Source organism: Ammospiza caudacuta, chromosome 3 (assembly GCF_027887145.1).
Source record: "Ammospiza caudacuta isolate bAmmCau1 chromosome 3, bAmmCau1.pri, whole genome shotgun sequence".
Taxonomy (NCBI): Eukaryota; Metazoa; Chordata; class Aves; order Passeriformes; family Passerellidae; genus Ammospiza; species Ammospiza caudacuta.
Window position 1 is genome coordinate 56,811,722 of NC_080595.1, and position 103,237 is coordinate 56,914,958.

Consider the following 103,237-nt stretch of genomic DNA (forward strand, 5'->3'; position numbering starts at 1 on the left):
CTTCACTACTCCCCAGTGGCAGTGACATACAAATGTTGTCACGAAGCTGGTATTCTTGGAAACATAAAATCCATCTGCTATTTCAGGGAAACTTAAAAAGAACAATTTCCTTAAAATAATCATCCTCATCATGACTTGTACAAATGGAAAGCTTTGATACCACATTAAAAATATTTGACTTGCCCTTCTAAGTAGTGAGTAATGCATCCATAGTTAACTACCCACAGACACCTAATAGAGAACAGAATGATTCATCAAGTACTAGTCTACAAACTCAAAGCTGGGATTCTTTCCCCAGGTCTATCAATCAGACCACTATCTCCAGCCCTCAATCCATTGCCTGCTTCAATGCAGATGCTCATGGCTTCATACCCAAGAAGCTGTGTCAGGGAAACGTGAAATCAAGAAGATGAGCATTACTGACTTCTTCAAGAGCAGATACACAAGTGCTGAAACTCATGGCTTACTGGGAGAGCAGCCAGCTGGGACATGTCTGTCACTACACTTTGGCTGGGGGAAAGAACTCCAGATTGTCCCAGCTTCTGGAAAATACGGGGAAGGTGGTTTACAATAGGTGGGACAGACTTATCTGCCAGAGCTTCTTCAGTGGCTCAAATACCTAGGAGAGATTTGCCTGCCAGAGCTTCTTCAGTGGACCCATTGTGGCACTTACAGAGAGAAAGCACTGCTATGTTCAACACACTGAATTAGGTCCAAGGTAATATCATCAGTTTTAGAAACAGACTGCTCATGAAATCTTACAGGAGTAGGGATTTTGTCAGTATTTTGTCTTAATCTTCAATAGCATGGGTGAATGAAATTCTGCAGGCTGATTATTCTCAATTTCAACAACAAAAGTTAAAAGAAAAAAGATTCTTTAGGCTGGATTCAGTGGATGACCATGGTCAGTAATATAGAACTGTTACATTTCTTAACCGGCAAATGCTTTCGTGCCATAGAAACATCAGATAAAGCCCATTCTGCATGTAATTTGTCCTAGGAAGAGAATAATCCAGGTTCCACACCCTGAAAAGCAGGTAAATACAGTATTAAAGCTATTACAGTTTTTCAGTTTAACTAAGGTTCTCTTCAGCTGTCACAAAAAATAGATATAAAATTCTCTTCAACTTTGAGTTGCACTTTACTTAAGCAAGCAAAGAAAAAGCACAGAAGAATTCCATGAAATCAAAATTTCCATTTAAAATATCAAAGGACAAATACAAATGATGAACAATGGCCAGGAAAGAGCTACAGACTATTATTCATTTAAGATTATTTCACTAAGCTCTGTCTTTGTCTTGAATCTTAAGCGCCTCAGCCTTCAGCCAGACTGAATTACAGTGCAAGCAGAGGTTAATTCTACTGTTTCCAAATAAAGACCTCCTATGGGAACAAACACACAGCTCAAACAAAACCATAAAAAATGGTGAAGCAATCCTAATTGTAACCAGCTATTTCTCCATAGCTCTAGTTTTATCAAGTACACATATTCCAGTCAAATCTTTATAAACTACATCAACAAGTCATGATTTCCCCCTCTTGGCCCCATGAAAACTGTGCAAGGATAACTGTACACGTCCACGAAATAGAGGATGTCATTTTATTGGAGGTCCACAGGTAATTTTATCACATTAGGGAGTGGAAGAATCTTGTGGTATGGCACAACACAATACCTCACTTAAACACTTAAACAGAAGGTTAAATGATATGCAACATGATCAAATCAGTAATTCATCATCTTCTAGGCACCACTGATTAATTTAAAATAAAATTTAATAAATTCAAAAAATATAGTCCATTCATTTGTTTGCTGTACTGTCTTTAAACGAAACAGCTCTTTGAAAGTCACAAATAAAAAAGCAGCACTTTCTCTTAATACCAACACCACTGTAACACATACTGTAGCGTGGCATGCAAATCCACATCTGCAGTCTTTTTTTTGTTTTGTATTAACAAATGGAATGGCAATTTTCTATCTCAAATATTGGTAGCATAACATGTAAGTGCAGATCATTCTGGCCACAGGTGTGGTAAGCTGTAACAAGTGTGTATTACAAGAGCATAGAACACAGAGCATGACACTTACATCCAAGAATCTCTCTCTTTTGTACTGTACATGGTGTTCGCTACAGGCTGACTTCCAACTCGCTGTACCCAAGCTTCAGAAAACAAGATTATTGACCTTTTCTGGTTTTATTTAAAATAAAATGCAGTCACCATCAAAGCACAACTGTTAACATCCTGGTCAAAAAAATGCCATAGCTCCATTGAAAAAAATCACTCGTCCTTTTAGTAGACTCCATTAAGTGATAAAGTTTCCATTACAGGCATGTTACAAAGCCTTACAGTGGTACTGCAGCGTCATTCCTGCCAAGCACAGATTTGCAAAGACACCAGGACACGGTGTGGTGCTCAGAAAAGCTGTTCAAACCGAGCTGAGCTTCACGAGGCCGCGCACGGAGTCCTCGTGCAGCGAGTCCTGGCTGGCCAGGCTCAGGACGTGCATGGTGCGGCTGTGCGCCATGGGGCTCCCGCTGGGCAGCATCCCGGGCGGCGACGGCGCCTCCTCAGGAGTCAGGAACTGATGGCCTTCGTGCTCCTCTTTTAAGGGTATGATGTCTGTCAGCCCTGAATCTGATGTGAGGTTAGGCATAGAAGATGGCGGTGTTGGTTGCCCTAGAGTCAGAGTTGCACAAGGCCCACTGAGAGAAGTCTTTCCTGGCAAAGGGAGCTCTTCACTAGTTATGCTTGGCTCACTCTGTAGGAGGGGGGTGGCAGCAGCCTGCAAAACGAATTTAGTGCTCTGAATGCACTGATCTTGGTCACACTGTAGGATGGAAGGGTGTCAAAATCATATAAAAACAAAACAGAGAGAAAAAAAAGGGAGGATATGGATAAAAAAGGTATGGAAAAGAATGGGATGTGAAGAGAAATAAAGAAGGCCATTAGTATCATTCCATGGTTAGCCACCCAAACATCCCATGGCATGCTGCCCAGGAAAAAAAAAAAGAATGGCATGCATAACGGAGCCAATGCTTTGCATTATTATCAAACAAAATGATGATATACATCTACAGTGTTCATTTTAGGATAATTTAAAAAACACTAGGCAATTTTTTCTTTTAACTGGTCTTCGCATGTAGGAATTAACCTACCACAGAGGCTTTCCAGAACAAGAAGACTTTTGACAGAGATATCTTACACAGTTAGTAATAAAGCTCCATGAGCAAAATTTTTCCCCTCACAATTTAATACACTACATATAAATTCTAGAGAATGTCCTACACTACATTCCATACTCCAGAGGATGTGTAGAAACCAGGCAGCACTGCAGATCATCGAGATCAACCTTAATGAATTTTAGGCTGTTTTTTGATTAATCCTGACAATGTGATGAATCAAGGTACACAACACAAGCTTTCTGGCAAGCACTGTCTCAATAATAAGCCAAATCCAGCATTATATAAATCTAGTTAATCTCAGTGAGTGCCACCAGAAACGGATTTTTTGGTTCTACACAATTCCTAAAAACAGTTTATACAAAATTACTTCTCATTCCTTGAAATGAAAAGACAGGTGTGCATTTTAATAATGTCCAGCTAGCTAAGTGGGTAGTACACCTACTGCCAAATTAAGTTTCTTTAACATGGATTGGCATGATTTTTGAGAGCTCCTAAGGAAAAAATATTTAATTCATTGCCTGATCAGTGCCTTATAACATTGCAGCTTTTCAAAATCTTGTTAGATTCATTTGCCAAAGTACTGCTCTGCTGGGTAAGAAAAACACTACAACCAGTGAATACAACTACAAATGCAATGCAGGACATTTGGAGGCAAGCAAGCAGAATAAAAGACATATCCAGAGGTAAGACATCCTATCCACTGTTATTTCAAGTATTCCATTAAAGCAATATGTTCTGCTCTATGACTGACTTCTTAGATTTTTATCAAATTACTACATATTACAGATACATAATCTGTTTTTTCTGACCATAACCACAATATTCCTGACTATAACCATTATTACTAGCATTGTTACAAAATGGGCACTTCCCTAAAATGCCCAGTTGAGTTTAATATGGCACTGTGCCACACTGGAAACTCATGGGAAGACTTTTGCCTCTTTTATTGTATGATGAAAACCACAATAAACAATGGTTAATTAAAGTAACTGTTGTTTTCAGGTTCTCCAATTTCACCACTGAATAGCCTAATGATGGATGCACACACCTAACATTCAGCAAGTGTGCAAGCAGACTACTTGGTCGTAAGAGATAGGCAGTGTTAAAAACACATCTAAGTGGTTTAGGACTCCCAGACCAATTACTTTTGACAGGCAGAAGCTCAATCCTTACTCAGATACGTATTTCCAAGACTTTTGCTTTCAGAAAGATAAATGGACTGGCCTTCTGTTACATAAATTGATTTCATATAAATTGCAAGTAATCTTCACCCCACAAAATGATGAACAGCCCCAGCCAAACAACTGAAGTGGTTCCCTATCATTTCAGAGGGATTACTCACAGGCTTAAAGCCATAACCTTGCCTAACTACCTTACTAAGAAGAAAACTGTCAGCATCTTTTAAAATCAAGCTTTCAATTAGTAATTCAGTGTGAATAACTCATTCATGATTAATAACCTGTTACTCACACCTGCTTATTTAAATTAAAACTTCAACCAACCTTACCATGCAGACCTTAAAAAAATATGTTAGCTGAATTTTCAAACTTCAAAAAGACCAACAAAACCTATTTTCTCTGAAAGGCAGTAGCCACAGAACAAGTTAAATAACAAAGAAATGCTTATAACCACTGGGGTACACTGAAAACAAATAATGTTAGCAACTGACTTATTGCTTTAGTGAACATTAAGTTCTGATCTTCCAAAGGAAATCATTAACGTGTTCCAGGCAATACAAGCACACAGCTTTGTATTAGCTGAAGATAATTTATTTGAACTCTTTATAGAGTCTGAATTAATTTTCTTCTCAAGGAATGCTACTGCATTTCAGTTAAATTAATATCAAAAAGATAAGGTAGCCTCATAAAGCTCCATTAAATAGTGTTATAACTTCAGGTGCTAAATATCTCTTCATTTTCCACGCACTTCTCACTTCTCTAGAGCCTCTCCTTTCATTTAGATAAATTCCAGGTTTTCTTTTTCTTGTCTGTTCAACAGTGATCAGCACAAACTCCTTAGGAAGATACAGGCTGTAAAGACATTTCTAGAAAGGGAACTATTGCAGGTTCTAACCCAGAAAAAGTATGTGTGTTCTATGGGCTCTCAAAAACATCTGATAAAAACAACACATAATATACAGGTAGACTATTCTTGAGTCTAAACAACCAACACAAAACTAAAACAAGGAAATCATATTTGTTATAGGGTTGGCATGGTGGTTTTTTGTCGATTTTGTTATTTCACCCTTGACTAAATGCAATTTAGGGCAGGAAGTCTTAGCTGCTACTAATCACATGAATTATCCAACACCAGAATTTCAAATAAAACAAAAAAGCCCATGACTGTAACAAAAAGGAAGCTGAGTGCCATGGTCTAGTTGACAAAGTGGTGTTTGGTCATAGGCTGGCAATAAAATCTAAAAAATCTAAATAATTAAAAATCTACTGCAAAAATTATTCCACCAGCATCTTCCTGTCTCAGATATCCTGACTTTATTTTTCACTTAAAATTTTCACTGTTTCAGAGAAACAGCAGATTCTGAAGGTATGACAAGTTTAATAAGTTCTACAAGTATAGAAGTTCAACTAAATATATGCACAGAAATTTTTAGATACCTGTTTATTTCCACAATAAATGGCAGAAATTGAAGCAACTTGGACAAAACCTAGAATTCTCTGTTTATTTCACAATAAATACAAACAATTAAGGAAAAATACTTTTTTTCTGAAGTATGTTTTTTCGAAGCTACACAAAAACATGAAAATATTGTTGTACATGGCAATATATTTTTCACATTTCTAAATGTGATTATTTTGAAATAATCAGAATCATTTACTTTAAATATTAAATAAACTTAGTTTATAATTTCCTAAATGCTAGTAACATTCAAGAATTGTTACAGTTCTCAGAAGATGGAAAAAAGCAGGTTGAGTAGTCTCACAAACTCTGAATAAAATACAAACAACATGGAGTTCAGAGGAGGCTGACAGTGGTATGAAGTTACAGGAAGAATGCTGAAATACCAAATTCTGTACACAACAAATGGTAAAGAGTGGAGGGATAGAGCTGTGTAAGTGTTCCCAGCAGGTGTAGGATTTCACAATCAAAATTAATGTGTTGTGGATACTGTGCAACAGCTGAGCCACAATCCTCAACAACTCAATGGCTCTACTATCAAGCAGTACAGTAGTAGTCAATGAGTATATATTCATGATGAGTAGATCTATCAAGGGAAACACTTCTGACACACTTCTGAAGCCAAATAGGAAGCAACACTTGGCCCAGAGACTTTACTTCAGATTGGAGACTATTTGTTCTTATGGACTGAAAGTCTGAGAATGTTTAGAGCAACTTGGGTGCATTTCAGGGGCGTATCTTCTGAAATAAATCTAGTTCATAAAAATGCAGTAAACATGCACTATCAAAAGAATTGCTCCTAAAACATATCTTTACCCAAAGCACATGCTGAAATTGATTTACTTGCATGTGCCTGTAACCCATTTTACCTGTGAAGTAAAATGCATTAAGGAAAAACCTCTATCAACCTTGACTGTAGTAATGCTGACTTGGTAAAAGCCCTGAGTTTTGTTTTGGGCATCTGGGAAGTACATCAGTAAATATATAAGGAAACACACTTGTAAAACTCCCAGAAAAATGGGGTTGTGGTCCTTGCCAATTCTGTTATTGTCATGATAGAAATACTTACTCCTAATAATGCAAAAAGGAAAAGCAAAGGATAGTCAGAATTAATGCTCCCTGAGTCAGCTGGATCTGTTTCCAGATCAGTAGCAGAAATACTTAAGTGAACATGTGGGAGAGGACTTTCCTGCACTTATCACTGGTAATAAATGTTGTGCATGCACTACAGTTCCTACAATTTTCAGCAGTACATATACATAGGTGTAAGAAAACACTTAAATAATTTGCATCCAGGAAAGGAAATGGAGAATTAGAAACAAGGGAATTTGGTACACACAGAACTACCTACATACTGAAGAAGAAATGCCAAGGAATCCAAAGCAAAGCCTACTGCTTTACAAGCAATTAGAGATTTCCTAGAGATATCATAGTAAATATAAACCAAACTAATTCCTCAAAAAATGTTCATGAAGTGAGACATATTCTGTGTTTCCCCCTAATGGATCACTAAAGAATAAAATACCCTATATCAAACCCCAAGAATCAACTCCAGCTTTAAGATAAAATTACAGCGGTCTAGACCCAAGTAGTGGTAATTCATGAGTTTATGGGTAAATAAGAACTTTTTTCAGAATGCAAAGAAAATAAGATTTTTAATAAAAGAGAAAGAATAAATTGCAGAGAAAATTATTATTTCATAATAGGTGAGATACTGTGCTTCATTAAAAAAAAAATCTTAAGAATTAGAAAAATACTTGGGTAATCAAACTGATGACGAGCAGAGAAAAATAATCAGCAATAAAATGCAATAGGGAAATACTTTGGAAATTACCAGTACTACAGATTATGAGTTCCAAGTGACCATGCTTTTTATGTGGATAAGGATATTAAGAAGCTGGCTAATGAACGTACCAGACTAATTTCAAATTATATTGAAAAAGAAATTAAAAACACTGGGAATGCACCAGGAAAATAATTGTATGTGCTTCCTTCACGGAAGTAAATAGAGATTCAGCTTTTAGTAAAACAAGGTAGATACTACAGAGAGAACATGAGAAAAACCTCTTCTATGAAGATCTAGAAAACAAACAAAATCACAGTATGGGTCTATCAAGCACTGATTAGAGCTACAACTCTGACTTCCTGAGATTGTGACAAACTGGGCTGATACCATGAGTAGGGTAGATCATGTACTAAATATTCAAAGTATCAGTGGCAAAATTACCCCAAAAGCTGTTAAATACAGACAGAGTGTCCCACAAATGGTATCCTGAATCAGAGATAATGTATTGTGCTGAAAACCAGTGTCTGGCATCTTTACACTTAGCCTGATATTTATTTTGAACTTAACTGCAAAAATGAGGCTATGCTAAAAGATTCATTAAAATTAATGAAAAGAGAGTATTATACCAAGCAACGACAGGGACTTAATGAGAGACAAGAGACTCGTTGGGTGAAACACAAGAATCCTGTTTAGAAAGTCACTAGTCACTGACTCCTATAAGGAGCTGCTGAGGGAGGTGGGGTTGTTTAGTCTGAAGATGAAGCTCAGAGGAGACCTCACTGCTCTCTACAACTCCCTGAAAGGAGGTTTTAGCCAGGTGAGGGCTGGGCTCTTCTCCCAGGCAACTACTGACAGGATGAGAGAGTATCGTCTTAAGCTGCACCAGGGAAAGTTTAGGTTGGACATCTGGAACGAGTTCTTCACAGATGGAGTGATTACACACTGGAATGGGCTGCCCAGAGAGGTGGTGGAGTCACCACCCCTGGAGGTGTTTGAGAAAAGACTGGATGTGGCACTGAGTGCCATGGTCTAGTTCACCAGGTGGTGTTCGGTCATAGGCAGGACTCAATTTCAAAGGTCTTTTTGAACCTAGCTGATTCTGAAAAAGATTCAAGGGAAGAAAGGGAAATGAAAGAGAGAAGGAATAAGAGAAGACAAGTGAGAGAGAATATGCTGATTTAAATCTTTATTTTTTATCAATGATGAGGAGAGATATTTTAGCACACTGTGGAATAAGCAGGGTAACATCTAGACATGAAGACCTGATATAATACATTCTGCAATAAAATCAAGAGAGACACACCACAAAGGTGTTCTGAAACACACTTCATACTTCTCCTAATTTATTTCTTGTAGTCAAAAAGCATTAAGCTTGCTAAAGTAGTATAAATAGCTCTGATAATGTATAAACAGCCAAACTTCTGTGATTGGAAAAGTATTATGGTCTACAACTATGATCTACACATACTCCTTTAAGTCAAGGAATTTCACTTTGTCTGTCTTTATCTGAAATCATAATAATACCAGTTCCAGTACCAGACATATCCCCTTCAACAGGGAAGGGAAAACAGTGTTAGAGACATAGGTAAACTAAGCCGGTCTCTAACAGTTTACAACAAAACTCAAGGGAAAAATTTTAATGTTGATAGCCAGCAGTCCTTAGAAACCAATTGATCTTGGATACAGACCAGGAGAAAAGATGCCCTGAGAAAAATGGCATTACAGTCTTCCAAATATTCCTTCAAACCAAACAAGACATATAACATTTTCCAAGCTTTTCTAGAGGTCATTTTCAGGGGTGAAATCTGCACATTTCCAAGCAACTCTGATAACTGTTAAAGAATGCAGGCTTTTCCCAGCTCATGGGGATATAAGCTCATTTCCCAGCTCATTCTAGGATTTAAGAAGAAATCTTGGAAGAATTTGTGTAATTAGGAGTAATACACTCTAAAATTGTAACAGCTACCTGTTTGACTTAAAGTAATACCATAACAGATTTCTCCATTTCTAGAGACAAACTTAGTCAATTTTCTGCCAAATCGGCAAAGATTTTCTCATTAATACCTAGGAATAATGATATAGTATCTAAATTCTTGCAATGATAAAGACAATTTGATGCCATGGACACATTGTGGGTTTATGATCTTCACAAATAAGAAGCCTTGGCAGCATCAGAATGTTTGGGTAATTCCTGAAAGACCTCAGCCGATTTCTAATGTTTGCTTTATCTTTTTTGTTTTTTTTTAACTCCCTTTTCTCTCTTCAGAGTAAATTTTGAGTAAAATTTACATAGAGAATTACCTATTATCAACTGTACCTCAGAAGATTCAGACTTAATACCATGCCTCTAATACATTTTCTTATTAAGGAGACTAACAAATCTATTTAATTCTCAAAACATTAAGTAAAATCAGCTTAGGAACTACAGCAAAATTTTAATAGGAGTTTCTCAGTGATACTAAAACTAATCTGTCTGGGAAGAGTGCATCTTTTCTTCTTTTGTTCAAAAGAAAGGCTGAACTATGTCAGAAGGCCTCGTGGCTTCCTCGTTTTTGGCAGAGGGAGGGTATCCGTAACTCATGACTTCTTTGACAAAGTATTAGAATCCACATATTGTGAAGATATGTGGACAACAATTCAGAAACAGGCACATATGCAAGATGGTTGCCTTCAGAAAAAGATCTCTTTCCAATTATTCTCTTCTTCTTGGCACAGAAAATCCTATCTTCCATTATGACAGCCAATGCTACCAGCAAAAAACCAAAGCAAATAGTACTGGCACAGCTTCAAAGATGTTTAAAAAAACTTTTGTTGTAACAATTCAGTTGCCATTTTTTGTTCAGTTCCTGCTCCTTCTTCAAAATATTTCTCCCCTAGAAACTTGTCTTTGTTCATCTTTGCTTTTTAAAATACATTAGTCTATGCAAAACCGCAGTGCACAAGCAAAGAAGGAAACAGAGTATGAAGAAAGTGGCACACAAAATAGCAATTAGCTGGAAAATGACAAACCACAGTAAGTCCACGATACTTGAATATTCCAGTTCAAAACACAGTAGGTGTCAACAGCAAAAGTCAAAATGCCAGTATATTCAATAAACCAACAGCGTAGAAAAGACTCTTTTTTTTTAGAATCCATGAGCAGTAACTATTACGCTGTGTGAAATGTACATTAAAAGAGCCTTGGACTTTGGTTTTTTTTTTTTCTTTACTGTTATTAAACAACTCATTCCACCCAGTGTGTCAGCTGTATCCAGTTAGTTATTACTTGATTAGTTCACATGAAAGTGGAGAAGAAAAACATTCACAGGAATCCTGATGAACAAGACTATGGGATGATTCCTACCATGTTGCTCTGAGATTGTGTGGCCCCGTACATGGTAATGCCATTTGATGGTCCTGTTAATTGCGGCGTATCTGGCTGTATAAATCCTCTTCTGTCAATTAAGCTACAGAATAATCACAATAAAGGAAAAGTATTAGAGACTTTGCTGATCATTAACTATGTCCTCTCAATAAAAATAAAAACTTCCTATCGTACAACAGACCTTAATACTTCACCAATACCTTCTAATGTCCCCTTTTAGTCAAATGAAGTACTAGACTTCATTTTCTACTCATCAGTAAGGTACTTGTTCTTTGTGATACTGCCTGTCATATAAGCACCACTACTTTTTTGGTTTTTATCACGTATACTTAGAAGCTTACCAGCAGATACCACAAAACCAAAGAATTTTAAACCACAGGTGAAAAAACAAATGACAAAACTCACTTAGGATACTTTGATTCAGTATCTCTTTTATCTCTTTAAGGTTCTTTTTTTTTTACCAGCTTCCATATCTAAATTGAAACTACTTAATCACAAATTTAGCTACTACTTAAACTACTTAGAAACTACTTAATCACAAAATTTAGGAATGAAGAAAAGTTAACCTTTCTGACAGACAACTTAACTTGCCAGGTATTTCATGACAGTCACTTAACACTGCTTACAGTGTTCCACTGTGCTTACCAAATTTCTTATTTCTAAGAAAATACTCTGTGGAGAAATTACTAAACCTAAGCAAAAAAAACCCCCAAACTGTAAAATTATAACCAAATACATAGAATTAAATAATCCAACCTAGTCAAAGATTAAAGATGCCTGAAGAAGTTATATAATTTGTTGCACCAGAATACTGGTTAGACCTATGCTGACAGCCAAGGATCAAATAAAGATTTGAAGGTAACTGTTGAGGACATGTAAAATACATTCTGAATTTGCTAGCATAGGTTTAAAAATGATAAATTATCTTTAACATAAGTGAGGCAAGTTTTGACCCTTTCTTCATCTGCATTCCATGCTCAAGGCACTTGAATGTTTTGAATTTTGAGCTGAAATTACTGGTAAGCCACTTTTCCAGAATTTAAGGAAAAAACCTAATATTTAGTGACTTGGAACATAGCTGAGATTAAAAGTAAAGAAGCAAGCTTATAACTTACATGTTACAGTCAGTAAATTTTTCCCTGTGGTCACAAAATACCTCCCTGCAGAACCTCTATATATACATGTCAATATCTAAATAAGTAATGTTGCTACATGGAATTTAGGAAAAAACACAAACTCTGCTAAAACACAGGAGCCACTGCCAGTCTGGTCCAATTGTGTGTTGCTACTTTTATCAGCCTAATATACTATTTCATATACTGAGAAAAAAGATGTAGTTTTAATAAAGATTTCCATCTGGAGTCAGAAGAATTTGAAGCGTGGCATTGAGCTTTTATGTCACATACTTTTATCAAAAGCAATATTTCAGAATTAAAAGGTTGGCTTCAGGCAACATCCATGTAGGCAGGAAGCAGAGACAAAGCTACTCACTCTCACCAGGGGTAACCCTGTATGTGGAAATCTCTATTCTGTTGTTTTCCCTTTAGGAAAAGATGTCAGTCTCCCCTGTTAAACTCTGACTGCTCACAGCAGAACCGCCTCTGACATTCCTGACAGCAAAGCCAGAAACCTCACTCCAATTAAACACCTGAGACTCTGGACCATAAAGTCATTTAATTGCTTTCTTCTTGTTCACATTAATAACTTCACAATTCCAGGCAAAGCAAAACATACTAACCAAGGAGCAGGCTACAGAATTATCTGTAAGTTTTTCTGCCCCTCTCTATAGTGAAACTGGGCCTCAACTGTGTATGTAGTACATGAACTGCCTAATCACTGAGCACTGGAATAAGAAAAGAATTAAGTTTTTCTGGCTGCCAGTTTTATTCCTCTAGTCTCAGCTCTGTACTACATTTTCTTCAAGACGAAAAAACATCTCCAACCTCAAATATATAAATATTTCAGACTTTCAGAGGTGAAAATGTATTCAGCAAACCATTACCCATTACATGTTCTTTGGAATTGCTTTGGTGTAAGACCACCAAAATCAATTTAATGTACATATGTTAACAGTATTAAATAAAAAAACCACTGTCCATTTAAAAACAGTACTTCAGAGTTAAGAGACAAAAATCAACAATTATCAAGCTAGTTGCAGATTTAAGGTTCCTCAAGTCTCCCCAACTCATGTCACATTTTTTAGGAATGAAAAAGTTTCATAAACTGCCAGGTTGACCTTCATGCAACAGCTAACTACTAGAAATTTTTTATTGCTCTAAGTTATTAACTGCAATGGTGAAAGTTCAAATAACAAACAAGTTTATTTGCCTTTCAGATGTAATTTTACAAGATTTGATCACTAACTTAGTTTAAAAGCAATTTACCAACTTATCTCTTTACTGCTGAAGAAAAACTTAAAGCTTCTAACGGACACTAATCCAAAACTTCCATTTTGCTGAATACAATAAAATAATCAAAAAATAATATTTTTTTCATTAATAATCACATGGCTTCATTTATGCTAACAATACTTTTGATAGTCTTACCTTGGAGAGAGGGGCCCACAGAGAGCAGCACAGCAATTAGTAAAGATGTTGCCATAACTGTAGGGATTATAGTTTTCTTTACCTCTTTTATTTGACCATGATCCTTTAATCTGAAGAGATATGAACAATATGCATCACATGTAATACAATATAGAAAATGGCTGTGAGGAATTAAGGTTGCACATGCTACTTGCAGAAAAGACCACAGAAAATCCATAATGATACTTAGCAAACAATTTAAGAGTTCTGGGTTGTTATGAAGGCTGGACCTTATGAGCACATGCTTTAGCTCCATAGATGCAGACAACCCACAATCTCAAGAGATCAATATACTCAAAACAGGAATTTCAGCATCTAAACATAATGATCCAAGTTCAATTTTACAAATATTATAGCATGTTTTACAGAAGAGGCTCAATTGCAAAATATGATTAAAGCCAGCAATTGAGCACTTCTTTTCCATACTCTTGGGTAAGTTTGCAAGCTGTGCAATATCACACAACATTATCATTCCTCAAGTTCACAAAAGGTTCTAAAATATCGTAAAGCAAATGCAGCCATTGCTACCTTTTATTGCCTATTACATTTTCCCCTTAGCTAGTTTTCTTTTCTGTTTGTGAGATACTCGAGAGCCTGGGTAAAATGTCTTGCTGTATTCCATTGGGAATTTATGTTTTAAATTAAATTACTGAACAGTTTACTTGATATTCAGACATGTTCCACTGCTGCAGTTCCCTGCTGTCTATCTTTCAACAATCCAGAAGAGATTTATTTGAGGGAAGAGGGTGGAAGCACACTAAGTCCATCTAGAAAGACAACCTTGAGTAAACCTAATGACTGAGGAATAACTGGGTATCTCATCTGTCTTATTAACAAGGTAGATTTCTTCCAAGTCAGGCTACTTGTTCTGATACTTTATGCTGAGGCACAGTTCATTTTGACCCTGCCTGGGAAGTGTTTTTCTGGTTGATTGATTTTACTGTAAAACTTATACTTTTAACTGTGACCTTAATAACAAAACATATTTTACAATTCTAAAGATGCTACTTTTATATCTACCAGATACCTATGAAAAAGGTACAATAGGAAATTACAATAAAATAACTTAAAGCTTGCAGTGCTTTGTTAGATCACTTATTAAATTTCCATTAGCTCCCTAGCTAATTTTATGTACTCCTTTCATTCATTAAACATTTTTCCTTTTAGTTAGGGAAGGACACATGAAGACTCCAAACACAGCTAAACATAATTCAACAGCAAAAAAAAGGAATCCTATATGCAAAATAGACAGCTGTAGAAATTACAAAGTTGATCTTTAAATTGAGTATATACTTCTTGCCAGAGGTTTTGGACCTTAGAATGGCAAAAAAAGTTTCAGAGGTAAGATAAAATAAAGGATGAAATTTTTGTTTAGAGAATTCAACACATTTTTCAAGTTTCACAGTAAGCAATTTTTATGTTAAAGACTATTTACAACTCCCAGCGAAAAGGAGATACTGAAAAGTACTTACTAATCTCCTACTGTATAAAATACACTTGCTTGTCTCCTCCCTCCTGTATTTTCCTATTTCAAGACAGAGATCCCACATGCATAAACCATAATGGACATAGTATGTATATAATGACCACATCTTCAAACCACAACAAACATAGTAAAAAAGATTTTATCTGATCTTTTGAATCAAGCAGGACTATATTAATTTTTTCTTTTTCCTACTGAGGTATTCACAAAATGATGCAGACATGTCTGACTTGAGACAAACCTCCTCATTACTATTTAGAAATACATATGTAGAAATATACTACAAACTTACATCTTCATTTGTTGTTTGATTGGAGCTGATCAAATACGTATGAAAACCTGAGAGACCAACAATGGACCATACTGAGAAAAAACATACCACAGCTTCCAGCACAGTAATTAGAAGTCAAGGAAATATACACAAATGGGAAAAAAAATCCTATAACAAGTAGTTAAAATCACAAAATACAGGGTAGCCCACAAGTCCTTTGAGATCTCTGGAGTACTTCAAAGAGGTCAGCAAAAAAGAAACTCTGGGCATCTGCCTAGGCCAGACACAGCACCACCCCTGCCAGACACGGCGAGCAGTGCGTGTCCCACCAGCAGGCTGCTGCGCTGAGGTGCAATGTCCAGAGTCATTAGCTCAAAACTAACACAATACAGTTGCTTCTAAACTTTATAGAATCAAGCATAAAGAGGAACTTTCCAAACTTTCTGTAGAAGGCTTTCTTCTACAACTTTTATTTATTTACTTACACAAAACAGCCATGAACTCAGAATACATCTACTCTGAGAATGCTGTTTTCTATAACGCTTCAATATTTTTGGGATTTTTTTTTTTTAAGGGAGCATGATTCGACAGAAAAAAGGCTTGGGTTCCCAGAAAAATACATATAATTCATCACTAGGAACAAAATGATGAGAGAAGAATAGGATAAAAATAATCTGTATATTAACCATATCAACCTTTAGTGAAGTCAGTTTCCAAGACAACATCAACTCAAAATTTTCCAGAACAAGGACATAGCCTTAGAACACAGAAAATACATCCTTATTACTGAACCTACCAATGGAAGAAAAATATGACGGCTCCTGACCATTACACAGAGACATCACTTGGAAATGGCATGGATGGACATAAATACTCGCAATAAAAAAATCCTAACATTAGTTAAAAGTGAAGAGTTTTGTACTGCACAGCTGCTCACCCCTAATGAACTGGGAGATACCTCAAGAGTTTGTACAATCTTCCCTAGGACCTACTTCAATCAGAGTGGTTTAAAGGCAGAAAAGAGCCATTTGCATTCTGAGCAGATCTGCTCCAAAAGCAGCAGGATGACCAAAGTGCAGTGCTGAGCAGCAGGCTCACTGCTCTGCCTCTCATCTCCTCCTCAGGCTGTGTGATGGCAAACCAGCACAAGGCAGGAACTCTGACTCTGCAACAGCCACAGCTAAAGCAAGGAGTACGAGGGACCATGGGTAAGGAAAAAGACTCTTGGCAGAGGGTTCCAAAACGTGTAAAAGAAGGAAACCGCCCAAAACATCATGCACAATACAGACTGGGCTTTGAAAGAGTAGAAATAGTAAAGAAGGCTGCAGATGAGCACTGTTAGGTAGAATCTACACACCAGGAGAAAGATTCACCAGGTCAGAAAAGAAGAACCTTACAGGGAAAACAGCTCCCTGCAACCTGAACATATCACCAACAGGATGTTCCCCATCACAATTACACTCAAAAAGGCACTGAAAAGTGTGTTCTACCCTCCATGTCATAATTTGTGTTGGGGGGAAAAAAAAAGGAATTCCTTTCAGTTCAAGACCTCTTTCAGTTCCCCATAGAAAGGGACACTTTTCAGTTCCTCAAAATCAACTCAAGAACAGAAGGGGTAGTTCACATCAAATTAACCACAATCCACTAATTCAACGTAAGTCCATTAACTGTAAAACAAAGACAAAAAAGCAATGTTTTCTCAACAAAGTACAGCCTTGTAGTCTATTATGGTATAGTATCTTACTAGCATCATACAGTATAATTTTCCCTTAGTATCTCACACAGGGCTGTTAGCAAGATTTAAATGGCCATGTTCTCTGTGCCTGAATCGACTGGCTCCAAAGTAGCATTCCCAATACTATTTGGACAATTTAATTTTTTACTGCTGTTAACTGTAGCCAAGCTTTTAAATTGTCCAACATATCACTATCAAGCCAGGCATTTCTGCAAGATGTGCTAGTAAGCCTTTTAAAGCAGCACATCTCTGAAAAAAAATTATGAATTCCAGGCTATTGTTCCTGTACAAAAATTCTCAAATGCATAGGCCATTCTCTTTTGATTTAAAGAAAACTGAAAGCTATTCTCAGTTTGAAAATAGTTTTAAAGAATTATCTTTTGTAAAAATTGATTGTAGTTGTTTTAATTGGAAGCTACTGTTGTTCTATTCAGGACTGTTTGTTTGTGCTTTTTAAAATTATTTGCACAAAAAAATTCTGAACATAGCTGTGCTTCAAAAGGGAGATTACAGCTCAGTGATTCTACCTGATGAGGACAAACACACAAAAAATGTATCTGCAGAATTTGACACCTGGGAAAAATCCTGGAAAGAGGTGCACAACTATGAACAACAATTTTTTTCTTCTTACCTTTGTGTGGAAAAGCAAACTGTGTGAAGCCCAATGGACCTCATTCCCAAATGGGAAAGAATACTTTTTATAGTGGCTTTGTGAGAGTGTCTTTATAGTGTCTTTCCTGTTTAATCAGACAGCAATCATTCAAAACACATACATAAGAAATGGGAAGCTTACTGTCTGTAGAGAAACTAACCAGTGGTTTCATCAGTTTCCCATTTTTTCATTATGTTAGCTCCTTCTGGCTCCAATCTCACTGAGCAGAAAATATACAGAAGACTCCCATGAAGTGATAAATAGTGCATGGAGCATTTACGGAATAGAACCACAGAATGGCTTGGGTTGGAAGGGACCAGACGGGGCATCAGCCAAACTTCTGGGTAACCTGTCCACATATCTCACCACTCCCATTGCAGAAACTTTGTTATGGCCATCTACACCTGTTCTCTTTCAGCTTAAAGCCTTGTTCTGTCACTACAGGCTCTGCTAAGAAGTCTCTCTGTTTTTCTTATGAGTCTTCTTTATATACTGACAGACCACAATGAAATCTCTCCAGAGCCTTGTCTTTTTCAGCCTGAACAACAATTGTAGTCCCTGTGTATGCAATTTACACACTGCTATGCAACTTAATGCAAGCTGCTATTTGAAAATGACTTCTCTAAAAACATAAAGAACAGTTTCAGAAACTGAGTTCTTCAAGGCAAACATGCTGTTTCTGTTCCAAAATCTACATTTTCTATCCTCAAAATAATCAGCCATTTTGGATACCTTCAGTTGTAAAAGCAGAACAATTCTTGAATATTTTTAGTGAAACCACAGCATGTGTATAGTGCAAAATGTATTTATGAATTCCACCACAAAATATGAAGTACATTTAATGAACATGGAAACTACAGATCTTTGTCAAGAGCACTGCTCTGCAAAACATGAAGAATAAAACCACCCCAGGCTATAGTCTCTTTCCTACCTCCAACATGTGGCAAGAAATCCTATTGTGTAGGAAGTGATGAAATTATTAACTGATAAAGTTTAAAAGCACACATTCAACAATGGCAAGAAAACAAGCAAAACCATCTCAGATGTTATTTTGCAACAAAATCTACAATATGTTTCAGTGAAAGGATATCTTGCAGGACTGTCCTTCAGAGCATTGAGGAACCCTGTTTGTTGAGAACCTGTAAAAATAGAACCCAGAATTACCAGCCAAGTAAGAAACTGGACTATGGGCTGTTTTTACTATACTTAAAATAATTAACATTTTAAGATAACCGAATAATCATAGAACAGATTTACTAATATGAATCTGTTGCTCAGCAGCAACAACATCAAAAAAGCCCTTGAGCAACTTTTCAGGCTTAGCATCAGCAGGGTATTTTCTCAGTCATACTAAATTGATGTACACATACTTTCCCATGAACAAGACTTCTGATTACCCTTGTTCTTTTCAGACCTAATATGGAAACAAGAATTATAACCTCCTGTTTTGTTTTGAAATACCATTTTTCAAAGTAACTTTTGGCCTTAGAAAATTTATTCTATAAACTCAGATTCCCAGCTTTCCATTCTTTGCTTTGGAAGCAAAGCTCTCTTATTTATAATTCTGCTCCTACTGCACCTACACAGAAGATTTTTCTAATAGGTTACTATTGCCTCTGGGCAAATAAAAGACAATCAAGTAGCTGAAAACAGCTCAAAAGAAGCATGAGCCCATCAACTAGAAATGTAGAAGCATGCAAAGTAAAAAAGCACTTGGGTTCCACAACCATGAGATATTAATCAATTAGAGTGATTTCACAATTGCAACAAGTGAATTTGTTGTAGAAACTGACTTAATGTGACATAGCTACCAGCACGCAGTTTGAACTTTACTGTACAACATAAATTATTTAAATGCATCAGGCTGAAAGTTTTCCGCAGAGCAAAAATTTTCCACTTAGCTAAATTAATCTGAAGATCTGTATGGAGAGAAAAATCTTGTCTTGAACAAGAATAAAGAAATATATGAATAATTCTCTAGACCTATCTGGTCAGTTTTACTGTTTACTGTTACAAGTGCAAAGTTACTTACCTTGTATTTCTGAGCCTTTTCAGACTCTTACAATTGGTTCTTACTCTCAAGATACAAGACTAATGGAACTTTCTCTGCCTCTTTACTATTTTTAGCATCCTTAATGGCAATGGCAGCAGATAGATGCGATTTCCATACCCTGCTGCTAGTCACACTTTTCCAAAGCAGTGCCCAAAACATCAGAAGAGGAAGGAAGGCTGCTCACTGCAACAAAGAGGTGAAATACTGATGTCTCCAAGAGAGATGAGTAACTGGAAATACAGATACCACTACTGGAAATGTGTTCAACTTGCAGAGAGGGAAGAAAATCTTGCAAGGTAGTATCTTTAATAACTGATTTACAAACTAGTTTTATTATCTTCAGCAATGTTATGTGCACATATTCTTAAACCTAGAAAGAACAAATTTCCAATGTATGCCTCAGAAGGCCACAGAAAACAAAAATATGTATCTTGTATCTCATCACCACTTAGGCCCACCAAAATCTGTAAAATGCCAGCTTGCAAGACACATTATAAAAAATGTACAAACTTTAAAAATTTGTCTAAATCAAGAGGCATTAAAATAATTTTGCCAGAACTTATGTATGACTTTGAAATACTGTAGGAAGGTCACAGTCTGAGGTCTGAAAACCAAGACTTCCTTTAGCCACGCTAACAAAAAGCAGTCTGTGCTGAGAGCAAAGGTTCAGATTCAGGAACTGAGAACCCAGCCTAATGGTTGGCATCAGCTAAAGAACTGAAGAGCTACAAACCAGAACACAAATTGCTGAGTGGTAATTATTAAAAAGGTAGACAGAAGGACTTCTAGAGGTATGGTAGGCAAAAAGAGTGGAGTGTTAAGAAAACCTTATTTGTAAAGAACTCTTTTTTGGACACTGTCAAGACTATAGCAGAAAAATTTGAATGCTGGGCTTGAAGCTCCAGTATATCAATTAAACATCAAGGAACTAATCACATGTATACCTGCTCCCATTGCCTTTGAGGACTGACCAATCTTTAGAGCTTAAGCATGTTTCTTCTTGTCTCATTCTAGGTACATGAACTTCCATGGCAAGACTATTTTCCAGCTGACAGGCAATTCAGCATTTAACATTTACTATACATAATCTGTAACACCTACACAATGCTCAAGTGCTTCTCAATCACACAGAGGCACAATTAATTACTCAGCTCTTTGCATAAATCATACTCAAGAGTTAGGATTGGACACTGTAAATTTAAAATCCACTAGGTAAACCTACCTAACATACATAACAGGAAGTACTGACAATATATTGATAACTCATGTACTGAAAACTTAAGAAAAAGCACTGAAGTCCTTTTAAAATGAAGGTAGGTTAGTGTCAAAAATAGCTTTACGTTGTCAGACTAGGAATGTTTTCAACTACTGAACATTAGCAAAGATTGCATGAAAACCCATGTGTCTTTCTTCTTAAAAGGTGCATGCATATACTCATGTATGCCCAGATAAATAACAAGCACTTAAGTATTAATGGCAAGTGTTCTTTTTCCAGTAATTTTCCTTTTTTAAACAACATATACATCTTATGTCTGCTTTTCCCAACTGGTATTAGAAATGCTGTATCTGGTAGTGTAAACAAGTTGTTCATTCAAACTCCCTCAAAATCACATATGCCAGTTCTAGCCTATGAACTAGATTTCTGAGCTATAGAAGGGCCTCTCAGTGCTTGCATCATAGTTTTGCAAAGAATGAGTAAGAACAGGAATTCTGCTCTTTAAAACACAACTTTTCCCTGCATGCTGTAAACAATTTCAGAAACAGAGCACAATCTGACATATTTTTTCCAGTAAAACATTCTCTGTATATTATCATTATCAAGATAGCTTTATAAATGTGTTATATACTGAAATTATTATTTCTATCAGGTTTCTGTTGCAATACAGAATACAAAAGAATAAACAGATTACAGTTCCAAAATGGTTAAAGAAACACTCTTTAGGGCAATATCCTACATAATAAGTGAAAAATACAGAACACTCTTCTAGCGATAATGGGTTAAAAACCCAACATATAAAAGGTATTTAAAGACAAGTCATGCAACCTGTCACCATAAATGTCACCATCATCATTGTATAGGAGCTAGCAAAATTAGTTAGGGGTATGGAAACAAAAGACAGTACCCCAAAAGAGTTCTGACCCCAAACACAACCCAGAATACAAATAAAAATCAGTCTCAAAGTCATTAATATTTCTGATTCACTCTATTATGAATTGGTTATTCTCAGAATGTCTATGCAAATGAAAAAAAATGTTAAAAATAGGGTTGAGAATGGTATAAACTAAACAGCAAACTACAAAAAATATAGCTCAAATCTATTTTCTAGTAATTTACCTCTTTGTCTGGATGGCAAGTGACCCATGCTTAAAAAGTAAAAAAGTAAAAAAGGATATGGAAGCTCTTTAGGTAAATGATACTACCTGTATACTTAAACATACAGTATATGTGATACTTTTCCAATTTATCATCCATAAAAGGGAAAAAAAAAAATTAAGACTGCATTAAGGTAAAGCCAGTGCCAGGCCAATGACTACTATGAGCAGTGCCTACTATAGACCAGAATGGGACTCACTGGGGATTGAGAGGCTTCAGAGAAAAGGCAAATAAACAAACAAACAAATAAAGAAATAAACCCTGAATGATCAAAATATTAACTTAAAAAACTCAAGCAAATGGCTACATACGTAATCTGATTTCACCAGCATACTTACGAAGGATGACGTGGGTGATAACGAATGCAAATATAAAGACTGTCAGAAAGGACAGAGATAAAATAAACATATAAAAAAATCTGTAGTTTCTTTTCCCCACACAGTTGCCTACCCAGGGACAGTGGTGATCAAACCGTTCTGAAATGAGAGGCAGAAGAAAAAAAAATGGAAAACAATTAATAAAATGCTGTTTATTCAAAAAAATGCTCTCTGAATACTATATTAAAACTCATGATTAATCTGGCATTTGCAAAGTAGCCACAGAGAAGTTCTTATTTAGAAAGGAACAAAAAATAGAAAAGAAAAAAAAAGGAGTACTTGAATGAAACCTTACAGTTTTTAAAGAAATTAAAGCATGGCTGAGGTGAGTTCCTGTTAAACTAACAGTCTTATTGTGACAAATTGTGCAGTCAGACCAGCAAACATGTATTTATCCACTGTCACATGGAGCATTAGCAACTCAGTTGTATTTGATTTTTTTCAAAACAAGGTGGTTTTTTTTCTTCAGTTCATCTTCTACTCAAAATTGGAATTTCTGAGGTTCTTTCCTTTACATCTGTCATGATGACACCTCTGACTTATGCCTACTATCATATCATCCATCCATTTGGAGCATGAAATATTTACACCTTCCCACTTCCTTTTATTGCTTCGTTCAAGACATTCTTCATTCTAGACCACCTATTTTTCCACTTGGAGTTGATGCTGTCATACAAGATCATTAAAAATAGCAGAATCATTCACATCAAACATTTTTCAAATGATAAAATTTAAATACATCATATAAAAACTGGTAATCTGCACGCTCTGTTGCCCTTTGCACTATAGACTCTGTCTCCTTTTTACTAAGTGAAAACTTTTATCTTTACCTTCCTGAGAGAAATCATTCATAAGGTAGGAAAGGCTAGGGTGGATCAGAAACAGTGTTCCCAACATGGGGGAAATGCTTCAGTGCTGTGAAGGAGCAGAGGGAATGGCTTCCTCTGCTTCTCCCGAGGCAGCCTGGAGCCACCCTCCACGTCCAGTATGTTGGGTAATGAAACAACTATTGCCAGGAAACAAACTTGCATTTCCTAACCTTACTTTGGAGAGATTACACTGACAGAATTTTAAGGTTTTTTTAATCAAATCCAGAACCATAAGACAGATGTATTCATGCTGACTCTTTCTTTCACTCTCTGATCCTGGTTTGTTTTCTGTGATTTTTATGCCTCCACTGACGTACTATCAAACTACTTGTAATTCCACAGGAAAGGCAAGGTATAAATGCAAAGTCCTTTAAGCCCTGTGTTAGAAAGGCCCATCTGACCAAGTACACCAGCTTATTTTAGTTGTGGATTTATGTTAAAGGCCTATATTAGAGGTTTTTCTTGAAGGATGTATTTAGTATTATCTTCATTTTAAAAAAGTCAAAACAACATGCACAACATATTTCTGAGTCTACCAGACTTTCAGGGGCTTTTTTAAAAATGGTTTTGTGTGACAGCTGTTTGGACCACATGTTTCTGCCATAAATCTGTTTCAAATTCCAACAGGGCTATTCAAGGTGAAGTTACTGAACTTTCTTAGGATAAGGCTTCATAATACTGTGATTGAGGGAATACTGCTAAGAATATCAAGTACTAAACACTCTGGGTAGGTGATACTACCTTTTCTCAGTGCACTACAGTTGTAGTCCCAAAATGAATTGATACTGCATTTTAAAAGTGCTTGTCTTTAAATCTGTGCTCCTGAACGAGCCCTCACATTCTGATAAACACTCTATTTCATTTAAATTCATTCATACATCCAATTCACAAGCAAACAACACCACAAAGAAACACAGCTACAGAGACATTTTAAAAAGCAGAATCCTAGGGTATTTTTGTAATCTACTGCTAAAAATATACATTACGTGTCTCAGAAGATTAATTGTGTGTACTTAGATTCAGTCTCCTCAATGCCGACACAGTAGGGAAATTAATTATAAAATAAAAACAGACATTAAGCTGTTTCTAGCCATAAAATATTACTGAGATATATGCAGACATCTATTTGAAGGATTCAGATAAATGCAGACAAAAGCCATGCACATACACACAACCCCTCCATCTATAAACTCATGATCCTATACATACACACACTCCTTACTGAGGACTGACTCATTGTTTTTAACCTATTTGTCAGTCCTCTTGAATTTCCATCTTCAAACTTTCCTGGTGAACTGCAAAGCTCGGCTATCTCAATAAATACCTTACTAATTATTGTGAAGTTAAGTAACTACCTAAGATATTTACAAAGGAGGAATGGACCAAAAAGGATGGATGCAAAAGCCACTACTATAGTATTAAACTGAAATCAACTTTAATGAAAAAAGAGGCATAGTAGAGGGTTTACATGAATCTTATTTATATAAATTTGGGGTTTTTTTCTCAGTCAGAAGATAGAAAGCCATGTGACATGTGCCACAAACCAGTATATTAAAAGGCAAGACATTCTACTCAGCAGAGTACAAATAAGTAAATGCAATTTAAAGATAACAGCCTTACAGCTTGTGAGCTCCTCTGCATAGTTATTAATGCAGGAGAAAATTGCCAACACTGGCAAAATGAAGAGGCAAATGCTAAGCAGAAACTTCTAATGCTGTTAAGAAATATAAAATCTATTAAATCTGGAGCTGTTTCTTCTTCCTTAGAAGAACACATGACCTAATAATAAGTATTAATGAAGAAGTAACACAGTGTCTTAAGGTTCACCTACAGCATTCCAGATGCTTGACAACTGAACTACCAATGGTTTTGCAAAGGAAGCTCTGACATCTCTACTTGGACAATGTTGGCAGCAAAATTAAGACAACTTCATTGAGAAATGAAAAACTACTGATGCTGAGAAAAACTGGAATTCCAGCCCTCATTAACTTAAAATGCAGAGCAAATAGAAATGCAATTTATTGTGAAGAACAGACTGTTAAAAGTTCAGGAATGCAGTTCTGGTTAGTTAACATACTACTGTATTCAAACAAACATTTGTGGCAAGGTCAGTGTAAAAATATTTGAGGCAAACAGACAATTAAAACATTGGTAACATAAACTCTTGTTAGTATAAGCATATTAGAACTCATAATGAGGGAAGAAGAAAGCTGAAGCACTCTATGGACAGAAACATTGTGATATATCATCCTCCTACACCCCAGTTCAAACAAAAACAGTAAGATATTTGCCTTCTTGATGTTACAGCTGTATCTTGCATCTACCTAATCAAGAACTAGTGATAGAACAGATGGCCCAGTCTCTACCATTTCAGCAGCTCTGTGAAGTTTTTTGCCTGTGTGTTCATGGCTCTCCATTCTTGGGCCAAGCCTGATGCTCATTTTACCCTACAGGGAGCAGGTTGACAGAGCCAGATGAGCCTAAAACCATGGCTTTTTTTGGCCTATCTCCTCAGATCACCTCATCAGACAAACACCAAAGTGGGCCCAAGTGAAGCACTGAGAACACACTGCCAGAGAAGGAATGAAACAACACCTTCAGAAGCAGCTACGTGTTAATTCAGCCTAGCTGTGACACCAACCTTACTACAGGTTAGCACTTATTGCAGGAGAAATCCAGTTTTGATTAATTTTTCAGGGTCTGAGATCAAAACCTGAAGAAAATAAAAAAAGACTGAAAAAATGTGTGAAGAGTCTATAAGGTAAAGCATCAATGAAAAGAAGACATGCATGAGTAAACAGACTATAAATGCTGCTGTACAAGTCACAGAAAACCAAAGAGGTAAGAGATTTCAGGAACTGAAATTTCTGTAACTGTTACTGTCAGTAACAATAACAAGCAGTATTTCATTCCTCTTTCCCAAGTGATCATCATATTTGAATTTAAATAATAACTTCCGAGCATAGCCAGCACCCCCATAACTAAATCCAAAGGATGAAGCTTCACAAGATAACTGAGCCAATCCAAAACCATAGTAGCAGTGAAAGAGATGGTCAAATGCTGCCTTTTCCTGCCACTTCATCCCACTTTCTTCTTTTTAAGCTGATGATGAATCAATTCAGTTCCCTGGACTACCAGGAAAGAAAAATAAAGGAATTATTTTGCTCACTGATGAGTGAGAAAAACTGACTTACCAATGGCTGTGTTACCAAATGGTCTGTGAACAGGCACAAACAAGAGAATCAGGGAAATAAGGAAAAAAGAAATAAAGATGAGGACATTCAAATCCCTTTGGAAGCAGCAAGCTGTCAGCAGGACTCAGTGTTCTCATTAACACTCACCCAAGTGGTCTGATGAACACTCACCTAATAATCTATGCTAACTGTATAACAGAAAAACACTCTACCTCATACATTCCCCATTTTTTACCTTCCCTGAAACATTTATATTTAAAACTTGCATAAGAAACACTAACTGTTGGATATCTCAGATAAAAGTCAAACTGAGAACATTTCCCATTTTACTGAGCAATGGCCTTACACATGCAGCGCTTCCTTCAGAAGCCGCACCAAAGCACGCTCCTTGCTGCTCAGAACCAAAGAGTCAAATCTCTACTTTTCCACAGCACAGCATGTAGACTCCTAAATACTTAAATGTTCTGCTTCCATTTTTCATTCACTACACTCCAGGAAACCGTGCACAAAATGACCCAAATGCTTTCCTTTCCTTTTCAAAACATTTAATGAAAGCCTAATAATTTACAAGGAACGCAAAAGCATTTTTAAATGGAACACTTGTAGGCCAGCTTGTCCCTTCAGTTTGCAGTATTTATTAACTGTTACCTTTTTTCTTTGCTCAACTGGATCACTGCACACCGGCACACATTTTCTAAAGCTCAATGTGAAGGTAGGACTCAAAGATAAGAAGTCGACAGGTGGAAAAATATCTAGGTCATGTTACCAGGAGATTCCAGTGAGCAAAAGTCAGAATTCACTTGGTAATTTTTCCACCCTGTGCAAGTAAAGGATTGTAGGACAAAGGCACATACCTAAGGCATCCCTGAATGTTACTGTCTTTGTTCAAAACATGCAAACATATATCTCATGATTGGAAAGAGTTTGGAAATCCTGCATCAGTAAGAAGTCACATTACAGCTCAACCAACTGGGCCAGGATGACTCAAAATTACTTTGATAGTAGCAGTAGTACAACACAGAACTACAATGTTCATTGTCAAGGACTCACACTGAGTAATTATGTAGAGACTGACACATCTGCATGTATTTATAATGGTGACAATTAAAGCTTTTTGAAGGACTATGATGTCATGATATGATCACATCTATTCGGGCTTCTTGACTTCACATTTTGTACAACAAATAGTGCCTTCAGAATTTGATTGTTCTTTGAAATGTTCAAGAAGACAAATGAGGTTTTTAGAAATCCACATAAATATGTTTTATTACAAAGAGTATTTTTTTTCTTCTAAGATATAACAGTCCAATCCCAACTGCTGAAAGTGATGCACACAGGCAGAAAAGCAAATATAATCACTAAATTAAGTTCTTTGAAGTCAGTTCAATATCTGATAATTTAACATAAAAAAATTTATATCCAATAATCACAGCATATTCATAACAACTATCCTTAGCTCCAATGTTCAGTTTCACCAACTGAAATCACCACTACTTAGAAAATTATTTTTTAAATAATATTTTAAAAACCACCCCCACTGATAGGATTTGCCATCAACTGGCAGCGGCAATCAAATACTTGAATCAATTTAATTAACACACCATTCACCTGCCTGACAGTCATTCCCCTGACAATACCTTTGCTGTTACTTTTGTGGAATAAAATCTGAGTAGAGATCCAAATGAAAAAAGCAGTGAATTACAAAAGATCAATTGCAGATTACATTTATAGGCACACTGATGTTAATTTAGAACATCTGTTATGGACAATGCACAATGGATCCTTTAAATCACCAAGCTTCAGCACTTTCATACACTGATTCCAAATCAAAACACCCCATGAAAACCAAACAGCAAGAAAGCATCTTCTGGCCCTCATGTTGGGAAATACCAAAAGTTTACTTCAAGTTACATTCTGGACTCATCTCTCCAAGGTGATGTAAACTGAAAAAATTGAAACAGTAATGTGACACCAGTAAAGATGGGCCTCTATTAATGAAAAAAATTAATAATGTGCATGGGTATCTACAACAAAAAGTCAGTCAGAAAAACAAACACAAGGGCTATCAACATGTATTTCACTTTCATGACTGTTTAAACTGTTCCAGACAGCTATGATATTTGGGTGGGGTTTTAAGAAAATAAGTTGCACTAACAACTTTTTGCATGCTAATCAACTTTAGCAGACCATTGCTATTCACAGAAAGAAAATAAACATGTTTAATTCTCAAAATAAAAATAGCAATTGATTTATTAGCAAAACATCCAGCCATTGCCCTAGGATAGCTCATAGTAATTAAACTGTATTGTCACATAGATCTCTTCACTGCACTCACCAATAATAAATATTTACTAATTAACAAACTCCTTTGGCTGCATGCACATTAATGGTGACACTTTCAAAGGCAGCAGCAGAATGGCTGCTCTTTGGGGGGTACAAAGAGTGCACAGTGAAGGAAGGACCTCAGTGCTTAACAACCTCTCTTTACATACCCGTTCGAGTACAAACACCCTGGCACACCCACACAAGGGCCTGACACACACCCAGCTGTGGAGGAAGGGATTTTAAAACCCCAAATTTGTCCCTAGAGGAAGCATAGTGTCCTCACCAAGTAACAGCATTCACAAAGTTTACAGATTAGTTTTTCTCTTTTCTACAGGAAAGCACATTTTTTACACACTTTCACTGCTGTCTTTTTATTGGAATTTTAACCATTCTGCAAATTGATTCTGCACTGAATGTAAATATGTGTTTATTTTCTTAGGTTTCTAATTTTTTAAACTGATAATTTCTCTCTTTAATATTTACTTTGACATCTTGAGGTTTACAACATCATTTACAGAGTCAGATGTTCTGATCATCTCTGCATTCTTTTCATACAAAGAACAATGCATAAGCCACAATGTCTCTTAAGTAACCTATAATACGATTTTCTTTCTTAAAGAGACTGACATATTTTGCAGTCCATTGGCTTAGGATTTAGAAACCCTGACACACATGCCATGCTCCCTGAATTTCCAAAGTACATCTAATTTCACAAATGGCACAATCATAAATAATACATCACTTCTGAGAGTGCTCGTGTGTACTCCATTTGGCACCTTCTTGTTCTACCTTTTTGGGGCACACAAACAAAAAGAGTCCAAGCCATTTCTCACCTGTAAAAACTGGGAAAAATACATAAGAGAAGAAAGAAAAAAGAAAAGAACAGTCACAGCAGCCAAATTTGTGCTTTTAGCCGTTCAGCAAAAGGGTAATTTTAAGACAACCGGAGCTAAGGTTTAACAGGTTCAAAGTGAAGTGAAAGTGAAGTGAAAACTCTATTCACTGCAGGAAATGTAAGGAAGGAAATAAGCAAAGGCCATGAAAAGGAAGTGATGGCAAGAAAGGAAATAATAAGATAATGAAGAAAGAGTGCTACAGAACAGAATTAAAACCAAGCAGACCAAAGTCCTGACGAACACATTGATTATAAAGGACTACGAAGTCCTGAGAAAATTGTTCTCAGAAACACTGTCTGCGTCAGAAAAGCCAAACTGTTACAATGCCACTCTCAGCCTGCTTTGGAAGTGATTGATGTTCTTTTGCCAGGAAGATGGGGATATCTGGAGTAGCTACAGGGAAAAGCTTGTCCCCAGATCACACTGGTAATTCTCACTGTCTTACATTGTCTGTGTTATGTGTGCTTTGGAAATTAATTACCCATATTGTTTAGATATAGCCATGTGCTTCTTGTTCAGTTTTCACCATAGAAATCAAATTAAACAAAACAAAAATTATTTATTAAAACCCAACAAAAAGGATATTACACAGTCAATGTTCCAATGACCAAAAATAAATTTAAGAGCTGCCATTAGGTCATTTCAGAAGCAAGTCCAACCACTGCCTTCTTTCTAGCATTACATAGTGCCATCAAAACCTCCTGTCAAGACACAGCAATAACTACCTTGAGCTCAGAATTTATGTCTGGTTTGGTTACTTTTATCCTGAAGTCTTTATCTCTTGTTTTCAGATGCATATTATGTTTAACTCATTTGTAATTCTTGAGCAACATAATGGTACACAAAACCCTTGAGGGGCTAACTTCCAACTGACATTCACAGAGGCAGTAAAGAAAGCAAATCAGGAATACACCCAAGGTATGTGCTTCAGGGAACACTTATTCAATCAATTTTTTTAAGGTATTACATAAATGGAACAAACGACATTTGTATGAAACTAGAGATTTTTCTAGACACTACTAGGAAAATACTGTAGAGCTAAAGGAGTCTGAATTATTACCATGGCTAGAACTCAAATTAGCTCTTTTCTTCTTTTTTTTTTTTCTTATTTTAAGCTATTTGTTGTCATTTTTATCTACAAATACCACATAGACATTTATAAAAAACAGCGAGGAAACAAAAATCAAACAAGGTCAAGTAACAGATATGCTTACTAAACAATTAGAAATAAAAAGTAAGTTTTTGTATGTACTTACATATTTAAAATTCTGCCATAGATTCCTTACAGAATAAAAAAACAATTATAGAAAACTCAGAGTGAAAGAACCTCACTTTCACACTGCATTCATTTGCTAAGTATCATAAGGCGCTTTCAGGTAAAGTAGCGCACTGTTTTTTCTGAGCAGTGCTGGTTTGAGGACAGACTCCATTCCTTTACCACAGAGTCTCTGTAGCTGGTTTGTAACTGCAGCAAAATCTTTGGAAATGATGTGGTAAAAAGGAATGCATGGTCATACTAGTAGTGAGCTGCTTAAATATCATGTTATGTTTAAATAGTGTAAGTTACTTAAATGTCCAAATGCATGTGACATAGGACTACTTGTGCACAGGTTTTGTTAAATCAGTAAGGAACTAACAAACAGTGACCCAAGAATACTCATTGCTATTAAAATATTTCTTCAGAAACTAAATAAAAGCATCATCATATAGACAATACTAACTTAGAAGTGGTGGCAAACTGCATAACACACTCTGATTAAGTGTACACTCTCAGACTGTTACATTTCCACAGACACACAGGCCATCCAGTTTTCTTGACACCTATTTTTAATATAAAATTGTTGCAGGTACTTGTAGATCTCACTTTTTGCATTCAAATATTTACATGACAAACACCTGTATCAAATCAGGAAACAAAGCTACTATACAGTGCACCCTGAAAAAGTCAACTTATTGTAATTCCTATTATAAACACTGAGGAGAAAAACCACAGCAAATTCATTCAATTAATTTAAAACAAATAAATCCAAATTTAAAACAACTCCAAATTTAAAAATGTACAAGAGGAAATTACAATGATCATACCTATCTTATGAGAAGAAAAAACATCTCAGTTATAGAAGTAATTTACTCACTCTTTTAAAATAAATATTAATAATAATTCACATCTGTTTTTTCATCACAGACATGATCAGAAGAATGTAAGTTGTTTCCCTACCATCACTACTTTAATGTTTTACAGAACAGGTTTTCCAGATGTGGTATGAAAAGGACACAGATTACAGAATAACCTATTGGAAAATCCTTCATACCAGTGCATTAAAAAACCAAACCATTATTTTAAAATAAGCTTCAGGTTGTACACGTGAAGTTTGCTCTTACTTTTTGCTCTCTTGGTAAAGACAACAGCTTTTCAACTTTTATTTATCACACTAGACAACAACTGTATTTACATATTATCCATTTTGCTGAGCAGTATCACAACACTGTAGTATTAAAGTTACACATTTGTTAAAATATTTTTCTGAAAAATCTACCAACTGCATTTCATAAACATCCCTACTTACTCAATAAAAGCAAGTTCAATAGCTTTTGCAGCACTTAAAAAATTTTAACACATCAGAAAAATTTATTTACTGAAGGAACCATCTACAGATACCAATCAATTCTATAGGGCCAAAAGGTTAATAAGCTTTTCAGTCTGATCTAAGTGCATTCCCTAAACCAGTATCATCTAAACATAAAACTCCAATTCTTCCAATGACTGCTTTATATCTAAAAATATCACTGCTGAATGCTGCAATTACATTTCTCAGCTGGAGACATCTTTCTACATTATTTTCTTGAATGCATAAGATCCAGACTCAACAGTGTGTTAATCAACTGCACTAAACTGCCAATGTGATCTAATTAACTGGAAACCACTCAGATTTGATTGGTAGGGGTTTTTTGTTTGCTTTTAAATCCAAGCATATCTTAATCACCTTGTCTGACCTCCACAGAAAACAGTAATGAAAAGGACAAGATATTCAGAGGGAAAAAAACTAACCCCATAATTATAAAATATGCTTAGGTCCTGACAACATGTACTTACTCTCAAAAGAGCATGTTTGCCGAGTAATTTCTTATGGATTCTGACGTAAGTACATCTAGTCATAAATCTGCTCAAAGGTAAGAATCACCTACAGTGTGTATTTTGGTCACACAGCCCTAACCATTTGAACCATGCCTTACAGTTAGTTACTAATGAATTGGAGAAGCAGCTCCTTGCCCTCAATTTAGTCTGGTGAAAAAAACAATTCTGAGACTCCCAAAAAGCTTGGAAAGGTCGTCACACATTATATGTGGCCTTATTCGAGTTGGGTGTGTTCTTTGTCATTAGGGCAGGTTAGAAAAGCCTTCTTAGACTAGCAACATCTGTTAGGCCAAGTCTCATTTTCTGCCTCCTCTAAAATTCTTAGCATTTAACAGATCTTGTAGGAAAGGAAGATGAATAGGCCAAGTCACCTCATGACTAATCTCGTCACTAACTGTTTTTTTTCTGTCTCCTATGGAAAGTATTCATTACAAGATATAAGCTACTCAGCTGAACATATGCTGTATCTTTCTTTTACTCACCTACGCAGTTATCACAAAGGCTGCAATGTGAGGCACGAGGTGGGCGGAAAATCTTGCAAGTAAAACAATATTTTAGTTTCACTGTCTGTCCATTGATGATCACTTCTTTTGTTCTGGGAGGGGGACGATATCCTCCTGAACTGCAGCCATTTGCTATATCTAAGCATGAAAATACAAGACATGAAATGTTGCACATGAGCTATGATGTATGCACAAAACTGTGCCCAATAGCATTCTATAGCAAATTTCAAATTCGTATTCACACATTTAAAATAAACAATTTTTCCCCTTCTAATTCTCGAGTAATAAGCAGCAAAGAGACATTTCATTGCAAATAGTATCCAAAGTCAATCAATCTGAATCAAAGAAACCATTCAAAGCCAAGTCTCAAATGCTGACAATGACCTTGATCCCAGAATTCTTACAGTTTCACACCCCCAAATAGCTCTTAGATAACATATTATAGACAACTATAACTACTCGTGTAGGACAGCAAAACTTGGACATTACCTTTAGAATCTTCCTAATTTTTTCAGAATTCCTGTAATAACAAAAAATCTCCCTAGAAATGCTGCAGAAATTCTACAGCCTAGAAGAGAATCTGCATATTTACTTAAGCAACAGCAGCTCTGTCATGAGCCTGGTGAATGTTGCTATCTCTTGCATGCTGTGATAAAACAGAGCACATTCACAAAAGTATCTTACAGCTTTTGCTGCTTAGAAGTTTGAACACCCAACTCCCAGTGTTACTTCTACACACGTTCAAGTTTGTTTGTTGCACAAAACCTGTTCCCAACTACCTTGCTGGAGACAAGTAGTAGTGTTTTGGGTTTTTTTTCTAAGCTTCCCTTTAGTTTTATTTTAGGATATTATCAGTAATTTTTCCAATATCTAAAGGACTGATTAGGCAAATAAAGTTCAATTTTGCCCAAGCTGAGCTTTAGTCTGAAACTTCAATATGTAAAAATGGTGCCTTTTTCTAGGTCTATCTGTTCCTGTGTAATCACAATCAAATCAAACCACAGAAGGGGAAAAGAAGCCCCAAAATTTATTACACCTGGAAAACAGATCAGCTAAGACAATAGGGAAGTAAAATAAAATATTTTTCCAATATATGAATGAAAATACATTTCAAAGTCACAGTCAAGTCACTTGAACAACTGCGTCTTAAGTTGTCCCACTTTCATGTGGGGCTTGTTACTAAAAGATCTATGACTTTTATTTGAGCTCAAATTGTTAGAAATACCACCCACAATTTCGATTTCTGCCAATTACACAGACTACAAATGATGTATTTTCCAAAAGGGCAACAAGAAAGTCTCCCACCTAGCAAGGCATTCAAACTGGCAACAGCACAGCCGTGCTAGCAAAGGTGCGATTATACAACATGCTGATTTGGCAGCAAATCCAACTTAAGGAGTTCTCATCTGCAAAGTGCTCGCCCATAAATATGATCCATAAATATGCATCAATAAATAAAAGTCTTTGTGGGACACCACTGTAAACTTGACCATTAAAACAACCAGACTTCAAAAACTCTAATGGAGAAGAGGATGAAATGAAGGGAGCAATAGCTGAGATGGATGGAGTCTAGATATAAAGCTCCTAAATATCCATTATGAGAATGAAGTGGTGAATACTAAAAAAAAGAGCAGCATAGAAGCAGCCTCCTACAGCCTGATGAGGTAAAGACATTCACTTGTGTTGGATATAAAGCAACTCCTGCAACATGCTTGTGATGCCTAGCCAGGTTGTACAACCTGCACATGGAAGCATGGATTATTGTGTGGTTCCCATAACTAGCAGTTATACTGATTTTGACCTCAAGGCCAATACTACTAGACAAATATTTCAGATTAAGTAATGCTACCAGTGTATTTCAGTGTATAAGCTGAAAAGTTGTTCTTTGGAAACACAGCACAACTGTGTTTATAGTATTTAAAGCTCTAGAGAGACATGGATGTTACTTAATCCAGAAGACAGGGAAGAATTTCTTATAATTCATGTTACATTAAGAAAGCTTCTGGTGACATTATAACCAATCAGCTTATAATAGTCACAGACCTTCCAGAAATCTTTGGGCATTACAAAACACAATGTTAGACCCATTTCTGACCATATTTTGGTCAAGATAAGACTTAAACTGTGAACACAAATATAGGTCATTAGCCCTACAAATTAATTTTATTGGATAAAGCATTTAACACATGCTGGCATGGAATGTTCGTTAAAAACCCAAATATTTTCATTTGATACTCAGATTTAGGTGCATAATTATAAAAATACTACTGAAGTCTGAATTTCATCTAGGTGTAGCTTTGTATGCTAGAGATACTGACGCATTAAATTTCCTAACATAACAGTAATATTTCAGATTCTTTTCTTTTACAAAATCTTATTATTCTTGAGTATGTACATAATAATTGAAAGAAAATTACTTAAATCAGTCAATGGGAAATGCTCTTTTTCCTAGATAACCATTTATTTTGTAAAAGGCAGATTGACTAAACTCAGTATTTCCCCTCCTTTCAAGAAGCTCATAAAGTGCACCACAATTATTTTAGATGGGCTCTGGCAGAATCTCAAAGACAACTTCTGTCTTCTCTGGTGCAGAAGTGAGACTACTGTCCAGCCCATTTTATTTACACCAGTCTTCTAAGAGGATTTCCTCTCAAACATTTGCAGGGAAGTTCACAGACAGCAATTCCTAGCTCTCCAAGGCAAATTAATCTTGAAATCCAAGGGTGAAAGCTCAAGCAAATGAAATAAGTGTAAACAGTCTTGCTGATTTTCCAGGGACTGAGAATTTTTCTCAAAATCCTAAATTGCACAATCAAACCTGAATGTTCCAGTCTTTCTGTTTACTAACAGCTTTTTCCTGGAAACAAGCTGCAGAGTAAGGTCAAATGTGCTTGGATTTAATACAATTTATCTAACCTAAGTGTGCTAAACATGTCCTGGTCTCACTGTGAATTTTCAGACTGTAGTTTGCCTTCATTTCAACTGCTCATATTTGGGGTCTAACACAGTTAAATCTTCAATATATGAGGTCTCTTTGAGGAACAGAAAGATTAATCTTTATGGAATCACCTTCTCCAAATAAACTGTGTTTGATCACTGCTACATTTCACTCATCCAACCTATTACTCATGTAGTAATGCAAGTTCTTTGAAAAAAAGGCTAAAATTTATCCACTAATGGGATTGCCATCCATCCTCTCTGTTCTGACACATTTTGGAACTTCTCTAGCAGGGTTAACTGTTCATGCACTAGATGGGGCTCCAGCATTTTTATTACCATAATTACAAAAACCCCATGCAAGCGATTCATGTCCTTGCAGGACCAAGAGACCTGAACTGCTCCAAGAAAGATACTCCAAGTACTTAATGGAGATACAGCACAACCTAGCAACCTCCTAATGGGACAACAAACTCCACTTGGATTTCTCAATTTATTATGCTACAAATAAGTGGTGCTGACAAAAGACAGAAGCTGCAAGTTTGTATACATATCACCAGGACTCTCCTGCTCAATCAAGAGTTGGATTTTTTGGCCAATGTTCCTAAGAACTTGAGACAAACAGCCTCTAGAAGGCAGCCCTACATTGCCTCTATACAAGCTTCATAACCGTATCATGCAATGCTTGTTGACAACTTTAAAAGGACACAATTTCAATCTTCAAACATAATTATTTGAGAAGTCAGTAAATTGAAACAATTCTAATGTTTCCTGAGGACTAAATGAAAAGGTAATGAAAAGAATCTTTATTATAACCCATAACATCTGAAAAACAATAGAAAATATTCTAACCAAAATAAAACAAAGCCAGCCAACAACGCAAATCTCTAAGAAATATCTTCCTGTGTGTTTAATTGTTCAAATTTAAGGTACCTGTTTAACAACAGTGGGCTAAAAGACAAAAGACTAAATTTATTTCTTGGAGGGAAGAGAACTTAAATGCTCTTGTTTCAAGACAGTAATCTCAGGGACAAACAAAACTGGGAACCTGGTTTAGACTGAAACCAGCAGCTGCTAACTGCATTCTTCACATAGTTTTTCATCTGATAGGCATCATGAGATACAGAACACATTTTGCTCCTGACTTTAAGGACTTGCTGCCTTAGATTTTTCTGGAATAATATATTATTTTCTTAAAAGTAGAATTTCATTATCTTCTTGAAGCCTAAAACTTCATGTGAATGGTATGCTCGTTCCCAGAAAGAAATGTAGTATTTAGTGATTTGCTGAGGGAAAGAAGCACAGACAGGAAGAGCTTTTTAAGACTTGCTTGACACACAAAGTAATTTCACTATATTTTTTTAAGAATGTTGTTTAAGGGTGCAGTCTCAGGTACAACTATAAGCCTAGGAAGCTGGTATCTCACTTTTGTAAAGAAAGCAAAACGTGCTAAACATAAATGGTATGTATCTGTTCAGGCCATGGCCAGTTCTATGAAATGCCTGTGCTGCGGCACGGATTTAATTTTATAAGGCTATAATGAAATCCAATTGCGCATTTCAAAACAAAAGAAAGATAGGCAAGGAATTCTGAAGGAGTCTCAAATGTGGTCTTGAGCATCAGTGTAAATTAGACAGCCAATCTGCAGAGACAGTGTGCCAGTGTAGCTCATACATTGAGTTCAGGGCTTGGAAAACACAAAACAAGGAGGCAGAAGCTGTCCTGTGAACTGGCCTGAACTAATTGCAAAGATTAAATGAGGAAGATACACATAACTTATGACAGCCTGAAGAAAAACCCAAAGCATTTTAAGGCTGAGAGGATAAATTACCATGACCATCTCTTCAATTATCTGCATCACCTATCCAATGCAAACAAGATTGTTATTGTGGAAGAATTGTTAAATTTGTGTATATCAACTGGACAAATGCTTTCCTGCTTACAAAAGTCATTCTCCTAGATTGGGTTATCCTTCTAAGCCTTCATATTCAGAAGTTCACAATTTTTCCACTTGAAGTGACTTAACACTGACTCAACTCCAAGAAAGACACGTAACTGCAAAGAGGCTATGAAATAAGGCTGCTCTTAGTATTTAGGTTTCCATAGAAGAAAAATCCCCTCTCAGTACAATATTTTGTGTGATTGTAGAAGTCATGCTTACATGCATCATGACAATAATGTAATTACAGCTAGGGTACCCCTGGAAAAATTACTTTTCAATTTTAATGGAAGTTATAATTGAAGTAGAAATACAATATCAGTACATTTAATGTTGCATTTAAAGAAAGAAAAAAATCCTGCTGCATTTCAGTGAAATTATAGTAAATAAAGTTACCCTCAGTGATTTTTATGTTATATAAGCCTCATACATCTAGTTGCTGTTGTTCTGTTACATTATATGAAAACCCCAGCAAACTGGAGTACTTTAAGACTTCTGCTTCTCCTCTCTCTTAGGCCAAATGCACATGTGTAATGAATATTCTTACGGGTCCTGTTTTCCAGACTTCTCTGCTTAGCTGCCTTTATCTTGAGTTTCTACATATGTTGTAGAAAACCAGACAGTGAACTGAGCCCTCATCACCACTGGGTATCTCAGAATATGTCACTTCTTCTGGTTCATGCAACCACTCTTCTTCTAACATGTCCCAAAAAGGATTCCTCCTTTTTGTAACATCTCAGTGCTAACCCAATCTGTTTGGAAATAATACTCAAGTCTCCTCTTCCTGCACCATTCACCACTTAGACCCCTTTCCATTAGTATTTGATTTCCACTTGTATTCATGCATTTTGTGGTTTTCCCCTAATGCTGCTCAAACTATTTAAAATACATTTAAAAAAAAAATCAAACCCAGTGATTGCAAATTTCTCCATCTCAGCACCAACTTCAGAATTAAGCATATTCCTCATGAACCCACAATCAGTCTCAGAAAGGTCCTATTTGAGCACTTAGCATTTGCTGCTAGAGTGACTTTTTGAAAAGGTACTTACTGACTTTGTGGCAATTTCATCTAGAACTTATTTCCTAAACTTATATAGAAAGAATCCTATGCAGGACACCATCAAGAGCTTAATTAGAGTGAAAAATTAAGCAGATCTGCTTTCCCACCAAGACATTTACTCTTTCGGTGAAGGATATCAGATTGGTTACACTCCATTTTCTCTTGAAATACTCTGTTGCTTGTTTTGAGGCTTAAATAGCCACAAGCCCCAATCCTTTGACAGTCACAATTCTTATAATTTGATCATGTAGCATGTCTTTCCAGACAGAGAACAGTTTCTAGTGATAGAACTGACAGATTTCTATTAAAACAGAACATTAGATAAACCAATAAAGATACAGGATAGTGGATTAACAGACTTTTAAACTACAATTACTTTCTTTCTTCTCTTTCTATCAGCTATCAAGAAGTGTACAAGTTATCTTCTGAGATCAAAGCAGTGTTGAATCCCACAGATTGTCCTCTGCTATTTCTCATTTCCCAACTACACAGCATGCCTGCAGCTTTTCTTTCTTCCTGTGACCTCTAACAGAACCTGTCCTGCTGTCTTCTACTGCTCCTTGCTGATTGTAACTGACTTTATTTTCCTTTTGCCTTTCCCAATATGCTTGTGCCATCCTTTTATACTGACCTTTAGGAACTATCTCCACTTCTGGCACTAGTAATCTTTTTGACCACAATCAAATAGAGTCAAAATGGCCTCTTATTCCGCTTCCCAACCTTCCTCTGTATGAGGATAGCTTGATGATTTGCATTAAATATAGTATTTTTGAATAACAGAAGTTCCTTTTGTTTTTTGGACAATTTCTTTTTTCTTTTTTTCTCAGTTCTTTTCAGTTTTTGTTTATTTATGAACACAGCAAATTCTTAAGAAAAAACTGGTTTCCATTCCTGCACACAGGGGGTGGAAATAGCAGCATGACAGCTCTGCTAGTCCCCTATTCTTCACCTGAAGAACGCTGATAGCCTAGGTAGAAACATTTTTTGCTCTTAATATCACCACCCTGTTCCCAGAAAGTCATCTGAAAGGACAAAGTACTGACAGCTTCTTCAGAAGGTCTTATTTTGAGAACCATTCTTCCTAATCAGCTCATCCTGGTCTATGCTTTCTAAAGTAAAAAAATAAAGTTTTATACACTTCAAGAGAACTTCAAAATAGCATTCTTAAATTACAATTCGTTGTCTTGGGACACAACTGTTTCTCAGTGCATCTGTAATAATTTCTGGGAGGCTGCTTCTCAAAGAGACCAGTAGGGCAGGGTAAGACTCAGGTATCTAAGAATGATTTTAATAAAGTGAAAGCTAGAGATAGGCTACATTAGCACATTTTAGCAAAGAAAGTATTTGGTAAAGGCATTATTTTTAGGTGAGTTATCTGAAGAACCTCCTTGTCTAAAATAAATTAATGTTAACCTTGCACCCCATCTTTAGAAGGGGCCTCAAGTTGAAAGGTACAGCAAGGGAATCCAGCCTGCATGATAGTTTTGGAAAATCTAGTCTTCTCTTCAGCTGCAGGAGCCATTCAGCTTTTCCTGCTGCACAGATAGCACTCCACTAGGATACACCTTTTTTGGGCACATAAAAAACCACATAATGTAACAGTACAAAAATATTTCTCTCCACTTCCATTGTTGAATCCAGAATCACAATTTTAGGGCAGAATGATTTCTTATAGCTAGCTAGCTTGTTCCTCTATTACACTTGCCATAAGCCCTCATGCTTGGGGACTCCACATTTGCTGCCACTGTAATTCCTCGCTTCAATATTCCACTGGCCCTTCTTGGAAGAGTACTGCCTTTGCTACTGCTGAAGAAAAGACCATGGCTTTGATCAGCTCAGCAGCCTCAACCTGTGAACAAGTATACAATACCATTTCAAAATAATTATCATTTTTAAACACAAGTTCTGCAATTGCGGCACACAGGAGCAATTTGACTGTCCCCTCTAGTATATTCAATTTGTATTTTTAGTTTTGTATTTTGTCAAAACTCTGACAGATGCCAACATAAAATTATTCTTGTGAGCTGCTTATTTGAAATAATTTATTTCCTGACATAGATCAGTGCTTCTGTGAACACAGGATAAATAAGAATTCCCAGAACAGGAACCTGTACCTGTGTTTTGCACTAAAGGTGGTACCTTATTCTAAGCAAAGAATTCCTTGAAGGAGATCAATAAAAGTAAATCATAACACTGGTTACAAAAAGGTGCTAAATGAATGCTTCATTATATTTTTCCATATTTTTATGCACTTCTGATATTCAGATAAATAGCAAACATTTTAATATTTCTATCATAAAAAGCCTAGAACTGCACTTATGGTATTAAACATCAAGGAGGCTGCAAGTATTTCTCTTGTGCTTGCACAGACTTGTTACCTGTCTTTTCAATTACATGAGTGAGCACTTCTCTGAAACTGCTTCAAAAAAATGGAACTTCCACTATCATATCAAAGCAGATATAGTAGCATTTACTAAGGTTGAGTAGCTTATTAAGCTCACAAACCCACTATTTATGAAGCAGTTGCACAAACTCATCCTGTGTTCTCTTATGTATTCAGCTACTCAGCATATTTGTACCTGTAGAAGTCCCACTTACAGAATTTAGTTAACAATGCTCTTGCTAAGCAAGAATGGTTAAATCCAGCTCTATACTTTAATTATGCTTGCTTTACTAAAAAACAAGTAACATTTTTACTGTATATTAACACAGAGACTTTTCTGACTCTTTTGCATTATAAATAACATAATTAAATTCAGTTAAAATTCTGAAAATACACTGTTTTAAAAACACACAATTGTAGATCTTCTGCAATATCAGCTTTCTTGTCAAAAACACTTTAAAAATACAGAGAGATTTCTACCAGACTTGCTGAGAAGTATTTACAGTAATAACTATCACTGTAAAAGGCCAGGGTTTTGTTTGCTTTCTTGGTGAAGGACTTATCAATCATCTTTCCACAGGAATCATGCAATGTCAGCAGACATTACAGCTGCAGAATAATGACTGTGGCAAGGGAGGAGTAACTCCTGCCAGGAGCAGAGCAGCACACTGCCTTCACACATGCACCCTCGGGAGGAAAGGAAGAGACAACAGACCTTCGGTGTTACCTATTTGTCTCTCTAGATCTGCTGCCTCATCTGGTGTTGCGCGGGGGAGGACACCAGGGTCACTGAAACTAGTGCGCAGCAGGGTCCCCATCACGAAAAAGAAAAGGATCCCACCAATTGCAGGAATGGCAGGGGTAATCTTCTCTGACAAATACGGGCAACTGCAAAAGGAAAAAGAGTCAACAATCAGCAACACACAATGCAACTTGCTCTCAAAAATTCTACCTCTATAAATGCATATGAAGAATTCACCTTCTTCTCATGATGCATTACTTGCCATGGAATGTTTACTGAAGCTGAAATTTCTGTTTATGCGCTCTGCCATTTTTCATAGTATATTCAATATAATAAAGGCACAAGTAGCATAATAATGACCTCACTATATGCAATACTCATTTACATAAGAAGATAAAATATTTTTATTGCAGCATAATAAGCTTATATATTTCTTCACCTGCTGCCCAATTACATAAAAGTAAATTGGGCAGAGAGAGGAAAGGGGAAATAATCTGAAGAAGCCCATAATATGAAGAAATAAGCCACACTGAAATAAATAATTAAGTCTATAAAATGGATTTATCATCCACCAGAAAGATGGTGCTCAAGAACATGCAACGCATTCCTTTAACAGTCTTGGTGTATCTGAATATTTTAACGTGTCTACTGATTTTCCTTCTTGACCCATTTCTGGTAAGTTAGTAAATTTGTTTACTCATTTACAAAGTAAGAAGAATGCAAATGACAGGTCAACACACCTGGGAGCAAAGAAGCCAGGGGCATGTCTACGGCAACATCAACAGCCCATGACCAGGGCAAAAATGGCTCTATGTTTACCAGATTTACAATATACACGCAGGGTTTAAGACTGGATTACAGTTCAAGCAAATTTTCCTCTGTGCTTCACATATGATTAAATCAAAATGGACAGAAAGGCTGGAATCCAACCAATACACAAATATAAGTATCTCTTTACAGCTCTGCAAAAAGAAGGGATATGAACACTTGGACATTACAGAAGTATTGCAGCACCATCTTAGACAACACACAGGCTGAAGACTCTCTTCATAGCTCTTATATTAAGTAGGTGTGGGTAGAGTACCAAGATGGCTTCATGTACTTTTGATGTCTGCATAAGAAGTCATAAAATGAGCCTAAAAACAGAAATCAAAAATCAACAAGTTCTAGGCCTTAGGGCTTCATCTAAAGCTTCTTCATCAAGTTTAATTAACAATAGATTCCCTATTCCTGCTGACTGCCTGAAATGATGACTCAGACGTGCAAGCTTTTGCACTGCAAGTCAGTTAACCTCAGTGGAATGTTAACTCTAAGCAAGTGATGACAATGTCAGCTCCACTGTCCTTCACTTCTGCAACAGGATGGGGAGAGAATGGAAACACTTTTCATACCAGCTGCCATGTACAAAGCATTTATCTCCCTGCATAACCCTCTTAAAAAAACTTGGCTGCTTCACCAAACCTAGAGGGTTTCATGGATGCAGTGAGTCCATATGCACGACATGGTGTACACCATAACAAGTGGAAATCATCTCTCCCTTCATTAATGCAATACTACAGGTGCAACAAGTTAGAAAAGAATAAAAAGATACCTGGTTCTTAAAAAAAGATGAGGCCCAAGAGATACTGGGGTTTCAGATAACAAATAGACCACCGAAATGGTAGGAAACATCCTTCATATGTATGCTTTTAGGAAAATATTCAAAGGCCCAGACTTATTAAATCAGTGCTAGCTAAAGGAAGCAGCAGCAAGATGTAAGCCTTGGTAGCTACAAGCCTTGCTCCTCTCATGTCAGGAAAAGCCAGTCAGAACGAATAGCCAAAGAGAAGCTTTCACACTGCACGAATGCCCTACTGCTCAATTTATTTCTGGCCACAAAGGACTACTGAAATCAAAACCACGTAATGTGCTCAGAGAAGAGTACAAATAGGCTGCAAGAACATATTTTTAAAAGGATTAGAGGGAATGTGTACATTAATGAACACTAAATATAGCACAGTTCTCTCACTCTTCTATTGCATTATTCATTACATGTACTCAAGAAATTGCAACTGTGCTGAAGTCTGTTGACCAAACAAGAACTCTATGTGTGTGAAAGGTAACTTGAGATAATCTCAGGGCAGCACAGTAGGCACAGTACTACTTCAACACTTGCCAACACAAAACCAGCAATGGCATTACATACACAAATTCTCACTGATGCTCACAGGATGGAAACTAAGGGCCATGACTCCAACATGTTTCCTTTTAACAATAAATTCACATGAAAATGGTAGAAAGAAAAAATTGATGTGCTGAAATACTAAGAAAGCCCAACATTGCTGAAAAGCAATGTTTGCAGTACAGCAAAAAAGCATGAAAAAATCTGTCTCTGCCTTGCCGAACCAAGTCCACCTGCAGTGAAAAAATCTCCATTCTCAAAGCCCTGTACAATCTGCACAACAAGCACGAGATAATCTGCTTTGCCTAAAGTTGCTTTTAAGGTTTAACAACATATATTTTATCACCTTTGACTTGAAATTAATTCAGCAGTAATGCAGAAAAGACTGAAGATGGCATCTAATAACCAAGTCACGTTCCACCAATTAAAAAATTATTTCAAGCTGAGAAACCAGTTTCTTACAGCAGCTCCTTACAGAAAGTCAGACATTAGGTCTGGGCAGGACCATTTCATACAGTCTGATTTATGTACAGACCATATAATATTACATGAGCTTGCAGAGAGCTCTACGACATCTCTCCTTTAAAAACATCCAATTAATTTTTTAAATACTTGTGAGATAAATCTAAAAAAAACCAAAACGAACAAAAATGAGCAGATACCATTAGACCTCTTTTTCTTCACATTTGTTTAAAAAAAGGGGAAAAATCTTACTTCTCCTGAGTTATTAAAAAATCTATTAAATGTGCCTTCAAATTAAAAACATGGATCTTAGGTCAAAAGTGTGAAAAAATCTGTAGAAATATACTTGCATATTTATATATTTTATATTTGCATGCTTATATAACAAATGTATTTGTATTGCTACATTAAGTCAATATTATTTTAAACACTTCTAGTGTTACTACTTTTAGAATTGTTAAATACTGAACACAGAAAAAGATTATCCCTCATGTTTGCTCAGATTCCTTAATTTAACTGAGGATGTATCCCTTCAGGCAGCAGCTTCCCTTGGATATTACAAGAAGTATCTTTTTAGGAGGGTATTTTCAGTGATTTCTTAAAGCAAACGCTAGTGAGTATTTCCTGACAGCAAATTTCAGAATTCCCCCTGCAGAGGGAATCCCTGTGCAGAGACCTGCCCACTGCCAGTAACACTTTGATAAACAGCAGAGAGCTCCAGGACAGATGTCTGTCCTACTGCAGAGCAAGCAGTGACAAACCTTTTCCAAGTGGCACTTGGTGATGACTAGATATGAACTGACATCCTCAGTTTACATCTTAGACAAGGTAAAACAGCTGTTTTAAATCAGCATCTGCAAGGACAGCAAGTACTGACTAGGCCTATCCCAGAAACCACATTTTTAGAAATTATTACTAGACCACCGACCCCATTAGAAACTGTTACTCTGAAAATAGCTTTTTCACACAAGAATGTTTGGATCCACACACAGCAAACTGTAACATAACTTGAAGTTTTGAATTAATTGAGAACTTTGATACTTTTAGCCTTGCTTTTTGCTTGCCTTCACAGCTGCTTTTTTGAAGCATCATGTGAAAGTCTGCATGAGTGTAGGAGGGAAATAAAATCTGGTGGAAGACTAGTCTGTCACAGCTCGATAAAAATAAAAACACCCTGGCACAGAAGAGATAATTATCAAGCATCACCCCTGTGAACAAAGGATGCAGGGGAAGTACAAAAGCAACTCTTACCACCCAGCAGCCCTCGTCACTGCGTGACCACACTCCCTGTGGCTACTGAGATCAGCAGAAAAACACTTCTAGGAGCTGTGCTGAGGAGCACAGTCAGAGTCCTACAACTTTCAAGCACTGTCATGAGAAAAGGGGAGGAAAGAAAAGAAGTCTCCTGAAGGCCTTTCCTGGAAAGATGATGACTTTCCTGAAAGGTTCACTGACAGTAATTCACTAATGAGGAGACTCAGTGAATGACAAATCTATCCAGTACGGGTATCTGGAGAGGGGTTGAGCCTGTATTTAAAAAAAACCCCAACAAACCAGGGTTTTATACATTGAAGATTTAAATTAATATTTGTTCAGTTGGCATGTGGAAAACAATAGAAATACAAATTTAATGCAAAGATGAGATAGCTATCACACTTAATTACACTAATTTTAAAAAAAGGCCCTACAAGCTTGGGTTGCAAGACTGCTAAGAGGATACTGTATGTCAAGCTATTCATCAATATAAAACTCTTTGTAGCAGATATAAAATATATGTACTCTAGGAAAAATATAAATATAGTTGAGATATGTAACATAAAGAAAGAAAATTATTGTTCCTTTTCCTACATCATCAACTTTGTTTCTGTTTCTGCTCACACTGCCTGTTTAATGCATCAGTGGCTACTGGCATGCAGGTGATGTCCAACAGAAGAGAGAAGGCTGGCACTGGGCACCCTGGCTTCAGCTCCACACGTTACAAGTTCACATCTGAATGAGACTGGGCTGCTTTCTTTAAACTAGCCCAAGGGGTTTGTTGTTTCTCCTTCCACTCTCATTTATGGCTCTTCTCAGCTTATCCTTCCTTTCAGCTCCACTGCATCATTGCTCCAAGCCACTGTCCCAAACTTCTGCCCTTATGCCAACACAAATCTTTGTCAGGCTCTTTTGTGAGCAAAGTAAGTTTACTAAAATGTGTGAAAATGACACCATTTTGTTGACTTCTCTTTCTGTCTCTCTAACAAACGAAACATGCACTTGAAAAGGATATTAGCACAAAGCAAGGGAAAAAGAAGCACACACAAAACTACAGGGAGAGGGAAATTTGGACAGTGAGAGGGAGAAGACCTCTGTTTCAGCAGCTCTCAGTAAGGTTTTCATTCAGACCACAGCTTCCTGTGAAACCATGTTCTAACCCTGACCTCTTCCAGTTCAGAGATGGCAAGAGAATATCCATATATAGACAGATTAAAGGCAAAGCAAGACTCTGGGCTAAAACAAAAATAGTTTATAACTTATTTTTCTAATAAGTTGCCAGTGCAGCCAAGGACATGCACGAAGAGCAGCACGGGCAGAGGAAGATGTAAAGATGGGCAAAACGTGAGGGCACAGCAAAACCTTGGAAGCTGCTGCCTGATAAAGAATTTATAAAGATAAACAGGACAAAGAATGATCAGAGTGAAATTCTTCCACTGTTGTGCGGTTTGGAGGCTTCCTTAACTTGTTTCTTTCAGAAGTATGCTGCAGGCACACAAAAAATGTAGTATAATTTGAGTATAGATTAGTCCAAGTAATGTAAATTCCTAACAAGATTAGCTAAGGAAGTTTTGCATTATTTTCCTACATCTGCTTCATTCTTTTGTACAGCTTTTAAAATCCCTATTGAATTGTTTTAGGGATATTAAGCAACACACAGACTAATTTCAATAGGATTTGAAATTTACTTTTAAAAAACTACTTTATTTCATTATTATTTGTTTTGAGAATTCTTTCTAAATAATACACTCTCTCATTTTACAATGGTAAAGCAGTTTCAAATACTTACTTGATAAAATACAAGACAAAAATCACTCTTTTGACAATTTGCTTCATTTTAAATTCAGGAAATCTGGAGTGTTGCAAGCATGTGAAGACTATGGAGAACAGAACAGTTGTCAAACAAGGCAGAATGACAACAGGAACAGGAGCAATAGCAGCAATAGCCAGAATACTACCTCCTCATCATCTTAATAATCTCAGATATGTCTTCATCAGAAAGACATATTTATTGAATGGATTCAGATGAGAACTACTGTAAGTTTATTCTCTATTTTACAGTATTAGATGCATCTTATTTTTTCAATACTTGCTATATTTCTTGGGGCTAACTCCATTTAAAATTATTTCTAATTGAAAATAATTTTTAAGTGGAAAACCATATAAACTAGTAGTGACTCTGGCATGTAGCAAAGTATCCTAGCCTCTACCAGCACATAGAAATGACTACTTAACACAAAGAGGATTAATATGATGAAATCCCACAGATTACTGAACCAGCATGATCCTTAAACCTAACAAGGTAAGTGCTTTATAGGTTCTCTCCAACCTATTACAAAATAAAATTAGCTTAACATTGCCCTGAACAGCAAAAGCTCAACAACTGGTCTTCAAAGTTTCATGCAGAAACTGGATGCAGTTTGGCCTTTAAAGCTGCTCAAACCCATGAGCAATTAATAAGAATGAGAGACTTCAGAGACCTTTCTCCTCTGGCTCAAACCTGCAGGCATTCAATGGAACTCCTTACAGCACTGACTCCATTCAATTGTAATGCATTACCATTGAAATAAGACTTACACTGGTTCAATTTGGATGCAGGAGTTCGGATGAAGCAAAGCAAGCACTGTTGATTAGGATATTGTAGAAGATAACCACAAACTCTCTCCTACAAGTAAAGATCTCAAGGGTTTAATGCAGCAGATACACAACAATCAAAGTAACAGCCTTGCGTGACCTCCCAGTTTTTATTGCTATGTGAATTAACTCTAACGATCCACTGTTGAACTTCAAAGCTGGAATAAATAAAATGCATCACGCAAAATGAACCTGTCTGCAAAACAGATGTGATTACTGAACCTCCTACAAGGGCAATTATATTTTACTTTGTTCTAGAGATAAGGAACATCTTTGTTTTACAAAACACTATTTAAAAAACTATGATTCCATCACCTGTTGGCCAGAAATTTCCAAGCAAGGTAGTAAGAAAATGGGGAATATCTACCAAACTGGTGGATACATCAAATGCCTGACTTATGAAAAGTCAATGCAAGTATAACATATCCTCAAAAGACAAACTTAGAAAAGGCATAGCTTCCAAACATGCAGCAAATTGAAGTCTTGCTTTATTGCTACTTCCGTTCCTTGACTAATTACTTACTTGAAAAACTAAAAATACATTTGCACTTAAATTTTCCAGTTTTGCATACAGTGCAAGGTTTGGTTTGCACAGTGTAAGACGGCACCAATCAATGAATTCCACTAAATACAGAAACTTGTAATTTCTTTTAAACAGCCCACATAGAACACCTTCTTTCCTGTTGTGCTTCATATTGCTTCCTTACTACTACTTATTATTTCCTGTTATGTGATTTTATAACTAAAGCATCAGGTTAATCCCAAGTACTAATGAACTGAAATGAAAACTGGGACAAAACAAGCGGAAATGCCTCACGCCACAACTAAGTCCCTAAAGGAGTGTGAGCTTCGAGATGATTTTTCACGGCATCCTCTGGAAACTGAAGCACACACAAATAAGCTGCTGCCAGTTATTGACTCTGAGCTTTCAGTGAGCCATAGCTTGTTTTCACCCTCCCCAATCTATAAGGTTTAAAGGCTATATGTAAAGCCTAGCTCATGCTAAAGGGCAAAGGCCTGTCAATGCCATCCCCACCTCTGGCCACATTCCACTGTCACTTACCCTGTATGGCACAAATGAGCTGCCTAATGCTCAGCTAAAACAGAAGAATTGTTTTTCACCTGTTCCCTTTTCTGAAAAGAACCAAAACCACCAAATTCAAAAAAACCAAGACCACCAAACTCAAGAACTCCCAAAAACATTAATCTTCTGTCTGATCAATTTCCTAAACAATTTAATTCACTGTGCAATTAATGAGTGCCAGAGAACAGGTAGGAACACTCAGAGGGCAGGATGAAGTTCAACTGTGATTTCTAGATCCATTCAGCTGCTTTGTGGAAATCCCATCCATAATCATAATCTTAGAATAGTGGATCCAGTGTCTTATTGCCATGATTTAACCTAGCAGATGCCTAAACACCACACAGCTGCTCATTTATCCTGGATTATTATTTTTTTTTACTCTTCTTTCCTCTGCAGTTCTCTGTATTACAAGTCTTTTGTATAGAACACACAAATGAACTTTCATCTAAAATACAGGAAAAAATATTTACATCTTAACTGCTCAGTGAAAGCCACTATAATAAAAGCCTTTGAATATTCATTGAAAAGCAGACACAGCACTTCCTAGGGATCCTTTACTTATAAAAATGGAGAACTGATAATGCTACCCACCCTACATATCAAAAGTATGTATCACATTGTTATAAATAGAGCAACTGGGAACATAAAGCAAGGAGGAGGAGGATAAAACCAAGAGAGATCAACCTCCTCTTCCCAAAAGAAGCAGAGCTGAGCAATGCAGCAACTTGATCATAAAAAGACTCAAGAGGCTTGTTTGTAGTAACTTCACTGCCCTGGGTCTCCACAAGTGCTGGAGGAGTTTTACCTGAAATGGCATCCCTTGCTTTCTCCTGCTGCCTCCTCACAGTCTCATGAGAATCTCTGGTCCCACACTGAGCACTCATTGGAGAGGCAGACTGGCATACTGCAGGCTACTTCAGACTAAGAAAACACCCCAACAACTAATTTGCACTCATGATTCCAAAGCAGTGCCAGATCTCCATATCTAAAAATGGGTCAGTTTAAATATATCAACTTGCAAAAACCAGCTTGAGGCAAATCATTTATTTCATAGAAAAAATAAAGCACACAGTGCTTCATCTACACAGAGAGCATCACCACTACAAATATTTGGATTAGCAATATAATTGAAACAACTAGGAATAGCCTTTTACTGTTTTGCCTTAGAACTGAGACTTGGGTGCAAGTCACAAAAGACCAGGCATGAAAAGTTTAAGAAATAGACTACAATGAAAGATTGCTTCTGAATCACCAGAGTTTAGCAATGTCATAGCAGTCACCTGCAGGGATGTGTGCAGAGCAGACTGCAGTGTTTGAGTAATGCAACACTTTCGTCTGAGTATTTCCTTTTTTTGGAAGGCATTTAAATGCTCTTTCTAGACTTCTATGTTAAATACTTATCAAACCTAGATAAGCATGGTCAAATCGAAAATCAGCGGCTTTATCATATCATGCTTTTCTCTGTACTTCCATAAACACATGACCGAGGGCACTTTCCTCTTAGGAAAGGCCATTGACTGAAATTATTAATTTCATATTCTCTTCCTGAACATTTCTATAGTTCATCAAAAGTTATTTTTACCATACATCAATGCTGTATCAAATTAGGTGATTAATAATTAATAATTCTGTATTAAATAAAGGTGATCTGTATTAAATAAAGGTGATTAAATCACCCATTTAAATAGGAAAAAACATATTCCAGCATATTTTCTCTTAAGTCAGTGACAACAAAAATACAGATCACAGAAAAGTACAATGAAGTTATCATGGAAATGTTACTTCAAAAATTAAAAATTAAGGTTGAAAATCATCCCTGTGAATGGTTTAAAGTTCAGGTTATCACAGAAGGTTCTGTAGCAAGTGCAACAACAAAAAATGTCCACATTTAAAATAATTATGCTCTTCACACAAATGTCACTTAAGAAATATAGTTACTTTACAGTTACATGACATACAGTAACCAAATATCTTGACTGCTAATGCATAAACCAGATCTGAATGTCAAATGAACAAAGAAATGCCCAGTTTTTAGTTTCTTAAAAATATTTTATTCAAAATTCTCACTCAGTTTTAATTTTTTGTCATATGCAAATTTCCTTTACTACTGTTTCATTGAGATTTTCAAGCCTCTTCCCAATATGCAATTTTGTCCAGTAATTACCACAACTCCTAATTTTAATGTGAACCAAAATAGAATTTTAGAGAACACCCTGTGTTTGTTAATCTCCCCTGCCTCATCTCTTCAGGCAGGGTAGATTAACAAACACAGGGTGTTACTGCTATCCTTCTTTGAAAGTATAATTTATTCTTCAGTTTAACATCTATCTATTTTTGTCAGACTGCCAAAACTCCTAAAAATTGTCACAAGAAGGTGAAGCAAAGAAAAGGTCTTTGTTACATCCACTGTGACTATAAATTTCAAATCCTTTTCTTCTTCTAACATTTCAATTACACAACTTGCTAGCACCTGTATATGACACGATCCCCACTGAAGGATTACTTTTTTTGCCATATTTACACAGACACCAGCAGACAGCTTTGCAAGTGGAATGATGTGAACTCTCTCCCTAAGGCAAACCAGCCATGAAAATCAGGGAAAAGCTCAGTTACTTCATTGTTCCCAGAATATACTCTCTGGAATTGCAACACAAGATTTATTCTCCATCTTTCCACTGTCAAACATGTTCTGCTGTTCACCTTCCAGTTTCAGATGCTGACATAAAAACCATTTCCACAGTCACTCTCAACCATGCAAATACCACACCAACTCTTGCTCTTTGGCACTTTTACATAAACAGGAAACCAGTGGGGCATGAAGCTGAATAGAAATGGAAATCTTTTGAATACCTAAAACAATTGCACAGAAGCTAAAATAAAAGATTGCAATTGGCTGTACAAAATGACATCACATTACAACCTCCATCACTGCAGTGCACCATCTCTAAATGTACATCAGCAATGTGCAACCTGTTTCACTGAGTCCTCCAAGCATTGATATCATGAGCTCCACCTTTTGCCCTGGTGTTTTCTGTCTTTAACAAGTTTTGCTGCTTTGGCAAGTCCCTCAGACTCCCTCCTGCCTGAGGAGCTGCCCAGGCCCTTTTGTCAAATCTGAATGCACACCTTCTTCATGCTACAGCACCAGAGGGGAGCTGCAGATTTTACACCCCACCATGTCCCAATTTATCTGAGGATATTCGCAACAGAATTTAAAGAGAAGCTGCTACCCTGGGTTAATCAGTGCCTTCATACAGAGCAACACAAACAGACCATAACCAGGAGGAAGATCCAAAGTTTGGTAACATTCTACAGCTTCTTCTAACCTGTCTTCTGATTACATCTCTTCTCCATGGCAAAGCTTGCCTTTTTCAGGTTGGCAGAACATACTACAGCCAAAAACATGAGCTACATGGAACTAAGAAGCTGCTTATGTCCCTTCAAATAGCTACACTAAATGAAAGGATAAATGCCTAATGTGTTGCTCCTCCTTCCTTTCTGTGTCCCTTACATGATAACAAAGTTCAGGAGTTTTCAGGCTTGTGCCCAATTTCTGAATAGTTTTTCTATGAAAAGGTGCAACATAATGGAGATTTATAGCATTTTCTGTCTGCAAGTGTTCAGAAAGGAGCAACCTGGGTGCATCTTACTCCTGGTTCTAAAAATTACACTACAGCTCACAGTGAATAAATGACACAGCAAAGTGTACATCCAACACTGCAGCAGAGTAAGCAATTTCTATTTACAAATAAAGGACAGACCAGGACCACAAGCTCGTCTTTCTTCACAGGTATACAAAACCCTTTTTTTCTAGACCATTTCCATTCTTTTCTCATATTTGACAGTTTGTCAGATACATTTTTATTTTGTCCATGAAGTCAAAGCTTACAAGTCTACAGAAGATTCTAATGAGATTTTGCTGAATGGATGAAACAAGAAGCAAAGACTACACATCTTATAAAAACAAGACATTATCCTAAACCACACTCTAATACAGAGAGAAACTTCTATTTCAAATTTATGTTAATTAAAATGCTAAACATTACATTTTTGTCCTAAACTGCAATACAACATGAATAACCTCGATGTCCCAAATACATACTAACAACCTTGCTTAAAACATGCAGAATACTAGGGCTGGAGGGAAATAGAAGCAAACATGCAGGAGCTGTGAGTGCAATTATCCTATTCAGAAAAGCTACAGACCTTAAAAGAGCAAACAGCATGGCAAATACCAAGTTGCCAGTACAGCTGTATTCATTCTCCCAAAAGATTTTTAATGCAACTACTCCTGAATTAAAATTCATAGCCACAAATTCATATGAGCTCTATTACTGCTGTCTGAATCCTCACTAACACTGAGAAATACCAAGAGCTCTCTGCAATTTTTCAGTCTGTCAGAATGGTAAAGAGCCATTAAAATGTAACAGTCCACATCTGCCAACCCAGAGCCAGTGCCAGGCTTGTGTTTCAGGCTCATGTACTACTCAAAGGGTATGATCATCTCACTGTGAGCATCCTCAGGACAGCACAAATCTCCCTCTTTGAACATGAACACATTCTGCTGCTTCTTAACAGCAGTGATAATTATTCATAACATCTTCAGCTGTATTCTGTTCTGTAATCTAAAAAAAAAGGTAACACTTGTTCTGAAAGTCTGTCCTACCCTAGGGTAAGTTCCAGGAAAAGGACAGGATTTAGGAACATGATTAACACTGATTGTGACAGAACCTAGTGCCAATATGAATCCAGTCTTTGAGAGAGTTTTATTCATTTGTACTTTATTAACCCCCTCTCTCTTGTTCATGGAAACATACATACAATTGACAAAAGTAATTGAAAAATCTGTAGGCACACCACCCTTGAAAAAAACCTCTCAAGGTATTTCTCATATGGTACTGAAGAACTAAATTAAATATTAAGTTTCTATTCCAAGGTAATCAGCAAAAGTAAGCAAAGGGCAAACAAAAGCCCTAGTAGCATTACTGGCCAGAAGCAGTCTATTAGAATCAAACTGGTACAGGGAAGTGTCTAGATGACAAAATAAGCACTGAAAATACTTTTGAAATATATGGTGCAAAACCCCCAGTTGTTGATATGCTACATTACAACCCTACAGTGCAATCATCTCTATTTTGTATATGACATTATAATATTCATACTCAAAACAACAAAAAGCATTCCTTATTTTTTTTTAACAACTCTGCAGTCAGATGCTTGTAGCTTAGCCAACCCTGTGCAGCTGCTTCAACACCATGCCAATGCCTTCACTTCCTCAGCTCTCCTATCCTTAGGAAACAATCTCTGGAGAGCTAATGAGTATTGCACAAACAATACTGTATCCTCCAACTGCTGCTAAATGAAAAATCCATCTTTGCTTCTTTTGTTTCTTTTGAAGGACACTGAATGGATGCATAGGACTTCATTTTTGGTTTATGAAATAATATTTTATTTTCTTTCAAAAAGGAGACGGAGCAGCCTAAGAGAGGCCCATTACAATAGAGGTCAGAAACAGTTCAGTGGATGGGGCAGGAGAGCAGGGATCAGTTAAGCTGGCTTCCTGGATCAGCCAGCATTCTGTTGCGTGACCTTGTGCAAAGCCAATTCACCACACTCTGATCCCTCTCCTTTTTTGGAGCATAGACCTACCCAGGACACATTCAAGACAAAATTATGTCCCAAATCCTGTATAACTATAAAAATTCCCCTGGTTATTTATTTTTATTGGGGGATTTTTTGCTGCCAGTGAACCTTGATAATGGTCTTGGACACTACTGTACAAAAATACTGCCTAAGCAGCAAGCAAATCAGCTGGAACCTCTAGGTAATACTGAAATACAAATAATTACTAACAGGAAACACTGCTTGGCTTACACAATACAACAGGGGAAGAAAAAGGATGAGGACTTAAAATAGAAACTCCGTATGTTACTAAGCTGATTATGAGTTGGCTCATTAAAAAAATACTATGGTTACAAAAAAATTAAGAAAATTTATCAATCCAGAAGTGTTCCAGCTTCTCCTAAAAAGACAAGGTGTTTGTCCTTTATACATTTTTGATCTTGCTTTATAAAATTATACAATTCAGCTTCAAACAAAAACTTCTTTACTGGTTTTCAAATCTATTTAATAGGAACCTGATGCTGACAGACACGTTAGGAAGTTTCTTTCCAAGTATGGGCAGGACATCTTTGTCAATATTTTAGACAATAACTCTAAGGACATTACTTCAAAGTTCTGGGGGGGTAAAAAGTTTCTAGAGATATGTGAATTGTCTTTTTTTTTCTATAGAGTGAATGATATTGAGGAAAAAAGCATGTTCCAAGAAAGTAATTTCATTCAAAAAAGCCCTAGACTTTCTGAATGTCAAGATCTGAGCCTCGAAGCAATCAGATATTATCTATTTGCTACTGTCAGGAATAACAGTAGTCCATACAGACCACAGTCATTTCCTCCATCACCAACATGCTAAGAGTAACTTTTTGTTGAGAGTCCAAATGAAGCTCCTCTTCCTCTCAGCCAGATTAGTCATTTCCACTCCTGCCTTGTGTTGACACAATGTTCCAGGGAGTAAGTGCAAGAGTGAGAAGTGAAATGGTTGCTTGTTTTTAAAATCGCTGGTTTTCATTGTTTAGAGTTGTCTGTGACTTACTGTTGATTGTTAATAAAAGATGATCACCAACTTTCAAAGATGTGAAATAATATTCAGTTAAACTCTAAACACAGCTACAAGAGAGAGAAGCTTTGAAATATTTTCAGGGAAAAATCAGACACCTCCATTTAATGTAAGGCACAGCATAGGATTGACTCCAGCACATTAAGTACTATGTAGTAATATTGAACTTGAAAGGAAAGCAACAGACATTCAGAGATAATATGAATAGGTGCTATTATACTTGCAGCCCATTATAAATGAGATGACTGATCAAAGAAATAAGCCAAAGCACATAAAAATCCCTAGCCCTTTCAACATTTTGCTCTTGAACTCCACAGAATTTCAGACTTTTTTGAAACAGAAAGCCCAATTCCACTCAGCGTCTTCAAAACACTTATCTAAGTTAAAATAAGTTATCATCCGCAGAGATATGAACTATATTTACAAAGCAAATTCTATCATTACCATCATAGCAACAAGGGAAGCTCGACTTTGCTCCTTTCTCTTGTTGTTGACTTTGTTATACAGCAGTTCCCTGAATCCTAGATAATGAGAAAAGTGTTGGTATTATACTTGATATAAGATTTGTTTAATTTGCAACTTCCTCTTGTGTCAGGCAAAAATATTAGCTGTATGATTTTATTTAGTAGAACTGGAATCTTCTTGGGATAGAACAACAGTTAAATTGTTAGTGTTGATTTATATTTTTTCCAGACTACAACATATAATTAGTGATAATACTTCATTAACTGTATGATTTCTAGGCTTAAGTAAATTATAAAACAATCCAATGGTTCCATGGGTAAAAAAACCTCCTACACTGTCAAACTCCCCTTATTTTTCACTTTCTTTGTTTAAATCTTGAATACAGACATCAGGCACTTTGCACGTTCTGCTTGCAATAAAAGCACATCTCCACATCAGTCTCTCCAGCATTTACTGTTAGAAATCTCTGCTTAAGAAACTGGGCAAATCTGTATTTGTTCCCAATGCCTGTATGAGTTGATTACATGAACTCCAGCAAACCCAGAATCAATCACATGAGCCTAATCCAAAAGCCAAATGCTCAGTGCCATCTCTAAAATGACACAAACACCTCTAAATTGGGAAAGGATTAACACTGGAGCAGGACTACAAATGGACTCAGTAGTGGTGCTTACTGACCATTTGAGCTGGGAAGCACCAAAACCCCTTCCTTCAAAACAGCCTTCCTTAGTTCACAGCCCTCTCCTGTGAGCAAATTAATCCCTGTTGTCAGTTTTGAAGAGTCCTGAGTGTTGGCTGTTCCTCCACCCACCATGCACATTAGCTTTGAGACGTGGGGAGCAGCCATAAAGCAGCACCATGTGTTCACAGTGAAATTAAACTTTTAAAAGATGGCTGCCCAGGGATGCATCCTGATAAACAGTTCTTATAAATAAAAATGCAACCGATTTTTTAATTCCTACTTAGGTGATAAGACTATCTCAGTATATGACAAATACTTCAGGGCTCCAACACTGCAGACTCCAGACAGAGGACAATTCCCTCTGCTCAGCAGCGAAACGGCTACTGAGACTACACCTGAGAGATTCTTTATACAGAAGGATGTTGTAACTCAGTGGTTTCAATTATCTCAAACTGGCAGGAAAGAGCTATATTCCAGTGCTATAAACCTATAATAAAAGAGAAAAGAATAATTTTTGGGGGAAAGGCATTTTCAATGCAGCACTGACTGAATAACTTCATTTTTGTTCCTTTCAGTACTGCTTCCTTTCCAACAAAAGCAAATTTTGAGTGACAGGAAAGTACATTTCCCTCTCTGCCCTGCAGCTCACTCTGTGACTGTGCAATCAATGGCAAAGTCTGAAATGGGAAAAAAGAAACCCACCAAAACCCAACAGCGCAGTGAATGACAAATGCCATACAAAAATATATGTCCTTGCATGGCCTGGAGCTTCAGAAAAGAAGAGAAAGATCCCTGAAGAAATACAAACATCCAAAAGACAGGCAAACCTTAGTTAACAAGGTTTTTTCCTTGAAAGTATTCATACTAACTACCTGCACACCACCACTACTGTTTTGTTAAGGGACATGATACTGAGTAAATTGGATTGACACAATGGCAATGATCAGCACGTGCCATCTTGTTGACAAAGTACAAAAATACACTTCTAAAAAATCATCATATAGTCAGACTTTCATGTGTTACACAGGTGACACTGAAGGCTAGATTTGTGCATTATTTCAACCAGCAACATTTCTTGTGGCACTTTTTTTTTCACTTGGTCTAACAAAGCAGAATGGAAAGACACTATCAACTGCACTTGAATTTAATCATGTCTCATTCACACTCAGAGTTGCATCATCTTAATTAAAGGCAGGACTGTAAGCAAGTGGAAGCAGCTTTATACCTTATAAGTAAATCACCCAATCCACTTCAGGTTAATTTATGTGTAATTCTAGTCACCAAAGCAAAGACGTCTAACAAAGGCATTAGGAAGGAAAGACAGACTCTTCCTGTGTGTTTAAGCTTTAACTTAAAGCTTATATCATGTTTTGGCATGAAGTCAGTACCCAGATTTTGGATCTTGGAGTTCCAAAGAGTAATGGAGTTTTGGCTTCCACACCCATGTGAAAGCTGGGTAGACACAGACAGAGCATAGGACTAAAGAATTCTCCAGCTACAAGGACAGCAGAGGAATCAATATGGATGGGAGCTGTAGTCACTACAGGAAAGTTCATTAAAGAACTGAACCTGAAGGACTCTTTCAGGAGAGGTCAGAAGAATAATAACAGACATTTGCATGTGAATATATGAAGCCTGGAAGATAACAACATGAAAAATTAGAAATAATGACAATGATAATCCAGAAAACTGAATAAAGCAGCATATTAAACCAGAAATTAAGTAGAAGTTTTTTTAACAAGTCTAAGAAAGTAGTTCTATGTTACCATATGAATAGCAAGCAACAAATAATTGCATTTTGAAACCAATTCTGACAAAAACTCTGAATTTGCCTTAATGACCATAAAAAGTACTTTAGAACATGCTTTGAAAGACCAAACTGATGAAAGTAAACAAAGTACAATGAAAGTCACATCTCCCACTATTATTCTTTCCATATTTACTCATAACTAAGGTGAACTAATAATACTTACAAAGAAATTCCTGCTTGTCCTATCCAGACACACATTGCCTAATTCAAGGTCCCACACCCTTTGCAAAAATACCTGCACAGTGACCCAAACCCTTATTCTACTCCAGATGGCCAAAAACCTCTACCTCTATCTAAATCATAACAAGAGCTCACAAAACCGTGAAAAGAAAAGATAAAGAATAGAGAGGAATTTCTGGAGAACAAAGTCCATTGCATTTGCCAATGCAATCACACTTTTACCCTAGTTGCTTCGGCAATTTAGATTATCCACATGTAAGTCAAAAAGCCAACATAAAGTGGTTGACCCTCTATTTGACAGTCTGCTTCAATTATTTTTTTCTCAAATTAGTACACTTCTTAAAAGCAGATTACTGATCCTATATTACCACTACAGTAAACAACCCTAACTTATTAAAAGGGCTGGTATGGAGCAACTTTGTTTTAAGAAAACATATGAATTAGTTTCACTGAAAACAGCTGTTTGAATCCAATTGTAAAAGAAAAAGAAAAATACATGTTTTTCAAAAAAAAAAAAAAAAAAAAGAAGAAAAAATATAAATTCAGTCATACACAAAATAAACCAAGGCACACACAATAGTCAATCAATCTACAGATAACAAAGTGATGGATCCTGCAAATTACCCCCAAGCAAACAACTGGAAGTTTGTATCTTGGATCTATAGCAAATAAAGTGACTTACGGAAAGTTTACGCTTGATTACAGTTATTCAAATTTACACTTTTTTCCTAAAAGCTAAAAATATATTCTTGATGAACTCCTGAAAACCTGGGAAAAGCTTGCTTATATGAAATAATAATCTTCTTAATAATGATTAACTTGTATAAAAATAGTAAGATTCTGTCTGTAAGAAACTTTTAATAATAATGTTAAAGCTGCACATTTCAAGACTTTTAGCTAAAAGAATTATCCTCATCTAAATTGTTTAATTTATAGGAAACCAATACTAATCCTTAGATTAAGAGAGGCATATGATTAAAAAAAAGATCAACCAGGAGCTGAGGCAGAAAATTATGTTAACATTTTGTACTGAAAGCTTCACAAGAAAGGATTAGTGTGGTTTGTAAGAAACTAATTCAGAGTATTTATAAGTTACAATAGGCATATTGATAAAATATTATGCAAAATATGAAGCTAAAAAGTCCAACTTCAGTAAAAAGAATTTTAAGTCACTGTAATGTGCAAGTGGGAAAAGATATGTTTAAAAGGTGACGTCTAAAATCTGCAAGTCCTAAAAAAACCCCATGAGGCAGAGATCAAGGAAATCTGATCCCTTGCAGAGCAGCTTTGGTAGGACAGACCAGCAATGTGGTTTTGAAATGTGCAAAATTAGAACTTTAATGTAGGGTGTATTTAGAAAATGACTGCCCTGTAGCACGACAACGCAGAGAGATGACAGACAAAGGTAGAACTCTGCGTGACAGGAGGAGTCAATTAGTCCTGCACTGCCAGTCCTGCTGCCCACCCTGTGCCAGCCTCCCTGGGAGCCGGCCCAGCTCCTCTGCAGCGGAAGGGATGGCAAGGGCATGGCAAAGGGCATGGCTGAGGGCACGGCTGATGTTAGGAGTAGAAAAGCGGCCCATTTTTTTAAAAAGTTGCAGAGTTTACAGGCTGGGCCAGTTGCTGCCAGGGTGGAGTTCTAACTGTTTGTTGTTGTAATCACCTGGCATTTTCGTTAACTCCCTGTCATTGATGGTTGAGAATTCCCTATTTTGTCGAGTGGCACCCTGCTGCTTCCTGGAGGATGGCACCCAGGCGGTGAAGAGGAGGGGACATCGGAGCCAGCATGCAAATGACATCGGAGCCAGCATGCAAAAGGAAGAAGCCCCTCACCAAAAACAACGAGCCAACACGAAAGTGACAGATCGAAGCGACGTCTAGACGTGAGGAACAGAATCCAGTATCCACTATGACCCTTTTCACCCCTCACCCTAACCTAAAAGATGTCGGCTGGACAGAGGACCCTGAATGTCAACCCAAGACACCGGGAGTCTCCTGGTGCTCTGGTGAGGACGGAGCCCCCAGCCAGCCCACAGAGCAGCGGACAAAGCTGCACTCTGCCTCCTCCTCCGTGCCACTCCTGGATGCAGCGGCGGCGTGAGGGCGGCCCGCCGGTTCTCCCCACCCGAGCTGATTTTTAATAAAGGCATTAAAAGGAGAAAGATCTCCGGCCCTGTCTATTTCAGCTGAGGGCACCGCCGAGGGCCCTTCCAGCTGGACATCCCAGCCTAGTCCATGGAGCACCGGGACCGGACCATGAGAGAGGAAAGTGCCATAGGCACAGCGGCGGGAGGGGATTAGGAAGCTCATGGCTCTCTTCTGGTAACAGTAACCCGACATTGGGTTCTCTCAGCTGAAGAAACTGCTGCCTCACTCTTTAAAACAAACACTTGTATGTATTTCCCCCAAACTTCTGAAGTTTACTATTCTTTCGATACTTATTCTCATATCCAACCTTTGCCAAAGCTTTACAAGGGTTTTTACAGCCACTCATTTTGATATTCTTTGGCTGAGCATGAAATTCATCCCCAGTAGACAGCCAACACAAACAGCATTTAAGGTCTTTTTTTCGAGTACTACATTTGCTGTCTCACTCCTACTTGAAAAAATCCTGCTGTAATAGCAGCCACTATTGTAAAGCAGTAAGCCATTAAGTCATCATTTTGCCTCAATATTTCATTTTGCTTCCTCAAAACCACTTCAAAATGTTATTTTTACTCATGGTATTGCTAAATACAACTACTAAAAGCTTAGAAAAAATGTTCATTATAAGTAACACTAATTCCACTCTCAGCACAACATTACATCATGCAGCTACCAAGGCAATCAGAAAAGCTGGCAGTCACACACCAGATACAGTAACAGGATACATCAAATACTCCACAACACATCATGTTAAATATCACCCAGACTTGAAGAGCTTTTTAGCTACAGAAACTTAAAATTAGTCTTCTATGAAAGCTTCCAAAGTTGACAGCCAAGGTTACAGGACCTCCAACTGAGATTAGATACCTGAATTGTGTATATGAAATTATAAGCATCTTGATTGCTCACCATAATAGCAAGCTTCCTATATAGCTTCCTAACATGTTTAATTCCCTGTTTTCCTAGGCAAAACATAGAATTAAAGATGTTTTGCACTAAAATCCATCCCCTCATGCAGAGTCACAGAATTTATACAATTTCTATACTCTTCTGAAATAGCTGCACATGTAAATCTCACAACCCCTAGGAATTTGCTAGAATTGTCTTCTCATGTCCTGAACAAAAATAAGAATCTAATATCTTACACAAGTCTGTAGAGACATACATGCACAGATCCTTACACATCTGAGTGCACACACACATACATGTGTGTTCTGCCCCTCATGGTCCCAAGGAGCTTTGAAGTGCTTCCAGGGTAACTGTATCTAGCCATGGAGCAATCCAAAATCTAATCTGAAGTTTTATCTCTGAAGAACAAAGACAGGTGACACAGGCATTAGCTAGTGCAGGGGAATTTGAGAAATGTGAGGAAGAAAAATGAAAAAAGGTTCAAAGCAAAGGCTTAGCACTAGCAGTGCCAGAGTCATGCTTTTTTAAAATCAACTGTAAAAAACTGACCTAAATGTCTACAAAGGGGGAATTTGACAATACACTGGAAAAATAATGTATTAAAAGTCAATAAAAAAGACCCTTGCCATTTCTAACATTAGCTAGCTGTAAGTCTGAACATCAGTGGGAGTCCATTCTGACAAGGGACCTTTACAGCTGTATCTTCACACTGTGGTACTATTAATCATAATCTATATGGTACTGTAAGGAATAAAAAATACATTTGGCTTGAGCAAAGCTGGAAATTCTCTCCCAGGACATCTGATAAAGCAAGCTCACAAGAAGTATTTCTGACATTGTTTTCTCTCATCAGACCTAACTATTCCAATTCAGCAATTGGTTTAAAACCAGCAAGTCTCTTGCAGAGCAGCACTGATACATGTAAAAGGAGGTAAAACTGACAGTGCAACTCCACAAATTGTAACAGTCACATTATTCCTTGGCCTAAAAAAATCCATCAAAAAGAAAATGTTCTATCATAAGGTAAGTCCATCTTCAAAAAAGCAAAAAATTAAATTTAGAATTGAATTATTTAAAAAAAAAATATATACAAATAAATTCTGATTAGTGCACTTAAACCCATTTGAACTTTGCCACAGGAGTGATGCATTCCAGAACAAACCTCCTCGATTTCTTTGACCGTTTTTCAAAATGACACCAGGTTGTGAAGTAACCTTTTCTTTCTTGGCTAAAACATGTGCTATGAATCATCAAGAAAACCATTACACAGCACTTCTTGAACTCTGCTAATTCCTTTCAGACAAAGAACAGCAGTTTTCATCCTTTCTGGAGCCACTTTCAGTAGGGTCAAGGCACTTCAAAACACCATTACAATTAAACCTGTTCTCTATTACACTCATACAGCAGTAGCATATGACTGTAAATTCACAACTCCTCTGTAAAGCATTTTAAAGAAAAGGCCTTGCTAAATTTGTGCCAATCTTTTACAACAAGTATCAGCACTATACAGGAAGAACAAAATTGCCAGGCTGCACTCTAGATTATGAAAAACAGGGAAAAAATGGCACAGAATAGTACCTAGAAGATGAAACTGGATGCAGACAGATTAAATGGTTGACAAAACAGGCAAAATTCAAAACATTAATGCAACATCAGGCATTATTGAAAAACCAAACAGAAGCCACACTTTAATCTCTACAGAAAAATTTCATTTTTCTTTCATTGTGATCATTGTCCTCAAAATGCTTGAAACTAAATCTTTTGCTGTTAAATTCACACTCTTTTCTGAAAGCTTCACATTTTTGTATGAACTGTATCAATAGCCTTAGATCAAGGAAGAGAGAACATTTCAAAAACCTTGTTACATGCTGGTTCTACTCAAAGAGGGAAAACAGTAAGGGAAGAATCTAAGATGTTCCTAAATGGCCTCTGCTCTCTGCCTGGATTATTTTACAGGAAATGTCTTTTAGAGGATTTTATTTTATTCACGGCAATATTGCCTGCTGCTATCAAATACTTCCCTGCAAGATTTATATTAGCCTACCAATAATGCAGCAAGTGTTCCTTTGTCTGACAATGCACACTTACTGCTCCATGGTTGATGCTCCATCCCCAAAGTGTTCCTGGCCAGGCTGCATGGAGCTTGGAGCAACCTGCTCTAGTGGAACAGGGCTGGGAATAGATGAACTCTAAGTTCTCTTCCAGTCCAAACAATTCAATCATTTTGTGACCTTTTTGTGTATTAAAAGCCACATCTTCGCTTTTAAAGAAAATAAAGTTATTCCTGGTACTTTTGCTTTGAAAAGAATATATTCTCTGCTACTACCTGCATCAATACTGATCAGAGATTATTAAACTCTTGGGGGAGTGGAGGAAAAAAATGAGCAAAAGGGGAATAATATTGATTCTTCATATTAATCTCTTTGGAAATAGAATTTTCCAAGAGTACTTCACAGACATTTACAATATGCTACCAAATATTTTGCATCTTGACATACCTAATCCAGGGAAAGAAATCTTTGAAATACATTTCCTTTTCCTATGTCACAAGATGTTAACAAGTTTAAGAGCTGGAACTTGAAAAAAAAAAATACCAGGAAAACCATTCTGAGACAGAATGTGCTTAAAAATAAGGACAGGAAAGAGACATGGCAAAACTGAAGAGAGGTAGAAAACATTTGAATAGAAAAATATTAACAAACAGGCTGATAGATACATTGCATATTCTGACATTTCTGTTATGTAGAGCCTTCACAGAGAGCACAGCATGGTACAGCAAGAGGCCTGTGTGAGAGCTCCAGTTTAAATCCTCCCAACTCACAAATCTCCTGCTGGGAGATTTTTATCTGAAGAACTTAATTAACAGCAAGTTTAATATAGGGTCTCTAAAGTGTACTGTTGGTTTTCATACAGAACAGCAAAACCAAAACAAGGCAGACATAAGCAGCAAAGGGCATGAATTCTGTTTGCCTCCCAAAATGTATGTGTTATCTCCCCCTTCCTTCCCACAGGGTGGAAGGGAGAGGTATGAGAAAACATCCAGCCCTGCTGAACAGAACATCCATCACAGAGCTGACCCACCCTGCTGCAGGATGCTATCAGATTCACTAGGTTCTTTCCTAAATACTCAAGTTTCTTTTTGGATGCCGAAGGGGTTATTTCTGGAATTATGAAAATTTTACAAATCTCTTCCCATGACCTTTCTGACATTCAAACTTTGATGAATAGCTCCCACACTAGATTGCTCGTTCTGAGAAGAAAATTTCATGTTCCTTTTCCTTAGTAGCAGATAAATTATGGATTGTCCACAGCAATGATTAAACACAGTTTACAAATACACTGGCATATCAGTCATTTGTTCTTAACCCCAAAACGCCTGACCTTTTTTCTGGCATGACATTTTTCTTTTCAACCTTACAATGGCCCTTGTCAAAATCAACTTTTAAAAGCTGTTCTGTCCCATATCTCACTCGTGTCATAGGTTCTACAGGCTACTCCTAGTTATACAGCTTGGAACAGACACCGTGCCTAGAGACAAATCAAGCTGCAAAATCAAGCACTCCAAAGTCAGCAAATGTCAAAGTCATTGCCAGAAGCAATGGGCAAGATGCCTGGGAGCCTTGATCTGCCCTTGCCCTGTGTGCATGCATTATGGAGAGTTTTATTTATAGAATTATATCCTACCACCACCCACAAGGCTGCTCCCTGATTCAGTTAAAAAGAGGAATCAACACACATTTACTGAGCAACTATTCAGTACTTTGTTTTCTTCTCAGCATTTGAAATACAGTTCTCTACAGAACACTACTCAAGTTTTCGTAAAAAGGTGGACTCCTTAGTTTCCTGGTGTGGTATTCAATAAGGCACATCATTCAATTAACTAAGCATCTTACAAAACCCTGTCCCGAAAATATGTCCCTAAAACCTATAAAGCATTACCTCAAAATTTGAGATAGAAGATTTCAGAAAGGCAGAAAACATTCAAGGTTTGGGTGTCAAACTGAAGCCCTCAGCAGCATATCTTCCAGACTAGATGTACTTGCATAGTATTTTTATTATAGATGAAAGTAGAATTTTGTATTTACTTAACACAAAATTACCATTAATTCAATTGCACATGAGAGCTTTGAGCACTTTTCTTAGTTAAATTCTAGATTCTTAAGTCAAACCAAAAAAAATCCCAGTAAGTAATGACTACAGAAATTCTGATTTTATGGGAATCACCAAAAGAAACCTAGGAAATGTAGGAATACTACCCAGATCTCAACACCATACTGAGCTCTACTCTACAATCAAATTCTAAAATAAAGTCAACAATATGGCTAGTAGTCCCAAGCTTCTCAAATAGATAAACTTGGCTGAAAAATGTAGGTCACCATACTAAAAATAAGAGGATTACCTATGAAAGGCTGAAACTTGGTTACAGGGTAGGGGGAGGACACACAACATGACCAAAAGCAAACCATACAAGACAGAAAACTATGCTAATGTCTACCAAAACATCCATACTGAACGCAATTCTGTACTTTAATGCAGCAGCAGCCAGACAGCAACATAAGGGAAAGGAAAATAACACCATATTTGAAGGCCTATTAATACTATGTGGGTCAGATTCTAATAACCTAAAACCTGGCTGAAAAGAACCCTCTCATAGGAGTCTGCAAAGCCATTAGGGATTTTGTCCACTGCCAAAATGCTTTTTCCCCCCCTACAGTGTGGGAATTGATGAATACTAGGAACATGAACACCTGAGACAAAAAAAATAAATATAAAAATACAACTTCTGTAGAATATTGTGAAAAAAAAGAATTATAGAATAATTATAAATCCAACTAGCACATGCTCAAGAATAAATATGAGAAGTTATTAAAATCTATGACAGATGTTTGTGTAATCCTATTCTGATAATGCTGTTTAATGAAAGCTCTGTACCACAAATTCAGAGCAAAGATAATTAATAAAAAGCCGAAATAATTGGATTACTATTAATTAATTTGCAGAATTGTATTAAAATATTTGTACTAAATACAACCACAATAAAAACATTTGTGTTCAAATCAATTTGTCATTTTTGTACTATATTCATATATCATATGTAAAAGACAAAGGGCACAGCAGAATTTCCAAACAAAAATTTATTAAATGGAATTAAGACAGAGTGTATGGACCTATGTATATAATGTGTGCATATATGCATTCCTATTCTACAGGTACAGCTGTTAAATATGTTATCAACCTGAAAAGTCAGGATCAATGTCAAATCACTGCCATAATGCAGAGGTACCTTTTTTTCCTACAAACAAGGAAGTAAAGCAACCATGAGAGCAAAACTAGCACAAGAAATGGTGTCTTCTCACTCCCTTGACATCTTTAAATGAAGGTTTATACTTCTGGCAAATGCATTTTAGCTAAGCACAAACTGAAACTGCATTTTGGTCAGTTAAGTCAAAAGGTTCATTTTTAGGAGACCTGCATGAAAGATAAAGACTTGTATGTAAAGGATGCAAGACTTGGCAATTTAATGATCCCTTCTAGCCACAAACTCTATGAAGAATTCTCCCAAAGAAACCCATGTAATAAATACATTATTACAAGCAATTTAATCAAGCCCACACTTGTTACCCTAAAAGTTCATCGCTATCCTCTTTGCCAGAGGTAAAGATCTCCTTCTTTGCCAGAGGTAAAGATCTCCTCTCTTATTCACAGGGTAGAACAGCATCCTTAGGATGCTAAACATCCTCCTTCCTGATATTCAAATTCAATTTGCTATGTACTTGATCATATTTACTCCTCCATCTTCATCTCCCTCACAAATACTGATGTTCTATATAAAGAAGGTTAAATAAATTAGGAGAGCAGCTTTGGGTTGTTGTTGTTGTTGTTGTCTTGTTTAGTTTTTTCTTTTTAATTACATTCTCAATTAAAATAATTTCTGTCAGCAGGTAGCTTAATATAATATTCAAACCATGGCTATTTACCAAAACAGTAACTGTCTCTCACAGCTCCTAAAGCAAAGTCAAGTTGCACTTAAAGGACACAATTGTACAGCACTTTGGCAGCAAGCAAAAAAACCCTTGCTTGTATCTACAGATCTACATACAATTTTTGAAATATGGTTATTCTTGCTGTGATACATAGTTATCATATCAATATTTCTGACAAGAGAACCTTACAGTTCTAAACAATAATCATTTAAAGAAGAGTTCATCTAGTGATCACTATAAATAACTATCATGAGGCCTAAAAAGCATTTTAGAACCTGGGGCCAGGTTCTAAAATGTATCTAAGGTGTCTCTGAATTTCTGCTGATTCCATCAGCAAGCCAGGTATCCAAACATCTTTGTGCACCCAAGTCCACTTGTACAATAATCCCATAGAGATCAACTTTATTACGAGAAAGACGCAACAGTCTATTTTTGCTGTTATATAAAACCAAAATAAATAGCAGCAGGATTTAAGAGACCATTTATTTCAAATAAAAAGCTTCATTAATACATCACAACCAGGAGTTTACATATCTGAAGTTACCAGAAAGACAGTCAATTATGCTAAAAATACATACAAGCATCCTGTTTAGGCCAAATGGATGACATGCAAGTTTGTTGAAAACAAACTTGCCAATTCCTCTGTCCTCTACAGAGCTCAATACCATTAAACCTAAGTAGCAGTGAAAAACAAGCAGAAGAATCTGTACAGCTTAGCTAACATTTAAATCAAATTTTAACTACATGTTATGCATACAATTTCAGAGGGTTCTCAAACTAAAAATGTGGCAGCTGAGAGGCATCTGTCTCTGTCAGACACAGGATGCAGCCAAAGCATTGCCTGTCTCTGAACTCCTGTACAAGGAAAAGACAGGTAACAGTGTAAATTGCAAAGAAACATTCTGTGACCATCAGCTGCAACAGCTCCTCTCTCTAGCTACAGATCCAGCCTTTGCAGCTGCCACAGAAGCCCTCGGCCAAGTCGGGCAATTACACAACTCTCTCACATATTTTCTAATAATTTAGAGTATATACAAAAGAACATCCAAAAGCAAACATAGATATTTTCATGAAAGAGGCAGATATAAACTATTATATGGCTTACTGTTGAGATTGCAACCAATCGCCTTGAAGTCTCAGTGAAAAAAAAGACACAATTTTGGGAAAAGATGTGATGAAAACCCAAACTGTTACATTTGGCATGTTGTTTTCATCAAAGAAAACTAGAGTATATCCAAGACAGTAGCACTCTTTCACTTGTAATACATTTCATTGTGTGTGATCTGCACTTCTAGGATTTTGTGCACGTTCTCCTTCCACTCAGACTGTGATCACAGGCATAATTTGAGGGAGCATGCCATCTCAGCTCCCAGTTTTCAAAAGAAATTCTAAAGTTTCAACTGTTTATCTACTTCTGATTAAAAGAATTCAAGAGAGAGAAAATAAGGGAAACATTAAAAAGCGCATTAATTACATTTGACATTAAATATCATTTGAGTATATTCACCTCACTTTAAAACACTGTGTACAGTGCATGCACGTATACAAAAAACACTCAAAATTCTCTGCTGGGCATTCCACCACACGAGGAAGGTGAAGAAGAACTGAAATGAAGTTCGACCATTTTACTGTCATATTAGACATCCTAAGGACCAGAGTGCACACAATCATGCTGTCAATCTACTCTCTTTTCCAGCTTTTGTTCTGTAACTTCAAAAGGCTGGGACAAACCTTCCCCACGATTTTGAGAAAGTACAAAGAACTAAAGAACATCTAACAACATACTTGTTCTAATTAAAATAAAAATATAGAGGTGATAAAGAAGTTAGTATTCCACTAAATAGCTTTTATATTGGAGATAAAGTGGGAGAAGGGTAAGAGGGTACTGGGGGCAGGTGTTTTATCTGAGGGTTTTCCATGGCATTTTCCCAGGAAGCAGATACAATTATCTTAAAAGGATTTTTTGGAAGATAAAAAAAGCAGCTTCACTACTTTCCTCTTATAAAATTACACTTTCAAACAGAAATGCTTTTTTCCAAGCATATATGTCAAGAGCAATAAAAACACAGGTTGACAAGTTAAAAACAAGAGTTTATAAAATATATGAGGGAAAAATAATGGTGGCGATTGTGAAACTGGGTAAATACGATTGTGTTTTCTGCTGCATTTCTGTTAAGTATAATGTAATGTAATTCCTTGCCTGCAAGGAAGGAGGAAACCAAATTTGATAACAAGGCTAAATTTATGAAGTGAGAAACTGCCAAAACAGGCCACTCTTCATTTACTCTGTAGAATGATTGACACACCCAAAATAATAATTTGAAGTAATTCTTACTTTGACAAGAGTTACTCACATTTCTGCTGACTGTAACAAAGAAAAACATTTGCTTTCTCCCATAAGCAACTGTGCAAGACCAGATTTTTAATAATTACAGTATTCAGAAGAATCCCTGGATCTCAACTCCTGTTCTCTGAAAAGCATCACAAAATCATGTTTGCTTTATAAAAACTACAAATGGTCCACAAAATTAGACCAGTTCTTTTCTTCATCTTTAAGTAGATTAGTTTTAACATCTTTAAGTCTCCTGACCATATATTACTGACTAATTCAGGACAGGACTCCAAAACCAGATGTCAGGGTTTACAGACGGCCATAAAACAAAATAGCCCCAAATTAGTTTTCCTTCATGTTCAAAGGCAGCCTTTACACCCTTTCAGCAAAATTCTCAAAACCACATAATTCTCTATAAACATTTCTACAAATGTAAAGCATGTCATCTATAACAATATTTCCTGTATACCTTTCCATGACTTTACAGCAGACATTTTGTAAATCCCTCTTCCTCTGTAAATGTCTAAATCCCAGCAAACATCTGGCAGGACACCAAAAGTAAACCACTGTGCAAGTAGCAAGGGAGCTGGGGGCTACACATACAAAGTACTCAAGTAATAGAGTATTCCCTACTGCCTATACACAAGACCAAAATCTGCTGTTTTTACTGCCATCACAGATGAGAAAAGGCAAGTCAGGAAAACCCATTTGTGTCATTGCATGTCCAGTGGCCATCACTCAATGCTAACAAGCCAAAAATCCAAAGGAAGCACATTTACTGCTACTACTGATCAAAGATGTGGAAAGAGGAGGGTGTTTTGTTTCACTCTTGCCAAATACTTGCAATAAGATGTCACTGAAAGAGTCTGAGAGATCAAGACCCGCACAGCCAGATGTATCTGAGTTGCCAACAGAAAGATGGCAGGTAATAGCCTTTATGCTATTCTGTGTCTGCCATGATTATATTCGTTTCTAGTCATCTCCAACTCACCAAGGCACATTGACTGTTGTGTCGAGGTTCAGGAATGAACTGTCCCTATAGTCCTGTCTCCCCCTGCCCTTATCTCTGGATAACCTCATCCATAAACAAAAACTGAAAACAGCCTGGCCTCTTTCCAGAAGCTTTTTAAAGAGAGGCATGGCAGAAACAAAATAATATTTCCATGTATACTGCTTATATTGTAAGTAGTTTGCATCACCAAAATAAATCATCATGAGAAGTCAACCTATTTTTCCACTGAGAAGGAAGTCATATTCTCCCATCTGCAAAGGAGATTTTACAGCTGATTTAATATAATCTTCATTATCTGGTACAAACGAAGACCCAGATCTATTTAAACAAATTCCATACAACATAATCTTGGCTCAGCTAGCCAAAGTACAGGATCTACTCAAACCTCAACTACAGCACATACAAGACACAATAACAGTACATATTACAAAAGATACCCAAAACAAACTTCTATTTAGATTTCCAGAATATCCTGCAGATACCCATTCTGATTAATTTCAAAGTCTTTCAGATCACTCTTAAGTGTATAAAAGAAAGGTAAACAGAAGAATTTAATCGAACCATCTTGCATGCTGCTGCATTAAATCAGCAACAAATTAGTAGCCAACAAACTCCAAAGAAAAACATGGAAGAAAGCTTTACTTCACACTTGCATTCCTTAACTTAGGAAAATCAGAGAAAGAAAATTCATGGACTGTGCAGCAGCATTTTATTAAGTTAGGAAAATGATCAGAAGGTAATTTCAATTTGCATTTTTCAGATATTGAGAGATGACTGTACTACAGACAAAAATCAGAAAAAAATTTGCATTAAAAAGTCTTTTATAACAGACAGAAGTGTCGAATAAAGCAAAATATTTTAAGTTAGAAAAGATCCACACAGGATTTCAAAAAAAAAGGCAAGAACAGGCAGCATAGGATGAACAATGAACTTGCTCATAAAAAAGTTTATGTTTCTGCCTTGACTATGCCAGCAATTACTCAGTGTAAACCTAATGAAAACCTTAAAAGTTTCAATGGTAAATTAAAAAAAAAATCAACTCCCACATATCATTGATTCCATGACCTTTTGTCTTATATCAAAGGAGTTCACCACTGTCTCTGCAAAATTCTGCAACTGATAGTACTCACAGAAATATTAGTATCTTTCAATCGTAATGAAACTGGCTATCATTAAAGTGATGACCTACTTTCTCCTTTCCAAGATCTATAAGATTTTTTTAAAATCAATTCTTTTGGAAACACAAAACAATCTAGTCTATTCACTTTCCAGAATCAAACTCTGTGATGTTGGTAAACCTCACATACAAAATCCAAGTATGTTAACGGCTGCCAAACTAGGAAGATAAGCACTCTGGTGACTACATTTTGGACCTAAAATAACAAAGACATAATTCTATCATTATGAAATTACATAGAAGGAGCAGACTCCCCAATTAATTTTACCAATTGTACACACCTCAAAATGAGGCCTAAATCTAACAAAAGTTAGTGTCAGAAAAAAAAACCAAAAAAGTAAATAAGGCAGATCAGAAGTGTGCCCTGAAGAAAATGTTCTAAGTCACTAAGCCAGTCAGAGCTATGAAGGCTATTTACATAGTGCATTACAGAAAAAAAAAAAAGGCACAATATATGAAGAAATTGCCTGCTGGCTTAAAGGCACTGAGAAACCGAGGCCTCTTTAACACAAAGTTTTCACCTAATCTGAAGTTATACACCCAAAAATACCAACTGAGAATAAAGACTACTACATGATTTTGGGTCGATCTCAATGAAGTACTATAAATAAGAGGGGGTTCAATCTACTTAATAGTTTTTTCAAGTATTCCTAATAATTACAATTTTTCAATTTATGATTAATATTCCTAGATTGACAGAAAATTGAAGTGCTTTCTGTCAAAAATTCAACACAACAAAATATATTCAAAGTAGTTAATAGAAAAAATAGAACATTATGATCTCGATAAACACACACAAACTTTATGCAAGCATAGCTATGAATTTAGAACCAAACCATTACAAGAACTGTATCTTTATTCTGCGTGTTACATTATTTTCTAATCTTTGAGATACAAATCATTCTTTGTCAGCTAATATTACAGGTTTAAAAAGGTATATTTATGAGTCAGTGGAAGCAGAAGAAAGATGGCAGGAGAACGATGGCCCTATCCCTTCCATTGGCTAATTCTCAAGCATACCAATTTCAATTCCATTTCTCAGAAAACATTATGAACTTCTTGAAAGGACCAACTGAAATGGGTTAGGGCAACACCAAGCCCTAACTGATTTGTCTAGCATCACCCACAGCAATATGTTCCTATTTCTACACATAACCTCAATAGAGTCTACAATCAATTAATCTACCATATCTGAAAAATAGGTAACACTATTTACCTTAAATTTGTCTTTGCCACAGTACATCAGGCTTTAGAAAAACAAAAAGGAAGAAAGCCCAACAAAACAGGACAAAGGTGAAATTAGTTGCAAAGCCCCACTGTCAGGAAACAAGGCAGGCCTACAAAGAAACTCATTTAGAGTTTTCATACAGTGAAGAGGATGCCTCAAAAGCAGTATTTTGAACAGGCATGCGATGGGGAGGGGGAGGAATACATTCGAACTTACAATCTACAGATAGCCTTTTTCCCTCCTCAGAAGATGCACAATTAATATGATACCAGGCAGTTATGGCCCATTCCCATCCCACACATTTTTAACATTCAGCTGTGAAAGATTTACTGTTCCCATATAGTTACTTTAACATTAAGTATTTTTTTTAAATAACATAAAACATTACAGCCACAAAATAACAGAACCACACACAAAGTAAATTAGTTTAAAATCCACTCATAACACAGAGTTCTTCTCCCTCCTTTTCAATGCATCATCACAGCTGTGGTCACAGATAGAGAGTAGCAAGAGAGCAGGATTCCACACCTTATGAAACAAGCTCCAAGTGACCTGTTACCAACAGACCAGGTCAGCTGCTCTTTGCTTGCTGAGTGCTGTAGAGACTATCAGCAGCAGTGAGTGAGAACAACTCACAAACCAGATGTCAAAGATCTGCAAAACAACCAGTTCAGAGGTGCTCGGTATCTATTCAAATTACTTAGTTGAACACTCAAATGGAGCACAGTAATTACAGCCATGCTGCATGATCCAGGTGTTCTCACTGTCAAATTAGCCTCACACTTATTTAAGAGATTACTTCCATAAAAAGCCTTGTCCCAAATGTACTTCAACAGCGCAAGAGAAGCAAACCACCCTCCACATGCCATTTTGGGCCAGTCTGCTGTCCTGCCAGTCAACTCAAGATCAGCTCTGCAGTTTGTTTGCCTATGCTTTCATTTTCTGCCTTTGTCTAAGTTACCTGGTTAAACTGAGGCTTTCATGACTCATTCTGATTCCAAAGCTAACACAGGACAGGTAAACCTGCCAAGATAGTCCTAAGTTCATTAAAATTTAGGAGTTTTGTAATGCAAAGAGTAAGAACAGATTCCATAAGCATTTATTTTATGTAGTCCATATCAAACATATTTTCACACACTACTGATTTTTAATACATCTCTTGTCAATGCTACTCCACCTCACTGGAAGATGACACATACTATAATTTAGAAACTCGCATATTTAGAGCTCTGTAAATCCCATGGAAGCCCTTCGGAAGTTTTCCAAGTTTCATCCTACCTTTGATCTTAGTTCAATAAATTTAGGATACTGGACCACAAAGTCTCTAATAAGGTAACTGTATAAGCTTCCCCAGTGGCAGAATATGGCTGCAGGCATTGCCCTTTCCATGTCACACATCAAGACAGCTGATAAGTGTACATATAGAGCTCCAGGGCTTCCCAGAAACTATGCACACACCATTCAAGAAATCAGCCAGGCAAGAGCTAAACACCACTCCTAATTACTTAGTCCAGCCTACCTCTAGCCATAAAAGAAGCTGTGGGCATCATCAAGCTCTCCTCATCTGCCATTATTCTTTCAGGGGGAGTAAAGGAGCCCAACTCTTCCCAATTACACCAAAATACATATCATAGGTGACAGCTGAAAAAAATATGCCCAGGACTACAGTACCATCTGTTTCAAAAACCCCACAAGCTTTGCAAGAGATAGACTAATGAATCACCTTATTGGGCAATAAGCAAGTTATATGTTCAGTAGGTGATTTTTTTCCTACTAACAATAAAATAGATTTACAACTAGATGATTAATATGAACCTACAAATAGATTATGCTTTATAACAAAATGATTTTTTAATGCATCAAGACTGGAAAATACCATCCAATCAATCTGGCAACCTATGAAATTTTTCATTAATTACCTTTCCTAAGACATCAGTGAATATTTATATTGATTTCTTCACATCAAATAGTCTACTATGATTACTCTAAACTCTAGATCATAGGTTCTGTTTAAAACTTTTACATGAGTCACAACAGCATCTCTGGTTTTGAAAGTTCACTTTCTAATATTCCCTCTATGTAGTAATAGTTGCAATACATTACATAACTGACATAATTATATTCTATTCAATACACAGCACATGCCTTCTCCTAACCCCCAGCTGTGCTGCATTATTAATAAAGACATGAAAAACAACAGTTCCAGATAAAATCCTTCTAGTATTTCATAGATGTATTCATGAATATTGGCAGTGGAACCATCTTTGGAAGTTACTCCTCTTCAAGAAAAGATCAGAGAGGGAAGGGGGGGAGAAGGAAGAAATTCTTGTGATTAAGAAAACTGCCAGTTTTAGTGATGAGTTCTCCATTTTTGAGAGAAATAAAAGGGAAGGTGTTCAGGAAATTGAAACAAAAATATTCAAAACATTTCTCAATTTAAGAACCTAACCTATCCATTGTTAAGAAAGCAATACCCAAGGAAATACAGTATCTTCCATTATATTGCCTGCATCACTCCATGCACCATCAGGACTACTAGGAAGGAGAGTGAGCTCTCCAGTAAAAGCAACATGCTCAAGTAATTAAATACATGCCACTTCTGATCTACAGTAACAGTTTACACTGATGCTAGCAGGATTTAACAATTTTTGTACACATCATAAGTATTGCAAGTGATGTCTTCTAAATATGTGAATGATCTGATCTAATCTGGTTTCTGAATGGATTCTTAAAGCCCTATTTGTCATAGTTCAGTGCCCCTCATTAAGAATAGGTTTCTTTTTACAAATTTTGCATTGTTGTTTTGCACAACACAAAGCACACAACTTGTTGAATTGCTATCCTGCATCCATCCAAGCAATGCTGCAAAGAGAAATGTACTATTCTGAAGGGTATGGTTTGACTATATTAGTCCTACTGGCAGAATACAAACTGAAAACAAAGATTCTGAAGAACAATTTTAAGTATAAAGATGTGGAAAAAAAAGAAGGTTGTAGAAAAAAAACCTGGGAAGACACCATCTTAAGATACAGGGCCTCACAAAATATATTTCTGGTTGTAATAAACGAGATCTTAGAGCTGACCTTCAATTTGTAGCATGAATTGTGCTAAACACCACACTTCTAGAACACAACTACATGTCAGATACCTCTTAGTAAAGGATGTAGTTTGTCCCCAGTCAAAAAGGAAAAAAAAAATCTTGCATCTCTCAGTGGCCATTTTCTCCTTTTCATGTGTCAAACTCCACCCTGCAGATGTACCTTTATTAAACTAATGACACAGCTGTGTTCACAACCACGAGATGAAGAGACAGATGCAAATTACTGGACTCAAGCTCTCCCAGCAGACAGCCTCATGTATCAAAAGTCACAAACAGCAGTAAAATTTAGTTGATGTCTTATTAGAAGAAAAAGATAACTCCTCTAAAACTCTGCTGTCATCAAATAAAGAAAAAGGTTTGTTTGTGGATGAATTTTTGCTTAAAGAAAATTCCAGAATTCCAATGGAACCTGCCAACACAAGAATCCATGGCATTCAGCTACTTTAACAGGACATGCTCCTCATTCATTTCTACCACTGCTGCAATCCCTTCAGCGTCCTGTGGGTCTTTGCTTTGAATGAGGGCAGTCAGTGGCACAATATTATATGAAGGGTCAGTAGTTCTGAAATGCATTCACTCCCATTGCTCAGAAAGACAGCTGGACATAGTGACCTTCAGAACAAGGTTTGTATTTTTTCCCAAGCTTTGTGCAAGAAAAATAAACTCAAATGGCAGGGAGCCCTCATAACTAGCTGAGGAAGCAGCCAGTGCCAATCTCACTGCAAAAAAACTTACTCCAAGTCAGACTGGAATAATAAATAACAACAAACAGCAAAAGTAGTTTTGCTTCTCCATCCTGACAGCTGTTTAACAGTAACTCGGTTTTGTGCCTGCTGACCAACAGCTGAAAAAATCTCTACTGGAGCAAAAATTTTCATCCAGCATGTCTGTCACACACACACCTCTGAGTTGTCTGTAGTCTGATCAACACCTGACCCTCAACTACTGCTTACAGTTAAACACTACTTTGATGTATTTAATCTTTTTTCATCCATACCAGACCAGTGCTGTCACAGGAGAACCAAGCTGAACTCCTCAGTTTCCTCCACTGGTAAATGAACTTTAGTCCACTTCAGTCAACACAAGCTGTCCACTTAGAAGGTAGAGTCATCTTACAAACTGAAAATAAATTTAGAACTATGATATATGACCAAAGCTGAAGCAGTAAATTTTCTGCCACTTCAAAACAAAACAAATTAAAATTTAATGCTCATATATAAAAGGCACAAATGAAAGCTGTTTGTCAGAATCAGAACACAGGAATTATGTTGGAAGTAATGATAAAAAATGATAGCAAACAAGAAGATTCTGAAGCACTACAATATGAAAATCTAAACCAGTCAATATAGGGCTGGTGCAATTATCAAACTATCTGCATTACATTACCTTGTGAAGAATAGTATCTTAAGCACATAAAATGGTCACCAAATGAAAAGTGTAAACACTAAAAACCATTATGTCATGGACCTTGCTAAGATACATTTGCTAGGAATTCCATGTCATCAAGACCTAGGCAGTTTCACTGCTCGCTTTTGTACACCACGTTTCACACCTGATGTGCACTTAAATCAAACAGCTGCACTTATGCAACTTGCTTAGAACTTTGACTGAAAAGGAGTAACAGTATTTAGGGTTACAAAGTAGGGTTTCTATTTTTATTCCTGTACAAGCAGCATTTAGCCACACTTGATCAAGTACTCTGTACAATGCATTAGGTACCAGGTTAAAAACAGGTGATGCATCAATCCACCTTGTTTTATACAGCAGAGCAGTAGCCTCCTGTGCACAACACCCAATTCCATTCATTCACAATTGTACTCTGTTATCTGCAAAGAGCATCTCCCAGTTTCTTCCAGTAACTACAGTGACTAATTACCCAGCTGAGCAGAAGAGGCAGTGCTGACCCTTTTGTGCTCTCTGAAAAGACCCAGAGGAAGAAGCATCAATCCACAGAACGTAACAGTAAAGAACAAGCACATGCAAGGTGTTATTACTACAAGAGAAGAGAAGCTAATAATTTGAGAGAGAGTATGTGGAAAAGAACAGAAATAGTGCCTGCTTGGGAGCTTACTGGTCTAATAATTACACACAGAAAAGCTATTCTAAAACAAACTGTAAAACTGCTACATTCAAGACTGCCAAAAAGAAATAAAACGCCAGCATGCCTGTAGAAGGTAAATTTGATACTCTTCTGCCAGGCTCCCCTTCTTCTGTCATGTGCCTTTTAGTTTAAGACCTCCACCTCAAATGCCCCCAGAGGATCCTGCTTCCTTTACACCTTTAGGTGGGACAGTTCTGGAGATGAACTGAAGTTCACACAAACATGATTTCTGCATAATAACACTGTACAGAACTCAAGATTGCAGACACTGGAAGGCAAGTGGTGAATGAAGCAATTTAAAGAGTTTCTTCATTTATGCTGCCTACAGCCACAGGTGAAAGCAGCCCCAAAGAGCAGAGCTTAATTCCCAAAACCAGCTGTGCTACCAACCTCGTAGTTAGGCTGGCATTGCTCAAAACTGTAATTTCAGTGGAGTTCTGCCTTGCCCTCAGAGATCCATACCCAGCAGAGGCACAGGTATCAAATTTTACTTGTTAAAAATCAAGTTTTTGGCAAATGTCAGTACTTGTATGAAGACAACACAACACACATCTTTGAGAGACCGCCACACTTGCAGACTCCTGCCTATGAACAACCAAGAGTCAGAATAACCCACTATCTCTTCTACATGTAACCTGCAAGCCAGAGTCACCACTCTCACTATTATCATACTGGAAGTCAAAAAAAGAGCAATGCTGGTCAGAGCTACAGAGTTTCCCTGTCATGAAAGATTAGCACAAGAGAAATCAAGAATGGTAAAAAAAAGGGAAGAGTATTTCTGGACTGAAAAAAAAAAAAAACCAACACAAAAAAGAATTTGAAACCTTAAAGCATTACCAGTATAACTGTCCATTACAGCTCTCTTTCCTGACCAACTCTTAAAATAAATATATAAATAACCAAACTCCAAAGGAGTCAAATAACAAAATTCTTTCTATGCCCCATGCTGTCGTTCCCAGCATTCCTAACTCTGCACCTATGAAGCAGGACTGTCAGCATTTCCTCACGTCTTGTCAACATCTTGTACCTATTCACACCTATTTTTCATATGCTTATTTCTTACTTTCAGGCTCTGAAGTGAGAGGGATGATGATAGGACACAACATGCATAAGAGTACAGTCCAACTATGTCTACAATACTGGATGCAGTAACAACTGAAAAATCCAGCACCTGTATCCAAAGTTATTACTGCCTTATCTACAGATATTAACTAAATATGGAAACAAAACAACTTTCCCTTGAGTATACAAAATTTATTTCCAGAAGCAAATACTACAGCAGTTCAGTTCTTCTCCACTTCTCGTTCCCCCTCAACCCCCAACTCTTCTGCATGGATTGAAGAACCTTCCAAAACTGTCCATCTTTTTTCATCAGATTATGAGGACAAGTATAGCTGGCCCAGGCTTGCCACTCCTTCTGAATGAATAACAGAACCATCTGTGTATCTGTGGGGATCAACTTCAGTAACAAATTACACACCCCCTAAATCTTTCACCTTTACTGGGCAGTCAGAAATAACACTTGCAATAAAGCTGAAATTAAAATAGTATTATATGTGACAATATTATTTCAATAAAATGTCACTTCTTTTGTATTGAACTAAGAAGCAACAAACTTTTGATCTCCTTTTGCAAAAGGCATTTCTTTGTTGCAACAGCAAGAACCAGTGCCAACAACTGTTTATAAAAGTTTCAGTACAGAAAATAAAATTACTTTCACCAAGAACAGTCATCCACTGGGTAAATGCACTTTCAGACTATCATTTAGCAACCTGAACTGTTGGTTAAAGTTTTCTAGGATGCAATAATAGAAAGGTATGTACATTGGGAAGGGTATGTTTACCTTTCAATCCAGCTGGATATCAGCCTGTAACAGTTTCACTTACTGGACTCAAGTATGTCAGTTGTTTTTCACATATCAGACTGTTTGGATTTTCACATTCATAGTCAATTGCCTGTTTCTGAAACTCTTCTCGAGTATGAGCTGAGTAAAAAAGCAAAATTATTTTACTCCACCCAGTCCCTGTAGGCTTTCCTCTGCAATGTCCCTCTGCCCGCCAGCACACTACTTGAGATACACTCCAGTACTGGAAATGAGACTCCACCTTTCAGAGGCTAGTACTAAAAACAATGCACAGTGCAGCTTGATCCTAAAAGAGTCTGTGAAGGAAAAAAACCCATATTCTACTCTAAAGATGAACACTGATCTCATCAGTGATGAGAAGTCTCAAAGCCTCCACACCTCAAGGTGAAGAAAGCCTTCTGAGCTTTGGGCCTTGTAAAAGAATGATTATCCTTTCAAGGTCTTATATCGAATTATATTAATCTCTGTCAGATTTCAGTCCACAACTTCTTCCCCGTCTTCTGCTCTATAGACAATTCCTTCTGCTCTAATTAGCTTTAGGTGTCTTATTTAACAAGGGCCATGTTTTAATCGCACTGTGAATAGAGACATACACTTCAACAGTCTCTTGCATGCAGCTGTTCTGATTTCCATTAACTGCTTTATGGTCCTTCCTCCAACCTCCTAAGCTGAAAGCTTCAACATTTACAATAGTAAACAAACCAACAACATAAAAACCCCACCTAAGCAGGCAACTAAATGGGACTGTGAAGAAACATGCTATTCCCTATGTTGTTTGCTATCTCAGCTGAAGCTGGGAGAAATGGCAAGGACTGACAGTACTCCCATCCTGGCTCAGTTTAGCATGTTTTGAGCTAACTCAGCTGTTTTTATAAAGACCAAAGCCAGGAAGCATTCATGGAGCTTTCCATAGGCTCTGCTATCAAATGCAATACACTGCAGTCTGGAAATGGGGAATACAGACTACCCAAGAAATTACTCAGGAAGAAACACTGCTTCAGTTACTGCCTGTGTTGTGTCACATATTGGATGTCTTTAAAAAAAAATCCAGAAAATCCCTAAGACATGAACCACTAAGGGGTGCTATTTGAAAGATGCTGCAATTCAAGTTCTACAAACTACAACCCAGTTACTTCGGAAATAAAGTATGGTTAAAAAGTCCAAACTCTGTAGATTTTCATTAAGCAACTAAGATGTTCTGTTCTCACCCTCACAGATGCCAAAGGGCCAAGACTAATTAACAAGTTTCCTAAAGTTGGGATACAGTTCCAAATCACAGTGGACATGATCTGACAACCTCCTGCCTCCCACTAGTAATAATATTTTTTCTGAATTTTTAGAGATTCAGCTCAGTGATCTAAAGCAGCAGAAAGTTTTTCTTTGTGTGGGCAGAAGGGAAGGACAGTCTTTGTGCAGGAAGGGAACTCCCTGAAGTGGCTCACCATTGGGTGGGGAAAATAGCAGAGCAAGACAAAAGAAGTGACATCTGAGGCCTGGAGAAGGGAAGAGGTGGGTCCATCCTTTTCAGCACTCTACAACCATCAGATTTATCCTCCTGCAATGGAGACTCATAAACAGCAAGGAAACTGGGATGCTCCTATAAAATACTCTCAAGTTTTGTTTGAATTCTTGAGCAGAATGTCAACTTCTGGCTGCTCAAACAAAGCAGGCAGGTCTACAGACATGAAGTTCACTGTAAAAAATGAGTGCTTTGGATATGTGGTATGGGAAGATGTCCCCCTTGACTTTCACCATCCTTGGAGAAACTTAATTCTGATAGCTGCTATGGGACACAGAGATTCATATATATATATATTTTGCTTCAATAAAATACACTCTGTATCATTTAAGCTTTCTTCTCTTATTATTTAATTTCCAGCTTTTAATCCAGAACTGGACACCTGCCTTGCTGGAATTATTTACCCATTTAATTTTTTTAAGGAAATCACCCTTTAAAGGGAGCTTGGACTAATCTGACATATCTAGGGTGTTTCCATTCCCCAAAGATAACTAATCCAGCTTTAGCAGCTTTTCAGACAAGCCATTTCAGTCATATCTAGGAGTTTAGAAGCTGGAACACACTATCATTTAAGGTACAGAAGGTGATCTTGTCAAGTAGCAGACTCAAGGAGGAAGCTGAACCTGCAGGGTCTGGAGGACTCTTTGACCTGGCTCAAGCACTAGGAGAGAGACCCCATAATTTCACATATCTGCAAAATTATATAAGCAAACAATGCAGATTACAGGAAAAAAAACCCAAAACAACATACGCTCATTTTTTCTGGCTATGGAAAGGGAAAAATTAAGTCTTTCAACTTTACTGCCTTCACACTCCTACAGCAACAGGGATCTTAGCCTATTAAAAGTGAACAAGTGTCTAGGAATACTGATGGAAGGAGAGAAAAGTTTACAAAAGCAAGACTAATATAACCTGATAAACATATAACACTGCTGGAACAACTGTATACAGAGACATTCTTCTGTATGAAATTCATTAAAATTTAATGCTGTTATTTATAAGAAAAAAAAATACTAACTATAATTCAGCAAAAGCCACACGAATAGTAGGGGGCAAAGCTGGATGAGGAACAGCAGAAAAAAAACAGGAAAAGAACCTCCAAAAACTGTTAGAAAATGCACTTTGAACTGAGAAAGCCACATTCAAATGACAGAAAAGAGAAGGGTCAAAAAGAACAGCTATGACTTTCACTTTCGTTAGACTGAGACTTTAGGTTCATATTTTACAACTAGATAAAACTGAAGTTCTCTTTAAGTATGCAGGTGATAAATGAGTCATCAAAACAAGATTAAAATTATCTTGCTAGATGAGAAACATCTTGCTTTGCTGTGTTATGGTAAGTTCTCTGATTTTCACAGATAACACAGAGCAGTTGAGGTAGGATAGGAACTCTGAAAACTCGGTTTAACTTTTCCAGATCAAAGCAGGGTCAGCTAGAGGAGACTGCTCAGGTCTGTATCTGGCTGGTTTTCAGTGTCCACAGTCTCACTGGGCAACCTATGCCCATGCCAAATCATCCTCACAACAGAAAAAAAAAACCCTACAAATAAAAACAAAACAGGCAAGCAAACGAGACCAATAAAAAAAAAAAAAAAAAAGAAATAAGAAAGAAACCCCACCCTTCTTTCTTCTGTTTTAAAGGTAATTTATTTTGTGTCTTGTCATTGAATACAACTGAGAAGGGTCCGAGGCTCTTTTTTTCCATTCCCTCTCCCCAGTCAGGTACTTATTTAATAGGATTCCCCCACAAGCTTTCTCTTCTCCAAACGAATGCACTGAAGCAAATCAGAAGTGAATATCCTCTTTTAACTGTGCACTCCAATCTTTGGTATCACCCCATGCAGCACACTTCATGAACCCATGCACCCTGACTAATGACAGAGTTTACTTGCTGTTCCCACACCCTGTGCCTCTCAGCCCTGGAAAGAGTTCAAATGATGTTAAATAATAAAAGTATCTTAAAAACTGTACTTTTTCCTCATATAGATGCATTATGAGCTTCAGCTCTAAGGAAACCACACTCAGAAGAAACAAGTTCATTAATGAGTTACAGTGCTAATGAGAGACAAGCCACAGCTATTCTGGCTTTTACTTTCTTCCTGGTACTTTTAACTGCTCTACACAGTACCAAATCAGCAATTTTAACTCTTCCATATACTGACTGAACACCAGAAAACCCTTTTTCTAATAAAAGTGTTTACTAAGGAACATGCATAGATGTGCCATGAGAACCCACCCCATGTGCACAAACAAGCATGCCAGCAAAATTTAAGCACAGGCTGATCTTACACTTGCTTCTGTGCCCAGAATCATGGCACTCCTAACCAGTGGGGTACCTCACCAGTGCAATGGACATGCAAGAGCAGGACTCAAGCTCCTGATATGCAGACAGTGATACACAGTCCAAAAAAGAGGGGATACAAAATTTATCAAAATCAGAGAAATTTTGTATTGGTACTTCTTTTGCAAGGTGGTGGGAAGAGGAGGCTTCCAATACCTGACCACATTTTTAATCTACTTTCATAATTTGTAGTATTATGCCAAGTCTTTATGTTAAAATACTAATAAACTCTAATATATCTGTTTCTTGCTCTTAAGAGCTGATATCTATTGATCATATGTACAAGAAATATATACTAAAGCCTTCAAACTAATTTTATAGATTCATTCATTGCAGACAGTGTAAAAACATTATCTTGCACTTAAACTACAAAATTCACTTCAGATTTTATGTACATCAGCTTATGAGTTCAGTTTTTCAGTTTTCAACTTGATTTTCAGTATTCTTTTTTATTTGTTTCATAATTTTTTTTTAAATAAAGACAAAAATTTTTAGAAGCAGTTGAACTGACTGCATATTTACTACAACAAATGCACACTGCCAGTATTTACTGCAGTAAGCAACTTCAGGGTGCAGCAGGGGTGGAAAAAACATAAAACCAGCTGTGATCTCATTAGCCAAGCTCATTATGTAAGACCTCATTAGGCACCATCCCACAATAATGTGAATAAACCCTATGGACACTGATGAAATGGAAGTGATCATACACAGAATTGTATCATCATATATAATCATATATAATCACTAGAGCACACTGTCAACTTAGTAGTTGAAGTTCTAGGATCCATTTGGGTAAGAGCTCCACTGATGCACACTGCAGAAAGCCCCTTTGCCTATTCACTGCAGTATGAGCAGGAGCTCAAATACAAACAGAAAGCACACAGTAAGGGACAGGGCGTGTGTTGCCTTAAATTGAAAATTCCAAACAACTTCAGCATCCTTCCATAAGTATGTTTTATGTTAGTATGATTTAGTACTTCTGCAACATGAGAAAAGTAAACAGAATTTTATTTGGGGCTGTTACATACAAGCTTCATCTTGGTTTCTCAGTTTGTCTCTTTGCTTTGTAAAAACTTTATCCACTTTACAGTTTTGTATCAAGTTCTGAAATACAAATGAGCTGCAACTATATGAAGTTTAACAAACTTTTGGTAGTTCCAGCTGACTTCAGGGGATTTTCCCCCCTTTCTCCATCAGCTTTGCCACGTGAAAGATGAACTGCACTGCTATGTGCAAACTTTTACTAGTAGCTGAAGTGATGATCAGCTACTACAGGCTCACTTTCAAGAATAACCTATCAGAATAAGAAAAATTTCCTAGATAAAGTTGTTCAACTTTTTAAGCAATTTTTCAAAATGTTCCAGTATTTTAAGCTAGTGTTATAGAGCTTTTTGACTGGGCATTTTGAAAGAAGCATGTAGCTTAGAAAGTTAAAAATATTCTCAGATTTCTCCTCTTCTGCAGCAATTCTCACTTTCTCATTAATTAGTTCGTGTTTGAGTGCTACAGTCCACAGTTCAATGCTGCACTAGAATGGAGAGACCATTTCCATTAGAAACTTTAGTTTGCTGGGGCTTTTAACTACTTAAAAAGTAAAACATAGGTGTTAAAATCTACAAAAAAACCCAGATATTTTTAATACAGTATTTTGCCATCCCTCCTCCTGCCCACACTGAGAAAAAAATTTCTTGGTCATCCAGATTCACTGAAATATTTAGTTTTGTATGAAATGCCATTTACAAAATAATAATGCAACATGATAGCTATGACAAATTAATCATATAGCAACAAAGGTATTTTTTGCATAATTATCCCAATTTTCAACATGAAATTAAAGAATACTTTACATGAACCTAAATATTTAACATGATTCCTGAGAAACCAGCTTGAAGAAACACCTGAAAAAAACCATCTTTCCTTTAAAAATACAAAAAGATTTCTGCAGAGTTGATATGAGATGACTTCCAGATACCCACATGACAATACCAGTCTTCCAAGATGAAAAGATAGAGATTTCAATTGTGTAAATTCATTTAACATGACTACACTAGTCTCCAAAAGATACATTTTATACCTTTAACACACAGGGACAACAGCAACTACTCAGGGAAGGACAAAATAAAACAGGCGTAACAGGCACATATTAATAATAGAAACCTCAAACCTTTCAGTGATAAATTAATACAGATTGTATCAAACAACTGTCACAAGATTACAAGTCATATTCTGGAGATTCAAGATGTAGAGAAGTATTGGCCATCAGCATTTGTAAATATTTGAAAATATATATATATATACACACACATGTATATACATACATATATACATGTGTGTGTGTATATAAATGTATACATATACATACGTACATACATACATATATATATATGTATGTATGTATTTATAAAAGAAGAACTAAACTATTAAAATTACCTTTTCCCCCCTTCTCTGGAATGAATATAAAATATTCCAGGTAAGGATTTATACCTATCTACAAGACTTATTGTGAGCCTAGAAATCACCCACCAGCCAGCAGTGACTGAATTTCCCAAGGCTTTGGGTGACAAGGCTGACCATTAATGTTCACACTTCAAAGCCACACAAGGTCCCCAAATGATATAGTATCTAAGAAGCCAACATTCCATTATACCACTTTAGTCCCTATTTTTATTTCCCTGCACCTCCACAAAGAAAAGATGGAAATAGAAGTAGAAAAAATTTTAAAAGTGTTCAAAACTTCTACATGAAACAGGAGATAAAGGCCATCAACTAAGCTGAATGAAAAAAAAAAAATCCCCAGCCAAAACCAAAACAAAAGCACCAAAAACCAACAAACCAAACACCCTCATAAAGGAACAAAAAAAAGCTGTTTTGTAAAGTGGGTTAGAGTTACAAAACCATTAAAAGTTTCTGCAGTTTCAGGGGAAGTAAAGACACAACTTTTAAAAACATGAGAGGTTATCCTTCCGTTATCCTCACAGAATTTTACTGTGAAAAATGAAGCACTTACTCATTGTCCATTTCCATGTAAACAGACCTGGCCTTGAGAAACAGAGTGCATAATCTAATATCAAATGCCATTAGTTAAACTGAAATAATTCTGCCTAGGAATTTTATCATACAATTCATTCAAAGCAGGTTTACAAGTTTATACTGACATACCTGCTCAGTGATGCACTACTTTTGAGATATGGTAGTACAAAACTACTCCCTTTTGGCCAGGGAGAAACTTCAGCAGACACACTTGCTCCGATCACTGAGAAACTTAGGAGATTCTTCTTTTGTAAACAGAAGTTCCTCATCAAGCAAATAGTATGAGATATACTTAGTAGATGGGAGATATTTGATTCTGACAGTTAACATTTTCAGGGCAATTAAGAGCAAAGAATAAACACTCTGCTTGGAATGCATACAGTCCCTTAGAAATCATTCGCTCAATACAAAGCGTAAACCCTAAAGATGAGACTTACTCTATTCCAGGTTGTTTTCACTAAGTTATCAGAGACGCATAATATGACAAAATAAGGAACAGAACTATTCCTCTGATTTAATTTTAATGACAGGTTTTTAAAAAAAAAATCCCAGCAAAGTAAAACTGAGAGAAAAGGACACCTACTCAACACTGTACTCACTTATGTCACCATGCACAACTAGGCAGTGACTGCCTTCCATGTAGAAAAGGATGCAGTTCTCTTGTTGAATAATAATTTTAGTTTATATACTATGATTTTTTGCTTTAAAATACATTTTGACGTCTTCAACGAGAAATGCCCTATAAGTTTAGAGTAGCCTCTAACAGTTGAAGTCACATTGGTACCACTTTCTTCTAAGAACTTATAGTTTAAGGACAGGGTCATCAGGAGGCACAAGTAATTTACTTGTCTTAAGAGCAGAGGAACGAAGATAAGGGGGTTATCATAGGAACATTCCATCTACTTGGCATACAATGTCATGCTAAGAGATCACCTCTTGCAAGAGCAGAAAACACCTGCCATAAGATGAGAAGCGTTGTTGATACCACAGTGAAAATGCTCAGCTTACTGACATCAGTGTTTACACACAGAGGTTTGTTGCAGTGAGCAGCAAGTTACACCACTCCACCATGGAAGTTCAATATTGAACAACCACACATGGCATCAGAAAGTGTGACTCATGAACGTCCTCCAGTCACACCGGTTTTCAAAGTGGGAGGCATGGAGCAGGTTGCCAGCAACTGCGAGAGCACCGAAATCAATGGTCTGTACACACGTATGCACATAAACAGCCTCAGTTTAAACAATTTTCCAGCATACATCCTTTGCAAGAAAATGCAATTACACAAATGCTCACTAAAAAAAAATAAATTTAAAAAATCAAGGGCTAGTTAGCTCAAAACAAACAAACTAAAAAACCCTCCAGCTTGCTGAATCAGTGCGTCAAATGGTATCAGAAGTGAGAGAGCTCTGATTCACATTTACAGAGAAAAAAGCTGCACTGCTTCAGCCCTTCCAGCATCCTACCATCTGTTTCAACCTTCTTCCAGAGCCACTCACCCTGCAAATAAGTTGACAGAAGAAAACATGACTCTGCCAAAGTCAATTCAGTTCAGTCGGCATCTCTCCTTAAACCCACGTTTTAAGGGAAGTTTAATTTGCCTGCCTGAGCTGAAGCAGCTCAGGTGCAGACATGTTCCCTCCTGCCACCTGCCCAGCAAGGCCCAAGAGGAAAAGGGGCACCCAGAGGCAACTCACAGTAGCAACATAGCTGAGGTCATCAGCCACCTCTCTGGAACTCGTGATCTTGTGCATCCACATGAGGTTTGCCAATCAATGACAATACATTTATTTCACAAATCCTGCTCTGCTGCATGTGTCACTCAGGCCCCATTTTGCCTTCCTGTAACCTAGAGAAACAGGACCCTAAATGACCATGAGCATAAAAGGCTCTTATTTCTTTTGAAAATGTATACCTAGCTAAATGCAGCAAGCATGAAGTATGTTAGTTCTGCCTCTATGGCACAAATAAAGAACTTCAGACACATGTAAATACAACGGTTCAACTGGCTACACACAGCAACAGATCTGCCCTTCAGTTACAGATGCTATCCTTGCTCTGTGGAGAGGTAATTTGTTTTCTAAGCTTTAAATGCAGCTACCTTGATAAATGAGTGCTAAGTAGTTTGGAAAAATACACATCTCTGTGTACTGGTGCAAGGCAAAGGAAAAAACCAAAATGCAACACAAAGCCAAATTTACAAGGAAAAAGAAGAAACAGCTAAATAACTCAAGGTTAGGGTTAGAAAAAAGTTTCAAGGTAATGTAATATACCCAAATTTCCAAGACAAATTCAGTAATTTGTGGTGTCTCATCTTGAACAATTTAAAATAGGCATAGTTTTTTAGAACAGCTCAGCACAGCATCCCTCTTAGGACCCGTACGTGCTTGCAATCATTCCCATTACATTTAATAAACAAGTTACAGAAATAAAACTGCTTGTTATTTGCAATGTCTTCCTTTGGAAAGGGAGGGAAGCAGGACTTATAAATATTTTACCTGCTTGAAAACTCAGGGCTTGTTGTTTTTCTTTTAAGCAAATTCTGGCTTATCTCTTTGAAAATGAAAAAGAACAGTGAAATGATAAAAGAAAGAAGTGGTGATGCACTTTGAGTATATGAGAGATAAAAGTCAACAGAGAGAAGGGAATAAAACCAGCTGAAAGCAGGAGCTGGAAAAAGTAGGCAGGAAAAAAGCACAAAAGCATAAATATAAAGAAAGAAAGATTACAAAGGCATGACTCAATGGCAAAAGCTATACAGGTCAAGATGTGTGACATACATTTGCTTTTGGAGACACAGGATTTGCTGACTCTGAGAAATGTATTTCTTCCCTGAAGAGTATTGCAAAGCACATGAGATACAGCTCTGGATGTATGGATGTCAAGAGTAAAATAGAAGGGAGGGAAATCACGCTGAAGGAACAAACAAAGCCAAAGTATAAAGGACACGTCAGCATGTTTATGTTAGCATGATGCTTTCCAAGGAATTAGCTGTCAAAGTAATCTTTCCTACTTCTCCCCTTCCCAGCCTATAACCGGGGAATTACCTGAACCATGAGTACCCATTCTCAGGTTTCCAAAACCAAAGGGAACAAAATAATTTATTTTCACTGTAGCAAATAAAGAACAAACATTTCCAAGAACATACAGGTCGCCTTCCTCTTCAATGGCAGTCTGACCTTATGTTTTAGGGCACACAGGGCACATGTTCATTTACAAACCATTTGCTCCACAGGTACATGAAGGATTGAAAGACATTTCTGTCATATTCAATAAATGGCTGGTTAATGAGGAACACCATAATCAAATCAGCCAATAATGGCAGTGACACTTAACACTCAGGACGTTATCACTGATCAATACACACTACTATGAAGAGACAAAAGTAGAAACTGCTTGAAAGTAACACTCTTCAGTAAGAGACTCCCCTCTTTCTAACATCCTCTGCGGTCTAACTATCACAGACATACTGAACACCATTCTCACAGTCTTTAGATTGGGGTTTTAATTAGCCTTCAGAGGATGAGTAATAATTTTTCAATGCAAGGGCTTTATAAAGACCAAAATCTACCTTATCTTATAAAAATGAAATACCATTGTCACCTTCTACTTTATTTTCCTTAGAAGTGCAAGTGATACAAGAGTGACTCAAGACCAGTACACAGAGAATTTATATAGTTCTATTATATAAAGCCCAAGATTCCTCCCTGCTTCAAGTCTGCCAGCAAGAGTAAGCACCAAGTATATATGAAAATCCTTGACTAAAAATCTTGTCAATCATGGATGATTACACTGCAAATATTCTCAAATACTCGATGGAAGTTGCAGAATTCAACTCTGGTAGAGCATGTAGCTCACAGTAGTGATGAAATCAGAAGGTGATGAACAGCTAGCAGCTCATCCTGTTTTAGAAGTTCTGAATCATGCAGCTGCAAAGAAAATTTATCTCTGAAAGATCAAAGTGTCAAAACATATAAATAAATTGCAAACGGTGGCTTAATAAATCAGTTTTACAATCCTGATTATAAAACATTATACTTTCAATGTTCTGGTGCTGAAGGTGATGAGACTGCACACAGACAGAAGTGTCAGCCCAGATAGAAAAGCTTTCCAAAAGCTCAATCATGGCAAAGAGCAGAGAGCAGCACCCAGTCCTAATGCAATACTATCACACTATTAAAGGTTACACCTTTAATACCCATTTAAAACCAGGAAGGTAAACACACTTGCAGTGTGGATACCATCATTGTCTGTGTTATTTCAACTACTCAAATGATACTTAAGCTGCTTCATAATGTCTGCAGGAGAATTTACATTTAATAAATCCCCCTAAAATAACCTGGAGCCCACTAATGACAATTCATCTACTGAGCTCACATATACATTTAGCCACTGGTTACCTCCTGAGCATTTTTACCTTCTTTACTGCTACCACAATTGTTGAGATGATCTGCATTTAACAGGTACAATTTAGAGTTTGTTAATATCCTTATCTTCTGGCTTGAAGACACCAAGTAACAAATGACCTTTGGTTTTCAACTGTACTGCTTAGCAAAACAATTTCTGGAGGCAGCATTGAAGCTTAGTTATAAATAATAGTTCTTATTGCAGAAAAAAAGTAATTTGAAGATAGTTTACTGCCACAAGTCAAACCACAATAATTTAAAGCAGGGAAAGGAGCACTACTAACCCTTTACGATAACTCAATTATTCTTATGGGAAGTATTTTAGCAGTGTGAACTTCTTTGTACTTGGTTCCTAAATATAAGTAAGTAAATAAAAGTTACACAATACTGCTCACATCAAGTGCCTAATTCTTCAGTGCCACGTGTAGTTAATTTAACTACTACAACATAAGAGCAAAAATCAGTATATTTGATTTGCTGTCACTGTGCGTTCACTTCATACAGATGGAAAGGACTCCAGAGCTACAGAGAAAAAGGCCCCAGAAGGACGCCAGAAGCTTACCTAAAAAAAATACAGTCAAAACCTCCAAAGCAAATGTAGCTTCAACTAAGACTAAACTCCCATACAAGTTATCACAAAGAGAAAGTAATGCTGTTACCTAGTGGTGGAAAGCTAGGTACATGCAAAATTCTTCAGCTCTTTTTTTTCTCCTCACTTCAAATTCTTGTTTACAAGCTTTTAAGATGATGTCAAGAGAAAAAAAAAAAATCATGCTCAATTAATAAACTTATGAAAAATACTGCTTTTCTTGCATTCAGTTCTGTGACAAAGGGTCAGTACTTTTGCATGTGCCAGTTTTGATTCTCAGAGCAACTGACAGATGAGGAGCCTCAATTTCCTGGTCATCCCAAACCTGCTGTTTTGTTTTACACTTCTCTTTCAACGCCAGCAAGTGCTGGAAACCTGTGGTATAAAAGCAACTGCAATTTTAATGCTCATTAGTTTTCCACAGAGTATGATAACCCAAACTGTATTGTGCACCCCTCAGCATCTTATCAGATGGTATTTTCAATTATATAAATCAATATTGGTGGCATTCTCCTAAATAAAAACGTTAGTGTTGCTTTCAGCCAGAAAATAAATACCTAGAGGAGGACATGGGATACATGAAGACTTTAAAATCACTTACTCAAATGCAAAGAAGAGTCCACTGGTGACCAAGATGAGAACAAGAGTCAGGTAGAAGACTCCAGTCTGTCGAGCCATCATGATCCTCCCATTGCAGAAGAATTTGTTTCTTCCAGGAAAAACCTCCCATTTTCTCTTGGGAACTGATTTCTTTTTCTTATGGGGAGACTCCATGGGAGACGAAGAGCTGTGTGTGCTGATCTGACTGTATTCACAGTCTTTCATGGGCCCACTACCACCTCCAGGAGTCATCAAGAAAGAATAAAATGTGGGGAGAACCCCACCAAAAATATATACAAATATATATGTGCAAATATTCTTCGGACCAAGAGAGCCCTCTCCACCAGCCCCGGTTAATAAAAAAAAGCAAATAAAACGATGAAAAGTCTGCTACCAGATTAGCAATAGGTGTATCATGCAAACACCACTTAACTCTTCAGAAACCAAAGCTGTCATATCAGAAACGCTTGAGAGGGATCCTTCCTTCCTCCACCAGTTACAAAACAGCCACGTAGGACAATCCTTTTAAAAACAACTTATCACAAAACAGGACAAAAAGAAAAAAAAAGTAATGATAAATCAGTTAGGCTCTCAAAAAAAAAAAAAAAATCAGTCTTTTTACATCAAGTTTATTTTCAAATGGGAAGGTTTTTTCCTTCCCACGCACACCCTGAGAGTTTTCTCCGAGGGTCAGAAGGTTGGTCAAGGCAAGGTTTAGCAATCGAGTCTATCATTCATAGAGATTTGTTATAATCCTCCTTTGCGCAGCAGATTCCACTGCTAAAAATGACCATTCCTAAGACGTTCCCTCGAGAGACACGCGAAACAAATCATTAAGGGGGGAGGGGAGGGGAAAAAAAAAAAGAAAAAAAGAAAAAAGAAATAAAGGCAAGTAAGGAACCAGGCTGCAACTCCAGCTTCCGAAGAACACTTGAAGCTCTCCTCTTGCCGAAGCCGCAGTCCAGCGGGAAGCGGCCGCCGCTCCGCGCAGACCGAGGGGCGCAGCGCTGCCCGGTCACCGCTCCACAGCGGGGGATTCTCCCGAGCCCGCGGCAGCCCGGGGCACGGCCGCTCGCCGACAGACACCAGCGCTTCGGGAGCGGGTCCTCCTCATCCTCCCTGCCCGCGCCTCCCCTACACAACAGGTCCCCGCCGCCGCCTCATGCCGCCCAGCGCCTCGGCCCCGCGGCAGGGAGGGTGGGAGGCAGGGGACACGGAGGCTTCTCCGCCGCTAGATCTCTGCCAGCACTTCTCCCTCCCCGCACCATCCTCGCCGCCCGGCTCAGCGCCGCCGCTCGCACCCCGCCCCGCCGCAGGCTCTCGCCCACGGCCCGCGGCGGTGCCGGGCCCCCCCCCGCATCCCGCCCCCTCCCCCGGCGCACGGGAGCGGCTCCCCGCCGGCGTCCCCGGCTTCGCTGCGCTCCGGCCCCGCAGCAAGGTGAGAAAAAACGCCCGGCTTCCCCCTTCGCGAACCGGAAAGCGGCGACTTTCTCTTCACCCTTCTTTACGAGCCTTTATCCAGGTTTCCCCCCGGCAGCCAGACCCCGAAGCAGCAGCTGCCACCACCTCTTCATTTTCAGGGGGAGGCGGTAACCACCGCAGCGCCGGCCGCCCGCCCGTCCGCCCGCCCGTCCGCGGGAGGAGCCGGCGGGGGACGGGACCACACAGGCGCGCACCCTCCGCCGCTCCCGGCCGGTCGGTCACTCAGCCGCTTGTCGGCGACAGGGCAGCAGGTCCCTCGCACCAGCCGGCCCGGCCCGGCCCTCTCCCCAGCAACTGGAGCGCGGTGACTGCACTAACTCTTCTCCATCGCCACCCCGCGCAGGCAGCCGCCCGCCGGCCGGGCTGGAAGCGCAGGGCAGCGAGCCGGGCAGCGGGTGTCCGCGCTGGAGCCCCGCTCCCACTGCCGCCGCCTCCCGCTCAGCCGAGCCGTCCCCGACCCACGCTCCGCTGAGCCGCGAGCGGTGTGCGCCGCCAGCCTCGGGCGGCAGCTGCGTCCTGCCCCGCTCCCACTGCCGGCCCGAGGGCGGGCGAGTCCCGCCAGCGAACGGTGGACACGGAGAAGCCCCGCCCGTGCGGCCCGACCTAGCGGGATCGGCCCCCGCCCCGTGCGGGCTCGGACACGGCGCTCAAGACACGCCTCTCCGCCCGCCGGGAGTTGTAGTTTCGCTCAGTTGTAGTTTTGCCGCCGGAGGCGGGACGGCGTCGGGCGGGACTACAAGCCCCAGCATGCCTTCCGAGCCGTCCTGGCGAGGCGGGGCGGGTCCGGGCCGGGCTGGGCTGAGCTGCACCCGCGGCTCTCGGCGGGTGGAGACTCTCCCCGGCCTGCCCCGCATCCGTCGCCCCATGCACTGCCCCGCTTTTCCCCGGGCAGCCGTACGTGCCCTCCGCCGCCGCGGAGGACCGCGTCCGAGTTTGTCATTCAGTCAGGCCGGAAGGCCGGCGCTGGAACCCCCAATTGGTCCCGTTGGCAGCCGCGCCGCCCCGCCGCGTTCCGGGTCAGTCGGTGTAACTCAGCGGTGGTTCCTCTCCTCCCCTGTGCCCCCCGCCCGAAGCGCTCGACTGCCCCGGAGCTGGGCCAGCGCGGCTGGCTCTGCTTCTCCTGTGTGCCAGTGCTTCCCTGCTCCAGCGGCGGCATCCACATGCTCCATTCCGCTGCTGGAATCACAGAGCCGGCTAGGTTGGAAAAGACCTTTGAGATCATCCTGTCCAACGTATGAAGTAACACCATCTTGTCAACTGGACTATGGCACTAAGTGCCACATCCAGTCTTACCTTAAAAACACTTCTAGGGATGGTGACTCCACGACTTCCATGGGCAGTCCATTCCAACGTTCAGTCACCCTTCCTGTGAAGAGCTTCTTCCCTGGGGCAACTTAAGGCTGTGTCCTCGTGTCCTATTGCTGGTTGCCTGAGAGAAGAGACCAAGCTCCATCTGGCTAGAACCTCCTTTCAGGTTTTTGTAGGGAGTGATAAGGTCTCCCCTGAGCCTCCTCTTTTCCAGGCTAAACAACTCTTATTTCTCTCAGCCACTTCTCCTAGGACTTGTGTTTCAGACCAGCCTTGTTGCCCTTCTCCATACATGCTCCTGTTCTCCGCATCCTTCCTAAACTGAGGGGCTCAGAACTGGACACAGCACTCAAGGTGCTTCCTCACCAGTGCCAAGTACAGGGGAAGAATGACCTCTCTGCTCCTGCTGGCCATACTATTCCTGATGTAGGCCAGGATGGACATTGGGGCACACTGCTGGAAGTACAAGGTTTGTCCACCAATGCTGACATGTTCATACAGACCCTCACTGTGTCCTGACTGCACATCCCAGGAAGTACTGCACGTCCTGGAAAGGTATCCGCCACAAAGGGAAAGCTTTCCTATAAATGCCATCCTGCAGCAAGACCTTCTCACTTGGGCACTGGTGCAGGGGTGCCTGCAGAAAGCCCAGGAAGGCTCCCCACAATAAGGCAGAACCACTCTCAGAGCTGCTTGCTGTTGTTTCTGCCTTGTACGTTCTCCATGTGCATCCAAAGAGGAGCTGTGGAGCTGGTGACAGGTCTGGAGCACCTTATGATGAGCAATTGAAGGAACAGGGGTTGTTTAGCTTGGAGAAAAGAGGGCTTGGGGAGAGTTCACTGCTCTCTGTAACTACCTGAAAGGAGCTTGTAGCCAGATGGGGTTTGTCTCTTCTTCTAAGTAACAAGCAACAGGACAAAAGGAAATGCCTCAAGTTGTGCCAGGGAAGGTTTAGAGTGGATATTAGGAGAAATTCCGCACTAGGAGTATAGTCAGGCAGTGGAACAGGCTGCCCAGGGAAGTGATGGAATAACCACTGACTGTAGATATGGTGCTTTGGGACATGGTGGATTTAGCAGTGCCAGGTTTACAGCTGAACTCAATGATCTTATAGCTCTTTTCCAAACTAAATTATTCAATAGTTTTATGTTAGCACTGGCATAAACTAGTGCTAACAAAGATTCATTTTGATTCATCTTTTACAGTTTTGCAGAGCTGTGTAAGCTATAGAGAATGAACTAGTTTGGGACATGCAATAGGAATCAATACAGTTCAGAAAAGCCACAAGCAAACTGAGCAAACTTTTGTAAAAAGTTGGGGAAAAAAAAGTTGGTTACAATCACCTGCATCTCTCATGGCTGAATGTTGTCCTAGGAGAGAGAGCAAAAACACATAAAGATGCTGCTGAGTTCTCAGGCAATGTGTTTTCTGGTTTCATAATTTCATTTTGAATTTTGAAATGGAATATTTATTCCTTTAATACAATAAGCTAATTCTTTATCCATAAACATTGCCTGATAACAAAGGGACCATGGAACAGACTGACCAGCACTGGGTAACTTCCCCTTCCTTGGAGTAAATTAATTACTTTGGTAACCAAATTACACACAGAGTAGCCTGGTAAACACTCTCCTGGTCAATCCGTTTTATTGATACGCAGAAATAATTTTGGCAATGTTAATGACACATGGGAAAAATATGGGGGGGTTGTCTCCCTCTGCAAGGTGTAAAGAAGTAGGCCTTTGGCAGCAGGATGTAAAAATAGTTTCTGATATCATCTCTCATGAAAATGCATTGGCATCCTTTCTCCACACATATAATAGATACTGCTACATTATTCCTTCCCATCTCCTCCTCCTCCTCTTGTAGTGCCTGTTGTCAGCAGTTTGCCTGCAATCTCATAACTTAGATATCACAGCATTTTTTATTCTTTGAAATGGTCTTTGTAAACAGCTAATAACTTTTCTTTCTTTCTTAATGAATACAGCACCTATGTATTCAGAAGGCTGCTGACAGATTTTATTTTTTTGGTTCACTGACAAGCATTTTTAGTCTTCATCAAGTTTCTATTAGCATATTGCTGGAGCTCTGTCTTCAGTGCTTTGACAATATTAATGACTGTATCATGTCAAATGGCACTGTTCTCTCCTGGGATTATGGAATATTTTAGACATTCACAAATAGAGTTAATGGTTTATGCAAAAATGTCATTGTTGGCTTATCTTCACAGGTAGCACTCAGGCTAATTTCAGAAACACTCTTCAAAAGCGAAACACTTGTAAACAATACCAGCACCTCATTCAAGCTGCTGTCTCATGCCACTGTCTTTCCTTGGGTTTTAAGGCATTGTGAGAAGTGAACCTCAGGCATATTAACTGAGAGAAATATGTAAAGGACTTTGAGGAGTCCTGGGAAGAATAATTTTGCAAATCAAACTCAGAAAACAAACACACTTTTATTTTCAATAGTGAATCTATTTTGATTCTACCAGGATCATCCAGTCCTACACATTGTACTTTTCATGATAGCCTATTTTAGTCCCTAATCAGTACTAGTATTGCATTGGAATTTAAAGTGTTATCCTTAAAATAAAATATGTGTTATCTTTAAAATAAAAGATATGTTATCATATCTTTTATATCAATACTTCTTTGAAGTTTTTTTCAAAACAATTTGAAAACTCCCCTATAAAAAGCACTAAATATCAATATTTCACCTGATTCAACAATATCCCTCAAAGTATTTATTGTTAATTCACATTAATGAAAATTGGTTTGAGGCACTAAATAGTTGAAATCTTACAGTAGGTAGGACAAATATCCTCCTTTCAAAAAACTTTGTAGGTTCATGTGTTGCAGTATGTACTCTTCCAATTTCTTAGCAGTGACTCAGGTTGATCTCATGCAAAAGATGAATATGATGCAGCAATGTTACCTAGCTTAAAAGAAACTAAGACAGACTATCTTTCTGTTAGGCAAATGCTAATGAAAAAGCTGTTGCTGCTGAAAATTCCTGTCTCTTACCCTGTCTACAGTGTGGAGGTGTCACAAGGGCAAGTCTTGAAACAACAGGGAAGCTAATTTGCTCTGATGACATGTCACCTTACATTTATAGAATATCTGTTAGCATGCTTGATGGCAGAATCTGCTTGAATGTGTTGGAAGCAGTATCAGGAAAAGTATTTAACTGATTGAATAAACACAAAGTAGCAAACTTCAGCATTTTGGATGTAAGGTCTCTGTACACCATATATCCAGCACTGCCAAATTGCTTTTTGCTTCCAATCAGAAAAGGGGGCTTACATAAACAAATATGTAAAACACTTAAAGCATCAAATATTGAACTGAAAGTCCTGCTATTCTTACAGATGGAAAGTAAGTTAGGCACTGCTGTGGACACACTTTCCAGGCACATTTTAGACACCCTTCACAATCAATTTTGAAAAATAAACTAAAGAAATTCAAACAAAGTAGCAATAACAGCACTGCCATGCAAGACACTGACAGTGTCTTGCACATTCCATACTTGCTGAATGCTACAGTACATCATACATGCCAGTTTACAATGTTGAGGGCAAATAATCCTAAGAGTTTTCTACAATATACCTGGTTTTCTAAACAAACATTTCTCTCCTTTATCTATGCTGTTTTTCGGAAGTTACCTCTCCCTGCCATCATTTTAGAGTCTTACCAACTATTTATTTTGTGAAAATACTTACTTTCTTTGAAAAAGGTTTTGTGCAAACTAGAAATATTACATTTCATAGGCAGTGGCAGGAACAGAGAGTGAGAATGCACATCAGAATCTCTCTAAAGAATAAGAAAATAAGGGGTTTTTAGGTCCAAACAGCTGTTAAGTATCTCTTAAGTCTTGCTTTTGAAAGACCAAGATGGCTGTCATTTATTGTACAGCCTTCTAACAGAGTGCAACATATATTACTTCTCTGCAGTGTGTGAGTTTAGAAGGCAAGATGAGGTAACAGAGCTTTTTCATTGCAAGTTCTGGAGACCAGAATCAATTTTGTATTTACATTTATCCACTGCATGTTGAAACCATATCTCTTGATTGGGGTGGCTTTTTTTTTCCCCCCCTGTTTCAAAGCATTAGAAACACAGCTGTTTGTAAGTTAAAAATATGAAATTGCCTAATCATATAAAGTCGAATATTTTGGTAGTTTTTCATCTTCTGACTTTGGCTTTCTACCATACAATTTCATTGCTTTGGATAGAAATCAGAATCGATGGATATTTTAATTTATTCCAGCAGAATAAAATGAGAATTCTCCTTAAAATGCAATTAAAATCCAGAAGTTTTTGGAATTGGCCATGCTTCCCTGATCAATGACTGCTTCCAAAGATGATGGCAGACACCCTCAAAATCTTACAATTTCAACTGAAAAAATAAAGATGAGCATTGCATGAAGTTGTCAGTGTAGTATTTTAAGCCTATTGAACATTTTGTCTTGCTCTAAATTGACTGAAGGGAAAAAAAATGTTTTTTCATTCTGTGAGACTGACACAGAACATGAGCCAAGCAAAAGAAATGGCCAAGAAAGTACAGTTACATGAGGAAAACCCCCATGTTTTCCAGTGTTACCAGTCACATCACAAGTTCCCTCACTGGAGCCAGGAAATAATTTTTCCTTAATCTCCCATTATGTGTTAGTAGAGTGCACTGCACAAAGAGTGGAGAGAATTACAGTTTGTTTGATCCTTTGCTCCCCTGTGAAGAGCCTTGTAGGTGCAGAACAGCATCATTTATTAAGTTGGTACTGTACAGAAATTTCTGGTATCCTAATCCCACTTCATCAAGCCAGTTATTTTTTTTTCCAGTGGGCTTCCTCTTTAAAATATTTTTTTAAATTTTTTTTAGGAATATATGGGAAATGAACATAGCACTTCAGAGAAATAAACAGATGATGGGTCACAGCTATCTGTACTCTTTACCACACACCTGCTTTTCAGTTTCTGGCTGTTTTCAACTCCCTACCATTGAGCCAGGTCTTGTTCTTTGTGTTCTGCATGATTAATGTAAAGACAAGTGTCAGTGGAGGCAGTGGATGAAGCAAGCTGGATTTCCTCTAACCTCTGTGGCTGCTGGGAGCCTGCCCACAGGCTGACCAGGGGCCAGCTGGCTGCCACCACATCAACAAAAGTGAAGTGACAAAAGATGGGTGAGTGCTGAGCAGAGCTCACAGCTCACAGCCTCTGTCGCTCCACATTTCCTTGTGCCTGAACCTGCAGTGAAGGGTGGCTGTTGGCCTGTCCTCTTCTTAGATCCTCCCATCCTCTCCCTTGCAGTCTCACCACAGCTTATCGGATGTTTTGCAGAGCTGTCTTGGTAAAGAATATCAGCAGAATTAAAAAAAAACCCAAATTATTCACTTTTTTCCTTTTCCAGGCAGTTAATTTTCTGCTGCTTTAACATGCTGAAATGACTTGGCAAAGGACATGACAAAGCATGACAAAGGACTGCAACAAGGGAGGGGCAGGAACAGAATGCCCAAGGAAAGGGAAGTGAAAGAATAAAGAGCTTTCCTCTTGAAAAAATATCTATTATATAAACTTGAAATATATATAAAGGGGCAGAGAGTAGGACTGTAGACAGCAGCTGGATTGGTCTAGGCTGCCACTGAACTTCAGGCTCAGCCAGATGTACTCATGGAGGCATTCCATATGATGCAAGAGCTGGCAAAACATGAGGACACAATTCACAGCTTAAAGACAGAAAAGGAAGGGAGAGCAGGACCTTGTATCCCTTAGTGCTGGGCTGTTAGAGCAGCCAGCTCATCATGACGTGCCCGGGGTGGTAGTATGTCAGACCCAAGAACTTTAAAAAGTGTTGGCATCAATTTGTCTTTTTTTCATTGATTTTCTAGAAACTTAAAAAAATATGGTTAAACTTGAAACCTCTCTTTTCCATTCAGCTGAGCAACTTACTCTCTGTGAAGAGAAGTCCAGCTGACACTTAAAACAATTGCCTAAGTCTGTTCCTATAGGAAACAAAACAAAGAACACACCTACAAAGGGTCACACAATTTAAAGGATGGTGTCAACGACAATTATTTTAATTAACTAATTAATGTAGTAAAAATGTTTTGATACTGTTCTTTAACTAGTATCTCCTGTTTAAAAAAATATCTCTTTTACAGGTTTTCTTCTTCCCCTCCTGTTTCCTGCTTGAGGCTATAGAAGGAACTGTATTTCTGGTTGACAAAAC

At 37.7% G+C, this 103,237-nt stretch overlaps 1 protein-coding gene across 4 annotated transcripts; it reads right to left on the reverse strand.

Moving 5' to 3' along the window:
- Positions 1-234: 234 nt before the first annotated feature.
- Positions 235-95,358, reverse strand: ZDHHC14 (zinc finger DHHC-type palmitoyltransferase 14). 4 transcript variants are annotated; one of them, XM_058802140.1, is made up of 9 exons: positions 94,230-95,358; positions 42,469-42,629; positions 33,402-33,560; positions 22,461-22,598; positions 18,786-18,834; positions 15,330-15,432; positions 13,516-13,625; positions 10,949-11,051; positions 235-2,782 (listed from the first exon to the last, which is right to left on the reverse strand). In XM_058802140.1, exons 1-9 carry the CDS (start codon positions 94,478-94,480, stop codon positions 2,426-2,428), a joined length of 1,431 nt encoding a protein of 476 aa, XP_058658123.1. In that variant the 5' UTR covers positions 94,481-95,358; the 3' UTR covers positions 235-2,425. The 4 variants fall into 4 exon arrangements, with proteins under 4 accessions (XP_058658123.1, XP_058658121.1, XP_058658122.1 ...); XM_058802138.1 differs by having other exon boundaries at positions 235-2,827; XM_058802139.1 differs by having other exon boundaries at positions 42,457-42,629.
- Positions 95,359-103,237: the final 7,879 nt, after the last annotated feature.

Excerpts from the sequence above, each read along its gene's own strand:
- ZDHHC14 (XM_058802137.1), bottom strand. The coding sequence starts at position 94,480 with ATGACTCCTGGAGGTGGTAGTGGGCCCATGAAAGACTGTGAATACAGT. Across the intron at positions 42,630-94,229 it reads GGACTCTTCTTTGCATTTGA|TTGCCCGTATTTGTCAGAGA; the intron begins GTAAGTGATTTT and ends TTCCTTTTGCAG. Across the intron at positions 2,828-10,948 it reads CACAATCTCAGAGCAACATG|TGTGACCAAGATCAGTGCAT; the intron begins GTAGGAATCATC and ends TCCATCCTACAG.